General features: G+C 43.8%; 1 protein-coding gene across 2 annotated transcripts; it reads left to right on the forward strand.

Annotated features, from left to right (window-relative positions):
* The first annotated feature begins 41,343 nt into the window (after nt 1–41,343).
* Nucleotides 41,344–98,305, forward strand: CA12 (carbonic anhydrase 12). 2 transcript variants are annotated; one of them, XM_069980629.1, is made up of 10 exons: nt 41,344–41,429; nt 77,563–77,583; nt 85,012–85,191; nt 85,269–85,411; nt 87,552–87,644; nt 88,660–88,723; nt 89,777–89,934; nt 91,633–91,759; nt 91,838–91,925; nt 97,024–98,305. In XM_069980629.1, the coding sequence occupies exons 1-10, from the start codon at nt 41,381–41,383 to the stop codon at nt 97,091–97,093; spliced, it is 993 nt and encodes a 330-aa protein (XP_069836730.1). In that variant the 5' UTR covers nt 41,344–41,380; the 3' UTR covers nt 97,094–98,305. The 2 variants fall into 2 exon arrangements, with proteins under 2 accessions (XP_069836730.1, XP_069836719.1); XM_069980618.1 differs by lacking the exon at nt 41,344–41,429 and adding an exon at nt 76,512–76,636.
* Nucleotides 98,306–107,534: the final 9,229 nt, after the last annotated feature.

The following is a 107,534-nucleotide window of genomic DNA, read 5'->3' on the forward strand; positions in this document are numbered from 1 at the left end:
GTGTGAAATTACACAAACTATGTAATATTACCTCAGGGTACACTCACAGGTTGAGGCTATGTTCACACTACGTAAATCTACAGCCGTAGTTCTCGACGCAGAACTACAGCCGTAGATTTGCGGGGTGGAACATAGCATAATTTGCTATGGGATCCCGGCCGGAGCATACACACATCGTATACGCTCCGGGCGGTTCCCATGCGGCGCTGCAAACAACCGACAGGTCCATTATTTGCGGACGGAATTCAATGAATTCCGCCCGCAGAAGGACCTGGCAGTTCACACAGTGAAGCGAGCGGCTCCAGCCGCTTGCTTCATTCTGTGCTATGGGAAGCTCTGATGCGGGCGCGCACTGATGCGCCCGCATCAGAGCTCCACGAAGGAAAGATCATCCGACCGGTACTTAAGTACCGGCCGTGATGATCCGGGCTAAGACCGGCCTTTCGTGACCCGGCCGGAGTCACAGTACGGCAGGTCTCATACGCAGTGTGAACATGGCCTTAGGGTTTATAAAGGAAGGGATACCCACATTAAGCCCACAAAATGCTACCCGCCCTGAGAGTTAGCGGGAAGATTGTGTGGGAACTGATGAACCCACTGCTGGATCAGGGTTGCCACCTGTATGTGGATAACTTTCACACCAGCGTTCTCCTTCTCCAGTCCCTCGCTGCTCGAGCTACTGTAGCTTGTGGTACCGTGCGGAAAACCAAAGAGGCCTCCCTAGAAATCCCATAGCAGAGCCTATCCCAAGAGGTGAGAACAGGTTCCTTACTTATAAGGATTTGGTGTTGGTCAAGTATAGGAACAAACATGATGTCCTTATTTTTACCACAATTCATGGTAACAGCGCCACCTCTGTCCCTTTGTAACGTAACACAACTTTGACACTGAAACCTTATTGTATTGTGGGCTACAACAGGTACATAGAAGTAGTTGATCTGTCAGATCAAGTCCTCAAACCATACAGTGCCACAAGAAAGACCAGGATTTGGTACAAGAAGCTGGCCGTGCACATGGTCCAAATGGCAGTGTACAATGCTTTTGTACTTTTTTGTTGTGCCGGCCACACAGGGACCTTCCTGCAGTTTCAGGAAGTTATACTCAAGGCCCTAATCTTTGAAAGCCAAGGACAAGCAAGCCCAAGTAGTTCTGGAACTGCAGGACCCTTTGTCATACCAGGGCAACACTTTTCTGAGCAAGTCCCCCACTCTGGAAAGAAAGTGGGGGACAGAGTGTGCCATAAAAGGGGAATTAGAAGGGACGCGTGTTATCAGTGAAACAACTTGATTGATAATCCAGGCCTCTGCAATGTAAATTTCTTCAAAGCGTACCACACATCTATGGAGTATTAATTTAGATTCTTACCCTACTTTAATAGGGCACATACACAGTATAAGTGGTGGAGCATCACATACTGACGTAGAAAGTCATACTGACTTGAAAGATCCCAAGTGTGAAAATTGGATTCTCCACTTTTAACCCACTGCAGCTCATTTAATCCAGGAAAAATTTTTTTTATAATACTCATGCACCCTACACCCCTAAAAACATTGCTTGAGTGGTGTAATTTCTGTAATGGGGTCCTTTTATGGATGTTTCTCTTTCTATTTTTCTGAGAATGTCTGCAAAAGTCATCCAACGCTGTGCATATCTCATAATTTAAGCCTCAAATAAGCATGGCCCTTGCTCTTGCACTGGCTCCTTAGCCCCATCATTTTTCCAGGAAAACGATTTAGGCCACATGTACATTTTTTTTTTAATAGGGGACATGTATGACAAGGGCAGATTTTCCATGTCGGCATCACATACATGAAAAGTCATACTGGCATTACAGTTGACCAGTGTAAACATTTACTTTTAATTTAATTTACTTTTCACCCACTGCAGCACGTTCAATCCAGGAAAATACATTTTGTAAATGCTCATGTACCCTACACCCCTAATTACATTCCTTGGGTGGTATAGTCGGAGGTTTCACTGTCCTGGCAGCATAGGAGCAAGGCCTCAGTCATCCATTCCGGCTGCAAAAGGGCACTCTATCCTTTTGGAGGCTTGTCCTGCTTCCACATAGCAATTTATGTCCACGTGTGGGGTATTTCCACACATTTACACTAAATTACACTACTCATTTACTCACTTTTCCATTTTTCTCTTTTAACCCCTAGTGACAATGAAAGAGTCCAGGCTAGACCAAATTTTCAGACATAAAAAATGTATTTTTCTTATTTTCACAGCTCTTTGTTCCCACTATGTTTCTGTCACTAGTAGTTTCCATAATGGGTTCACTTGTGGGGGGGTTTCCACTGTCTTGGTAGCAGAGGGGCTTTGTAAACGTGATATGGCTTCTCCTTCCCTTTGGAGGCTTGACCTGTGCCCACACGGCACTTTATGTCCACATGTTCAGTATTTCTGTACTTGGGGAAATTGCTTTTCTTCTTTTTTTTTTTTTTTTTGGGGGGGGTTTCTTTTAACCTTCTGCCCTCCAGCTGTTACAAAACTACAATTACCATCATGTCTGGGCAGCCACAGCAAAGTGTTGCACTGGTTCCCAGTTAGGAGCAGGTGGTTGAAGTGGAAGATATCCACTGCTCCAGGTAAAGTAAAGGTTCATTTACACGAAACGATAATTGGCCCGATCGTACGATTAACGATGTCGGAGTAATGATTTTTTTTTCATAACGGTCAGCGTTTAGACGGTACGATATATCGTACGTAAAATTAGTTTTGCGATTGTTTTGCGATCGCTTAAGCCTATCTCGCACATAGGAAAAATCGGTGAAGGACTGTTTACACAGAACGATATGCGAATTTTTTGCGAACAACGATTTTAGAACATGTTGTAAGATCAAAATGAACGATTTCTCGTTCGTCGCAGGATCGTTCGATGTGCTTAAACGCAACAATTATCGCTCCAATTCGATCGTTATCATGCAAATTCGCACGATAATCGTTCCGTGTAAACGCAGCTTAAAAAGCAAACTTTTTTCCCAACGTTTAAAACATAATACAGATTAAAAATACACACCAGCACGTTTCTGGCTGAACCATGATTAAGGTCACTGTCGTTATAAGTTTCAAAATCTAAATCAACAGTAGGTGTGAAATAAAGCAAGTTTGCAATATACATTCATTATTTTTTTGTTATAATGCTATAAACCAAAGCTGAACTTACCAGAAATCCAGGTCTAGTCTCCTGAAGGCAAATCAGATTTTTAGATTTGTGTTGGTTGTAAAAAAAACCTGACTAAATACAGGAATTCCAGCCAGTACAGAGTGTCACAGCTCAATGTGTCCATCAATCACATGACTGCCTTCTCTCTGAGGGTTGAGATGGCTTGGGAAACACAGGACTTCCTGTTTTCTGTCTCTTTGAGGAAAACAAAAAACAGTGAGAAGACAGGAAGTGCCGTGTTCCATGATAACTAAAAAAAGAAACAAATAATGAATGTAAATTGCAAACTTGCTTTATATCACATTTACTGTTGATTTAGATTTTGAAAGTTATAACGACAGTGACACTTTAAGGGTACAAACCCACTTGACGTATTTGCTGCGTGAATCAGTCTTAAAAATAAGCAGGCAAAACGCAGGTTGGCTTTATACGATTGTTCTGCGTTAAAATACGCAATTGCGTATTTTTGAAGCGTGAAGCTTGTTGTTAGCAAAGCATCAGTTGTTAACAACCTGTGTGAAAAACGCATGTAGCTTCATGCTTTCAAAATACGCAATTGCGTATTTTAACGCAGAACAATTGTATAAAGCCAACCTGCGTTTTGCCTGCTTTTTTTTAAGACTGATTCACGCAGCAAATACGTCAAGTGGGTTTGTACCCTGAAACTGTACTATGTTTTAAATGTTGGAATAAGGGTTTGCCTTTTACTTTACTGAATGCTCTATCTGAAGGAGACCTGATGACATCTCTAGACCTGAAAGACGCCTACCTTCACATTCCCATTTAAGAGCGTCACAGAAGGTTTCTTCATATTGTGGTGTACATCAAAGGTCAACTACACCACCTCTAATTCAAGGTATTTCTTTTCAGGGCTCATTTCTGCTCACTTTGTTGGTATCGCTCAAGTTACAGGGCAAAGATTCAATTAGGCGCCCCCCCTTGTGTGCGCCCATGTTGTCCCTTTCTCTGCTGGTATATAACATAAATATATATATATATATATATTTTTTTTTTAATGAAGTTTAGATGAGTGATTGTTCAGATGGGTGATTCGCTCATCTATACTGGCAGCACTAGTGTGGTGTTAACAACATGGGATACATAATGTCATATTTACTGTGTACCTGGAATGTTTTTATGAAGAATGATTATCAGGCAGCTCTGGGCTCAATTAGCATTTTTTTAAAGTACTTAAATTTTTCCCATTTAAAATTTGGTCCCTAAGTACCTTAACAGAGGCGCCGTTGTCTCAGCTCTCTGCTGTCTCGACCTGTGAATTAGGAGGTGAAGCTTCCTGATCTATCTCCAGTGTATGCAAATGAAGAGCCCGTGGAGCCTCATCAAAGAAACTCAAAACACAGGACTAGCCAGATATGGAGGCCCGATAGGCAGATAGGCCGGCCCGCCCCCAGTGGGAGGGAATTCCCTCCCCTCTATGACGCGGCTCCATTGATTCTAGCGAAGCCGCATCATAGAGGGGAGGGAATTCCCTCCAAGTGGGGGAGGGCCGGCCTACCTCCGGTGCTTGAGCACCGGGCGGTAACCGTGGAAAGAACGGCGCTGTACAGGAGTACCGGGCCGCAGGTTGGAAAAACGGACCGCGGCACCAGCTTCCCTATGACGGCGCCGTTCTATCCCTGTGTCAGGTTAAAGAGGACATACCTGATGGTACATCCTCTTTAACCCCTTAGTGACCGCCGCACGCATATTCACGGCGGCCACTAATGGGCTTTATTCCGATGCGTACGCCTTTTAACGGCGGGCGCATCGGAATAAATTACCGCCCGGCGGCGGTTGCAGGACGGGTGGTCAGCGGTCAGTGTGAGAATTCTCCGCTTCGGGCAGTTTAACCCGTTAAATGCCACTGTCAAACCATGACAGCGGCATCTAACGGATCCCGGACGGCGCTGTGGGTCACTTACGTGATCGCGATGTCCCGCGGCGCCGTCTGGTCCTCCGATGTCTCCATGGTGATCCCGGGGTCCTAATGAAGGTCCCCGGGGTCACCATGGAGATGCCTCATGCTGACAGGGGTGGCCGTGGCTATTGCCTGTCAGCATGAGGCATGATACAATATACTGCAGTACATCAGGTACTGCAATGTATTGTATCAATGATCTAAGTATTTTACACTAGTGTACAGTAATGTACACTAGTGTAAAAGTAAAAAAAAGTGAAAAGAAAAGTGTACCAAACACAACACAGCCCCCCAATAATAAAGATGCATTACATTCCCCATACCCAATAAAACGTGACATAAAAGTGATCAAAAACACAAATCCTATACATATTTGGTATCGCCACGTCCGTAACGACCCAATCTATAAAACTATATCAATAATTATATCGCACGACACACGCTGTAAAATTTTTTTAAAAAAACAATACCAGAATAGCTGTATTTTATCAATCCACTTTAGAAAATACATCATAAAAGAGATCAAAGAGTCATATACATATAAAACTTGGTATTAATAGAAACTACAGATCTTCCCGCAAAAAATAAGCCCAAAACCAGCTCTGTCGCGCAAAAGATAAGAACGGTATGGATCTTGCAATGTGGCGACAGTTTTTGTGGGTTTTTGCTAGGAAGATAGTTTCTATTGCGCCAAAGCGGTAATAGTTAAAAAAAAACTACACAAATGTGGTATCGCCGTAACCGTAGCGACCCAGAGAATACATGTATTATGTTATTAGTGACCGCCGATACGGATACGATCACTAATGGGCTCTATTCTGCTGCCATCAGCTCTTTATGGCGATGGTGCAGAATAGTGCAGCGGCGCCGGTAATGCCCGCAGCCCCCTCCTCTCTGCAGCCCTCCTCTGGTCACTGACCCTCCCCTCCCAGAGCGGCCATCTGATCCAAGATGGCCGCCGCCATCTCTGTGAACAGACTCTGTTCACAGTGATGTATTCCTAAAAATGATCAAAGCCTCATTCTCTCCACCACCGGAGGTGGCGGAGAGCATGGGGCAATGATCGGTGACCACCCGATGTGGTCACAGTACAAGTGATCAGCGGTATATACTATATACCACTGATTGCTTGTTCCAAATGGTGCCGGCACTTTTTTACGCCTGTCACCAAAGTCAAGTGCCCTGAATTACCCGTAACCACCCTGGATTACCTGTAACCACCCCAGATTACCTGTAACCACCCCAGATTACCTGTAACCACCCCAGATTGCCCGTCACCACCCCAGATTGCCCATATCCACCCCAGATTGCCCGTATCTACCCCAGATAGCCCATAACCATCCCAGACAGCCCATAACCACCCCAGATTGCCCATAACCACCCTAGATTGCCCATAACCACCCCAGATTGCCCGTAATCTCCCCAGATTGCCCGTAATCTCCCCAGATTGCCCGTATCCCCCCCAGATAGCCCATAACCATTCCAGACAGCCCGTAACCACCACAGATTGCCCGCAACCACCCCAGATTGACACAGACTGCCTGTAACTACCCCAAATTGCCTGTAACCACCCCAGATTGCTCACAAACACCCCAGATTGCTCGTCACCACCCCAGATTTCCCGTCACCACCCCAGATTGCCCGTTGCAACCCCAGATAGTCACTGAACACCACCAGATTGCCCGTCCCCACCCCAGATAGCCAGTGAACACCCACAGATTGCCCATCACCACCCCAGATAGCCAGTAACCACCCCTAGATAGCCAGTAAACACCCCAAGATTGCCCATAACCACCCCATATAGCCAGTAAACACCCCAAGATTGCCCATAACCACCCCATACAGCCAGTAAACACCCCCAGATTGCCCGTAACCACCCCAGATTGCCCGGCACCACCCCAGATTGACCGTAACCACCCCAGATAGGCACAGACTGCTCGTAACCACCCCAGATTGCCCATAACCCCACCAGATTGCCTGTTGCCACCTCAGATAGCCAGTAAACACCCCGAGATTGTCCATTACACCCCAGATAACCAGTAAACACCCACATATTGCCTGTAACTAAAATGACACTCCTTCTCTTCTGAGCCCTGCTGTGTGCCCATACAGTGGTTTATGCCCACATATGGGGTACCATTTTTCTCCCCTGTTCCTAGTGAAATTGAGAAATTTCAAACTAAACAAACATGTTATTGGAAAAATTCGATTTTTTTTTTTCATTTTTACGGTCTAGTTTTGAATACTTTCCTCCAATACCTGTGGGGTCAAAATGCTCACCATACCCCAAGATGAATTCCTTGAGGGGTGTACTTTCCAGAATGGGGTGACTTTTGGTGGGGTTCTATTCTGTAGACATTACAGGGGCTCTGCAAACGCACCTGGCGCTCAGAAACTTCTTCAGAAAAATCATGCACTGAAAATGCTAATTGGCGCTCTCTTCCTTCTGAGGCCCGCTGTGTGCCCACACAGTGGTTTATGACCACATATGGGGTACCGTTCTACTCAGGAGTACCTGCTTTACATATATTGGGGTGAGTTTTCTCCCCTGTTGCTCGTGAAATTGAGAAATTTCAAACTAAACAAACATGTTATTGGAAAAATTCTATTTTTTCATTTTTACTGTCTTCTTTTGAATACTTTCCTCTAATACCTGTGGGGTCAAAATGGTCACCAAACCCCAAGATGAATTCTTTGAGGTGTGCACTTTCCAAAATGGGGTGACTTTTGGGGGGGTTCTATTCTGCTCACACTACAGGGGCTCTGCAAACGCACCTGGCGCTCAGAAACTTCTTCAGAAAAATCATGCACTGAAAATGCTAATTGGCGCTCCTTCCCTTCTGAGCCCGGCTGTGTGCCCACACAGTGGTTTATACCCATGTATGGGGTACCGTTCTACTCAGGAGAACCTGTGTTACATATATTAGGGTGAGTTTTCTCCCCTGTTCCTCGTGAAATTGAGAAATTTCAAACTAAACAAACATATTATTGGAAAAATTCTATTTTTTCATTTTTACTGTCTTCTTTTAAATACTTTCCTCTAATACCTATGGGGTCAAAATGGTCACCACACCCCAAGATGTATTCTTTGAGGGGTGTATTTTCCAAAATGGGGTGACTTTTGGGGGTTTCTATTCTGCTGACACTACAGGGGCTCTGCAAACGCACCTGGCGCTCAGAAACAACTTCAGCAAAATCTGAACTGGACATGCTAATAGGCGCTCCTTCCCTTCTGAGCCCCGCTGTGTGCCCATACAGTGGTTTACGCCCACATATGGGGTACCATTGTACTCAGGAGAACCTGCGTTACAAAATTTGGGGTGCATTTTCTCTCATGTTTATTATGAAAATTAGATACTTTAATCTTAACAAATATATTATTGGAAAATTTCTATTTTCCATTTTTTTCCGGCCTGATTGTGAATACTTTCCTCCAGCCCCTGTAGGGTTAAAATGCTCATTATACCCCTAGATTAATTCTTTAAGGTGTCTAGTTTCCAAAATGGGGTCACTTATGGGGGTTTCCAGTATACAAGCCTCCTAAATCAACTTAAAAAATGAACTGGTCATTAAAAAAAAATCAGTTTTGGAAATTTCATGAAAATTTGATAATTTGCCGATACATTTCTAAGCCCCGTAACACCCTAAAAAAGTGAAATATGTTTACGAAATGAAGCCAGAATAAAGAGGACATATTGATAATGTGACCTACTAACTAATTTTTGTCATGTGCCTTTTTTTTTTAGAAGCAAAGAATTTCAAAGTTCGCAAAGTGCAAAATTTTCAAATTTTTCATTATATTTTGATGTTTTTCACAAAAAACACACAAGACAGTGACCAAATTTTGCCACTAACATAAATTACCATATGTTACGAAAAAACAATCTCAGAATCGCTAGCGTACGTTAAAGCATCACTGAGCTATAAGCGCATAAAGTGAGACAGGTCAGATTTTGAAAAATGAGCCTGGTCATTAAGGCCCAAACAGGCTTGATCCCTAAGGGGTTAAATACTATCTCCAGTGTGACACCCAGTTTAATGGGATTCTATGGTGCCGTCTCCTAATGCACAGGTACGCTCAACAATAGAGTTGATCCAACCTCGCGAAATCTTAGGTTCTAGAGAACTCGAACAGTCTCGAACCTGCCGCATTTGATTCCCGATGCCTTTCCGTTCCGTGGGGAAGGAGGAGACTGCCCAGGTACCGCCTGGAATTACGGGATTGAGCCTATTATCTAGGCTGAATCCCGGAATTCCAGGAAGTACCCGGGCAGTCTCCTCCTTCCCTACAGACCAGGCAGGCATCGGGAATCAAATGAGGCAGGTTTGTGAATGTTCAAGTTCGAACGAACCTAGTATTTCCCAAGGTTCAATCAACTCCACTCAGCAGTGGAAACAACAGCAGCAATACCTCCAGTAAGGTATTCCATCACCAAATTCAAAATAGAAATAATTTAGAAAAATGACTCTTGTATCATGGTCACTGTATATACAGATACAAGTGCTTTATAGATCGGCGTAGGGAACCTTAGCTCTCCAGCTGTTGCAAAACTACAACTCCTATCATACATGGACAGTCATAGCTAAAACTTTGGCTGTCCAGACATGATGGGAGTTGTAGATCTGCAACAGCTGGAGAGCCAAGGTTCCCTACCCCTGCAGATAGTAGGTAAGGTTTATATAAGTGTGACATATATTTGGAGAGGGCAGTCATTAAGGGGTTAAGTATAGAATGCTGTACAACCAGACCCCTAAATAAACACTGGACACTCTCTTGTGTGCCTCCCCCATCCCAGACTGGTGTCACCCCTGTCCTCCTCCCCACTCCAGACTGGGCACCCTTCACCCTCCTCCCCAGACTAGGCACCCTTCACCCTCCTCCCCAGACTGGGCACCCCTGATTGTCCTCCCCTTTCCACACACCTGTATTTTCTTCCTCCTCCTTAATGCAGTCAGTGTACATACAGGACCTGTGGTAACATCATAGTCACATGTCAAGGTCCTTCACCATCTACACAGTAACTTTACTGTACTGTCTCCTGGCTGCTGTTTAGCCCTGATTTGCGCAACATCTCGGTAAAAACGCAGCGATTTTGCGCAAATCATAGCTAATCTGCAGGCAGGAGACAGTTTGGGAAATACATTTTTTGATCAAGTAAAAATCGTCCTCTGCCTCCCCACACTGACAGAGGGCAGGACGCTTCCAGGCTGCCTCATCCACTGTGATCCTTCTCTCTCTGCTCCCTGTGATGGCGCCCCCCCTGGTCTCTGCGCCCGGGGCAGCTGCCCCCCCTGCCCTCCCCCCCTCACTACTCCCCTGCCTTGACAACTAGCTTTTTTTGGCCAGATCTGTAGAATGTCTAAATCAGGATGTTGCCACCACCCTGAGTCTACTTTCCTCTCTAGGATGGGTAGTTAATTGGGATAAATCTAATCTAAAACCCTCTGGTAAAGAAATTCCTGGGTTCCATTATAGACTCTCAGGAAACTGGCAAATTCAGAAAGGGTGTAAATTGCTGAAGGGTCCTTGTCTTGTGTCCCTCAGAACTCTGCATTTTCTGGGGGGGGGGGTTCTGCCTCAGAAGCTGTTCCCTGGTCACTGTGGCGCATGAGACCACTGCTTACCTACCTTTTCTCTTAAATGTCCATTTAAATCTGAAACAAATTATTTCCATTCCAGCATTGTCTCCAGAAGCCACGTCAGGTGTGATGTCAGGTGTTTGAAGATCTATCTTCAGAGGAAAGAAGAATTCAGACTTTCGGAAAGCCTATTAGTTTCTTATATTGGGAAGAACAAAGGTAGGGTATATTCACACGGGCGGGCTCGCAGCGAGATTCTCGCTGCGAGCCCGGCAGGTCCTGTCAGTTCCCATAAACTACATACTTGCTGCGGACCGCAGCGAGTATGTAATTGTACCGCGCTTAACCCCTTCTACTCCCGCCGGCTCCCCCGCTGTAAGCATACTTTACCTGTCCTTGCTGCACGGGTCCGGCGTCCTGCTCTCCCGCCCGGCCAATCAGTGGCTGCGGCTGGGCAACACACTAATTGGCCGGACGGGAGAGCAGGACGCCGGACCCGTGCAGCAAGGACAGGTAATGTATGCTGCTTACAGCGGGGGAGCCGGCGGGAGTAGAAGGAGTGAAGCGCGGTACAATTACATACTCGCTGCGGTCCGCAGCAAGTATGTAGTTTATGGGAACTGACAGGACCTGCCGGGCTCGCAGCGAGAATCTCGCTGCGAGCCCGCCCGTGTGAATATACCCGTAAAAGGGCTTCAATACCAGTTATTTCAAGATGGATCTCTGATTGCATAAATACCTGCTATACATATTGTGGTCAGGATCCTCCAGAATTTACTAAGGCACATTCCACATGTTCTGTGGTTACTTCTTGGGCTGAAAGGGTTCTGGTACAAATTTGTCTCTCAGCCTCCTGGTCCACTCCGAAGACCTTCTTCAGTCACTATAGAGTTAGTAGTTTATCTTTTATAGTCTTTTCTAAGTCTGTAGTCCAGTCGGCATTGCATGATGCCTGATGCCCTCCCATAGGGGGTTGTACATGCCATATCCCGGTTATTGTGCCACTGTAGGACTTTAAGGAAGATAACATTCTGAATGTTAATGTGTTTTCCCTAAGTCCCATCAGTGACACAAGCTTCCTGCCCTATTTATATATATATATTTTTTTTGTTTTCTGCCTTTATAATTAACTCCCTGCCTGGGGGGAGGCGGTTGCCTTTACACCTGTGGGGAGGGAGCTTCTCATCAGTTTAATTTAAGTATTATTAAAAAATCTTTTTGTCCTGCCTAGCACATAGGGGCAAGAATACCCCATTATTGTGCCACTGATGGAACTAAGGGAAAACACATTAATGAACAGAATCTTATCTTCTTGGATGGGTATGATATTGGCTGTTCTCCAATCATCAGGATGGATCGGCACCGGCGTTGAGATGCCAGTGCCGCAGTCCATTTTTTAACCTGTTCCCACGCACAGGGCCGGTCTATTCCCAAGCATATGCCCGGCATGAAGCACTGGGGGTGAGCCCGCTGGCCCCCAGTGTGACGATCTGCCCTCTCCTCTGTGACACGCTCTGTTAGAATCAACCACTGGGCCTACCCCCAGTGCTTCATGCGAGGCCAGGGCCCGGGAACAGACCGGCCCTGTGCAGGGGAAATCCGCGCCGGTTCAAAAGAAAGGACTGTAGTACTGGCATCCCCACGTTGGCACCGGTCTATTCATGTAAAAAGCCTAAAGCAATGAACCTGATGGTACATTTGTTTTAAGCTTAAAGTGTCACTGTCATCACAGAAAACTTTTGACATGTCATAGAGACACATCAAAAGTTTTGATCGGTCCGGATATGAGTGTTCAAACCAGTACTCAGCGCAGTCCTCTCCCCGTTCTGTGTCAGCATAATCAGTCATTCTCTATAGACTTGTTTGCCAGGAGAGGATCAAGCTTAGCATTGCCTTTTCGCTGCTCATTCTCCCAATCGGTACGGGTGTGAGAACTCAGACCCGGACTGATCAAACCTAAACTTAAAGGCATAAATGAAATGTGTACACTGTTTTGTTTTTTTGTAAACCAACAAAATTTGCAGAAAGTCTGGTCTTTCATTTTGCTTTGCACTGATCTCAGTCTGTCTAAAGATCTGTAGATTTTTATGCAGGAATGTTGCCCACAGTAATTGTTGAAATCCTGTAGGGGTCACTGTTTGTTAGCAGGATTCAATAATGCTGTGAACAGATTTTCTGCCATAAATATTCTCCACAGGCAACATCCAGCAAAAAGCGGCAAAATATGATGTCAGTATTTCAACAGTGCACCACTGTGATTTGAGTTTATAACGATTTGTGAAATCTCACAAATTATGAAAATGTGTGCTTTTGTGGCTTTCTGTACTTTTGTAAATGACAGTATTCCCTATCAGCTGCACTTAAAGGGGGGAATTTATCAAGACTAGCGTATCCATGCGCCAGTTTTAATAAACATTATGTTCCCCTCACCCACGGCAGATGAATTGAATGGTGTTTGCCCAGAGTAGGGGTAGATTTTTGCTATAATTTATACCTGTTATAATGAAAATGCCTGCTTGCAGGAGTAAATGGAGGGAAATTGAGCGCAGAGGAAGGCCATGCCCCCTTCGTACCATGCTGCACCTATCCTCCACCCACTTGGCGAGCCAAAAATTAACAAATTCTCTTTTTGTGGGGCAAGTTGTGCTTTTTACTGGTACACTTCATTTTACCCTATAATGTATTACAAAACCAGGAAAATTATTTTGTGAGCAAAACTGAAAATCTTTTTTTATTTCTCAGTTCATTGCATGGTAAAACTGACATGCTAGACTAATTGTATGGGACAGTATAATTCTGACAATACCATAATTGTATACTTTTTGTTTAAAAACTTTTTTGTTAGAAAAAAAAAATGTGTGCATCGCCATGTTCCCTATGGTTTTTTTTTCTTCTTTTATCTCCAGCGCTATCTGAGGGCTCATTTTTGTGCTATGTAGTTTTTTTTTAATTAATACCACATTTGTGTAGATGTGACATTTTGATCACTTTGTGAGCAATTTTGTATTTGGTATTTTTTTTTTGCATTTTGCATTCAGTATTTTTTTCATTTATGCTGTTAACCAAATAGGATCATGAACATGATATTTTAATAAATTGGACAATTATGCATGCCGCAATACCAGATGTGTTACTTTAGTTTGTGGTTGAATTTTTATTGGGGGGGGAGGGGTATTTTTTTTAAACCCTTTTTGAGAAGAAATTAAAGCCCCCTTAGTGCATCTAAATTGCATAAAAACACAAATACAATATAACCACTAGTTCACGTTACAAAAAACTCCATAACTATATGTATCAATGTATTTCTGGCTATTATCTTAATGGTTTAAATTACCGCCTTTTCTATTTTTAAAGGGCCTTTTACACGTTACTAGAAACGCTCCTTTTGTCGATAATCGGCCCATGTAAACATGACAGCAATAAACAGAGTACGACATGGAGAGAAAGGAGCTGCTGCACATCACACCTATGGCTGACACTAATGCCACTTGGCTACATTTAAAAACCAACGCCAGGATGTTGGTATATAACTTGATCAAACCATATTGCCCCATGTACCACGGGCCGGTCTCCTGGTTCACATGGGTCCCTACACTAACTCCACACTATCGGTCAGCGACCGCTAACCCCGCAAAGCAGGGCAGTTTCTAGGTAATTTTGACTACAGGGCGAATCTTGATAAAAGCGCCCCCCCCCCCCCCCCCATTGATTTATTTGGGTTGTTGCTAGAAAGAAGCAGTGTGTGTGTATCTTGGCATAGTTTCAACCTTTCAAAAGTCATTCAGTGACTCACCAGTGGCATCTTCTTTGATCTGAGGCGTCTCCGTCCGGCCCAGATCTCCATGATGATTTCTTGTTGCAGCTGCAATTCATCTCTTCTGAACCTACCAAACATGCAGCCCCCCTCCACACACTATCCCCCCTGCAGCCCCCCTCCACACACTGTCCCCCCTGCAGCCCCCCTCCACACACTGTCCCCCCTGCAGCCCCCCTCAACACACTGTCCCCCCTGCAGCCCCCCTCAACACACTATCCCCCCTGCAGCCCCCCTCAACACACTATCCCCCCTGACCCCACCTCCACACACTATCCCCCCTGCAGCCCCCCTCCACACACTATCCCCCCTGCAGCCCCCCTCAACACACTATCCCCCCTGACCCCACCTCCACACACTATCCCCCCTGCAGCCCCCCTCCACACACTATCCCCCCTGCAGCCCCCCTCCACACACTATCCCCCCTGCAGCCCCCCTCCACACACTATCCCCCCTGCAGCCCCCCTCCACACACTATCCCCCCTGCAGCCCCCCTCCACACACTATCCCCCCTGCAGCCCCCCTCCACACACTGTCCCCCCTGCAGCCCCCCTCAACACACTATCCCCCCTGCAGCCCCCCTCAACACACTATCCCCCCTGACCCCACCTCCACACACTATCCCCCCTGCAGCCCCCCTCCACACACTATCCCCCCTGCAGCCCCCCTCAACACACTATCCCCCCTGACCCCACCTCCACACACTATCCCCCCTGCAGCCCCCCTCAACACACTATCCCCCCTGCAGCCCCCTCCACACACTCTGTCCCCCTGCAGCCCCCCTCCACACACTATGTCCCCCTTCAGCCCCCCTCCACACACTATGTCCCCCTTCAGCCCCCCTCAACACACTATTCCCCCTGCAGCCCCCCTCCACACACTCTGTCCCCCTTCAGCAGCCCCCCTCCACACACTCTGTCCCCCTTCAGCCCCCCTCCACACACTCTGTCCCCCTTCAGTCCCCCTCCACACACTCTGTCCCCCTTCAGCCCCCCTCCACACTTTGCCCCCCTTCAGCCCTTCTCCACACACTCTGTCCCCCTTCAGCCCCCCTCCACACACTCTGTCCTCCTGCAGCCCCCCTCCACACACTCTGTCCCCCTTTAGCCCCCCTCCACACACTCTGTCCCCCTGCAGCCCTGTCCACACACTCTGTCCCCCTTCAGCCCCCCTCCACACACTCTGTCCCCCTTCAGCCCCCCTCCACACACTATTCCCCCTGCAGCCCTTCTCCACAAACATACACACTACCCCACCTGATCTGATGAGTGATGCCGCAGTTGTAGAGGCAGCCTCACCTGCTGCCCACGCTCTTCCAATGCAATCAGCGCAGAGCGAGAGCGTGGAGCCGCTGCGGCTGGCCGTTGTGCATGCAATCAACGAACGCCTGCGCTACGGCCGGCCGCAGCTGCCCCACGCTCCCGCTCTGCGCTGATTGCATTGGAAGAGGGCGGGCAGCAGGTGAGGCTGAGGAGCGGCAGGGGCAAGTGTTGGGTGCTCAGATGAGCGCAGACCAGGGGGCGGACCGAGCGGGTGACAGTCTGTGTGTGGGGGCGCGTGGTACGCTATCCAACCCAGGCTGTGTGAGGTCCCGGGGGTGCCAACAGCGCCCCCTAACTGTCGGCGCCCCGTGCCGTTGCCCGGCCCGCCCGGTGCAAGAAACGGCCCTGCCGCAAAGCGTGCACAAACAGTTTAGTCTCTTTTTTTTCAACCAGCAAAAGCCTAAAAAGCTGCCTTTAGGATACAAGTAAGTAAATCTTTGTTTTATAGCATGATGCAAAAAAATAAAATGAATGTAAGTGGAAAATTTGCTTTATTTCACATCTACTATTGAATAAGATTTTGAAATTGACAGTGAAACTTTATGACACTGTTCACATCTGCATTCGTTTGTGTACTATATATCCCACTGCGTTAATACTTATACCAACTTCTCCTAACAGACTGCACTAACCTCCCCATCAAACTGGGTAATTAGGGGAGAATAGTGTTTTCAGGGTCCATGGTGGTTTGTGGTATTTTGGGAAGAATGCAGAGCTATTCTTTCTGACAAATAGAGACGACGACCGTGCACAAAATATGTATACAGGGGTATCATGACAGTTATATTGTTTTATTGAATGTTGGGGATCAATGAAAATTAAATTATAAAATTCACATACCTCCTTCTATATTAATAAATACAATTCACATACCTCTTTCTATATGAATAAATACATTTCACATACCTCCTATATGAATAAATACATTTCACATATCTCCTTCTATATGCTACTAAAACAGTAGAAAGAAAATCTAAATCTTCATTTTTTGTTACTAATCCAACAAGAAAGACAAAAAGTGATGGCACTACCTGGCTCTCCACTAGATGGCACTCTATCTCAGGCTGGTTCCGTTATGTGGTGGTGCTCAATCCGAAATAAACATGCTGTATGAACAATAAATAAAAGGATGAAAGGTGGCACTCACCAGCAGTGTATTCAGACCATCCGGCTTTTATTGCTGTGCGCAGGGGGAGCGGGGGAGACAAGGTGGGTGACCGCAGTTTCGCGGCTTAGTGCCGCTTTGACGAACCCTCATGTGACTGGCACGTCACTTCCTTTTATGTGTACAACTTTATCAGACAATGTGACAATGTCTCACATTGTTTGATAAAGTTGCACACATAAAAGGAAGTGACGTACCAGTCACATGAGGGTTCGTCAAAGCAGCACTAAGCCGCGAAACTGCGGTCACCCACCTTGTCTCCCCCGCTCCCCCTGAGCACAGCAATAAAAGCCAGATGGTCTGAATACACTGCTGGTGAGTGCCACCTTTCATCCTTTATTCATTGTTCTTTTTTTTTTGTTACTACTTGCTCAAAGCAATATTACAAAATATGTAATATAGTTTTAAAATATTTACCGATATTATTCAGATAAACAGCTGAAGAAAATAGTACAAAAAGGTTGCAGATTTTCCATAAGATGTTCCCCTACACTTGGCACTATGTTGGCACTCTCACATGTTAAAAACGATGATGTGCCTACAACATGGTTAGACACCATGTGGAGGCAGAAAGTGCAATGTACATACCGAACAAGTGAATAGTGACATAGACCAAAGAGATTATAAATATATCATCATAAATAAAGCCGGTCTCGCAGCCGAAATATCCCCATCCGAAGCCGTGCGCGCGCTCACCAGAGATGAGTCTGAGTCCATAGAGAATGACTGACCCCTCATTCTCTATGGGCATCGGACTCATCTCTGGTGAGCGCATGCACAGCTTCGGACGGTGATATCTCGGCGGCGGGACCGGCTCCAGAAGCGGAACTTTGTGGAAGCAGTAAGTATATGGGTCTGCACCTGGGGGTCGGCTGGGCTCTGCCCTGGCACGGGGGGACAGGTTCCCTTTAATTACTAATGAATATTTTGTATTTTGTATGTCTTTTGTGTCTGTCTGTTTAAATGAATCATTAGCTAACAGGGGATGAGATGAGGTATCTAAAGTTTATTCCCCACATATACCATGTGTAGGCTTAATGCACACTATCTATAATTAAGGGTCGGTAGGCCAGGAACACATCAGACTGTGTGTCCTTCATATTTTTGTATTTTGACTTTTTATGCATCTACAATTTTGAAATAAATGGATTCTAAGAGAGTGCTGATTTCTACAGTTCATACATATTAAATAATCCCACATGAGATATTATATTATACTTTACTTAACTATGAATATCTTTCGGAGTTTTACATTGTTCCCTCTATCTGACCTTGATTTTTTATTACCTTTCTATCCTTGAAGAAGGACAAGCAGTTTGAGAGTCCTGACCAAGTTTAGTTCTAATCTCTCTTTATCAGTGAACATGTACTGACCTTTGTGAAACCCAAACAGGTTTAGTTTGGGGAAAAAACATGTAACGTGTAGCCAAAATACCCCTCAAGTCATTATAAGTGTCTCAAGGTGATCTGTGTGTTTCTTATGGGTTTTTTTTTTTCTACAATGTATTATGTAACACTTTGATAAATATGAGTAAATAGAAACTACTGCACAGGACTGGATGTAAAAATAGTTGGAAGATTAATAATTTTAGTTTATTTTTAACCATCTTTGCAGCCAGTTTTGGCCATATTTTAGGTTTTAAAGTTTTTAGCTGTTCTTGCAGAAAACTGATGAAAATGCATTTGTAATTTCAGTCGTATATTTTTTTTTTTTTTATAAATTCTTTATTTAATACAAAGGAAGAGAAAAACAAAAGAAAACAAACACCATAGAGATACGAACCAAGACAATAAAATAAAATACACAACAATAAAGAAAGCAAAACACAATTTTCTTGCAGATAAGAGCCAGAAGTGGGGCCGTATCCCCCAGGGATGGCATAGGGATAACCCCACAAACGTGGCGTACGTACCAATGGGAGCGCTGTATATCGTGTACTCACGGTGCAACGGGAAGTGTATCGGGATGCTGCACAAAGCTATGATCATAGTCGGTGGTACACATGAGAGGGCAAGCGGGAAGGCCATCCCAAGGGTGGGCCCACACCCGGCTCCGCTGCTTTCCCAGAGAAAGAAGAAAAAGAGGTCCCATGGGTAAGGCGCCCACGAGACATCAAGTACAGAGAAAGGGGTTAGGTAGGAGAGAATGCAGGAGGGAGAGAAAAGAGGACCAGGTGAGAGGGGCGAGGGGTATTAGAGGAGGGGGAGGGGGGGGGAGGGGGTCAGGACCCAGATGGCAACTTCCAGAGCAACCCACGGCTACCTCTACATTGGTGAAGGGGCAGTGTCCCCAGCCAGGAGGGTAGCATATTCGGGAGTGGTCTGAAACTCCATCCAGGCGAACCATGTCTTCGTGAAGCGGGAGTTGGAATTGTGCAGGGAGGACGTCAGATCCTCCATCCTCATCAATTCATTAACTTTGGTTACCCACAGCGACACAGGGGGAGGAATCGAGCGTTTCCAGAACAGAGGCACACACGCCCTGGCAGCCATGACCAGAAAGCGCAGCAGAGATCGCCTGTATGTCTGTATTGCCATCCCGCTGTGATGTAGGAGGAAGAGAGCAGGAGTGAATTCCACGGAGGCTCCCGTTACACGTCTCGAGGTCTCAATCACCCGATTCCAGAAATTGGATAGTAAGGGGCAGGACCAGAAGATGTGCAGGAACGTACCCTGAGAGTCTCGGCACCTCCAACAGAGCGGGTCAGACTCAGGCCAGATCGCGTGTAACTTCACCGGGACCTGGTACCAGCGCGTCAGGATCTTGTACCCTGCCTCTTGGAGACGCGAGCTCACCGAGCTCTTATGTGCGAGCGTCAGGATATTGGTCCTTTGGGTTGAGGTCAAGTTCAGATTCAGGTCCTCCTCCCATCTCACCAGATAAGGGGGGGGGTCCTGGTCAGGTGGGGACACCAAATCGGAGTAAATCAGGGAGAGAGAGTGTCGCAGTGTGTCAGAGCCATCACAGAGGGTCTCGAAGTAAGTCATTGTGGTAGAGAATTGGGACGGCGGCGGGAGGGACCTAAGATAGTGAGTAAGCTGTAAAGTCCTCCACATTCCCAGGGGCGGGGTGTCAGAGTTGGACCTCAGAGCCTCCGCAGTAAGCCAAGAGGAACCCGAGGAGAGATGTTTCACCCTAAAGACCCTTAGGGATATCCACCTCCGAAAGACCGGGTCTGAAAGGCTCGGCACAAAATCCGGGTTACCAAGAACCGGCGTCATCAAGGAGCCCCTTGGTATGAACCTGTCTCGGACCGTGGGGTGTCCACAGGCCTTAAATGTCGGGCCGATCGTGGGGTGCGGGTAGAGAGCTTGACATGCCTCTCTAGGGAGCCATGGTACACAACTTAAGGGAATGTCCGTCGAAGCCTGTTCTATGGCGACCCAGGGCTTTGTCTTGGCGTGCCTAGTCCAGTCAATCACTCTGGTCAGGTGGGAAGCCAGGTAGTACATGTAGGTGTCTGGCAAGGACACTCCTCCACACTCCTTCCGTCTACACAAGATTGTCCTTTTTATGCGGGCAGGTTTTGCTCCCCAGATGAATTTCAGCTGAATGGATGTTATTGCTTTAAAGAAGGATTTAGGGACCCCGATTGGCAGGCATTGGAAAACATACAGCAACTTTGGCAGGAGCGTCATCTTAAATATGGCGCATCTACCAAACCATGTGAACGTCCCCTTGCTCCATTCGGAACAGCAGGATTGGATCTGGGCTAAAAGAGGTAGGTAGTTGAGAGTGTATAGGTCCTGGAGAGAGGCAGATAGTACAATACCCAAGTATTTGATGGACCTCGTGGCCCAGCGAAAGCCAAAGGAGGGTTGGATGGAGGACACCACCTCCGTTGGGAGGGAGATGTTAAGTGCCTCCGATTTGGAATAGTTGATCTTGAAGTTAGACAAGGAGGAGTAAACCTCCAGTTCTCTCATCAAGACTGGCAATGTAATTCTCGGGGAGGAGATAAAAAAGAGTAGGTCATCCGCGTAGGCGGCCACCTTATGAGTGGTGCCCCCAACGCGGATCCCCTCAATATCCCCATTGGCCCGGATGTTACGCATGAGGGGCTCAAGGGTGAGTACAAAAATTAATGGGGATAGGGGACAGCCCTGTCTGGTCCCGTTGTGGATCGTGAAGCTCTCGGAAAGGATACCATTCACCCGGACCTTGGCTGAAGGGTTGGAGTACAATGACAAGACCCAGGATAGGAAATTTGAGCCTAGGCCCAGAGCTCTTAACGTTTCCTCCATGAACGCCCAGTTGACCCGGTCAAAAGCCTTTTCCGCGTCGGTGGATAACAACATCAACGGAGTGCGGGAGACTAGAGCTCTATGGACCAGGTCAACTGTGCGCAGGGTGTTATCGCGGGCCTCACGGCCGGGCATGAAGCCTGATTGGTCCGGGTGAATGATAGTGTCTAAGTGCACCACCAGTCGGGTCGCCAAAATTTTTGCAAAGAGCTTCAGATCCACATTCAGGAGCGAGATCGGGCGGTAGCTGGCGCATTGGGAGTGGTCTTTACCGTCCTTGGGAATGACAACTACCGTGGCCCGAGTACTATCTCTAGGAGGAGACAATCCCTGTGCTAAGGAGTTGTAGGCCGAGAGGAAGTGAGGGGTGAGGATCTGTTCCAACTGTTTGTAGTATGGCAGAGTGAGGCCATCAGGGCCCGGGGCTTTGCCCGTCTTAGAGTCCTTGACAGCAGCTTTGAATTCTTGTTCAGAAATCGGGGCTTCTAGGGAGGCTATAATTTCCTCCGTGAGACTGGGAAGGCCCGAATCCGCAATATAGTTTCGGACCCGGGTACGGAAAGAGGGGGATTGGGTGAGGGGGTTGGAGATGTCCGCATTATACAGGGTGGCATAGAAGTCCCTGAATGTCCTTGCAATGCCCGCCGGGAGGTGCTCCCTGGTCTGAGTGGGTGTCATGATATGGGGGACATATGTCTTAGACCGCTGAGAACGGAGTGCCCTTGCCAGAGTCCTACCACATTTATTCCCGAATTCATAAAAATGCCTACGGCATTTAGTGAGTTGTGCTTTGGCCCTGTCTATGAGATGGGAACGCAAGGCGTCTCTGGTCTGTAACAATTGAATTTTGGTGACGTCAGAGGGGGAGGATTTGTGCACGAGCTCTATGTCCCGAAGTTGGTCTAGGAGGCGTTTAGTTTTGGCGGCTTTGTCTTTTTTTAGGCGTGTTCCGTGTTTTATGAGCACACCTCTGGCCACACATTTATGCGCCTCCCATACCGTCATGGGAGAAGTCTCGTCGGGGGGATTCAGGTGGAAGTATTCCTCTAAGGACTGTTTGAGGTCCGCAAGGACCGCTACGTCCTGAATCAGCGTGGAGTTCAGTACCCACTGCCATTGTGTGGGGTATGGTTCGGGAAGGGAGATGGATAACGTAATCAAGGCGTGGTCGGAGAACGTAATGGTATCTATAGTCGCATCAGTCAGTAGGGTCATGTCACGGTGCCTCAGGAACAGATAGTCCAATCTGGAGAACATGTCATGGACCGGGGAATAGAAAGAATAGTCTCTGTCTCGTGGGTGGGTCAGTCTCCATGTGTCAAGGAGTTGGTAGTCATGCAGTAGAGAGCTTACTCTCTGTAGTGTTGCACGATTAATATGGGAGGAGCCTCTGGAGGTATCTACCGTGGGGTCGAGGGCCAGGTTGATGTCCCCACCGACGACCAGGACCCCTTCTGCAAATTCGTCTACCCTGTCCAGGTAAGAGGCGAGGGCCCAAGCCTGACCCGCATTGGGGAGGTAGAGAGAGGCAAAGGTGAACATCTGAGATGCGATCCTACCTTTCACCAACATCATTCTCCCCTCCTCATCACAGCGTGAGTCAACCAGCTCCCACGGTAGCGACCTGGAAATTAAGATGCTCGTTCCTTTAGCCTTGGGGATGGGAGAGAAGCTGTGATAGACATGAGGAAACCAAGAGTTAGACAGTGTGAATTTGTGGGAAGTCAGCATGTGAGTCTCCTGTACAAAAGCAACATGTAGGCCCTGTTTCTTAAATAGATTTAACATGATAGAGCGCTTCCCGCAATCGTGTAGGCCCTTGACGTTCAGGGAGCCCACCTTTAGGGATGTCTGTGAGCGGGCCGCCATCTGGGTATCTGGGAAAGGGAAGGACAGTGGGGAGGGAGGGGACAGGGGGGGACTAAAGGTAGAGGAGGAGGGAAGATGGGGAAGGGGGGGGACAGAGAGAGGTTAGTAGGTAATAGAGAAGAAGACCCTAGACGGCTAGCAACCAGAAGAAGGGGTCAGGGGAAGAAGGGTAGGCAGATAGAGTAAGAGAAAAAGCACACAGATGCTTAGAATAGAAACACCGCTCCAGGAGGAGGGGCAAAAAGAGGTGGAGACGTGGAAAACCAGGGGCGGGGGGACCCCCAGGCCGGCAACACAGCTTAAAGGATTCACTGAGAGCTCACCGCCCCATACCCCACAGTAGGGCACAGCGCGAGTGAGGATCCCAGGGCACAAACTTTAACTTTCCTTCCAGAACTTTAAATAGGAACCTGCAAAACGGAGGGGGCCACAGGAACCCCTAATTCCAACAGTAAGATTAGCGTGAATGTGGCACAACACGGGTAGGGCAACCGGAGGAGGGGGGGAGGGGGAGTAGGGGTAGAAGGGGAGGGGGGGGAGGAAAGGAGGGGAGGGAAAAAAGGGGGGGGGGAGGGAAAAAAGGGGGGGGGGAGGGAAAAAGGGGGGGGGGAGGGAAAGGGAGGGGAGGAGGGGAAGGGAGGGGGGGAAGGGAAGAGGGGAGGGAGGAAGAGGAGGGGGAAGGGAGAGGAAAGGAGGGAAGGGAGAGGGAAGGGGGGAGGGAGAGGAAGGGGGAGTAGGAAGGAGGGGAGGGAGCAGGGAGGGAAGAGGGGGGTGGCACCAGGCAAACCAACTGTTAAGGTAGTGCCACAGTCGGCCACCACTGGAGACAGCAGGCACACATCAGGGAAACATGTGTAGTGGGGGCCACATGAAGCGCCTTAGATCTCCCCTTTCACCGCTAAGTGTCTCCTCGAGACGCCCCCCAGCCACAGCCGCAGAACACAGGAGTCAGCCAGAAAACCATAACTTGCAGCTGGAGGCGTCGCTCCATCAATCCCTCCCCCCCCCCCAGAGTCCCCAGAGACATGCGACAGTACAGGTGAACCTGTGTGAATATACGGTCCTGAGGGAAAGCGTAAACCACCGCATCCCCTCCGATGATGTGCTGAGATGAGTAGGTGCTGAGATGGGTATGCAGGGCTCAGATCAGGCTTCCATCGGGAACCTCCCAGACAGGTCTTCTCCCATAGGCCGAGGGGGGGATGTGGATCGATCCGAGATGATGTGTGCTCGCGATCCACGACGGCGAGGTGGTGCGACCGGGTCCGGCAAATCCACCGACAGCCAGTCGGGTACCTCTACTGGGGAGATCCCTAGGAAGCTGAAGAGTTGCGGCAAGTCCTCATATCTTCTCAGGGGGAAGATGTCCGTACCCCGCCGGACCAGCACATGCAGTGGGTGTCCCCACCTGTATGATGCTCCCGCATCTTTAATGGCGAGCAGAAGTGGGCGGAGGAGACGTCTCATATGTAAGGTGCGTATGGAGACGTCAGGGAACAGACGGATTGTCTCTCCCTCATACTGAACCGTCTCTGAATTGCGTACTGCGAGCATCAGGGCTTCCTTGTCCACATAGTTGTGGAGGCGACAGAGGATGTCTCTCGGTGCCGGATTGTCACGGGAGGAGAGCCGCGCCACCCTGTGCACTCTATCTATGTGGTAGGTCGAGTCCAGCGGTCTGTTTGTCGCTCTATTAAAAATTTCAGTCACCCGACGGAGCAGGTCATCCTGTGGGTGGTTCTCGGACAGGCCTTTAATGCGCACATTGTTCCTGCGTCCCCGGTTCTCCTGATCATCTAGGAGGAGGGTTAGCCTCTGCGTGTGTGCGCGAGAACGCGCCATCTCTTGCTCAAGCGTGTCCACCCTGTCGGACAAAATGGCGGCTGCATCCTCTGTAGCTGTCGTGCGGGCCGCCAGCCCCTCTACGTCTGCCCTGACCGCCTCCAAAGCTTGTTGTTGGGCGGCCTCAATCCTGGCCACCACAGCATCTAAGTCCCTTTTAGTCGGGAGTGCCTGAATAAGTTCCCTGAGGAGCTGGAACTCCGATTGTGGGACAGTACCTTGCGCCTGCGGGCTCACCGGTGAGGCGGCTCCATGTGCGGAGGGCCAGTCCGTGGGCTCCTGCTCCTCCATAGGAGCACCCCGATCTGCGGTGGAAGTTGTCCCCTGCGCGGAGTCTGTGGCCTCGCGTCGGTCCCTAGGCGGAAGTGGCTGCAGACGGGCCGTCGCCATGTTGCAGGGCCGCGGGCCGGGACGTGAGGAGGAGGACGGCTGCAGAAACCTCTCAATGCGGGGGGTGCCCGACGTGGATCTCGTCACCGGTGGGTTCGGGGTTCCTGCAGGCTTTCCCCGCCTGACCGGCATCAGGTATGAGGTGAAGGAAGGGGTTATGCAGCTGTGTCTGTGTCGCGCGGCCCGGAGCTCCACCGAAGTGCGACCTCACCGCGCCATCGCTAAGCCACGCCCCTCCAGTCGTATATTTTTTGAGCCATAAAAGTACATCTTAGAAAAATTGGGAACACAGCCTTAGCCATAGTCTACTGAGGTCATTACTAGTCATAAAGTGGGTTTAGTCTTGGTTTACATTTATTAACTAACATACATTTTTACCTGTAAGGCCATGTTCACACAAACTATGTTGGTCAGTATTTTTAGCCAAAACCAGGAGTGGGTTAAAAAAATGCTATTTTTTTCATGATAGTTTTATCTGTCTGCCCATTCTTCTTTCCAAAAAGCCTTCAGTTCCTGTAAAGGAGACTGAGATGTCCACTTCAGAACCTTCACTTTGTTCTGCTGTAACCAATAACAGGTCGACTTGGCCTTGGGTTTTGGATCGTTGTCATGCTGAATATCCAAGTACGTCCCAAATTTGCCTCCAGTATTTGCTGGTAACGTGCTGCATTAATCTTTTCTTCAACTTTGACCAAGTTTCCTGTGCCTTTGTAGCTCACACATCCCCAAAATATCAGGGATCCACCTCTGTGCTTTATAGTAGGAATAGTGTTGCTTTTATCATAGGCCTTGTTGACACCTCTCCAAATGTAACGTTTATGCGTGTGGCCAAAATGTTAGATTGTGGTCTCATCAATCCAAATTACTTCATTAATTGTTAATTGTTCCAGAAGTTTTGAGGCTTGTTTCTGTGCTGTTTGGCTTATTGTAGGCGAGATACTTTTTGGCATTTGCACAGTAATGTATTTCTTCTGGCAACTTGACCATGCAGCCCATTTTTTTTGTGTCTCCTTATTGTGCATCTTGAAACAGCCACACCACTATTTTTCAGAGAGTATTTCAGCTGATGTTATTTGTGGGTTTTTCTTTGCATCCTGAACAATTTTACTGGCAGCTGAAGCCAAATTTATGTTGGTCTACCTGACTGTCGTTTGGTTTTTACAGAGCCCCTGATTTTCCATTTGTTAATCACAGTTTGAACACTGCTGACTGGCATTATCAATTCCTTGAATATCAGAACTAAGTGAAGGTTCTAGAGTGGCCATCTCATGGCCAGTGGCCATGCAAGACAGCCCAGGAATTTACAGGAACTGGGGGCTTTTTGCCATGGGGAATAGGCAGCTTTTCCATCTGTGAAAAAATAGAGCGTCATCCACAACTACCAGAAAAGACTTCAAGCTGTCATTGATGTTAGGGGGGCAATACACAGTATTAAGAACTGGGATATGTAAACTTTTGATCAGGATCATTTGGAGGTTTTTGGTTGTAAACTTTTGTGCATAACTCTATCATAAAAATGAAAGTCTGTCTGTCCGTCTGTCCTCTATAGACTTTCAAACGCCTGAACCTTTTGACCCCAAATTTGGCACACAGATACATTGGGTGCCTGGGCAGGTTAAAGCAAAGGTCCAGTCATCGCCAGATGTACAGGAGGGGAGGGGGAAGGGGAAGAGCGCCCCGGCAACCAATAGGATTACTACTTTTATTTTCACAGGGAGCTGGAATCTGATTGGTTGCTAGGGCCAGCTGCCTCACAACAGATCCACAGAAATAAATACAGTAACAGTGTATATACAGGTGGAGATTTAAAGAGAACCAATCACGGAAGAAATTAAAAAAAATTTTATTTTCTAATTCAATGTAATTATTTATTTAATTAACATTTGTAAATACTTTTATTTATTTTTTCGGCCGCGTTTTTGTTTTATTCACTTTTTAATTCACTGTCTCACGCCGGCTCTTTTCAAAAGAGCCGGCTCGAGACAGGAAGCTCCCGTCATCCACAGCGGCAGCAATGCCGGCCGCCGCCATCTTGATTACGTCATTTGCGTTCCAGTGGTGGAACGCAAGTAGCGTAATCAAGATGGCGGCGGCCGGGCCGAACAAAAGGAACAGGTATAGTATAAGATACAGACTGCAACAGCAGTCTGTATCTTCATTTTGTCTATTTATGAAGATACAGACTGCCTTTGCAGTCTGTATCTTATACTTTACCTGATCCTCTTGTCCGTTGCAGTCTGATGCCCGGCGGCGCCATCTTGAATACGTCACTTGCGTTCCAGCGGTGGAACGCAAGCGACGTAATCAAGATGGCGGCGCCGGCCTTGCTGCAGCAAACAAGAGGAACAGGTAAAGTATAAGATACAGACTGCAAAGGCAGTCTGTATCTTCATAAATAGACTGCCTTTACAGTCTGTAGCTTATACTTTACCTGATCCTCTTGTTCGGTGCTGGAAGGCCGGGCGACGCCATCTTGAATACGTCACTTGCGTTCCAGCGGTGGAACGCAAGCGACGTAATCAAGATGGCGACGCCGGCCTTGCTGCAGCAAACAAGAGGAACAGGTAAAGTATAAGATACAGACTGCAAAGGCAGTCTGTATCTTCATAAATAGACTGCCTTTACAGTCTGTAGCTTATACTTTACCTGATCCTCTTGTTCGGTGCTGGAAGGCCGGGCGACGCCATCTTGAATACGTCACTTGCGTTCCAGCGGTGAAACGCAAAGTGACGTCATCAAGATGGCGGCGCCCGGTCTTCGTTCAGCAAGCAAGAGAATTGGGTAAAGGGCAGTAGCGTAATTTGGTGGGGGCAGAGGGGGCGGTCGCTCCCGGGCCCACACAGGCAGGGGGCCCACTGATGATTTCACCAGTTAATGCTGTCCACAAAAGCTATTGCTTATGCAGACAGACTTAACAAATGTCTATTGGCTGTAGGTGGCCCCTGGCCAGCAACCAGAGCTCCTGGGGGGCCCACACGGCTACCGAATGTTGTGCCTGATTCGAAGAGAACATAGGGTTGAATGAGGCACAGTGATTAAAAAGGCTCTCCACCCTACCAATCACTGTTGTGGCCCCAAGAGGCTGTTCCCTCCCTTAGAGCTGTGGGACCTCAGTGATGCCAGTTGTGTGCTTACAGAGCAGGGAGAGAGTTGACATCAGAAGACTACAGTACTGCAACCACACAGCAGGTAAGTATGGCTTTTTTTCCTTAATTATAGAGGAGGAGACCTATGTGGGTGGGTGGGGCTAACTCCTGGAAAGGATGTTACCTATGGGGGTTTTGGTATGGGATGTGCTGGCTAATTGAAAAGAGTGTACCTAATTTTGAGGTACATTTAGTGGTGGTGGTGGGATGTCTAACCACCAGGAGGATTACCAGGGAGATTACCGCTGGGGAAGGGGGTGGCTGCATGAGGAATAGATACTGGGGGGATTACCTACATGAGATGGTGCTGGAGGGGATGCCTACATGGAGAATAATACCTTCTATATGAAGGCACAGAGGGCCCTAACTACTACTATATGGTAACTGAGGGAAATAATAACTATATTGGGCCACAGAAGGTCTAACTACCATATGGATGCACAGAGAAGCTGAATTTCACATGAAGGTACAGAGGGGCCTGACTACTATATGGGGGTGCACAGGGAGGGTCTGTCTTCTACATGGAGGTAAAGGGGGGATAATCTAATATGTTAGGGTATAAATGGTGGCCTTTTTACTATATGAGATCATAGAGGGAACTACACTCACCGGCCACTTTATTAGGTACACCATGCTAGTAACGGGTTGGACCCCCTTTTGCCTTCAGAACTGCCTCAATTCTTTGTGGCATAGATACAACAAGGTGCTGGAAGCATTTCTCAGAGATTTTGGTCCATATTGACATGATGGCATCACACAGTTGCCGCAGATTTGTCGGCTGCACATCCATGATGCGAATCTCCCGTTCCACCACATCCCAATGATGCTCTATTGGATTGAGATCTGGTGACTGTGGAGGCCATTTGAGTACAGTGAACTCATTGTCATGTTCAAGCAGAAATCGAGACTCATCAGACCAGGCAACATTTTTCCAATCTTCTACTGTCCAATTTCAATGAGCTTGTGCAAATTTTAGCCTCAGTTTCCTGTTCTTAGCTGAAAGGAGTGGCACCCGGTGTGGTCTTCTGCTGCTGTAGCCCATCTGCCTCAAAGTTCGACGTACTGTGCGTTCAGAGATGCTCTTCTGCCTACCTTGGTTGTAACGGTTGGCTATTTGAGTCACTGTTGCCTTTCTATCAGCTCGAACCAGTCTGCCCATTCTCCTCTGACCTCTGGCATCAACAAGGCATTTCCGCCCACAGAACTGCCGCTCACTGGATGTTTTTTCTTTTTCGGACCATTCTCTGTAAACCCTAGAGATGGTTGTGCGTGAAAATCCCAGTAGATCAGCAGTTTCTGAAATACTCAGACCGGCACTTCTGGCACCAACAACCATGCCACGTTCAAAGGCACTCAAATCACCTTTCTTCCCCATACTGATGCTCGGTTTGAACTGCAGGAGATTGTCTTGACCATGTCTACATGCCTAAATGCACTGAGTTGCCGCCATGTGATTGGCTGATTAGAAATTAAGTGGTAACGTGCAGTTGGACAGGTGTACCTAATAAAGTGGTGAGTGTATATGAGGGCTAAAACTGCGTCTAAATACTACATGAGGGCATAAAGTGGGTAACAGTGTAGAGCAATACACATAGGGATGGTGCCTTGGTGAGATGCCTAGAATGTTTGTCTGGCAGAGACGAGGCATCGCCAGGAGAAGTCTGCATGATGGCCGAGCCAGACAGAGGAAAAAGGAAAAGCAAACCACCTAGCAAACACGTCATTACATTTCATGCGGAGAATACGCCCCCAGTGCTTTGTCTGTTCAAGCCTAATGGGAATTGTAATTTTAAAAAATCTGGAAGGCGGTGATATATGTAATATTATTTTTTTACACATCCTAAAATTTGCTGCAGTCTTTAACTGTTGTGTGTGCCCCATGCCAGGCCCATCAACAATGGTTAATAATCTATAGTAAATAAATATCATACAGTAATTTTACCATTTAGTTATGTTGCAGTAGTCTGGCTTTATTGTATATAGGTTATTTAGTATAGTTGCCTTAGACTTCATGGGACTATTTATTATTACCTTGCATTTGTACTATACATTTACACTATTGGTACTGCGGGTTCACCCTTCAGGTGTTGCCTCTTTGGTCACTGACCATCAGCTATGGTGTAGTCCTCATGCTGCCCAATAGAAATTAGACAGATAGATATGAGATAAAGAGATAGAAGAATGGATGGATGGATGGAAGGATGGCTAATTAGAAAACAAACACAGCGCCATAGCTGCCCCTATGTTGTGTGTGGTACTACAACTTGGTTCCATTCACTTTTAGTGGAACTGATCTGCACTACCACATCCAAGCTTTGGAGGTGAGTGGCGCTGTTTCTGGAAAAAGACATATGTTTTTGTAATGCTGGATAACCCCTTTAATTTGTACATGGTTTTAATGTGACATGTAGAAAGTCTTTCCCTGTTCCCTGTTCACTATAAATAATGTAGTAGAAAATACCCTTTATTATTCGGAAAGCATCGTCATCTACTGAGGTTCCCTATGGGTAACATAATCGGTTGGGGGCCCACTGAGACTTGCTCGCCCCCCCTAGGCTGAACCCCTAGCTACGCCCCTGGTAAAGGGATAAGATACAGACTGCACAGGCAGTCTATATCTTCTTAGATAGACTAAGGGCCCTATTCCACCGGACGATTATCGTTCAGATTATCGTTAAATCGTTCGAATCTAAACGATAATCGTTCGGTTGAAATGCAGTAACGATTAACGACCGAACGAGAAATCGTTGATCGCTTTATAAGACCTGGACCTATTTTTATCGTTGCTCGTTCGCAAAACGTTCGCAAATCGTTCGCATTGAATAAGACATCGTTCGGTCGTTCGCAATAGATACGAACGCAATAGCGAAGAAATATGGAAGAAGAAACGATCGCAATTACGATCATAAGTAACGATTATCGTTCCATGGAAATGAGTGAACGTTTTCAGGTCTTTCGCTATAGCGGTCGTTTGAGATCGTTAATCGTTAACGATTATGCTAACGATAATCGTCCGGTGGAATAGGGCCCTTAGGGAGAGATTTCCTTTGATAATAGGGATAGTGATTTTTAGGTGATTGGTCCTCTTTAAACATGGTGTAAAGTGAAACTGGCTTAGTTGCCCCTAGCAACCAATCAGATTCCACCTTTCATTTTTCAAAGAGTCTGTGAGGAATGAAAAGTGGAATCTGATTAGTTGCTAGGGGCAACCCATTACACCATGTTTGATAAATCTCCCCCATTGTGTATACAGTAAGGGGCTTACCTGCCGGGTGATGATGTTGGGGAATGTATACAGTAAGGGTTGTTAGGGAATGTATACAGCATAGGGGCTACCTGGGGGGGTGTATACAGCATGGGGGTCTACCTGAAGAGGGGAGTGTATACAGCATGGGGGCTACTTGAAGGGGGGAGTGTATACAGCATGGGGGCTACCTGCAAGTGGGAGCGTATACAGTTTGGGGGCTACCTGCAGGGGGGAGTATATACAGTATGGGGGCAACCTGTGGGGGTGAAGTGTATACAGTATGGGGGCTACCTGCGGGGGTGGAGTGTATACAGTATGGGGGCAACCTGCAAGAAGGGGGGAGTGTATACAGTATGGAGACTACCTGCAAGGGGGGGGGTGTATACAGTATAGGGGCAACCTTTAAGAAGGGGTGAAGTGTATACAGTATAGGGGCTACCAGCAAGGGAGGGGGGTGTATACAGTATGGGGGCTACCTGCAGGGTGATGATGTTGGAGAATGTATACAGTAAGGGTTGTTAGGGAATGTATACAGCATAGGGGCTACCTGGGGGGGGGGGGTGTATACAGCATGGGAGTCTACCTGAAGGGGGAGTGTATACAGCATGGGGGCTACTTGAAGGGGGGAGTGTATACAGCATGGGGGCTACCTGCAAGTGGGAGCGTATACAGTTTGGGGGCTACCTGCAGGGGGGAGTATATACAGTATGGGGGCAACCTGTGGGGGTGAAGTGTATACAGTATGGGGGCTACCTGCGGGGGTGAAGTGTATACAGTATGGGGGCAACCTGCAAGAAGGGGGAGTGTATACAGTATGGAGACTACCTGCAAGGGGGGGTGTATACAGTATAGGGGCAACCTTCAAGAAGGGGGGAAGTGTATACAGTATGGGGGCTACCTGCAAGGGAGGGGAGTGTATACAGTATGGGGGCTACCTGCAGGGTGATGATGTTGGGGAATGTATACAGTAAGGGTTGTTAGGGAATGTATACAGCATAGGGGCTACCTGGGGGGGTGTATACAGCATGGGGGTCTACCTGAAGGGGGAGTGTATACAGCATGGGGGCTACCTGAAGGGGGGAGTGTATACAGCATGGAGGCTACCTGCAAGTGGGAGCGTATACAGTTTGGGGGCTACCTGCAGGGGGGGAGTATATACAGTATGGGGGCAACCTGTGGGGGTGAAGTGTATAAAGTATGGGGGCTACCTGCAGGGGTGGAGTGTATACAGTATGGGGGCAACCTGCAAGAAGGGGGGAGTGTATACAGTATGGAGACTACCTGCAAGGGGGGTGTATACAGTATAGGGGCAGCCTTCAAGAAGGGGGGAAGTGTATACAGTATGGGGGCTACCTGCAGGGGCCGAGTGTATACAGTATAGGGACTACCTGCAGGGGGTGTATACAGTAGGGGGGCTACCTGCAAGTGGGGGGAGTGTAGAGTATGGGGGCTACCTGCAAGTGGGGGGAGTGTAGAGTATGGGGGCTACCTGCAAGTGGGGGGAGTGTATAGAGTATGGGGACTACCTGTGGGGTGGAGTGTATACAGTATGGGGGCAACCTGCAAGAAGGGGGAAGTGTATAGAGTATGGGGGCTACCTGTGGAGGTGGAGTGTATACAGTATAGAGACTAACTGCAAGGGGGAACGGGTCTATATAGTATGGGGGCTACCTGCAAGTGGGGGGAGTGTATAGAGTATGGGGGCTACCCGCAGGGGGGGTGTATACAGTATGGGGGCTACCTGTAGGGAGGGAGTGTATACAGTATAGGAATACCTGCAAGGGGGAGGGGAATTTGGGAGTGTATACAGTATGAGGGCTACCTGCAGGGAGGGGGTGTATACAGTATTAGAAACTTTGAAACCTTTTCTGTGTTGTCCTCACCAAGGATGAAAGGTAGAGCCTAAAAGGGCCAGATTATGATGATGCAGGATTGTGTATGCACTTATTATTATAAGCTGCAGGTTTTCTGCACACACACACTTACGGTCTGCAGCAAACAGTACACTACAGGTATACAGGACCCCAGAACTATACACTACTGGTATACAGGACCTCCACCAAATATATACTACAAGTATACAGGACCTCGACTAACACTGTCAATGCTGTATATAACCAGGCTCAGCATAACACTACCAATGTTATACATAACCAGGCTGTATATAACACTGCCAATGTTGTATATAACCAGGCTGTATATAACTGCCAATGTTGTATATAACCAGGCTGTATATAACTCCGCCAATGTAGTATATAACCAGGCTCAGTATAACACTGTTAATGCTGTATACCAAGCTGTACACTGTATAACACTACCAATGCTGCATATAACCAGGCTGTATACTGTATAACACTGCCAATGTTGCATATAACCAGGCTGTATATTAGACTGAAAATGTATATAACCAGTCTCTGTATAGAGTCTGATCACATGACATCTCAGTTTAGCTATTAGGTATTTAGAATGTTTAAAGTTTTTAGTTTATATCTAATGTGCATAAGCTACAGTTTACATAAACAGTGCAGAACTGTCGGGGTATATAGCGTATAAAGGGGCATTTAGGGCTCCTGGTGATTTCCCCTAAAACAAAAAAAAAAAACAAGGGCATATATTGGCCTCCTGGGCGACCTTGGAACAAATCTAATTAACACACTGAAACTTAATACCCAAGCAGCGCTGGGTACATTTTCTAGTATAGGGAGAGAGAAAGAGAGAGAGAGAGAGAGAGAGAGAGAGAGAGAGAGAGAGAGAGAGAGAGAGAGAGAGAGAATTGTCCCATTATTTTGATTGCAGTATTCACCTGATTTAAACTTATGCACTTTTTACAGAAGTTTGTGTTATTAGAATTGAATGTTTGGTCTTTGGTCTTACATGATCAATTGTTTTTACAATAACATAATATAATAACACTAAGAAAAAATACCCATGTACACGTGCCCTTCCCATGACAACAGGTGACATACCTATAAAATACTGGAAACCGTTATTGCCCTGTTTCAGGAGCAGTAGACCAATATCTATACAACTAACCTCACATGATGTTGCCATCACCACTAAAGAAACCTTTAAGAAAGTGGTGGATAGATTTCTGTTATAACTCTCTTGGTTACACAAGTGTGCAACTTCAGTACATGGACAAATGTATTACAGATAAATGGATTCATTTCACTTTAGTAGGGAGCAGATTTTTCACATGGCTCCTTTGAGCTCCTGTGTTATCTAACTTCACAAACCAGCTTTAGTTTAGTACAGAATCCTGTAGGCTGGGTTCACACTGCGTTTTTGCAATCCGTTCAATGTATCCGTTTTTAATTGATTACTTTTAATGGACAGAAAAACGTAGTCATCACTACTTTTGTGTCTGTTTTAAAAAAACACATCAGTTTCTATCCGTTTTTTTTTATAATGGAAATCAATGGAAAAACGGATCAAAACGGATGAACACAGTTGCATGTTTTTTTCCCATAAAACGTATACGTTAAACGGATTGCAAAAACGCAGTGTGAACCCAGCCTTATATGAATACCCAGTACTATTTCTTTTTTTTTTTTTTTCCCCAAATATTTTTATTAGATTTTTCAAATTTTGTCTATAACAATACAGTTACATATCAAAGGAAGACATAAATAGGATACAATATAGTAAGTTTGAAAACAATTTTGCTATAAAAAACAATAGAATCTAAAGAACAAAAATTAATGCTCTACAGGATCGAAAGAAATGTAGATAAAGAATCTCTATCTTTAATATAATTAAGGAACTCTGAGTACTCCTAGGGTGCCCCTTGCCTTCGCCGTCTGATACCAAACAGTATTACAAAAGTGTTTCATAACAGCTTCCCTCTCCTCCTGCTACATAACCTTTATGAGAAAAAATTTCCATTTTTTAATGAAATTTTTTGTGGAAACATCTTTGTTGCGGATTGCATCCAGCATTTCCCAATGAAGAGTTTCTTTAAGCGAGGTTGTTAGCTCAGAAATAGTGGGAAGTGTGTCAGAGATCCAGTGGTTTAGTAAGCCTTTTAAGGCCAATAACAGAGTAAGATGAATACATTTTGAGGCAATAGGTTTTTTAGAGGGATCTCCATCCCCGGCCACCACAACATGAAAAACATAACTGAGTAGAGTTAGAGGTATGAATTCATTCCATGTATTCTGAATAAAGGTTTGTACTAATTGCCAGTATGTATGAATTTGAGAACAAGACCAAACAAAGTGTAATAAATCTGCGCTAAGTTCTTTACATTTTGGACAATATGTCAAGAAATCATCTGGCATGGTGGAGTAAGAAAAGTTAAAAACGTAAATTGCCTTATGGAGTAGCCGGAAGTGGATTTCCCTCAATTTCACACTGGGAGTGGCTGCAGTAACATATCGGATGCTATTTAGCAATTTTTGTTCCAAATTATCTGTTTGTATTTCTGCAGCCCATTTCCGAAGAAAAGGGGGAGGAGATTTGTGTAAGGAATCAACACATATCCTATGGTATATTTGTGAAAGAGATAAGGTGGGAGAAGAATTGGAGCATAGAAAATCAAAATCATTACTTTTTTCTGCCTTCGCACAAGATTTAACTTTATTAATAGCAAAAGAACACAGTTGTTCAAATAAAACCTGGTGATGGGGAGGGATATCATACATGTCTCTAAATTTTTCCCAAGATAACAACTCTCCCTTATCTGAGTCCAGTAAGTTACTTAAGTCAGTGATTTGTTTTTGTTTCCATACCATATAGTCAGGATTAATGTTACCATGTAGAAAGAGGGGATTTTCCCATAATTGGAAAAACTTAGAAAGACTAAATGGGAGTTAATACAATTTTCTTAAAGCTTTCCATGTGGCCACGGAATCAGCGATAATAACATTGTGTTTTAAATGTGAGGGTAGTTCTGAAATAGAGAAGTGAAGAAGCGAAGCCAAAGGCCAAGGAGAAGAAAGAGCAGACTCCAAGGAATAATTAGAAAAGAAAGAAGTACCGTCAATCCAGTCTCTGATGTGTCTGAAAATGGAGGCCAAATTATAGAATCTGATATTAGGTAATTGAGCACCACCTTTATGTTTGGGGAGGCTGAGAGTATCATATGCTATTCTTGGTCGTTTTGACCTCCAAATAAATTTGGTAAAGGCTGATCTGAGTCGAGAAATATCCTTATGTTTTAGTAGTAAGGGGATCATTTGTAAGGGATACAATAATTTAGCAAATGACATCATCTTAATAAGATGAATACGGCCTAAGATTGAAAGGGGTAAATTTTTCCACCTATCAAGTTCTTGTTCTATTTTTTGGAAGATTGGGATATAATTTAATGAGTAGAGAGAAGAAGGGGTATGTCCAATTTTAATTCCTAAATATAAAAGGTGTTGTTTTGCTATACCTATACCTTCAGGGTAAATATGGGGAGCCAAGTGTGGTATTAAGGGTAACAATTAGCTTTTATTAATATTAATTTTAAAACCAGAAAATGAGCCAAAGTTTTCAAGATTTTTAAAACACCAGGGATGTGTGATGTGGGATTTTCTAGGAATAATAAGGTGTCATCAGCGAAGCAAGCTATACGTACTTCTTCATTGCCTACTTGAATGCCTTTAAATTCAGGTGTGAGGAGAAGAAATCTAATTAAGGGCTCTAATGCTAAATCAAAAAGAAGGGGGGACATTGGGCAACCTTGTCTAGTTCCTTTAAGGATTGGGAAAGTGTCAGACAAGAATCCAGGTGTATGAATGTGAGCTATTGGGTTATTGTATATGGTAGAGATAAGATCTTTAAAAGGTCCTGTAATGCCGTAACGAGAGAGGGTCATATCCATCCATTCCCAGTTAAGATTATCAAATGCCTTTTCAGCGTCTAAGGCAAGCAGTCCTGGTGAATGGTTTGGATTTTCCCTTCGTCGTACTACTTCCTGTACGGTTAGAACTGTTCTAATGTCAGGAACCGGTGACACCAGACACACAGAGACAGTGAGCCCTAAGCTCAGCCCCCCCACTGACTCTACCTACTTGCCCCCCTAGGCTAAACCCTAGGGCAGCAACTGGGCGGCGGTCCCTGCACTGGCTTGGTGGGACAAAAAGAAAAGACAGACAGACAGACAGACAAAACACAATAAAGAATGGTCAGCAGTCTGGGTCACAACAGTCAGGCAGCAAAGGTACAAAATCAGGATCCAAAAGAGTAGTCAGAAAACAGGCAATATTGTCGGGGGCAGGCAAGGGAGGTCAAAAGATACTAAGCAGGAGTCAGGAGAAACCAGAAAACAAAACACACAAGCAGGCAGAGACTAAGTCAATAACCGGCAAGGCACAGGCAGAAGCTGCAATCTTAAATAGGAGACCAGGAACCAAGTCCAGAAGATGATAGGAGGGACCAGCTGTCAATCACTGAGGCAAAGGCAGGTTAACCGTTACATGACCAGAGGAAACTTAGCAGCACAGACATGGGTGGGGCAGGGAAAACAATTAGCAGACCAGAAGGAATAAGACACAGTTTAGACAGGGCAAAAACAAGGCAAACTAAACACAGAATAAATGGAAGATTATGGCCAAAATTGCAGTCTTTGGCACAGAGGTCTAATCTTCGCAGCAGAGGGTGGCACTGATGCCTTTTCAGGCGCGATCATGACACCTAATATGAGTTATCGCTGAGCGGCCCTTTATAAAGCCAACTTGGTGGCTACTAATCAACTTAGGAAGAAATAAAGCAAGCCGGTCAGCCATAATTTTCGTAAGAATTTTTAAATCTTGATTTATAAGAGAAATAGGCCGATATGAGGATGGAAGTTGTGGGTCTTTCCCTTGTTTATGGAGAAATAGGGTGTTTACTCTTTGCTAAGTTAGCTAATAATTTTATATATTTTATATAAATTATTAAGTTTTTCTTGAGCTAATTCAAATTCCTTTTTTGCTATACACCAAAGGGATTTATTTTGTTCAGAAGGTAAAGATAAGAAGGTAGTGAATGCATTACGAAGTTTAGTAGTAAGAGTATTGTAAGAGGTGGTCGCTTCTTTTTTACGTGCAGAGAGATAAGAGATTATATTGCCTCTTAGTACAGCTTTGGCAGTTTCCCAGAACAGTATAGGAGTTGTGGTATGTTGCGAATTAGTGTCGCAAAACTGTGACCACCATTTTTTAAGAAGATTTTTGAAGACTTCATCTGAAGCTAAAACTGCTGGGAATCTCCAAATAATGTCTGTTTCTTTAGGGTAAGAATCACGTAGGGTTAAAGTAATCGGAGAATGGTCAGATATAACCATATCATTTATGACAGAGTCATCTAGTAGGCTCAAGGCTCCCTGTGAGACTAACATATAGTCAAGTCTGGACCAAGCCATCTGAGAATGTGAGAAAAAACAAAATTCTCTTTCTTCAGGATGAAGATGACGCCAGGAATCCACTAGATGAGTACTAGATAACAAATTTGTTAAAAATAATTCAGGAGGAGGAGAATCCCTTGTCAGAGGAGTGGAACGTTTCCTATCTTCATGCGGGTGTAAAACTGTATTGAGGTCACCTCCTACTATTATTTTGGATTCACCATCTTGAAGAAGGGACGATTCTAAGTGTTGGAAAAATGGAGCTCGTCTGTTATTAGGGCCATAAACATTATATAAGCTTATATGTCCAGATGGAGTATCCAAAACCATGTGGTGAAATCTCCCTTCTGAGTCCGAGGTTTGAGAAACAATAGAGTGGACAAAATTTCTATGAATAAGAGTTACCACACCACGCTTCCTATTTTCAGCAGGAGATCCAAAGACTTCACCCACCCAAAACCTTTTCATTCTAACATAATCTGATTCAGACAAACGAGATTCCTGTAATAACGCTACATCTGCTCCCAGTCTTCTAAGGTGTTTAAGGATGAGCGCTCTTTTGGAAGGAGAGCACAAACCTTTTACATTCCAAGAAACGATTTTCATAAAAGCCAGGAGCGGATGAAGCGATAAGAGGCAGGCACCCCAAGAGCACACAGCAGTAGTAGGGATAAGAAAAATATGGATGAGAGATTCATGTTACAATTAGACCTGAGAGCATAAAAACTGAAAAAAACGTTACATAATATATACAGAGAGCAGTATAGCAATAATATTGCAATATATCTAAATCTTACAACTAAATAAGCGAAAGAAAGTTGGTATAATACTTCACTTTTTTCACACAGAAACATACGGAGTATTCGCTGACTCCGAGCGGGCATAAAGCCTGGTGAGAAAATAGAAAGATACAAGAAAAAGAAGAAATAGAAAACAAATAGAAACATGGCGAGAAAACGTAACTCGCTAATATCAATAATACTACATAGCAATATGTCTTCCTATACATTTTCCTATTCAAGCAGGATTTGTACAAGTAAACAAATGCCATGACTAATTTGGTAAAGGAAAACTCTTTCTTTAGGGTGAAACCTTAGGAAGTCATAGTAGAATAGGAGGAGCATAAGTAAAGGGAGAAAATGATGGAATATAAAGGAATAGGAGATATAAATAAATATCTGAAGTAAGATGATGACTCTTGTTAGACATGTTAGTCAGTATAGTTCATCACTCCATATCTGCTGAAGGAGATGTAGGACTATCAAGACGTCGTCTCTTGTTCTTATCCCCAGGAGGAGTAGCAGAAGTCGGGTCTCTCAAATTCTCTAGGAGAGACGAAGCTTCTTCAGGGGTCTGGTATACACTGGTAGATCCGTCTGATTTGAAGACTTTTAGAATAGCAGGGAAGAGGAGTGCAAATCTTATTTGCTGCTGTACTAGAGCGTACATATTGGTGCAAATGCTTTTCGTTTTTGGACTACTGTAGCAGAATAGTCATTGAATATCAGACTTTTGTGACCTCTTATAAGAACTTCAGTTTTCATTTTCCTGAACGCCTGTAAAATAGCAGCTTTATCTGCATAATTAAGATATTTGACTATCACTTGTCTTGGTTTATTGGTAGTCGCCTTTTTGGAAGGGGTTAAAGTGTTTGCTGGAGGGCCTATACGATGTGCCCTTTCTACTTGACAAGAGCCTTGTAACCCTAGGGTCTGTGGTAATTCTGAGGTACAGATGATGGATAATTGTCACAATGCTATGCTTTCAGGCAGACCTATTATGCGAAGGTTACTCCGTCTTGATCTATTTTCTAGATCATCTGTCTTGTCCCTTAATGTTGCTGTAAGTTTCATAGTTGTTTGTAGCTTAGATTTAGTCGTGGCTAGTTCATCCTCCACTAACCGTAGACGCTCTTCTAATTCATGTATGATGAGAAATGTCTCCCTGTATAGCAGATAGTGAGGTCATTATAGTGGCTTCCAAGGAAGCAGTAATGTCTGGTATTATTATTTTGGCCACTTCTATGGCTAGTGATTTACAGGAAGTAGACAGTCCAGGAATAAAAGATTCAGTGTTGGGGTCATTTGTGACCATTTCAGAAGAAGCAGGAGGTGAATGATTTATATTTGTGTCTCCTGTGGTGATGTGCTGCGCTGCTGTGTGAGGAGACACAGACATCTTGGATTTTGTTTTCTCCCTCTGTGGGAGAGGTATAGAGGAAGAGGGGGCTCTGTGTTGCTTCCCAGCGCCCTGCTGTTGTTTATCCATGTCCCTAACGGGTAGAGGAGTATGTCAGGTGCTCTGGTATTTACCGTGGTAACGGGTAACAGCTGGGAGCCGAGTCTATAGCGAGTTACTATGGGAGCTCCTTCACAGTGCTGCCATCCTGTGTGCGCTGGAACTGGAAGTCAGTACTATTTCTTTTAACTGAAATTTAGAGCATGATGTTTTGAGAGCAAAAAATGTCCCAAAATGCCAAAAATAAATAAATACAATAATAAATATAATAATGATAATATATGAACTATACATAAAGAAAATTGCCATTCATGATTCAAATGGTTAAACATTCATGTGTATGGGGAAGACAGGAGAGATAACTGTCGTCTGACAGTTCTTGAAGGCCTTTAGGGTCCTTTTACACACACAGATATCTGACAGATTATCTGATAGATTTTAGAAGGCAAAGCTAGAAATGGATTTAAAAAGAGGAGAAATCTCAGTCTTGACCTGTTCTCTGTTTTTTGTTCATTCCTGGCTTTGGCTTCAAAAATCTGTCAGATAATCTGTCTAATATTTGTATGTAAAGGGACCCTTAAACGGGGCGATGTTGAGGAGCAAACGAGCGCTGTTAGTGCTCACTTGCTCATTGTTCCCGGTTGCTGCTGGCGCTATTACATGCGTCAGCAGCGAGCGGGTAAAAGCCAGGGGGCTGCCTGGGTGATCCCTAGATCGTCCAGGCAGCCCACAAAAGATAGCAGCGATTTTGTGCTGCCACTCCTATTACAGAGAGCGACGGCAGCAGATCACTGCTATCTAAGTCGTTTTTCTTTCAACATGACAGACAACGATCAGCCAACATCGTTCATGTCGGCTGATCGTTGTCTTCTAGTAAACAAGACGATTATTGGCCGATATCTGTCAAATACCGCCGATCGTTTCGTGTAATAGGGCCTTTATACCAGTGTGTCTTGGTCTGCTGTGATAACCACCACCCACAGAGCGACCTAGTAGTGAGAACCAGCTCTTTATAGGAGATGGTTAAAGGGTGAAAACCTAGGGGCCACTTAAGGGCCTTTTACACAGGCTGATAATTGGCTACAAGCGTTGCTAGAAATGGTCCTGCGATAATTGGCCCATGTAATCAATGAGGCCCACCAATCAAGTGAGGACAGGGGAACACCTGATTCTCGGCTGATGCCCCTTGATAAAGTGGTCATCTGCGAAACGCGCGTCGGGGTGTGCCAGGGGAACAACAATATGGGTAAGACATGATAACTTATGCTATTTGTTTATGATACGTGACTTTTTGGGTCTGGCGGCAATCTTATGTGTGATGTTTACAGGTTCCATCTGTGTCTAGTGACTTGTTAGTATATGCACTTATGCACTTATAAATACAGAATTACTGGGACCTCTGCTTTTTGAACTGTTAGTTATCTGATGCCCTTTTAGTGTCACAATACATTCATGTATGCAATATATTTTTCAAGTAGTTTTATGACCCATATTTATTCTGATCCCCGGGACCAATGTACTGTTATCATTTTTTCCCCTCATTTTTTTGTGTATGATATTTCTGCTTTATATGATTTTATTAATAAAGTAATTTTTGAGTTAAGGAAAGTAAGCTCAAGTGGTGCTTTTTGGTAAATTCAGGTCTTAAGAGCAGGCGTTTGAATTTATTGCTGTCAGACACACATTGTTCTGTGTAAACAGCGGATGTGACCCCGATACAATAAAAGAAAACTGAAAGCACAAATATGTATATATCTGTGCTGTTAGTTTAAAGATCACAAACAGCAGTGTATACTTACATCCGAGCTGCTTGTGATCGAGCACATCTCCTCTAGGCTGGCCACCATCTGTATTTTCAGGCCTCACCTCCTGCAGAATGATTTACAGCCAGAGGAGGCATAGACTTCTGCTTGTGATCTTCAAACTGACAGCACAGATATAGGGATTATTTGCACAGTCTAGGCCCCTTGATTTGTTGCGCCAAAATGAGGGCCAATCTCGTTAATCAGCACTCGTTTCTGTAAAAATCTCTGTGTTAAAGGACCAACAACACCCTCAAGAGTGGCCCAAAGCCAAACTGATTGGGTAGCACAGCAGTCACTGGGTGCAGTGTCAAAGCCTGAGGGCAAATTGAATATGGAGGAACCATTCATTTTTCTTTATTATAGGACATTGCAACAATATTTTGTCTCATTTTGGGAAGTGTCAAGCAAGATTATTCAGTGTTTACCTTGTATGTGAGGGTAACGTCATTCTTTGCTTACAAGGTTTCTCATGATATGTGCCTTGGGTGTTCCAAAGTATTTCCTGCCTTTGTCTGCCTTTGTTGGGATTTTGTCAAGTCTTGGGATTTTAATCAAAGTAAATAATTTGTTCTCTTGTCTGTATCGCTTTTGCTCCCATTTACTGCTGCAAGAATTACATGTTTCTAAAATGTGGTCACTGTTTCTGCATATGAAACAAAATGATACATTTAACGTAATGAATATTGTGTGGCTCCAAATAAGAGGCTGCACTGCAGATCTGAGCTCAGTAATTAAATCCATCATAGCTAATTATGGGGCAACAAACAGCCAAAGGTTTCTCATAGAATACACTGCTGCATTCTCCAGACCTGCAAGGTGCTTTGACTCCTATGCTATGGACATAATCACTGTAATGACAGGTCAGTGCAGATTATAAGGAGCTACTAGTCTGCCCAGAACACAATAGGATCAATGTAACCATTGCAGAAGAAAGCAACAGTCCCATTATATGTAAATTACTGATAGTAGCACTACGTATACCCTGGCAAAAACTAAACTATGGATGTGACGTACAACCTGATCTATATACACAGTGTAAATGTTTTCAGCAGGGTTTTTTAATACTATAAGTTCAATATTCTTATAATATAGAGAAAACTAAGTTTTAGCTGAACCTGGCAAAAGCGTCATTAACCCTTTCTGTTCACCTTGCTTTCTGTTCTTCACAAGATTTTTGTTGCTATTTTTATTAGGTATGCGCACGCAGAGTATACAAGTAATGCTAACAGGCTGGTGTCATTTAAAGCGTTTGAGGAAAAACAGATGTTAGCTGGAAATATTGACATTTTCTTTACTTTTTTTACAAAGTCAATACTAAGGGGGGTATTATTATTACACGGAGGGGAACATGGGAGCCATCATTATTAAGAGGGGCATTGTTAAGTGGAGAGCAATATGGGGGCATCAATGCTATAGGGATATTATTAATACTTTAAGAGCAATAAAGGGGTAAACTAATGGTGGTTTTACACGGAGCGATAATTCGCCCGATCGCAAGATTAACGATTTTGAATAACCAATGTTTTTTTTATAACGATCAGCGTTTAGACGGAACAATACATCGTACGGAAAAATCGTTATGCGATCGCTTAAGCCTATCTCACACATAGGTAAAATCGTTGAAAGAATGTTTACACGGAACGACCTACGAATTTTTTGTGAATGATCAACGACGATTTGAGAACATGTTGAAAGATCAAAATGAACCATTTCTCGCTCATCGCTTTATTGTTCTCTGCGTTTACACGTACGATTATATTTGAATTCGATCGTTATCGTGCAAATTCGAACGATAAATCGTTCCGCGTAAAACCACCATAAGGGGAGTATTATTAATAAGTGAAGAGCAATATAGGGAATTAACACTAAGGGGGCATTATTATATGGGCAGAAATATGGGGAGAACCATTGTTACTAATAGGGCAATATTACTATGTTGGGGGCAATAAAGGTGACATCATTACTGAGTGGGGACACTAATGCCACATTCACACAATATGGCTATGTTTACACGTCAAAAATATTGAAAAGGTGGCTGATTTTGCTATTTAAAAAATGTCCTCTTTTGCCGCAATTTAACTGACTGCAATGGCAATGCATTAAAGTCAATGGAAAGACGGACTTCCAATGCACACAATGTATTGAATAACGGACGTTTTTACCGCGGACATAGTAACATAGTAAATAAGGTTGAAAGAAGACAAGAGTCCATCAGGGTTAACCTAGGGAAATCCTACCTTGTTGATCCAGGGAAGGCAAAAACCCCTTTGAGGCAGATGACAATTGCCCCATCACAGGGAGAAAACTCCCTCCCGACCCCAATGGCAACCAGAACAATCCCTGGATCAATGTATCACCAGAAATCTAATGCCCATAACTTGCAATATTATATTGTTCAAGAAAAGCATCCAGGCCATCCTTAAACTTATTTAATGAATAGGCCATGACAACATCATGTGGCAGAGAGTTCCACAGTCTTACTGCTCGTACAGTCAAGAACCCCCGTTGATGCTGATGATGAAATCTTCTTTCCTCTAGACGTAGAGGATGCCCCCTTGTCATGGTTACAGACCTAGGAGTAAAAAGACCACTACAAAGATCTCTGTACTGTCCATTCATATATTTGTACATTGTAATCAGATCGCCCCTAAGACGTCTTTTTTCTAGCGTAAATAACCCCAAGCTGGATAACCTGTCCTGGTACTGTAACCCACCCATTCCCTTAATGACCTTTGGTGCCCTCCTCTGCACCCGCTCTAGTTCAGCTGTGTCCTTCTTATATACCGGTGCCCAAAACTGTACACAGTATTCCATGTGTGGTCTGACTACAAAGATCTCTGTATTGTCCATTCATATATTTGTACATTGTAATCAGATCGCCCCTAAGACGTCTTTTTTCTAGCGTAAATAACCCCAAGCTTGATAACCTGTCCTGGTACTGTAACCCACCCATTCCCTTAATGACCTTTGTCGCCCTCCTCTGCACCCGCTCCAGTTCAGCTGTGTCCTTCTTATATACCGGTGCCCAAAACTGTACACAGTATTCCATGTGTGGTCTGACCAGTGATTTATAAAGGGGCAAAACTATGTTTTCATCTTTAGCATCTATACCTCTTTTGATGCATCCCATTATTTTATGAGCCTTGGCAGCTGCTGCCTGGCACTGATCACTAAAGTTGAGTTTACTGTCTACCAATACCCCCAGGTCCTTTTCGGAAGTAGTTTTACCCAGTGTTTTATTATTTAGCACATAACTGTACTTATTATTTCTATGGCCCAAGTGCATAACCTTACATTTACCCATATTAAGGCTATGTTCACACTACGTATCTTTCCGGACATAGTGCGAACCGCGAATATACGCACATAGTTTTGAGGTTGATGCGTTCGCTTGAAAGTATACGATATACGCCCGCACAGTGCACACTACGTATGAGCTTACGGCCGGATCGTATACGGCGGCGTGAAAAATTAACAAGACCATTGTTTGAGGACGGAAATGTTCCAACTCACGGCCGTGGATTTCCATGCGGTCCCGTACGAAGTACTTATTTCAGCCAAATTGAACTTGATTTTTAGATCCAAAAGGTTCTGTGTGTTTTATTGGGCTGGGCGAAGATTTCCAAGTAAATTACCTGTTTCAGATCGCTTCGAATCAAGCTAGGGAAGCATAACTCTACTACGGACTCATACGTAGTGTGAACATAGCCTAAACATGATTTGCCATTTCACCGCCCAAGCCTCTAGCTTCTCCAAATCCCTCTGTAATATGATATTATCCTCCTCTGTACTGATTACTCTACCCAGTTTAGTATCATCTGCAAAAATTGGGATTTTACTCTGTAGCCCCTCTACAAGATCATTAATAAAAATATTAAAAAGAAGTGGAGCCAACACTGACCCCTGTGGTACCCCACTAGTAACTAAAACCCAATCTGAATATGTTCCATCAATGACCCCCCTCTGTTTTCTATCACACAACGTTTTCCCCAAGTCCCAGCACTGGCGGAACTACCGCCGTAGCGGCTGCTACGGGGCCCCGCCGCATCAGGGGCCCGTGACGCGGGCCCCTGGAGCATACATATCCTGCAGCACCCGGCGGCTGAGCATGCCTCCCGGGTGCTGTACCCGGGGGCCGGTCCCGTGCTCCTCCCGACCCGGAGACTCCTTTCCCCAACCATAGGGAAAAGGAGTCACTGGGCCAGGAGGAGCACGGGACCGGTCCACAGCGCTCCTGTCACCCCCTGTCTGATGCGCGGCTGCCGTCTGATGCCGCGTCCTAGCCCCGGCAGCGCGCGTATCATAGAGTTCTGTGTGGGCTTGTGCTGCGGTTCGACTTCCGGCACAGAGACGTGTGCCGGAAGTCGCGGCCACAGGCCCACACAGAACTCTATGATACGCGCGCTGCCGGGGCTAGGACGCGGCATCAGACGGCAGCCGCGCATCAGACAGGGGGTGACAGGAAAAAGGCTCGACGGGGGAGCGTGTTGTTAGGTGAGTTTTTTTCTTTTTTTTTAAACTTGCTTTCCTCGGAAGGGGGCATCTATAAGGAAGGGGGGGGGGGGAGAGAAGGGGGCATCTATAAGGAAGGGGGGGAGAGAAGGGGGCATCTATAAGGAAGGGGGGGGGAAGAGGAGGGGGCATCTATAAGGAAGGGGGGGGGGAGAGAAGGGGGCATCTATAAGGAAGGGGGGGAGAGAAGGGGGCATCTATAAGGAAGGGGGCATCTATAAGGAAGGGGGGGAGAAGAGGAGGGGGCATCTATAAGGAAGGGGGGAGAAGGGAAGGGGGCATCTATAAGGAAGGGGGGGGAGAAGAGGAGGGGGCATCTATAAGGAAGGGGGGGGAGAGAAGGGGGCATCTATAAGGAAGGGGGCATCTATAAGGGAGGGGGGGGGGAGAAGAGGAGGGGGTATCTATAAAGAAGGGGGGGGGAGAGAAGGGGGCATCTATAAGGAAGGGGGGGAGAAGAGAAGGGGGCATCTATAAGGAAGGGGGGGGGAAGAGGAGGGGGCATCTATAAGGAAGGGGGCATCTATAAGGAAGGGGGGGAGAAGAGGAGGGGGCATCTATAAGGAAGGGGGGGGGAGAGAAGGGGGCATCTATAAGGAAGGGGGGGGAGAGAAGGGGGAATCTATAAGGAAGGGGGCATCTATAAAGAAGGGGGGGAGAAGAGGAGGGGGCATCTATAAAGAAGGGGGGGGGAGAAGGGGGCATCTATAAGGAAGGGGGGGAGAAGAGAAGGGGGCATCTATAAGGAAGGGTGGGGGAAGAGGAGGGGGCATCTATAAGGAAGGGGGGAGAAGAGAAGGGCGTATCTATAAGGAAGGGGGGGGAAGAGAGGGGGCATCTATAAGGATGGGGGGGAGAGAAGGGGGCATCTATATGGAAGGGGGGGAAGAGAAGGGGGCATCTATAAGGAAGGGGGGGAGAAGAGAAGGGGGCATCTATAAGGAAACGGGGGGAGAGAAGGGGGCATCTATAAGGAAGGGGGCATCTATAAGGAAGGGGGGAGAAGAGAAGGGGGCATCTATAAGGAATGGGGGGAGAAGAGAAGGGGGCGTCTATAAGGAAGGGGGGGAGGGGGACATCTATAAGGAAGGGGGGAGAGGGGGGCATCTATAAGGGAGGGGGGAGAGGGGGACCGTCTATAAGGGAGGGGGGAGAGGGGGACCGTCTATAAGGAAGGGGGGGAGGGGGACATCTATAAGGGGGGGGGAGAGAGGGCCATCTATAAGGGGGGGACACCATAGGGGGAGAGCAGGCCATCTATAAGGGGAGAACATAGGGGGAGAGGGGGACAACATAGGGGGAGAGGGGGATATAAACGTACAACATTGGGGGAGAGGGGAACATCTATAAGGGGACAATAAAGGGGGAAAGGGGGCCATCTATAAGGGGACAATATAGGGGAAGAGGGGGCCATCTATAGGGGGGGCAACATAGGGGACCATCTATAAGGGGACAACATGGGGGGCATCTATAAGGGGGACAGCGGGGGGGGGGGGCAACATAAGGAAGCTATCTATAAGGAGGGGCGACAGAGAGGAGGGCCATATACTAAAATGGGATCACATAGAGTCAGCCTGCCCACTAAATGTGGGTGTAAAGGGGCCAATACAGATGTGCAGTTGGTCGAGATGGTGATGGTGAGTGTGGAGCCTAATATGTCTGTCTGGCAGATTCTGTGGATTCGTGGCCCGGAAAGGTTCTCATAACGGCCCAGGACAGATGGAAAAGAAAATGAAAAGGGAAGAACTCCGATCAGAGAAGACGTCTCCTGTAAGTCACCTGATGTAACTGCACTGTAATTTTTATGGTGTACAGAACCTGTGTAGAGCTGAGTGTGTTGATGGCATAGTGGTCGGTCAGAGGAGGGGGGCCCCAATCAAAAGTTTGCTATGGGGCCCAGCCATTTCTAGTTACGCCCCTGAGTCCCAGCATCTTTATTTTGTAGACCAACCTTTCATGCGGCACAGTATCAAATGCCTTTGAAAAGTCCAGATACACAACATCCACAGCCTCCCCCAGGTCCAGTCTATAACTGACCTCTTCATAGAATCCGATCAGATTAGTCTGACAGGACCGATCCCTCATAAATTTATGCTGGTGCTGCGTCATAAGATTATTTTCATTAAGATACTCCAGTATAGCATCTCTTACAAACCCCTCAAATACTTTACCCACTATAGATGTTAGACTTGCGGGCCTATAATTTCCAGGATCACTCTTTGACCCCTTTTTGAATATTGGTACCACATTAGCTATGCGCCAGTCCTGTGGAACAATCCCTGTCGTAATAGAATCTTTAAATATTAGGAATAACGGTCTGTCTAACACAGTATTTAATTCTTGCAAAACTCTAAGATGGATACCTTCTGGGCCCGGTGACTTGGTGTTGTGTTAGGCAGGTGAGATTTATGTGAGGATTTACATTATCCCTAGTCATGTCGTCTGTTATGGGATTCTCTTCTGTGAATACAGTAGAGAAGAATGTATATAATAGATTGGCCTTTTCCTCTTCCCCCTCCACCATTACACCCAGATTACACCCATTACACCCAGGTTTTAAATTGACACTGTCAACCCCTTTGTGCATTCAAACTTCTCTACACAGGTGTAAAGGGTAAATTTAGCGTTTTTCATACCTTATTTCATATCATACGTCATGGTGCTTGTTCAAGTAAAAAGTGTCCTTTTATCAACTGCAGATTGTATTAAGTGGGCGTGGCCTCTCGACATTAGCACCACTTAGCCCCGCCCACAACGGCATTAATGACCCCGCCCCCTTGACGCCCATTGGTTGTTCCAATGGCCGGCAAAAGGGCGGGGCCAACTGTGGTGTTGTGGGCGGGGCTAAGTAGTGCTAATGCCGCGAGGCCACGACCACTTAACACAATCTGCAGTTATAAGTCTGCAGTTTAAGTCTTTTGTTGTTTATATAGGTGAAGAACATTTTGGGATTTGTTTTACTTTCTGTTGCTATTTTTGCTTCTTTTATTTGCTTTTTACATATTCTATTCTTCAGTCTATAGTTGCTCAATGCTTCCCCACTACCTTCTTGTTTTAGTAGTCTGAATGCTTGTTTCTTATCATTTATTGCACCCCTTACAGCTGAACTTAACCACATTGGATTTCTCTTATTTCTACTACTTTTATTCCGATATGGTATGTGTCGTTCACATGATTTACCCAGGATGCTCTTAAATATGTCCTATTTCTCTTGTGTACTTTTATTTCTGAAGGCATTGTCCCAGTCTATGTCCCCAAGGTCCTCTCTTAGTTTTTGGAAATTAGCCTTCCTGAAATTTTATGTTTTTGTAGCCCCTCTACTAATAATTTCATTGAAGGATAATTAAAAAACTATGTTATGGTCACTATTACCTAAGTGACCCCCCACCACTATTTTTGATATTCTGTCTGGCCTATTGGTTAACATTAGGTCCAGGAGTGCCCCCCCCCCCCTCTTGTTGGTTCCTGTACTAGTTGGGAAAGGTAATTATCTTTTACTATTTCCAAAAACCCGCTTCCCTTCCTGGAGCTGCCGGTTTCTGCTTTCCAGTTTATATTTGGGTAATTAAAGTCCCCCATAATAATGACTTCCCCCTGCTTCGCTGCCGCATCTATTTGTCTTATAAGTAGATTTTCTGATTCTTCCACTATACTTGGAGGTTTATAACTCACTCCTATAAGAATTTTATTATTCTTCATCCCTCCCCTTATTTCTACCAAAAGAGACTCCACATTATTATACTTATATCCTCCCGCAGAATGGGCTTAAGGCAGGATTTAACATATATACAGACCCCTCCCCCTTTCCTATTTTACGGTCATTTCTGAATAGACTATAACCCTGGATATTAACAGCCCAGTCATAGCTCTCCTCCAGCCATGTCTCGCTTATTCCCACTATATCATATTTCTCTTCAACCATTATGAGTTCTAATTCCTCAGCTTTATTAACGAGGTTTTGAGCATTAGTATACATACATTTAATATGTTTGTCCATATTTCCTTTCCTCTTGTCACTAGTGACTGTTCTATCCCCTCCCGCCGCTCCACCCCCAGTTCCATAATCTAGGCCCAGCTCTCCGTCTACTCTGTCTTCACTTACTATATTGTAGTAGCCCTCCCCCCCTGGTCCCTAGTGTAAACACTCCTCCAACCTCTTAGCCATCTTCTCCCCCAGCACGGCTGCACTCTCCCCATTGAGATGCAGCCCGTCCCTACCGCAGAGCCTGTAACCGACCGAGAAGTCGGCCCAGTTCTCCATGAACCCAAATCCCTCTACCCTACACCAGCTCTTGAGCCACTTATTTACCTCCATAATCTCCCGCTGTCTCTCAGGTGTGGCTTGTGGTACAGGTAATATTTCGGAAAATATCACCTCAAAATAACGAACATGATAATTATTTTTGAACGTCTTTTGCAAACAGCGGACATTTTTTATTAATTGTTCCCTCATACTTTTTCTTTTCTCACCGTTCTTTCTCCATTTTTACTATTAAATTCAATGGACTTTTTAATTAAGACACACCCAGTGAGTCCAATTAGACCACCTAAACTAGAATAATGTACAAACACCAGTGATTGTGTGGTATTCCACCACGGGTTTTGCTATTGGTTACACCCTTCGCAAAAGCCTGTACTTTTTGTGTCAGTAGGTGATGAAGTAGTGTTTAAGTTTCGCCACCATATGTACACTACCGTTCAAAAGTTTGGAGTCACGATTCCTGTTACTTTAAAGTGGAGAGTTGATTGTGACGGGAGGAGCATGAGGCGGACCTAGGAAGCGCCTCCGCTGGCGGATCTCCGCGGCACGTGTCATGATGCCTGGTTCTGTGGCTCAATAGAACTTGCCCTCCGCTCACCTGTTGGGCTGGCCGAGATTCAGATTAAGGGGAACGAGAAAGCAGCCGGAGCTAGGAATACCCCGAGCCAGTGAGAGAGGCTCGGAGTTTCCCAGGATGTGACATGCTGACCCTACCCTTACCGGCAGATGTGGGAGCGTCCCCGGGAGAGCGTGGTCTGAACGGAGGTATCCTGCGGCGGCTCTCAAGCTGGTGAGAGAAGCCTGAGTGTGTGAAGCCCCTAAACAGAGGATCTCTGCACTCCCGGTGTGCTAGTCGAGCCCCTAACGTGGTCTGGGTGAGACGAGAGCCCCTTTTCCGAGGATTCACGGTCTGATGCAGACCAGCCTACAATGGCGCTCGGGTGGGTGAGAGAAGCCTGACCGCTAAGAGGGACTCCTGGTTCTCAAGTCTGGAGTGGGAGCCGACCAAGGAAGTGTGTCGCTGAAAGCCAGTTTGTCTGACCCCCGCTCCTATTTGCAGGACGGCCGTCTTTTCAGTTACTCCGGTTACCCTCCGCGCAGGGTTTTTTTCCTTTTTTTTTTTTTTTTTTTCTCTTTTTCTTTTTCCTCTTTTTATAGAAGATGGTGAGAATCTTAACTTGGAACATTAGAGGGATGGGGGAGAGGAGTAAGAGGGTTGCTATAATGAATGTTCTGAAGAACTATCAGCCGTGTATAGTTGGCCTACTTGAGACCCATTTGACCGAGGATACAGTGGGCACAGCGCATAAGGTGTGGTGGGGGTCACAATACCATGCATGTTACTCTAACTACTCAAGAGGTGTGTCAGTATTGATCCATAGGAAAATAAGATGGGATTTACTGGATCAGAAAATAGATAAAGAAGGGAGATACATTCTCTTACACTGTCGGGTTGAGTATTTTGAATGCATTTTAGCTTTCGTATATATTCCCCCTCCATTAACCCGGCAGTGTTGGAGATACTGTTTGCGTATGCTAATAAGAAAGATGGCGGCCCGTTGTTGGTCACTGGGGACTTTAACGCAGTTCTGTGTGAACATAAGGATCAAGTGCGTATGGTTTCCCCTAAAAAAGGAATTGGTCACTCCCCCCTCCCTTTAATTCTCGGGGAGCTGGGACTGACCGATATATGGTGTGAGAGGAACCCTGAGATGCAAAAATTTTCTTGTTGGAATAGGTCCAGCAACACTCAGTCCAGGATAGATATGGCCTTAGTAAATGCACATATGATAAGGTGGGTTAACTCGGTAAATTACTTATCACGATGTTTATCAGATCACACCCCACTATTAGTGGAGCTAGATTCACATAGAAGCAACACACAGCGAAGTTATGAATTAAATTCTCACTGGTTAGACTTAATAGAAAATAGTCACATAATAGAAGCAGAGATAAAGGATATTTGGAGGTTAAATATAGGCACTGCACCATTAGGAATAGTATGGGACACAATTAAAGCTGTTATTAGAGGGAAATATAGGGGAATCATACAGAGTAAAAAAAACAATTTAGGGTGAAAGAGGAAGAGTTAAGGGCTAAGGTTCAACTATTAGATGAAAGTTTTCGGGGGGACCCAACACAGGAAGCACAAAATAAATTGTTAATAGGTCAAGAAGAGCTGGACAAATACCTACTAGATAAGGCCCAAGCACAAGTGGGCTTTATGGCTAAGAAAAGATATTGTGAGTCTGGTGTTCCAAATAAGATGCTCATGAAATTAATTAGAAATCAAGAGGGAAGTAGAGACATACACGCAATCCGCTCACCAGAAGGCGAGATAATCAATACACATGAGGGCATCCTGGACGGCTTTAAAGTTTTTTTATCAAAATCTCTATACATCTGAATGCGTGGTGAGTCGGGGAGAAATGAAAGGGCTGCTCCAGAGGGCCTGCATGTCAAAAATAACACAGGAACAAAGGGACCGGTTGGGGGCTCCGATTACTCTAGGGAAGCTGAAGGAAGTGCTGGAGGGTGCCCCGAATGGGTCTGCTCCCGGACAAGACTGTCTGCCCTTTGAGCTGTATAAGAAACATAAGGCGTGCTTCTTCCAGCTCTCTTGGAGACTCTGGAACACTCAATTAGACAGGGGAGTCTACCCAGTTCAATGGTGAAGGCTGAAATTATCCTCTTGTTGAAGGAGGGGAAGGATCCCCTGGACAGAGAATCCTATAGACCAATCTCGCTGTTGAACTCTGATATAAAGATTTTTGCGGGTGTGCTGGCTAAGAGACTGAATAAAGTAAGGGCCCTATTCCACTGGACGATTATCGTTTGCATATCATTAACGATTAACGATCGCAAACGACCACTATTGCGAAAGACCTGAAAACGTTCACTCATTTCCATTGAACGATAATCGTTACTTATGATCGTAATTGCGATCGTTTTTTCTTCGCTATTTATTCGCTATTGCATTCGTATCTATTGCGAACGACCGAACGATGTCTTATTCAACGCGAACGATTTGCGAACGAGCAACGATAAAAATAGGTCCAGGTCTTATAAAGCGATCAACGATTTCTCGTTCGGTCGTTAATCGTTAACTGCATTTCAACCGAACGATTATCGTTTAGATTCGAACGATTTAACGATAATCTGAACGATAATCGTCCAGTGGAATAGGGCCCTAATTTGTGACATTGTACATGAAGACCAGACGGGATTTATCCCAGGATGTTTGATTAAAACAAACATTAGGAGATTGTACGAGAATGTACAGATGTCGGGAACGGGAGGCTCCCACTCCATCCTGTCATTGGACGCGGCCAAGGCGTTCGACAGGGTGGGGTGGGAGTATTTGTGGTCAGTAATGGAAGAATGTAATCTGGGTGGCGAATTCATCCACATGGTGAAGCTGCTTTATAATGATGCAAGGGCTTCAGTCACTGTAAATGGCCTGCACTCTGAACCCTTTAGGTTAAACCGTGGGACTAGACAGGGAACCCTTGGCCAATTTGCTGAGAGCTGATCGGGATATCGTAGGATTTGGGGCGAGGGGTGAGGGGGACAGGGTCTCCCTTTATGCGGATGATACACTCCTGTTCTTACAAAACCCCTTGGTGTCTGTTCCAAAGGTCATTGCCCTCATCCGGGAGGTTGGGGGGTTCTCGGGTTTAGATATAAATTGGGGTAAATCTGTATTGATGCAGGTGGGTGAGGAAGTAGATCTAGTGTTTCCTCAACTTAAGGTGCTGGGGGCCGGCGATTCATTTAAATATCTGGTAGTACGAGTTTCCAAAAATATTAAGGCCTTTAATGAGCTGAATATTGTCCCAATAATAAAAGAAGTGGAGAGAAAGGTTGAGATATGGTGGAGACTCCCCATATCCAGAACGGACAGAATGGTTTTGTTTAAGGCAGTATGCCTCCCCAAACTGCTCTACGTGTTTGGGGTTTCCCCAATGTGGTTGGAGAAGAAATATTTTAGATGGTTAAAAAAGATAATGAATTTTTTGATCTGGGGCCGAAAACGGGTTAGAATGAAGTTGGATTTATTGGTGGTACCCAGAGAGAGAGGTGAGGGCTAGGCTTTCCATCATTGGAGCTATATTTCTTGGCCTCCCAGGCCTTTTGGCTCTTGGATTGGAGGAATAGCCCCTTCTTTTATCTCTTAGGGAAAGATGATCTACAACTGGATTTTTTTCAAAAATTAGATGCTGGCTGTTTAGAAAGTGGTCCATACTCTACCTGGCCCATGGTAATAGCCCTAGTTAGAACTTGGAGGGAAATAGCGAAGTTGTTGAAATGGAAGAACTTTTTTGCCTTTTCCCCTCTTTGGGGTCATGAACAACTGAAGGAAGTAAAAAAAATTAGGGATACTACGTGGTTTGCATGAGAGGGGGCTGAGATTGTTGACTGACGTGGTGGCCCAGGGTGAAATTAAAACTTGGGAACAGGTCAAAATAGAATATGGCCTACAAATAAATCAGTGGTTTGACTATGCTAGACTATACAACGCTCTGAAAATGGATAAGAGGAAGAGAGATTCTAGAGTTATGACGAATCCAGCAATAGAAAAGTTAAGAGGGGCCGAAAAAAAAAGGAAGGGGGTGTCAATAGTTTATAAGTGCTTCATGTCATTGAGAGAAGTGCGATTTGGCAGTCAAGGTACCTGGGAAGCTGAGATAGGTGAGGTGGTTAACTGGGATGTGGTCTATCATAACATAAAAGCAGCATTTATTTCAGGGAACCATCAGTTAATACAATTCCAGATTATATTACACCCCAGCATTCCTTCATAGAGTAGGGAAACGTAAAGATGGCAACTGCCCAAGATGCCCGAGCAGTACTGGGGATCTTTGCCATATGTTGTGGTCATGCGTTAAATTGAACTTTTATTGGGAGAACATAATATTAAATATAGAGAAGGATCTGGGACAACATGTGGAAAAAGATCTACGGTTGGTAATATTGGGGGACACATCCAAGATAAACACGGGATTAGATAGGAAGCAAAGAAGAATGTTACTTGGGAAGTTATTCTATGCAAAACTAATAATAATGAGAAACTGGACTTCCCCCTCTCCGCCCAGTTTGAGTGAGTGGACGCGGTGTGTTAAGTGGCACGAGAATGTGAAGTGATGTCAAGACATCGACAAGGTTAGAAGTAATGATTTGTATTTGAAATAACATTGTTTTTACATCAAACTTTGCTTTCGTCAAAGAATCCACCTTTTGCAGCAATTACAGCATTGCACACCTTTGGCATTCTAGCTATTAATCTGTTAAGGTAAGCTGGAGAAATTACACCCCACACTTCTAGAAGCAACTTCCACAAGTTTAATTGGTTGGATAGGCACTTCTGGCGTACCATACGGTTAAGCTGCTCCCACAACAGCTCAATGGGGTTCAGATCTGGTAACTGTGCTGGCCACTCCATTACCGATAGAATACCAGCTGCCTGCTTCTGCTGTAAATAGTTCTTGCACAATTTGGAGGTGTGTTTAGGGTCATTGTCCTTTTGTAGGATGAAATTGGCTCCAATCAAGCACTGTCCACTTGGTATGGCATGGCGTTGCAAAATTGAGTGATAGCCTTATTCAAAATCCCTTTTACCCTGTAAAAATCTCCCGCCTTACCAGCACCAAAGCAACCCAAGACCATCGCATTACCTCCACTATGCTTAACAGATGGCGTCAGGCATTCTTCCAGCATCTTTTCATTTGTTTTTAAGGCCCTATTCTACGGAATGATTATCGTCCGTATTCGGCCGATATCGGCCGCTACGGACGATAATCGTCCCGTGGAATAGAGTGCAACAATCAGCCGACATCGTTCATGTCAGCTGATCGTTGCAGTCGCTTGTTTTTCAACATGTTTAAAAACAAGCGACTGATATAGCAGCGATCTGCTGCCGTCACTCCATTGAATAGGAGCATCGGCAGCAGACGCTGCTATATCCTATGGGCTGCCCGGACGATCAGCGATCACCTGGGCAGCCCCCCCGCAGCTCCCCGCCGCCCCCTTCCGCACTCACCTGCTCGCTGCAGCCGCGTTGAATAGCGGCGGCAGCGAGCGGGGAACGAGGAGCAAACGAGCGCTGAGAGCGCTCGTTTGCTCCTCTTAACGGCCCATGTAATAGGCCCTTTAGTCTCACAAACGTTCTTCTTTGTGATCCAAACACCTCAAACTTGGATTCATCCATCCACAACACTTTTTTCTAGTCTTCCTCTGTCCAATGTCTGTGTTCTTTTGCCCATCTTAATCTTTTTCTTTTATTGGCCAGTCTCAGATATGGCTTTTTCTTTGCCACCCTGAAGCCCAAAATCCCGAAGCCGCCTCTTCACTGTAGATGTTGACATGTTTAATTGTTTTGCGGGTACTATTTAATGAAGATGCCAGTTGGGGACCTGTGAGGCATCTGTTTCTCAAACTAGAGACTCTAATGTGCTTATCTTCTTGCTTAGTTGTGCAACGCAGCCTCCTACTTCTTTTTCTACTCTGGTTAGAGCCTGTTTGTGCTGTCCTCTGAAGGCAGTAGTACACACCGTTGTAGGAAATCTTCAATTTCCTAACAATTTCTCGCATGGAATAGCCTTCATTTCTAAGAACAAGAATAGACTGTCGAGTTTCAGATGAAAGTTCTCTTTTTGTGGCCATTTTGAGCGTTTAATTGACCCCACAAATGTGATGCTCCAGAAACACAATCTGCTCAAAGGAAGGTCAGTTTTGTAGCTTCTGTAACGAGCTAGACTGTTTTCAGATGTGTGAACATGATTGCACAAGGGTTTTCTAATCATCAATTAGCCTTCTGAGCCAATGAGCAAACACATTGTACCATTAGAACACTGGAGTGATAGTTGCTGGAAATGGGCCTCTATACACCTATGTAGATATTGCACCAAAAACCAGACATTTGCAGCTAGAATAGTCATTTACCACATTAGCAATGTATAGAGTGTATTTCTTTAAAGTTAAGACTAGTTTAAAGTTATTTTTATTGAAAAGTACAGTGCTTTTCAATGTGACCCCAAACTTTTAACGGTAGTGTAAGTGTATGTACTTAGTGGATGCACAGCTGTAGAACTGTAAGGGTTATCGTTTGTTTGTATGTCACATGGATCTGTAGACCAATGAGCGTGTTCTCTTCTCCTGACCTATCACTTCTCTCTTTACTTCTTCTGTATGCACTCTTCACCCATTCACAGCACACCTTATAGGGGGCTGTAGATAGGAAGTCACATGAGTAGAGGAAGTGTAGTGATCTTTTGTCACGGTGTTCTGTAGAGGAAAGACACAAGCCAGAACGCTCTCTATAGCTGCCTGGTTGTGCCCTGGCCCTCTGCCAGGTGCCCTGTCAGGGACAGAGGAACCAGTCCAGAGAGTTCTTTGTCACTAGACCCCGTAGAGATAAGATGCAGTTAACCTTTTCTCCTCAAGTAACGCCACCCGACAATATGCAGTGTTAAACCCTTCCTGAGAGAGGATAAGTCAGAGATCATCTCAACCCACGCTGTGGACAAGGAGAGTCACAGTGCAGCACAGTATCCACAAAGCAGAAGGCTAGAAACTGATCCCGATAGAGCAAAGTTGCTAGAAGCCTATGAACTCTATCTCGCAGCGCAGGTGTGGAAGGAAACCCTTGGCATTCCGCTCATCTGCTCAAGAAAGGAAAATCAAATTAGTGTATCTGCCCCATTATAGCTGTGTGAATGGAACCTAGAGAAGCAAATGCTGTCAGCGCTCATTTTCTCCTTGTTTCCCACTTGCTGACACCACTATTACACGCGGCAGCAGCGAGCGCGCAAGTGCAGGGGAGCTGCTGGGGGGGGGGATGGGGCTGCCCAAGTGATCGCTAGATTGTCCGGGCAGCCCATAGAGGATAGCGGCGGTCCGTTGCTGCCGATCCTGTTTCACGGAGCGATGGCTGCAGATCGCTGCTATCACAGTCGTTTGTCTTTCAATATGTTGAAAGACAAACGACTGCAATGATCAGCTGACAATGATCATGACGACTGATCGTTGCCTTCTATTACACGGGACAATTATCGTCCGATAATCATTCCGTGTAATAGGGCCTTTAGGCTGGCCTACATGCCAACTGTGGGTATGACACACATCACTCTGTTGCATCACAATAAAAGTAAATGTGGTTACTATGACTATACAGTGATCCCTCAACTTACAATGGCTTCAAGAGACAATATTTCCAACATACAATGGTCCTTTTTGGACCATTGTAACTTGAGACCAGACCCAACATACAATGCTACATACAGTCAGGATCTGCAGGACATGTGAATAACTAGATGATCGACCAAAGAAAGTGGCCTTTTTACAGGTAAAATCCCAGTATTTCTAGAGTGCATGCTGTCTAGTAGTGTTTCTCTACAGTACAGTGTGATACTACATGCCCTGTTCTGCTCTCTACCTGTACCAGAATGAGATGCTCCTTTGGGCACAAGGTGAGGGTGACTTCACGTTATTTTCCTGGGACCCTGTGTGATCTGTACAGGACCCTGAAAATACTCCAGTCTTCTACATAGAAAGTAAATTAAAAGTCTCTAGTAGCTCTTTCTGACTGTTGTATGTAAGGACTTGCTTTATCCATATTAGTTAGCTAGCTATTTTCCTATAAATTAAAAATTTTTTTTTCTCATTTTGGGATGACATCTTGGAAGTTCAGAACCAATTACCAGTTTTCTATAGAGGTATGGACTCAACAAACAATGGTTTCAACATACAATGTTCGTCCTGAAACCAATTAATATTGTATGGTGAGGGACCACTGTATTACTATGACACTTAATAACGACAAAAGCCCAAAAGTGTATCCACAGCCATATACTGAAGATGAAATTGATTCAACAGCTGTAAACCTTTGTTAAAGCTGGGCTTACAGACCCCCTGTTATGTGCATTACCTTGGTTTAAGCCTGGGCATATAGCCTTATGTTACAGTGCGATGCATGATTCTACTGTTACGTTGTTACCATTTGTCACACTATTACCAGCGCTATGATTGGTGCCAGTGGTTAAGACTTTATATAAAAATTTGTAATAAAATCTGAATTAAGAAAAAAAAGGCTATACCTGGAAATTGTCTCATCATACCTATGGCTAGATTTGTCTGATTTGCTGTGCCTGCTGTTACAGGAATACCCAGCAGAGGGTCTCTTTTGGAATGAGCACTGTAGTGCAGTTATGATCCAGTCTAATGTATCAAGCAGCTCTTTTGAAGGACACTGTTTTAAAGGATTTGTCTTGTAGGAATTTACTTCAGGCTGTAAGTGGGGTAAGGCTCAGGGGATGGACACCACAAAAAATAAAAAAATTGGCAAATGCCATTTTATTTGGTCGAAAACACTGTGGTGAGATGATAGGATAATGTTTTGATATGGCGATTTTGGCATTTGCAGTTTTGTAAAATTGCAGCAGGCCCTGGGTTCTTCCGCATAAACATTGGGGGACATTTATGAAGTCCGCCGATTTTTACGCTGGGCTTACAAATGTCCCTGCAGCTCAGAGGATTTATGTAGAGGCGCATTGCCTCACATATTGCACTTTGCATGTTAGTGGTAAGTTTAGTTTGATAGATTGAGCTTTTTGTTTGTGGAATTTGAAAGTCTCTGCTTGTAAGAAAGATAGTCATGCCACATAAATTAGTTAATAATTCACATTTACAATATGTCTATTTTAGTTGGCATCATTTAGTAAACACATCTTACTAGAGGACATTAGAAGTTTAACAGCAAATGTTTATGAGACTAGTTCATTTCCAAAGTGAATATGAGAGGCCTGTATTCTACAAACGTACATAAACTACTCTGTTTTAAAAATTGCACCACTCAAAGAACTCTTAACAGGATTTAGAAACTTAAACTTTTGGGTGATTCTTAGTAAGGATGGTCCGCACCTGCGGAGGTTTGGGTTCGTATGAACCCGAACGCTCGGCATCAGATTCCCGCTGTCTGGCCGCTCCGTGCAGCGGGTGGATACAGCGGGAGGACCGCCTGGAAAACTGGGATACAGCCTATGGCTATGGCTATTTGCAAAAAATGTCTGAAAATAATGTTCATGTTCATTATTTTGACGTCCGTGGCAAGAACGTCACACTTTTTTTAAATAGCAAAATCGGACGTTTTTTCACCATTTATGACGCTGTGTGACCATAGCCTAATACAGCATTGATGTTATCGATCAGTGCCATATTAAAGGGGTTATCCAGCGCTACCAAAACATGGCCACTTTCTTATAGAGACAGCACCACTCTTGTCTCCAGCTTGGGTGGGGTTTTGCTGCTCAGTTCCATTGAAGTGAATGGAGCTTAATTGCAAAACACACCTGACCTGGAGACAAGAGTCGTGTTGTCTCTGAAAGAAAGTGGCCATGTTTTTGTAATACTGAATAACCCCTTAAAGTACACTGCTCTAATCTCTATGAGAGATCAGAGCAGTAATAATAAAAGTCAGAGGAAATAAAAGTTAAAGTATTTTTAAAAAAAAGTTTTTATTAATAAAAAAATCCACTCTCCTAATAAAAGTTTAAATCATCACCCTTTTTCCATTTTATAAATAAAAATCAATCCATAAATAAACATATTTGGTATCGCCGCGTGCGTAATCACCCAAACTATTAAATTATTATAATCCTGATCTCGCATGGTAAACTGCGAAAGCGCAAAAAAAAAAAGCCAGAATGAAAAAAATTACTGATTTTTGGTTAAATCAAATTGTAATAAAATGCAAGTTACTGATAGGAAAAAAAAGATCATGGTGCAAAAAATGGCACCTCACACAGCCCCATGGGCCCAAAAATAAAAGCGTTATAAGGGTGGTAATAAAGCAATTTTAAACACATTTAGTTTTTTTTTTTAAGGTTTAAATTTTTTAAAAGCTGTCAAATAAAATAAGTTATACAAGTTACAATTATTTGTAATTGTACCGACTCGAGGAACATAGATTACATGTCAGCTTTACCAAAAGGCAAACGGCGCCAAACTGCCCCCCCCCCCAAGATAAAACCAAACAAAAAACTTGGTTTTGCAGCATATTTTAGGGAAAAATTAAGTTGACGTTGCAAAGTATAATTGGTGTTCATGTGGGTCTGTTGGTTAAAAAAATGCAAGAGCTATGGCCTTTAAAAAACAAGGGAGATAGGCTGTTATTATTTTTTTCTTTTTATTATTTGAGAATTATATATTATATGCCTCTTTATTAGTTTTAGGTTTTCAATCCTACTTTTCCATAATAATTTTCAAACCTACACATAAAGAGTGTTTTCACTTCAGACCACTTTGACAGAAAATGCTGTACTCCATTCAAAGGAAGTCTGCATACCAGTTACATGTGAGATTACTATATCATAGGTCTCCAGCAAGTTCAGTTACATTTCTAGGCTGCGTTCACACTACGTATATTTCAGTCAGTATATTTCAATCAGTATTGCAACCAAAACCAGGAGTGGATTAAAAACACAGAAAGGATCTGTTTACACAATGTTGAAAATGAGTGGATGGCCGCCATATAACAGTAAATAACGGCCATTATTTCAATATAACAGCCGTTGTTCTAAAATAACAGCAAATATTTGCCATTAAATGGCGGCCATCCATTCAATTTCATCATTGTGTGAACAGATCCTTTCTGTGTTTTTAATCCACTCCTGGTTTTGGCTGCAATATGAGGACCACAATACTGACTGAAATATACGTAGTGTGAACCCAGCCCTAAAGAGTAAAAAGGGGCATATGAGTTAAGATTGGAGTTTTCCACCAGTCTTAACCCCTTAACGACCGTGGACGTATATTTACGTCCTGCGGTCGTTAAGGGAGTTCAGAGCGGGGCCGCGTGGCATGTAGCCCAGGACCGCGTCTATTAGCGGGCACGGTCCGATCGCTGTGCCCGCTAATCAGGTAATCAGATGCAGCTGTCAAAGTTGACAGCTGCATCAGATTACCTTCCGGAGCCGTTCCCTCGTGTCTAGTGGGGTGGATCCGGAGGAGCGATCCACACATCCTTTACCGTCCAGGGTCTGCGCCGTAATGGCGCTGATCTCGGCTCGGCATTCGGTTGCTTATCTATATCTATACAGCCTAGATCATAATGAGAGATCAGTGTACTTATACTAGAAGTCCCCCATGGTGGCTTCTAGTATAAGTGTAAAAAAAAAAAAAAAGTGTTGTTATTAATAAAAAGCCCCCTCCCCTAATAAAAGTTTGAATCACTCCCCTTTCCCCATGTTATAAATAAAAATAAATAAATAAATATGTTTGGTATTGCCCGAACTATTAATTCATCACATTCCTGATCTCGCACGGTAAACGGCGTAAGCGCGAAAAAATACCAAAGTGCAAAATTGTGCATTTTCGGTGACATCAAATCCAGAAAAATTGTAATAAGCTATCAAAAAGTTGTATATGCGCAATCAAGGTACCGATAGAAAGAACACATCATGGCGCAAAAAACACCTCACACAGCCCCATAGACCAAAGGATAAAAGTGCTATAAGCCTGGGAATGGAGCGATTTTAAGGAACATATATTTGTTAACAATGGTTTGAATTTTTTCAAGCCATCACATAAAATAAAAGTTATACATATTACATATTGTTGTAATCATAACGACTTGACGGACATATATAACAAGTCAGTTTTACCCCAGGGTGAATGGCGTAAAAACGAATACCACCCAAATAAACAAAATGCAGGGTTTTTTTTAAAAAATTTCACCACACATTTATTTTTTTCCTGCTTTTGCAGTGTACTTTATGAAAAAATTCAGCCTGTCATTGCGAAGTACAACTAGTGGAGCAAAAAATAAGGGCTCATGTGGGTTTCTAGGTGAAAAATTGCAAGTGCTATGGCCTTTTAAGCACAAGGAGGAAAAAACGAATATACAAAAAACGAAATTGGCCCGGTCCTTAAGGGGTTAAAGGGAAACTGTCACCTCCAATGCCCACAGGCACGCTCACATAGCTCACAGCACATCCTGCAAACCTACAGCCCTCCAGCGGTTGCAAAACTACAATTCCCATTATACCTGGCAGATAGATAATTTCAGATATCATTTATGCCAGTTTTTTTTTATATCATTTATGGGGTAAATTACAATAAGTCAGCCACATCTCATTTACCAAAGTGAGTAGTTACACTACATCCACCTTTCTAACTCTCCCATGGCTGTACTGCTAGGATAAACAGTAAATATAGGATCTTCCTGTAGGAAGAAATACAGCTGGCCATCGACTGACAGGATTACTACACTAGAAACCTTCACCACACTGCTGTTTTTTCTGCCAAAGCCAGATGTGGATCCAGCAGGAAGCAGTAGTATAAGGCCTTACTTTGGCTTAAAAAAAGTGGAGCCAACAGGAAAGAGAAGTACTGTACATGTCCTCCCTTTATATTTTCCATCCCATATAAATCCACTTATGGCTGTGGCACAAAAAATGCAGTGGCAGTTTTCCAAAAAAAAACTGCCATGTATGAAACCAGCATTAAAGGGTTATCCAGGATTAGACCAACACAGCTGCTTAAAAAAAAATTAAAAAACAGCCACCCAAACAGACTTATATCTTCAGTGGTGTATTGTCTCCTGGCTACAGTTCTGCCATGATTTGCAAAAGAACGCTCAGGGCATAACTGCCGCCAGGAGACGATTCAGAAACATTAGAGAACATACTAAAGGACCTTAACTATGATGTCACCACAGGTCCTGTAAAGCCTGCATTATAGATGAGAAATACTAAAGCTACAGGTATGTGGAAAAGGGACAGGGAGGACAATCAGTGAAGAGAGGGGTACAGGATGACCAGTCTGGATTGGGTGCAGTATAATACTGGGTGACCAGTCTACGGTGAGGGCAGGAGGATACAAGGTTACCAGTCTGGGGTGAGGACAGGGCAATATAAAATGACCAGTGGGGGGGGGGGGGAGGGGCACGGGGATATAGGGTTACCAGTTTGGGGTGGGGTCAGAAGGATACAGGGTGACCATTCTAATGTGGAATCATGGAAATACAGGGTAATAAGTCTGTGGCGGGGGCAGGAGGATACAAGGTGACCATTCTGTGGCGGGGGCAGGAGGATACAGGGTGACCAGTGTAGGGTGGGGAAAGGGGGATACAGGGTTACCAGTCTAGGGTGGGACCAGGGGGATGCAGGGTGACCAGTCTGGGGTGGGAGCTTGAGGATACAGGGTGACCAGTCTAGGGTGGGGGCAGGGGGAGACAGGGTGACTAGTCTGGGTTGGGGGCAGGAGGAGTAACCAGTCTAGGATGGGTTCAGGGGGATATAAGAATATTATTTCTTTTCCATGTTCATTACATGAAGTAATATACAGGGTGAGTCGAAAGTTTTAGGACACCTTTTTCTTTGAGAAATGAAATGGGAAAATTACACATCTGAATACCCCTGCAAGTAATGGGTGAGGGGACTATGTTTTAGGCTAGGTCTAGGACATTTATCTTGAAGGCCACTATATTGGATAAAGTTCAAGTTTTTTTCCAATGGGAAGTTGGTCATATGACATATCAATAAAAAATAAAAAAGAATTTTGCAACAACAACTGGGAATATTTCCTGTGATGTACAGCTATGTGAAGTGTTCAATGGGTTGTCCATGGTGCTGAACACAGAGCAGAAGCTGAAAATAAAGCGACTTTCAGATTTATCAAAGGGTGTAAAATATAGACTGGTGTAAACTGCCTACAGCAACCAATCATAGCTCCACTTTTATCTAACCAGAGCTGGAAGCTGAGCTGTGATTGGTTGCTATGGGCAGTTTACACCAGTCTATATTTTACACCCTTTGATAAATCTCCCCCTCTGTGTTGATAACTTTAACCACAAGACATTTCCAAATTTGATTGAGGCAACTGATTTCTGAGACAATTCTGGTCTTCTTTGATATGCTACATGACCACCTTCCCATTGTAAAAACAAACTCCTAATCCAATATGCCGACTTTTAAGATGGTGTCCTTGTTTCAGACATATCCTAAAGGATAGGCCCCTTACCCTTTTACATACTGGCGTATTTACATATATATTTTCCCTTTTGTTTCTTAAATAACTGAGTATACTGAGACTTTTGACTCATCCTGTAAATCAACTCTCTCGATCACGGCAAACTAGTTGCTGTACTTTCCTGCTCCAGTACCTAACGTGGTTGTTATGCAGCTAGGTCTGGTTGTCTAATGCTGATTACTTAGCACTGATCTTTGTGTTCAAAGAAAATATGAAAATCAAGGAACTACAGGAATTAAAAAACTGAATATAATATATGGGCTTACTAGTTATCATTGTTTTACTTGGAGTTTTTTTGGGCCAAGTGAAAAAAGTGATTCTGAGGGCAGCACCATACCTAAACACAACATGTGCACTTTTAATTTCATTATAAAATATTCTGTTATAATTCAACTACAGAGGAAACATCATCAATAAGGTCATGATTAGTAAAGAGCGAGTACTAAAATGCTCGGGTTCTTGTTACTCGAGACAAATATTTCCCGAAACTTGGGTGCTCGTTTCGAGTAACGAAGCCCATTGAAGTCAATGGGAAACTCAAGGATTTTTGCAGGGGACTTAAGCTCGGCACAGGGAAGGTTGTGTGAAAACCTGTCAACCTCAGAAAATTATGGAAACACCACGGAAATGGACAGGAAACAGCAGGGGCAGCATGCATGGACGCCTCTGAGGCTTCCTAATCGCATTATTATGCCAAATTCTGGGCAACAGCATGGCAGTGATCCCACAGTGAAGGATTAAAACAGAGTTAGCATATGAACCACCCCAAAATTTAGCCTGACACAGCATGGCAGTGAAAACACAGGGCTATATGGTGTATGCCACCCTCTTACACAGGGCAATTAGCAGTGAGCTTGGATATGGCTGCACTAAGAAATGAAGAAATAAGAAAATATACTGGTCACACTAGTTTTTGGAGGTTGCTGTATACAATCTGTGGGTAAGTGCAGCTATATAGTGTATGCCACCCTCTTACACAGGGCAATTAGCAGTGAACTTGTATACGGATGCACTAAGAAATGAAGAAATAAGAAAAAATACTGGTCACACTAGTTTTTGGAGGTTGTCGTATAGTAAGTGGTGGTATATGGTGTATGCCACCCGTTACACAGGACAATGAGCAGTGAGGTTCTATGCAGCTGTACTACAAATCACAGCAATACAATGTACAACAGCAGCAGCACCAGCCACAAAAAATATAATAGTACTGAGGACTTCTTTGGGGACTGTATGCAACACCTGCTGTCCCCTTTCTGCTAGCAGCTGATCACCACAGTGTGCTGCTAAAATCGTGGTAGCTGCACTGCAAGTCCCAGCCAGCAGTCTGGAGTAATTAAAAAAAATAAAATAAAGATTTTAAGCCCTTATAAGGGCTGTTGGGTTCTTTCTATAGTATCCTTGCCTAATGGAACTCTAATTCCCTCCCTAACGCTCTCCCTGACAAGCAGCAGCTCTGTGCCTATTCTCTTCCAGCATGCATGTGAGGCAAGTGCCGCCAGCCCAGATTTTTATATCCCAGGGTCATCAGATCTGGCCAACCAATCACTGATATCGACATGTCTGGGCCCCACGTCATCGCAGGATGTACCAAAGAGTGTCCTGCATGTTTATTGGCTGAAAAATAGTGCCCAAACTTACAGGAAACGGATGATGCCATTTTCTTGAGTATCGTGAGATGCTCGCCCAAGTAACGAGTACCATCAAGTACCCTAATACTTGAACGAGTACAAAGCGCTCTCATCACTAGTCATGATCTATATGTAATTTGTGTTTCAGCCTAAAAGAAAAAGACCCTAGACATGTTACTGACTCCATCTGGGATGGTCTTCTGCTGGACCCTGCTCTAGTAGCAGTCTAAAATTTGGTCTAATATTATCAAAAGGTATGTCTATCACTGTTCAACTGAATCAAACTTAGTTTATAATAGAGTGCTGTAGTGATCTAAATTTAGTTATAACTGCAAGAAGTCCACTATATCTGTATGCATAGTATGGCTATGTTCACAAGCATTTAAGCACTTAGACCTGTGCATGCAGGCATTGGCTGGTGACAGGTTCACCCACCCTTACCTGCACTGCCTTATTTATAAAGATGGCCGGACCATAAGAACAATGATGCACTTTGCCCCTCTGCCATACTGTCTCAAACCCCCTCCCGATAGTGTGTAAGCTCATGCATGCGAGCAGGGACCACACTCCTCTTGTATGGATAACTATATGTATATCTCTGTAATGTCTGATTTCTGTCTATGTATGTACCCCCAGAATTGTAAAGTGCTGCGGAATCTGTTGGCGCTATATAAATAAAAATTATTATGTAAGTTCCATAATAATCACGGCTGTTGTTGACGATTTGCAACAACGGTCGTGAAATTATGTAGCGGTACCGTCCATGGAATCCCAGCTAGAGTGTATACACATACGCATCTCTGGCGCTACAGAGATTTATGTAGAGGCGGACTGCCTCTACATAAATCCCGTGTGAACCGGTGCGCACGGCCGAAAACCTACGCCAGCTGAGGACTGCAGTAGGTTTTCTATGAGTCCGTGCCCCCCGTTCCGCCCCCTCCACACCCCCTCTCCGCCCCCCCGGCGTACCCGGCGTAAAGAGCCAATTTGCGAATATATTATTCGCGAATCGGCCGTTTTGCGAATAAAATATTCGCAAATCGTCTCTTTACACCAAAAAAAAAAAAGTACGCCGGATGATACATGTCCCCCATAGTATACACACCGTCCGGGAGACCTAGCGGCGCCGCAAAAAACTGACATGCACCTGTCAGTGCACACAATGGAGCATCCGGCTCCGGCCGCACGCTCCATTGTGTGCAGCGGGGAATTTGGATGCGGGCACGCTTGGGGGACGGGGCGGGCACTTCAGCAGCAGTGAAGATAATTTCTGGCAGGCATGATCTCTTACACTGGGCATTTCATGACCAGGCCAGGTCACGGAACGGCTGGCGTCTTACGCCACCTGAACATGGCCTGTATCTGTATTCCAATCAAGGAACTTTATATTTCTCTACTTTCTCTTCTCTATTTCTCTTCTTTCCTGCTCCCTCTCCCTCTTAAATTTATTACTAACCCTAAAAACAACTCCAATCCTTCTCAAGACAGATCAGCTTTCTGAATCAGGATCCTGATTTACAGGATTTACAGGATCCTAAAGGCCTAAAAGGTGCAATCCTCTCCACTGATAGGTGTGATGATCCACAGCTCCAATAAATTGTAGATACTTTATTGATGCATTTAAAAAAGTGAGAAAAAAAAAAACAATTAATAACATCCTGACGCATTTCAGGGTGCCCCCTTAATCGTGATTAAGGGGGGCACCCAGAAATGCATTGGAGTGTTTTTAATTGTTTTTTCAATATTTTAAATGCATCAATAAAGCATCTACAATTTTTATTGGAGCTGTGGATCATCATCACTGCATCTCTACTGGAATACAGCCCGAGATCAGTTTACGTGCTACTGTTTCTGGGAATCCAAGTGTGTCCGGGATATAATTTGGGGTGAACTGACAAATCTAAAACCATACATAATGAACAATATAAAGATTGTCAACACATCTGGGTTTTCAAGATTCCAGATTCCGTTTGTACCACACCAAAAAGGTAATGCGAGCACCCACACAGTTATATAACAAATAACAGGTGCAGCAAACAGTAAAAGTGGCCTATTTTTCTCAAAAGTACATACAGAATCTGTTGTGCTTAACTGGTATGCATACACCAGGACAAATACATTTTCTACTTCACTTTGAAGGGTAGATGATCAGTTTACACATTTTAAGGCTATGTTCACACACTGTAAAAACAATGGCTGTTGTTGTTGTTCATAACAACTGGCGTTTTTTGCACAATGGCCGTTGTTATATAATACAGCCATTGTCTTTTTTGAAAGACAATGGCCGTTGTAATTTTGAAAGAAAATAAAACAATGTGTGAACAGGTGAAAAAAATGGCTGCATCTTTCCAAGTCATGTTCATTATCTGGATGGTTGTAATTATTTTTTTAAATTTTTTTTATGCAGTGTACAGTTTGTGCATAAAAGGCAAAATGAACATAGTGCACATCATACTAACTGGGGACTCCAAGCCCCCTGTGTGACATATACTGTACTATAGATATTGCGGAGCAGGGATAGAGCTCATCACACGATAACTGAAAACTATGGTCCCAAACAGTAACAGTCTTCTAAAGATGGAGGAAAATGAGAAGGGAAAGAAGAAGAGAGGGGAGAAGATGGGAGGAGAAGAAATGAAAAGATAATAGGAAAAAAAAGGGGTGGAAAAAGGGATGGAGTAAGGAATGGGCAATTACCTTATTGGGCTAGAAGGGATTTAAATTCATCCCATGAATTAAACCCAGAAATACCAAGTTCAGAAGAAGCGGGGGTTCTGATTGTATAGCTGAGCCCTAAAGGGAACCAATTAGCCCAATTGGGCTGATATGTTTCCCTGGAGCACTGTATACAGCTTCTGAGCAGCCCGCTGCACACACCGGCCGCGGCTGCAGCTGCAGCAGAAGCTGGATACCGGAGGAAAAAAAGAGATTTTTATTACTGGGGTTCATGGCAGGTAGAGGCGGGGAGGTAGTCATCTGAGCGGCTCCCGCCCGTGTCTAGTCACCGCTCTCTGCCTGTCAGTGCACTCGCAGGGGAAGATTGACAGGCAGAGCGGCTGTTTTTTTTTTTAATCATAATTAGATATTTTTAGTGGTCAGAGTGCTTAAACTCCCGTACATAAATATAGATTGAAAGGATAACATGCCAGCCGCCTTCAGTTATCTTTAGAATGGCTATATCATTGGGTTCAATATATATCAGTCTGCAGTTATATGATCCATTTATGTTTCCATAACACACACAGTTATTGGGGTCAGATGCAGGTGTGATTTTTACCGTGTTCGGAATGCATTCCAAATTTATATGTAGAAACCCAGCCTTAGGAAATTGCATATAATACAAAATAACAACATTTTTACCATGCATCCGTCCAAATGTAGAAAAAGTGCAGGGAAATACGCATGAGCTGTAGAAGCTGTTACATACATAATGTATACTGCAATTCTCATTGGATCACAGTATTAGGTATACTTTATTTACAGGCACCTTCCAGAATATAAATCTCTCCAGTTGATGCAGTGCAGTTTCCCTAGAATAACATTGAAGTTGGCGCTGTGCCTGGAGAGGGTTTTAATGGATCACTGGTTGTAACTACAACCTATAGGGCCACATTTATCATCCGGCGGACGGATGATTTTTGGCGGAAAGTGTCGATTTGCGTATTATTTTATACGCAAATGGCCGATTTGCGAATAAAATAATCGCAAATCGGCACTTTCCGCCGAGTACGCCAGGGGGCGGAAAGGGGGCGGGAAGTAGGCGGGAAGTGGGCGGAACGGAGGGCGCGGACTCAGAGTCCGCGCGATTTATCATCCGTTCCGCCCAAATGTACGCCGAAAACCTACTCCAGTCCTCAGCTGGCGTAGGTTTTCGGCGGTGCGCACCGGCGCGCACAGGATTTATGTACAGGCAGTCCGCCTCTACATAAATCCCCGTACCGCCGGAGCTGCGGGGGCATTTTTAAGTCCGGCGTAAAAAACGCCGGACTTAATAAATGCCTCCCATAGTCTTGTGATCTCATTCAGTTACGATACCTCCCCATTCCTTAGGATTATATTTTTTCTTAATGATTAAAATGTTGCCCTGCCCAAATACTAAAATACAAATTATTTAAAGGGGTTGGCCACTTTATAGTAAAATTGTGTACAGTATTAGTAAATGTACTCACTGTATATTCTGACAGCAGATCCCTGCGTGCCTCGCAGCGCTGATATCAGGCTGCCCTCCTCCTGGCTGTGCCATATTGCTCTGTATACTGAATTGTTATTCTGTCTGTAAGATGGCCGAGCATCTGCCAGTGGTTTCTGCTGTTTATGTCTGTTGCTCTGGTTCCAGCTTTGAATCCTGCTGAAATCCTGCCTGCCTACTTGTCTCCAGCTGCACCTCGCGCTCCGCCACTAGCAAGCAAAGCCAGGGGTAGCGACCTAGGGGGCCGCATGCTGTAGCAAGTCCAACCCACCTTGCAGTGGACCCTGGTGAAAACCTGCAGCCCCTTAGACTCTGTTCCCTGGTGCAGCTTAGCCATCGCTAGTGGTGGTACAGCAGATCCATGAAGGATCTTCAAGGTCCAGCAATAAATCTCTACAGCACCAGTTGTAATCAGAGGATTGTCTATTCACTGTACTACAAATCCCAGCATATTCTAAGAGCTGTAGACTGTCAGTAAATGTTGGAAGTTGTAGTGTCTGCAGCTGTTATAGTTGGAGGATCCTAGGTGTATTGTACACTGGATGCTGTATGGAAGATCAGAATGCATAGCCCCCTCTGTGCAGCATCCCCCAATACATAGCCCCTCTGTGCAGCATCCCCCAATACATAGCCCCTCTGTGAAGCACCCCCACAATACATAGCCCCTCTGTGCAGCATCCCCCAATACATAGCCCCTCTGTGAAGCACCCCCCAATACATAGCCCCTCTGTGCAGCATCCCCCCCCAATACATAGCCCCTCTGTGCAGCACCCCCTCAATACATAGCCCCTCTGTGCAGCATCCCCCAATACATAGCCCCCTCTGTGCAGCATCCCCCCAATACATAGCCCCTCTGTGCAGCATCCCCCCAATACATAGCCCCTCTGTGCAGCATCCCCCAATACATAGCCCCTCTGTGCAGCATCCCCCCAATACATAGCCCTTCTGTTCAGCATCCCCCAATACATAGCCCCTCTGTGCAGCATCCCCCAATACATAGCCCCCTCTGTGCAGCATTTCCCCAATACATAGCCCTTCTGTTCAGCATCCCCCAATACATAGCCCCTCTGTGCAGCATCCCCTAATACATAGCCCCTCTTTGCAGCATCCCCCAATACATAGCCCCCTCTGTGAAACTTCCCCTAATACATAGCCCCCTCTGTGCAGCATCCCCCCAATACATAGCCCCCATCTGTGCAGCATCCCCCCAATACATAGCCCCCATCTGTGCAGCCTCCCCCATGTAGAATTAAAAATAAAATAAAAAAAAGCCTACTCACCCCTCACAGTGCTCCCCAGCAGTCTCTCTCCCTCCTGGAGCTCTGGTCCTATGCAGTGTCCTGGGCTTCTTTCTTCTTCATGCCTCCTGGCCACCACTCCTTGTTCCTCCGCGCCGGTTTGTGCGTCCAGGAAGTGACGTCACCGGGAGGAGGACGCTCTAGCAGACGCGCCTGAGCGTGGCACGTCTGCTTCTATTGGAGGGTGATTTAAAGGGGCAGAGCAGAGTGGATCCTGCGGCCGCGGTCCCCCACAAACAGAATGTTGGGCAGGGCCCCCAGAGAGTAATACAGTGCTGCTGCGTCTGAGGCTAGGGCCTAGTCAGGTGATGTCAGCAGCACTGTATTACTGTCTGGGGCCCAGCTGCCAGACAGTTAGTGTGCGGGTGGAGGGATCCTCCGGTCCTCTGGTGGCCCAGTCAGACACTGCTATTGTCTAACAGAGGAGAAGCGTAGTGGGCTATGTCCTCACTTGTTAGACTAAAGCTGGGTTCACGCTGCATTTTTCCTGTCCGTTTAACAGAAAAACGGGAACAAATTATTAAAAAAAAATAATAATTTTAAGGGTACAAACACACACATTGTATACGCAGCAGATCTGCAGCAGATTTGGTGGTGCAGATTTGATGCTGTGTTCAGTTATTTAGATCTAATCTGCTGCGTATCGCAGCAGTAAATATGCTGCATACTGTATACGGTGTGTGTGTTTGTACCCTTAAACTTATTTTAAGGTGCATTCACACATACAGGATCTGTAGCAGATTTGTTGGTACAAATATCAATGTAACTAAATAACTGAACACAGCATCAAATCTGCTGTGGATCCTGTGTATGTGAACACACCCTTATAATGGAAATCAATGGAAAAACTGATCCAAATGGATGCACATAAATGCATCTATTTTTCGTCCTTTTTTTTTTAATTAACATATCTGTAAAACGGACACCAAAAGCGCAGTGTAAACCTAGCCTAAGGGTGCTAACACACACGACCGATGCGCAGCAGAAAATTCACTGGATTCGGTGTGTGTGAAGCTACCCTTTCAGTGCCTGCACTGCCGATGCCTCACCTCTCAGACTTACCATACCTACACTGCTCTGCGAGACAAAAGCATATACAGTGGTGCCTTGGATTACAAGCATAATTCGTTCCGGGGCCGTGCTTGTAATCCAAATCCACTTTTAAACCAAAGCAAATTTTCCCATAAGAAACCACTGATATGCAGACAATTGGTTCCACACCCCAAAAATATTTATTTATTATTATGAATAACATGTAGAACAGATGAAACAAACAATGAGAAACAGCAGAATATGTTATATTATAAGTTAATGTACAGTAATGGAGAGGATGGGAAACACAAGGGCTGATAGAGACTGCAGGGAGCATGAAGGAATGAGCAGGGCAGATGTGGGCACATACATGCAGCACTCTCTGTCCGGGGAGAGAGGGGTTACAGCTATGAAGAGATTACCTCCACAGTCCTGTCCCCTGATGTGAGCCCCAGCCTGAAGTGGATCTGCCATGATTTGGAAGGTGAGGGAGACTTCCATGGTCGGTGTACAGTGCTGTATACCTCGCTATGCAGACAATGCCCCTCCCCCACTCGCGCTCCCATCCAGTACAGGGAGCTCTTAAACCAAAGCAATGCTCAATCCAAGTCAGAATTTTGAAAAACTGTGAGCTCTTAAACCAAAATGCTCTTAAACCAAGGTACCACTGTACACAGGACTTTTAAAGGGTTATCCAGCGCTACAAAAACATGGCTCTTGTCTCCAGATTGGGTGGGGTTTTGAAACTCAGTTCCATTGAAGTAAATGGAGCTTAATTGCAAACCGCACCTGAACTGGAGACAACAGTAGGGGGAAAAGTGGCCATGTTTTTGTAGTGCTGGATAACCCCTTTAAGAACTCTTTTACCAATAATGCGTTCAAAAACGATGACAATTTGCGATATATAGCATGCATACTGGCTAAACAGGTCACTACTGCTACATTTGAATCTAAGCTAATGGACAAAAATAAAGATGTGTTAAACACAATTTCGAATCAATTACAGAAAGAATTGAAAATGTCTGCCCCAGTGTTTTATATGTTGGTATAACTTTGGGTCTATTTACACAGAAAGATTATCTGACAGATTATCTGCCAAAGATTTGAAGCCAAAGCCAGAAACAGACTATAAACAGGGAACAGGTCATAAAGGAAAGCCTGAGATTTTTCCTCTTTTCAAATCCATTCCTGGCTTTGGCTTCAAATCTTTGGCAGATAATCTGTCAGATAATCTTTCTGTGTAAATGGACCCTAAATTGTGCAGCATACTGTACATAATAGTCATTTTCTTTCCTACTGTTCATCAATGCAGAACAATGTTCAGGTTGTAAAGTGTCAGTCTCAGCTGTGATTATTCTTTAGGGATGTAGCACAGGTAGGAAGGAGGAGACTAGGCCAGGTAACAAGCTGTGCTGTGTTATTGGTGACGAAAGGCTCTGGGCTGAGCCACAGCACAGTCAGTTGTATGAAACTGAGAGCTTATTGTGCAAGGGCTGTGAATGAGAGAGGAGTAGTTTAGGGAACAGAAGTGAATCAGTGGTACTATTCCTGTTACTGAAACATGCACAAATGTATAGACTGCTCTTCTTAGTAGTATTGCCTGTTATACAGGCTGCCTCTGAAGGTAAGGAATTTCCCCATTTATTACTATTCAATTAGACTTTTACAGAAGGCTTTAAGTGCAGGGGGTTGTAAATGTGGTTTATTATGTGTTATTAGCGCAAATAATCAGTAGTGAAGGGATGCTCGGACTTTATACATAAAGGAATGTTTTGTTTTGTTTTTGTGTGTGTGTGTGTAAGATGACATGGATGTATCTCTGCAAATTTAAGAAATGCTAGATATATTCCTTTTACATATATAGATAGAATGATCTTATGCTCCAGAATACTATGGTTACCAGAAGTCCTGTGTGAGGCTGGATTAAACTACGCCATTTTGCTGCCTTTTTCATGGTGGCGTGTTTTTTGTAGGTTAAAAATGCTGCGGACAGCATTTTCTTTTTTTCTCAAAGCCTTTTCTATAGGACTTTAAAAATTTCAGGAAAAAAATAATGTTCAAAACATTATAGGCTAGAGAACTCTGAGCCTGAACCCAGGAGAGGATGTACTAATACATTCTTCAGATTTAGCATACAACTACATAAAATCATTGTTCATGCTCTGTGATAGATTTGATGCATGTTGCTAGTCATGTTAGGTACTTCCAGATATATCTTTCAACTCTTCTAGGCCAAGCCACCTTTTGTAAACTCTTTTAGAAGCAACTTATACACTCATGTCACGTATGCCAATTTTTTGGCACCTTTTGCTCACTGAATATACTGAGCTTGTGAAGTAGCCCTGAAGTCACTGATAACATAAGTGTGTAGATTTTCTTAAAACCTAGGTAATAAAGCTCTAAATATTTAAACTTCAACTCTGCTACATCTGCCTTTGAATGGTTTAACAGGTGATATCCCTTTGTATGTTTCACTTGAAATGAAGTTTGAAATGATTTATCCCATCTGGTAGGATGACTTAAAAATAACTAGTTTGCTTTTCTTTGCAGGGCACAGCTGGGCATATACTGGTGAGTGCCAAACCTGGTATGGGATTATGTGATTGTAATAATTATAAAATTGTATTTGATTCTGTATCTACTTTAGAAAAAATTTAACTCATTCTGTAAATTAAGATTAAGAGAGTTTAGTAGATATCTTGTAATGTTCTTAGCATCTCTGTAATGCTAAAAATTGCACATGGTAGTGTGCAAGATAAAGTCTAGATAGACAGGAGGACATTATTGGAGACTACCATTTTACATGGTACTCATTTTAAAGAAAAAAAAATACACTACTGTGTCATGAAAAAGGTGAAAGAGTTGCTTGGCAATAAGCCCAAACCAGAAGTGAGGTACAAATATTTCTATTATAGCTTTTCTCCAAGTAGGTTCCACTCCTACTTGGGCATATGAATACTCATGCAAAACACTGACCAAAATACTTCTACACAAAAGTGGCCTAATGGGGGTGGGTCACGCACTGCTTTAGTGGCAGTTTTTAATTTTTATTTATTTTTTTTTTTTTTTTTTGAGTCAAAGACAGAAGTAGATCCATGCTCGAGTCCATCTGAACCCGAACTTTCGACATTTGATTAGCGGTGGCTGCTGAAGTTGGATAAAGCCCTAAGGCTATGTGGAAAACATGGATATAGTCATTGGCTCTATCCATGCTTTCCAGACAACCTTAGAGCTTTATCCAAGTTTAGCAGCCCCCGCTAATCGAATACCGAACGTTCGGGTTCGGATCGACTCGAACCCGGTTCACTCATCTCTACAAGAGAAGTAAAATTTGTTTCTTTGTTTTGTATTAAATTAAAAATTCCTTTTAAATCCATTTCTGGATTTTTGTAAATGGGTTATTTAATTCTGGATAACTCCTTTTAAAAACTGCCACAAAACGCTGTGTGTAAAACCCCCCCATTGGCATGCTTTATCTACTAAGTAGTTACCATTTGTTTGGGTGGTTCTTGATTTTTTGCTGTATTTCTGGGCACCCCTGTCTTGGCACTTTCACCATTCACTGCATTCGGAGTCAAATCACAACCTAACTGATCTCCATCCCTTCCATTAGACTGAAGGGGTACCTTGTTGGATAGAAGTCCTGTCCTAACTATAGTCTCTTTTAATTTGGTGTTTGCCACATTGGATCTGTTTCCAAAGCAGAGCTCTGTGGTGATCCAATGGCACTTTTCAGTATTTATACAGGGTTGCTAATACAACCATTTACAGATGCATGTTGTATTTGAAAAATTTCGTAGAATCCTAGATAGTCAGTATTTGTAAATGAACATCCTGAATCGCTGATTAGATGCTGAGCCAGAGGTCGTACACTTGTGATCTAGGCCAGTGCTTCTCAATTCCAGTCCTCAGGCCTCACCAATCGGTCATGTATTGAGAATATCCCATACAAAGCAGCTGTGCACTAAGTATAATTATGTAACATGTAAAATACTAAGGAAATCCTTAAAACCTGATCTGTTGGTGAGACCTAAGGACTGGAATTGAGGAGCACTGATCTAGGAAAAGTTGTTTACCAACCAGCTGACTATACCAACCAGCTGACTATACATATTAGATGAAAGGTCGCTGAACCAATATGTCTACACTGGTCTTCTCTGGCCTTTTTAAAGGACAAGCTAAACACCGCACCCATTAAAGCCACTACCAATTACTGCCCAACCCAATAACTAAAAGGCCTGGTTCACATGTCTGTACTGCTGTCCATGGCTGTGGACCCACAGCTAGGGACAGTAGTATGGATGTGCATCTGTAGCCATACGCAAGTGTACTGACCCATTTGTAGGTGAATGGGTATCTGTGCCACAGCTGTGGTCAGTAGAGATGAGCAAACCTCAAACATGCTCGGGTTTGTCTGAAGACAGTGGCTGAAGTTGAGTGCAGCCCCAGGGAGCCCTGGAAAACATGGATACAGGGTATGGCTATATACATGTTCTGCAGGCAGCCTTGGGGCAGCATTGAACTTCTTTAGCCACCGATAATCAAATGCAGAACGTTCAGGTTTGGGTGAACCCAAGCGTGCTCAAAGTTAATTCATCTCTAGCAGAAAGTACTAGGGCCTGCCAGTGTTTTTCTTTGCATGGTTCATGGCCCCATAACACCTACAAGCATGTGAATGGGGCCATAGAAATTAATGGGCCCGTAATCTTCCCACAGAAAAATCTGGATGTGTGCATGTACTCTAAATCTGACGTGTCATATATTAAAACAGCAGATAATGCTTACAGATGTACACTATTTTTAAGGTAACGCTACATGATTACCATAAAAAAGGAGTTGGAATTTAAATAATATTAGTAAATAACTTGGATTTGAGCTGATATGTTTTACAATGTGTGCTTATGATAGAGCAGTATGAGAAAAAATACATGCAGCTTTTTTCAAGCGTGCCTCAGTTATATGGAAATAACGACCATTCTAACCTCTATGTTAAAAAGTTGAAAAGTGTGTTTCTAGTTCTGCCTTGTTGCTAGCATCAGTGTGGAGTTATTGTATTCACTGTTACTCCAACAATAAAAACATCCATCACTGTCCTCTGTACCTTCACACCCATCAAACTACATTTTTTAAATCCGCATTGGAGACCTTACACAGGTATTTACATTATACGAAGCTTTATAATTCATGGAAAAACTGACTCCTTTACAATGCCCCATATAATATGTCTATGTCCTGTAATAAAAAGTGAGAGAATAGTTTCTGTAATCCCTCACATTCACAGTACTTAAGTTATAGACTTCATAAGGTTACATATTAACTGCATGCAGAAAATGTTTTGTAAAGGACATGGATTCTTCCAATATTTAGACTGCAAATAAAGATGAACAAAAGTTGTCTGCCTCATACAATGACATTATTTTAATTTATTGTCTATAGATATTACCACCCCATTCCAGTAAAAGGGAGATTTCTGTTGACCCAAAGATTTAAGTTGGAAGCTAAGGGCCCTATTACACAGGGTGATAATCTGATTATCACTCCGTGTAATAAATGGATACAATTAGCCGATTACAATGTATTTTGGTTCCGGCCTAAAATCATTGGCCGCTGATGGTGCATCGCTACTTATGATAGAATAAATATGTAAAGAAAATAATAAAAGTTCATACATGCCTTTCCACGCTCTCACATGCAGCTGCTGGGAGAACAGAAGTGGCAGTCTTTTAAGTGACAGGTTGCTCAACCAATCACTGGCTGCGGCTCTGTCATGTCTTAGCCAGTGATTGGCTGAGCGGCCTGTCACTTCAGAGACCAGCTCCGCAGTTCTCCCGGCGGCTGCGGGCAGAAGCAAGGAAGACACTGGGCAGCTTTGTGGTGTGTGTGTCTATTATATATATATATATATATATATATATATATATATATTATATATAATTTTTTTTGTTTTTACACTAGGCTAATTATGTCCACGCAGCCCTTGCTGCACAATAGTTGAGCCAATTAATAGGCTCAGTAAACGAGTACTGATCTAGCAGATTGGCACTCATTTACTCTACTGATCAGGCTGTCGCTGTCAGGATGACTCTTCCGTATTTGTGGTTGGGTAGGGATTGCCAAACACAGACCCTGACCAATTACATCTTGGGGGAGATTTATCAAAGGATGTAAAATTTAGACTGGTGCAAACTGGCCACAGCAACCAATCACAGCTCAGTTTCCAGCTCTGGTGAAAGGAAAGCTGAGCTGTGATTGGTTGCTGTGGCCAGTTTGCACCAGTCTAAATTTTACATCCTTTGATAAATCTCCCCCTTATGTTTTTCTGTTTTATGCTATGTTCACATAATATACATTTTATGACAACAATGGCTGTTTTAAATGAAAACAACGGCCATTCTTTCATAGTGAAATGTGTTGCATTGAAGTCCATGCAAACAACGGCCATTGTTCACACAATGTATTATTTTTTTGAGTACCAAATAGCCATTATCCTTACGTTGTGTGAACATGGCCTTAAGGGAACTCTTCCTTTAAAATCCCTTAAAGTCCTGATACAAATTCTTAGGCTATGTTCACACTACGTAAAACAACGGCCGTAGTCCTCGCTGCAAAACTACGGCCGTTGTTTTGAGGTTTATAAACTTGGCTGCAATATATACGAACTATAGTCGTACAATGCACACTACGTATCAAACAACGGCTGTTGTTTATACGGCCCCGTGAAAAATGAACATGTCAATTATTTCCAGCTGGTAATGCTCCAACAAGGGCCGTGGATTTCAATGCGGCTGCGAACGTAAAACTTATATCAGCCGAATTAAACTTTATTTTAATGTAAAAAATGTTCTGAGTGGTTTCTCTGGCTGGGCGCAGTATTTAAAGTAAATGACCTGTGTCAGCCCGCTTAGAAACATGCTAGGAAGCAAATTTAAACAACGGCCGTAGTTTCACGACTAGCCCGTATGCTCGTATTTCTATGGCCGTAGTTTCAGGCATATGTGTCCGGCTGGGTGAAAACAATGGCCATTAATTTATGCTGTGTGAACATAGCCTTAACATGTGAACATAGAATGTAGATTAAGGTAGAAAAAAAATGGTGTTAAGCAAGAGAAATGGGCTTGGAGGTTATCCAGTTCAATTTTATTCTTTATGTTTAAGTGTGTCTATGCATTTTATTTTATACCTTTTTAACCTCATACAGTATATCAAGTTAACATTGGTTATTATATGTTTTTCTCGGTTAGTGAGATTTGTGTTTTCTGGGAGATGTGAAATAGAGGAATTAACTTAAAAGTAAAAATTAGTTGCCTCTGAGTCTTTCCTCATGCAACATCTAATAACCTCCCTCCTTTATGTGGGTGATCTCAATTTCTAAATATATGTGGCAAGTATAAAATGTTTTACATGGCAATAAAAAACCCACAGCTACTCTGGTGTAACATTAGTGGGAGTCTTTTATAGCAAATCCAGAGCCAGACCCTCCACAAACCGGTAGTGGAAAGAAATGCCTACTTGCTAAGTGCTGACTGGGAAGAAAGGCCTATTGAGAAGGGAACTTTTATGTGGATGATAATCTTTAGCTTAAAGGGAATGTGTCATCAGAAAATATTTTAATATTTAAATGTTTTAAACATATTTTGTCAGAATCTGACTTTTTCTCTTCCAATTTCCCACTTTTAATATTGATATTACTATCGATATAACATAATCCTAATATCTTGCCGTTTTCATTTTCACCACTAGGGCTAAAACAAAGCTGAGACTTCCTGTTGTATCTGTGGTGATAAGAGGAGGCTGCTGTAAAGTGATCTGTACAGCATTAGGGCCCTATTACATGGAGCTATTATCTGCCTAATCAGACAGAATTGGGCAGATAACGCCCACTGTACTGATCATCCAAGAAACTGATCATCCTCTTTCAGCAGGTTTAAAAATCGCTGCTGCCTGCGCATCACTCCGTATTATAGGAGGTGCACTGTTGGTGGTTGATGAAGCGGTATGTAAAAAAAATATAAGTAATACATGGCCATTTCTGAAGTGACAGCCTGCTCAGCCAATCACTGGCTCTGGCGCTGTCCCATCTCGGCCAGTGATTGGCTCAGCGGCCTGTCACTGTAAAGATGTCAGCAGCGGCTGGGGGAGAGGCCAGAAGGACACTGGAGAGCATGGACATGTCAGTATTGCTTTAATATTTTCTATATATACAGCAAGGGCTGCATGGACATCACTAAAAATGTCTGTGCAGCCCTTGCCGCAAAATCATCAAGCCATGTAATGAGCTTAATAAGCAAGCGGGCGATTTACAGCTAATGTCGGACCATGTACTATGACCCATACAGTGACAGGTGACACCAACAGATATTATCAGTACAAGACAATAGCCGCTTCCTGTGGAATGACCTCTTCAGAGGTCACAGAGTTCACTTAGTGATATCTGACTCTAATCAGTAAAAGAAAATCTAGGTGATACATGCCCTTTAATCTAGCTAGAAACATAACAGGTTTACAAGAATACTTGAATCTGCATATTGGTCTGCACGTATTTGCGGTACAGACAAAGCCTGTTGTATCTGGAATCATCTGGTAATTTGTTAGAATGTGTCTCTTTAAGGCATGATGAATCTTTCACCTACAGATGTATGTATGGGCAGTCTGGAGACTATGCTGCAGTGAAAGGATCTGCTGCACATAATCATATGTTATGTAAATAGCTTGGATTGCTACAAGTTACATTCCAGCAGAACTGTTGCTGGTACTAGAAAATAGCGTGTGTCTGATTGGCCAATGTATATTGTGTAAACTAGCCACAGAAAGCAGATTTTCATGAAGTAGTTGATTTTCAGAACTACATAAGTCTACTATTAGGGTTTATACATACATATGGCAAGCGGCCTGCTCATTGATGATGTTTTTTATTTTTTATTTTTGTCAGTTATTTTAGGCGTGCAAAAGTGCAGTCAGGTGATGAAACTGAGTTTCCCAGCTAACTGTTGCCCCCTTTAAACATGCAAAAATATTCAAATTGTTTGATAAAAACTCAACTGGTTGGTAAAAACTGACTTTTTTTTCAAGCACATAGCCCAACTCGAACCCCCTATCCTTTGTGACCATTCGCCATGCATATGAAGTTACACGTACAAAGAGAAATTCCTTTTGCTCACAATAACTCAGACTAGGACACTGGGGCCTTTGTCATGGGTGATACAAAGATCTGTCTCCTTCATTGGTTTCAGTCCATAACAAATACTTCTAATGATTAGCAGCCAGGAAATAGTCCTTTTATTCTTTACTGCATCGTCATCCTATATACAGAGCAAGGGCAAATTTGTTTAGCAATGTCCAGGTAGGATATAGTAGTGTTCATTGTAAATTAATGCAATGCATTGCAAGCTTAAAAGAATAGACAGGTACAGTAGGTAACTTATTTAATTGTTGTCTATATGGAAATTAATCAAATTTTTTAATTTACTTTCATAAGGAAAACTGCACTGATATCTCTATTCCAGACCCTATGTCATTGTCCTGGCACTCCCATTTCTGCATTCGTTCCAACACAGATCAAGCCCCCCCCCCCCCCATGTTGGTGATGTGTACGCCTTGACTCCATTGGGGTAGAGGTAGAGGTACCAGGATCGGGAGTGGGGGTCTGGAATGGGGACATAATTGCAGTAATCTAATTGAAGGTACATTAGTAAATATATACTTTTCATATAGGCATGTATTTGTATTTAAACTTTACAGTATTTACAGTTAATAGGCATTGCATTGTTTGCCACGATTGTCAGTCTCTCGCTGTGTTATACAACAGTCCCTCTTACAACTAGGCAAAGAAAGCAGAGATTTTCTAATAGACAGAAGGGTGATAATAAGCCTACACTGCTGGACTCGGTAACTGAAGTGTTAAGTAGATTTAACTATATCTCCATGTAACTGGTAGGATTATGATAGGGAACCCACATTTTCATTAGCATTTTATTAAGTGGCTTCTAAATCTTCCCATAGGCAATGATGGTGAGAACAGCTGGCCATCAAAATATAGCTTTTGTGGTGGTGTCTACCAGTCTCCTCTGGATTTTCATGGCAGCATCCTCCAGTATGATTCTACTCTGAAACCCATTAAACTGTATGGATACAATGCCTCCAGCACAGATTTCTTCACCATATCCAACAATGGGCATACAGGTACCAAGGTTAAATTGACCAACCATCTGCTGTTACTGGAGACAAAAGGAACTAAAATAATTTACGATTTATCATAGTGTCTATGTCCCTGCTTCCAAGTATGTACATGGAGATCCCACCTTTCCGCTACATTGCTTCCCAACTTCACTTTCATTGGGGCAGCCTGAGGGATCATAAAGGGTCAGAACATTGCATTGGAGGCAGAAGGTTTCCAGCTGAGGTAAAGTACTCCATTCCCTTTTATATAGCAATAGGAGGCCTAGTTTCTGCAGAATTTGTTTTATTTTTTAATGGAACAATTTTAGAGGAAAATATGACTCCCTGATCACTTATTTTTATTTTGTAGTCTTTATTAGATGGAGCGATAATCTGCCTAATCGGCCTAATTTGACAAATTATCGCTCCATGTAATAGGACCCTTATACCTTTATGCTTCAAAACACAAACCCTGTTAAGAGCGCTATACAAGCTATAAAGGTTAAAGGGGTACTCCAGCGGGAGGGGCTATTTTGGGATCTGGCCGGGGAGGAGGTGGCTGAGAGAAAAGACATTCACTCACCTCCCCGGATCCAGCGGAGGGTCCCGTATCGCAGCACTCCGGTCCCCGGTTCCCAGCAGCTTCCTGGTGTCTGACGCGGGCTCGAGACGTGACATTGCGTCTGCTCAGCCAGTCAGTGACAGAGGCGGTATCTGAGCGGACTTGAAATGGATCCCACCTCTGTTACTGACAGGCTGAGCGGTCTTGAGACGTCACGTCTCGAGCCCGCGTCAGACACCAGGAAGTGGCCGGGAACCGGGGACTGGAGCGCCGCGATTCGGGACCCGCCGCTGGAACCGGGAAAGTGAGTGGACGTATTTTCTCTCAGCCACCTCCTCCCCGGCCAGATCCAAAAATAGCCCCCCCGCTGGAGTACCCCTTTAACAAACATAACAATACAAAATCAAAAACATATTACATGAATAGGGTAAAAATGGCAGACTGGTACAGAGGAATAGCGGTCCCTGCCTGCGAGGGTTTACAATCTAAAAGGTACGGGGAGGTAGACAGTAGATAAAGGGGCAGCCAGTCAAAATGTGCTGCAGAGTTATTGAAAGTTGTGGCCTAGTTTAGAGATGTGTTTTCAGGTTGCTTTTGAAGGTCTTGATGGGGGTTGAGAACTGTATGTGTCAGGGTAGTGCGTTCCAGAGTATGGGGAAAGCTTGGGCAAAATCTTGGAGGCGGTTGTGTGAAGTACAAACAAGGTGGGAACAAAAACTGAGGTCATTGGAGGATCAGGTTGCATGCGGGATGGTAGCAGGTAGGGATGGTCTGAACCGAGTTCGGTTCGGGTTCGCACGAACCCGAACTCTCGGTAATGATTCCCGCTGTCTGCCCGCTCCGTGGAGAGGGTGGATACAGCGGGAGGACCGCCTGGAAAACTGGGATACAGCCATAGCCATAGGCTATATCCCAGTTTTCCAGGCGGTCCTCCTGCTGTATCCACCAGCTCCACGGAGCAGGCAGACAGCGAGAATCTGATGCCGAGCGTTCGGGTTCATAGGAACCCGAAAATCGGCAGTTTCGGACCATCCCTAGTAGCAGGATATCAAGGCAGAGATTGATGGAGAGGACAGGTTGGGGATGTCCTTGTATGTTATGGTCAACAAATTAAAATTAATTTGTTGTCAAAAGTATAGATGGAGAAAAGAAGAGGCCTTAGGACGGAGCCTTGGGGGACACCAACAGTGAGAGGGTGAGGAGGTTGTGTGGGAGTGGGACTGAAAGTGCAGCAAGAGAGGTAAGAAGAGATCTAGCAGAGAGACAAGTTAGTGATATTAAAGGAAGTAAGAGTTTGTAAGAGGAGGGAGTGGTCAACTTTGTCAAAGGCAGAGGACAGGTTAAGGAGAAGGAGCACAGAGTATTGGCGTGAGTAGAGATGAGCGAACCTCGAGCATGCTCGAGTCTATCCGAACCGGAGCATTCGTCATAGCGGAGGCTGCTGAACTTTGATAAAGCCCTAAGGCTATGTGGAAAACATATCCATGTATTAATGTTTTCCAGACAGCTTAAGAGCTTTATCCAACTTCAGCAGCCCCTGTTATGCCTAATGCTCGGGTTCGGATGGACTCGAGCATGCTCGAGATTCGCTCATCTCTAGGCATGAGGCTTTAGCAGTTAGCAGGTCATTGGCCACTTTGGTGAGGGCAGTTTCTGTTGAGTGGTGGGGGCAGAAGCCAGATTGCAGGGGGGTGAAAAAGTGAATTGGATGAGAAGTAGGAAGACGGTAAGGCAACCTTACCCACAGTTCCAGGTACACATTAAGGGATTTCATGTTGCACCTGGGCCTATGTATGTGTGAAAAAATCTGATTTAATTTCAGATGCATATTCTGCATTATAACTCAAAGTATGCAGATGTAAGTACAGCGATGGAGGCTGCAGACGGGTTGGCTGTGCTTGGAATTCTTATTGAGGTAAGACCATTTATAGGGGTGTGTATTTTTTTTTGTTTGTTTTTTAATGGCTAGGTTGATTGTTGAAAATGTAATTTCTGCAAATCCTATGAGCTAACCATAATATTATGTTGCAGAGATGTGTAACAAAAAATAACTTATTCAGTCATTCCTTATGGTATTGTTTAACTTTTAGTTTGCTAGAAAATCAGTTGCTTGTATGATTGATTATATTGATTTAATTCACATAAAATATCATGATGTAGAAGTGGAGAGCAATGACTAGAGATGAGCGAATTTACAGTAATAAACACAGCTAATCGCTTTGTTACCTCTGCAATCCGCCCATTACTATTACTGTAAATACGCTTATCTCTAGCTATGACCATTTGGGCACCATACCCTAAGTTAAATTTCTACCTGAAGCTAAAGCTGTGCCAAAATAAGGTGAGTGAAGGCCCCCAACAATTCTTTTGGAATCAGAGAAGGGGTTAAGACCCTATTATACAGGCAGATATTAAAGGAGGAAGCAAGCACCAACCTGTCAGGTCAGTGCTTGTTTGCTTCTTGTTCTCCGCTTGCCACTGGTGCTATTACATGCCCTGACAGAGAGCGGGGAGCTGCAGAGGAGCTGCCCTGACTATCTTTAGATTGTCCATAGGAGATAGCAGCAGTCTGCCAGACCGTCGATACCTGCATTTTCTTTCAATGTGTTGAAAGACAATAATCAGCCCACATTGTGCTTGTTGGCTGATGGTTGCCTTTTAACACTACCTTTTATACCGAGAAATTATTGGCCATAATGGCTAATAATCGGCCAAATACAGACAATAATCGCTTGATGTAATAGGGCCTTAAGTCATAACATCAGTATAGTACCTTGCATTCTATGCCTACAAGGCACTCCCATGCATGTTAAATAGTGTGGGATGGAAACATTTGGACACTGTATAACACTGGCCATACATCTCCACAAACACGACAAGTGGTGCAGCATTATTACCATTTATTTATACCATTTATTCATTTATTGCAGAGAGGTTCCTTTAATCCCGCTTATGACAATATAATTTCTCAGCTGAAACGTATTGAGTACAAAGGTAAGTAAATAGCACGACTATTTCAGTCGTCGACTACACAGGACTTCCTCCCAATTTCTATGCCATGTAATAGTACAGTGAAAGTGGACTAAACAGGCTTGTATCGTGTTGGCCTGATGAATTATATTGTTTACTAGTATAAGTGGCAGAAGGGGTTCCTGATGCACTGGCGTTACAAGGTGCTATGTGCAAAAGCAAAATGTTACAAAAAGCCCTGCTGTTGGCATAGTGCAGGTGGTGTGGAGGACTGCAGCTTGCAAGTACATAGCCCAAGCTTTGTGTGGCTTTTTCCCTCCCTCTCTCATGCTCATGGTATGCCCCATCCCTACCTCTTGTAATCAGTATTGCCGAGGCTGTTACCAAAGATGGATTTCCTGTAATGGGCAGTAAACTGCAGATTTCAGGGAAGAGAAACAACATTTTATTATTAAAATGTAACTTTTTTCCTTTCCCATCAAAAGAAGATTGCATGTATGTCTGTAATTGGGACCTAGTTGCTAACTTAGTGTGAGGGTCATCTCTTATACAAATCTGAGAATATGCCATCAGTGGTGATACATAAGGTGGAATCCTTTAAATCACCTATATTAATGGCCTATTGGTTTTCCAGACTTATGGTGTGTTTACACAGAGAAATTTATCTGACAGATTTTTAAAGCCTAAGCCAGGAATGCATTTGAAAAGAGGAGAAATCTCAGTTATTCCTTTATGACCTGTTTCCTGTTTATAGTCTGTTCCTGGCTTTGGCTTCAAAGATCTGTCAGCTAAATCTCTCTGTGTAAACACATCATAAGAGAATAGTGTCTTGGCATCTAGGTGCTCTGGCATCACATGTAAAAGCAAACCTGTGGCTTTACACTGGGGCGACATGTTTGCTGAACAACATACAGTATGTGTTAAAATAAAGGCTACCATCAAGGGAGAAGGGGGAAACCTTTGCTTTGACTCTTTTGAACAAGTGTTTTGTATTCTATGCTGTATAGTCTTCACCTTCTATCATGTGTAAATTTTGCTTCTACTGTAACTTTCCAAACTTTCTCTCTTACAATACAGGGCAGAACATTCAAATTCCAGGGTTCAATGTGCAACATCTCCTTCCTGAAAGACTGGATGAGTATTATCGCTATGAGGGTTCTCTTACAACCCCTCCCTGTAATCCTAGCGTATTATGGTCTGTTTTCCGGAATCATATGTTAATTTCCGAGGAACAGGTAACTTATTGCACTGTGCACTGTGTAGTAGTCAATGTACTGTATACAACTAATTGATTGTTCTTTCAAATTGGTAGCACTGAGAAACAGATTGTCAGCAGAGAAAGAAACTGGTTCATCTAGTCTGCCCTTATATTTTTTATCATTTTAGCATAAATATGCATTTATCACAGGCATGTTTAAATTCAGTTTTCCCCTATCCACAGGGGAAAAGTGAGAGAGGGCGGGGGGGGGGGGTTGGTCCGATCTGTGTCATTGTTACAGTCCTCAGAAATGCTCTTCACTTTTTAGTATATCTTCTCATTCACGCTTTCGAGACTTGTCATGCAAATTTTTGCTCAATATCATTTTAGCCATCACACATAAGACAATCATTCGAGATTCATATTTATTATGGATTGTGCAGCACTTTGATAACTTAGCTGGACATATTAACGTTCTAATCTGCTATAAGAACAAAAAAACATATGTATGGAATGACAAATTTCACACTTTAGTTGTTTACATTATATGCCACACAACCTCCACCATTTTCAAAGTTCATCTTTGGACCCTTCTAATTTGCCAATTTGTGGGTGAGGTCTACAACTGGACACAGAACTGGACATAGTATTCCAGATGTGGTCTAACTAGAGCTCTATACAGCAGGGTCACAATCTCCCTCTTCCTACTGGTTGTACCGCTAGCTATACAGTCCATGATACAACTATCTTTCCCTACTGCCTGGCTGCACTGTTGGTACATGTTGAGGCTGCCAAAAATCACTACCCCTTAATCCTTCTGTTCTGAAGTCTCTATTACCGGTCCCCATACACTTATGTTGCAAGCAGTGGGTTCGGTCATCAGTATGAAGTATACAGGGCTCTCTGTGTAAAAATGGTCTTAGGCTGATACAAACACGTGTTTGCATTAGTATTATGGCTTCAAGTATCGGCCTGACTACTGGTTTAATAACCCAAACTGGCAGCAGCACAGCAATCTATTAAATGGTGTCCATAATATGGATATAAATTGTGACTATTTTATTTGTGTGAAATTGACCTTGGGTTAGAATTTCAATTGCAGTGTTTGTATCAAGGGGAAATACAAAATCAATTAAAGCAGCAATGGTGCTCCTGTTTACTGAACTCCACTGTGGTCAGGCTCTAGTCCATATTCAAACAAATATAGGAATCTGCAGACTTGATCTGCTTCTTATTTTCCATACATGAGATAATACTCACGATACAGTTGTCTTTACCAATATTCTTTTATTTCTTAAGAGCACTTGTCAGATACAGTAGATAACAGCTCACAAAGCAAGAAGTCTCACTTTCCAAAACACCCAGAGATGCTGCTCTGCTGTGCAGTGCTTTCAAATGTTTGTACAAAACTCAAAAAAGTTGCACATTTTTGTGTTTGCAACAATCTTACACCTACACAAAACTATTCATAAGTTTGTGTGTGTGTGTGTGTGTGTGTCTGTGTAACCTAGACAAGGAACTGTCAACAATGGAAGGGAACGAGCTACACAAGTTAAGGAATGGGTCTTGTTTGAACTGGTTGTGGCTCACAATCATACCTTAATCTTCTAAGATACTTGTTTGTGTATGGAGAACTTGTACTAGAACTATTGTACTAGATTTGTATCTAACAAAAATCCTTTAAGTTTAACTTTTTAAAGCGGTACTCTGCTTGAAAACCTCTACTGTCTTGTAGCTTCAACTTTTAGAGACAGCCCTGTATTGTACAGAACAGAACAGTTCTGCTCCTATACAGATGATTGATAACTACAGAAGGTTACAGCAGGAAGGTGACCGACTGGTGTCTGTGTCTTTTCGGGAAGGTAAGAATTGAGTTATTCAAGGAATTTACATAGAAGCTGCCTTTTGGAATGCTCTCATGAGAATTTCTCTTCTTCTAGGCATTGTCCTTGCAGTCACATTGGCCTGCTTACTTGGATCTCTAGTCATTATTGCAGTGACATGTTGGCTGTTTCGTAGGAAAAAACGGTAATTTTTGTGTTTATTCAAAATCAGAGGTGATGTAATTGTGTCCATAACCAGATATGAACAAATATAGGGGTAAAGTCAAACTTCTCAAACTGCTTAAAATAGATGCATTTATTAGCCTAGAATATATGTGATAAAGCTGACACAGAACATGAAGAACATGTTGATACCTTACCATCCTATGTCTATAAAGCCATTTAATACATCCATAGAGTTTAGAGGCTGTGAATGCCTTTGCATTGATATTCATGCAAAACAAAGCAACTTTCTAAACGGTAATAAGAAATATTAGCTACAACTCATTGAGAGAGAGAGAGAGAGATGTATCCATCAGACAGCCTCTGTTAGAGATAACAGCAGGAGGGGGTGTTGCACAGCAGCTTAGATCGTAGACAGGTGAGAGAAACCCTGAAGGACAGCTTGCTTAGGTTGTAAAGAGGGACAGCCTTCTGGGGAGAATCATATAGGCTGTGTAGGATGTAGAGAAAATAGAGCTTACACAGCATGCTAAGTAAGCAAATTTTTAATACAGAATGTATTGGTTTCTTTCTTACCATGTTAAGTACAAAGAAAAAAAAATACTTTCTAACCCCTTAGGGACCAAGCCTATTTGGACCTTAATGACCAGGCTCATTTTTCAAAATCAGACTTGTCTCACTTTATGCGCTTATAGCTCAGTGATGCTTTAACATATGCTAGCAATTCTGAGATTTTTTTTTTTGTAACATATGGTACTTTATATTGTAAAATTTGGTGACTATCTTTTGTGTTTTTTGTGAAAAACATAAAAATTATGAAAAAATTGAAAAATTTGCACTTTACAAACTGAAATTCTATGCTTCTAGAAAAAGAAAGTTGTATCACAAAAATTAGTTACTAGGTCACATTACCAATATGTCCTCTTTATTGTGGCATATTTTCGTAAACATATTTTACTTTTCTTGGGTGTTACGGGGCTTAGAAATGTATCAGCAAATTACCAATTTTTCGTGAAATTTCCAAAACTAATTTTTTTGGGGACCAGTTCTTTTTTTAAGTGTGTTTAGGAGGCTTGTATACTTGAAACCCCCATAAATGACCCCATTTTGAAAACTAAACACCCTATGGAATTAATCTAGGGGTATAATGAGCATTTTAACCCTACAGGGGCTGGAGGAAAGTATTCACAATTAGGCAGTAAAAAAAAATGGAAAATAGAAATTTTCCAATAATATATTTAAGATTAAAGTATCTCATTTTCATAATAAAATGAGAGAAAATGCACCCCAAATTTTGTAACTCAGGTTCTCCTGAGTACAACGGTACATAAACCACTGTGTGGGCACACAGCAGGGCTCAGAAGGGAAGGAGCGCCTATAAGCATTTCCAGTTCAGATTTTGCTGAAGAAGTTTCTGAGCGCCAGGTGCGTTTGCAGAGCCCCTGTAATGTCTGCAGAATAGAACTCCCCCAAAAGTCACCCCATTTTGGAAAGTACACCCCTCAAAGAATACATCTTGGGGTGTGGTGACCATTTTGACCCCACAGGTATTGGAGGAAAGTATTCAAAAGAAGACAGTAAAAATGAAAAAATAGAATTTTTCCAATAATATGTTTGTTTAGTTTGAAATTTATAAATTTTACGAGGAACAGGGGAGAAAATTGACCCCAATATTTGTAACGCAGGTTCTCCTGAGTAGAACGGTACCACATATGCGGGCGTAAACCACTGTATGGGCACACAGCTGGGCTCAGAAGGGAAGGAGCCCAAATTAGCATTTTCAGTTCAGATTTTTCTGAAGTTTCTGAGCGCCAGGTGCGTTTGCAGTGCCCCTGTAATGTCTGCAGAATAGAAACCCCCCCCCCCAAAAGTCACCCCATTTGGGAAAGTACACCCCTCAAAGAAATCCTCTTGGGGTGTGGTGAGCATTTTGACCCCACAGGTATTTAAGGAAAGTATTCAAAACTAGCCCGTAAAAATGAAAAAAAATTTCCAATAACATGTTTGTTTAGTTAGAAATTTCTCAATTTCACTAGGAACAGGGGAGAAAAACCACCCAACATTTGTAACGGAGCTTCTCCTGAGTACAACGGTACCCCATATGTTGGCATAAATCACTGTATGGGCACACAGCAGGGCTCAGAAGGGAAGGAGTGTCATTCTAGTTACAGGCAATCTGGGGGTGTTCACTGGCAATCTGGGGGTGTTCACTGGCAATCTGGGGGTGTTCACTGGCAATCTGGGGTGGGGACGGGCAATCTGGGGTGGCGACGGGCAATCTGGAGTGGTTGACAGGCAATCTGGGGAGGTTACGGGCAATTTGGGGTGGTTGCAAGCAATCTGGGGTGGTTACAGGCAATTTGGGGTAGCTGATAGCAGTCTGTGGCAATCTGGGATGGTTACGGTCTGTCTGCGATGGTTATGGGCTATCTGGTTTGGTTAAAGGCAATCTGGGGGGGTTACGGGTAATCCGGGGCACTTGATTTTGGTGACAGGGGTAAAAAAGTGCTGGCACCATTTGGAACAAGCGATCAGCGGTATATAGTATATACCGCTGATCACTTGTACTGGGACCACACCGGGTGGTCCCCGATCATTGCCCCATGCTCTCCGTCACCTCCGGTGGTGGAGAGAATGGAGCATTGATCATTTTTAGGAATCCATCACTGTGAACAGAGTCTGTTCACAGTGATGGCAGGCAGCCATCTTTGATCAGATGGCCGCCCAGGGAGGGGAGGGTCAGTGACCAGGTCACTAGGGTTAATTCTGGGGACAGGGGGGGACATGTTTTCATCTCCTCTCACCGTGGATTCACTGTGAGAAGAGATGAAAGCATTCAGCTGCGCTGGCAATGCACGTTACCGGTTGCCGTCATTATACTGTTAATAACGGTGAGGGGACTGGCCGGGACTGAGCCCACACTCTGCCCCAACCCCTCAGCTACCTCCGGTAGCTGAGAGGAGGGGGCTGCGGGCATTACCGGCGCTACTGCACTATTCTGCATCATCGCCATAAAGAGTTGATGGCAGCAGAATAGAGCACATTAGTGATCGCCGTAAACATCCGTGTCGGCGGTCATTAATAACATAATACATGTATTCTCTGGGACACTACGGTTACGGCGATACCACATTTGTGTAGGTTTTTTTTTAACTATTATCACTTTGGCGAAATAGAAACTATCTTCCTAGTGCAAGATCCATAGCCTTCTTATCTTTTGCGCGACAGAGCTAGTTTTGGGCTTATTTTTTGCGGGAAGATCTGTAGTTTCTATTGATACCACGTTTTATATGTATATGACTTTTTGATCTCTTTTATGACGTATTTTCTAAAGTGGATTGATAAAATACAGCTATTCTGGTACTGTTTTTTTTAATTTTTTACAGTGTGTCGTGCAGTATAATTTTAATATCGTTTTGTAGATTGGGTCGTTACGGACGTGGCAATACCAAATATGTATAGGATTTGTGTTTTTGATCTTTTTTGTGTAACTTTTTGTGTATGGGGAATGTAATGCATTTTTATTATGGGGGGAGGGCTGGGGGGGTATTGTGTGTGTTTGGTGCACATTTTTTTTCACTTTTACACCAGTGTACATTACTGTACACTAGTGTACTACTGAACAGTGATTATTGATCACTGATCAGTAATCATTGATCACTGATACAATACACTGCATTACCGATGTAATGCAGTGTATTGTATACACTTTCAGACAGGCATCTGCTCGGCCATACCTCTGTATGGCCGAGCAGAGGCATATCCATGGCGAGCCCGTGGGGACCGTCGGGTGCCAAACTTCTGATCAGGTCAATATACCCGCGGTGCCGACCGGAACCCATTAGATGCCGCTGTCATGCTTTGACAGCGGCATTTAACGGGTTAAACTGTCCGGAGCGGAAAATCCTCCGCTCCGGACAGTTACAGGGGGGGGGATCAGCTGTCACACTGACTGCTGATCCCCCGCTCTGCAGCCGCCGCCGGGCGGCAATTTATTCCGATGCGTAAGCCGTTAAAAGGCGTACGCATCGGAATAAAGCCCATTAGTGGCCGCCGTGAAAAGGCAGCATGGCGGTCACTAAGGGGTTAAAGTTGTTCTTAACCTTTTAAGAATTATTTACCTAACATGAGAATAAAAGAGTTATGAGACATTCATGACATGTATATGGTGTTGTAACATGTAACTCAGTCCATGACACCAGAATGGCTACCCATTTTATTATGCATTGTAGTTATAGTGATAAAGTAGTGTCGAGTCCACATAAAGCATTAGAGTTCATGCTTCCAGGGCTGTATTTTCTAAGTAATTTCTTAAGAATTTCAGTCCTGTGTTTTCATACTTGCAGTATTACAAAGCGTCAATCAAACAAAAATTGTACTAGCTGATATTCTACCCCAATGGTATAACAAGCAAATGCAAAATGCAATATATATGGGGATAACCTACTGGGTGCCACAATAGCAAAACAATACATATACACCTACAAAAAATATACTGTACCCAGATGTAATATAATCACAAATGAATTTTTATTGATAACAAAGACATGTATAAAAATACAATAAAAACACAAACTGAATCAGAACGGATGATTACAAAAAACATGGGTAAAGTGCATATACTAAAGTGCCGGCATGTAGCAGGAATGTGCAAAAATGCAAGTGCTGTAAGTACTGCAAGTAAAGTGCCTGGCACAATAAATAAATGGGGTCTACATGTTCAGCAAGGGTTCATTACAGTGAGCAACATATCCCAAAAGACCATAAACCGATATCACAGAAAGCCCTATCACTGAAACATTACCTAAGATGTGTGTTCATACAATACCCATGAGGTGCGCCCCGACGCGCGTTTCGGCAACACGCCTTTCTCGAGTATTACAAGAAAGTATTACAAAGTGGTATAAGTATTACAAAGTGGTAGGAGTGCAAATGTTATATATTTTCTAGTCATTAATGGTGACTGACCTATCTAATATGTATACATCTGCTCAATATGAACAACCAACATCTAGCGTTGCAATTGATAAAGTAACATGTCATTTTCAGGTTAACAATTGTGTATGATTATGTTTGTTGGACTTTCTTTACCAATAACTTGGTGATGTTGCATATTCCAGGGGACAACAGTCGAAGAAGGTTGTGTATACTCCAGCTGTGCCCATGGAGGAAAACACATCCAAAGTATGACAACCAGCTGCCACCTGCATCACTTGGGACAGGCATTCTATTGTATGCAAGAAAGATGAGCAGGGTTTTATTGTAGAATCTACCTTTTTGTATTTATCACCTCTGCCAGTTTTTTTTTTTTAATTCCATATGCAAATACTTGAGTATAAGGAGATTGTTAATCGCAGATACCTATGCTGTCTGCCATTCCAAGATTTTGGCTAAATTGTTTAAAGTTAGATTGTGGAATTCGCAACTATGCAATATTTTCCTCTTTCTTTTGGATATTAGACACTGATTAGAAACTGTCCTATTGTCAATGATAAACTAATATTTAATCTGCCCACTCATCTGATGCCCAGTGATGTACTTAACACTCACATTTCTAAACTTAAACTCAAGTAATTGAAGTGGCTTGTGTATTCTACTGATGGCTTCACCGATGTGAGGCACTGCATTCCAGCCAGATGCAGATTGTAGTAGTTCTCAGAACATCCAGTGTATACTATGAATTTCTTCTTTTAAGCTTCATATTATTTAGTTTTGGGGTCATCTCTATTTCCCTACGTAGAATGATGCATAAATGAAAGATATCAAAAGGTTGCAAATAACCAATATAGAATGTTTTAATGCCACTGCTTTTAGTTTTTTTATTCTCTGACCCCAAACCACCTTCTCTGAACATGAGTGTCCCTTAGAAATGCATAGTCTTGTGTCCTAAGTCCAGAATTTCAATATGTGTTTACTCCCTTTGTAATATTTTAGAATTTTTAGACATGGGGTTTGGGTGCTACTGTATATCAAACAATGTAGCTTTTTCTTAATGTCAACCACTATTGTTTGATAACAAAATTTAAAATCTATATGAATATCCTAGACATCTTGAGGTGAATCAGTGCTTAGTTTCTTATCCTCGATCTACAGTATCTCATATTTGCACACCATGGGATGCCTTTAAAACATCTCACACCAGTGTTTTTCCACTTTCCGTTATTCCTCAGTGCTCTTTTGGCCTACGTGAGAAGCTGCACATTTTTATTCCTGCTTAAATATAGAACAGTCCTCAAACAGTTCTCTTTCTGAGTGTTTTTTCTTTAAGTCTCCATAACTGCATATTGAGCCAGGCATATATATATTGTAAACCATACAACTCAGTATTTCAAGATCTGACCTCTAAATTATATATATGTATTTGTGTGATCATCTTTGTTCTTAATCCTAAATGTTTAGGAATGCAAATTTTATTACTGTATATGTTATAATAAAATATTTTTCTTGTAAAACAAAACCATGGTGCTCACTAAGATGTAATTTGTTTTTATAAGAGTGAAAGAATTAATATATGTGTGTTTGTGTGTATATATATATATATATATATATATATATATATATATATATATATAATATATATATATATAATATATATATATATATATATTATACACACTACCCTCTTACTGGGTCTAGATTCGAGGTTGGGCCAGTCAATAAAATGCAAGTGTAAAGTAAATCACATATTGTCAGAGTGGAATTTTGCCTTTACATTTGTTATGAGAGTTGCATAAAGATAAGAAAGAGCTGAAAGAAAAAATAATTACAAAATATGATACAATGTAACCAATAAACATTACACTAGCCACAAATAATATGTATCAATCTCAATAATATGAATTTCAAGCATAGTTACCACACTATGGACCCTTACACCTACAGGTCTTCTATCTCTTCCAGCTCTCTCATCCTGTGACCTCCTCCCTCTGTCCTCCTCTCTCTCTCCCCCCCCCCCCCCCCCCCCCCCCCCCCCCCTCGAGCCATGTTTGGTCCAATTTTTATACCATCAAGCTCCATTGTTACCCCTATTCTCGCAGATGTACCATCTTAACTTTGTTAGAAAAAAAATCCTTTGATCACCACAGAGACAATTTGCTAGTTGGTATCACAATGTTATCTTGCATCTGTAAACACTCTACCTGTTGCACCAAGTGATCATCTGATGTGAGAATCTGGGCAAACAATGGGTATTTAGCATGCATGCATGCATGCATGCATGTAGGATCATGTTAACCCTGGTGACATCTGTAGTCCTCCATCTTGATTACAATAAATAGATACCTTTTATAAAATATATCCAATATGGCCAACTATAACATATTCATTTTATTAGGTCAATTTCTTACAAGAGCATGTAGCAAATAAAGGAATGTAGCAAGTAGCAAATAAAGGAATGTAGCAACTAGAAGTATACCAGCAATACAAGAGGGCTGTTATGCAACAAAAAAATAAATATTAACCACACAGGAGTGTAAATAGCATGTCCCTAAATAACAATGTACAAAGATAAAATCTAAAAGAAATGAACTATGATAATGCACCAATCAAGAAAAAGAATCATTAAAGTTAAAAATGTTTAAATCTGTCGCGAACTACTACAAAGTATACAGCCAATTGATGCCACAGCAAGGCTTAGGCTATGTTCACATAGCGTGAAAAAAACCCAGACTTGTTTACAGGTGGTTATAGAAAAACATTAATATGGAAGCTGCGTCAAGTGACTATTAAAAGTTAAAGAGGTACTATAATGTGCGCTGTTTACAAGTGCCTTATAAAGCAGTGTTTCCCATTGGGCAGAAAATTCCTTCTTTATAAGTAATGTTTCTATTTTATTGTGACATTTATGCCTATTGCACTATATTTAGGAATATTCACCTCTGCTGCTATTATATTGCATATGAGGTATAGGTGTTCTGCACTTATTACTATTGGTTTTTAGGTCTAATGTATTTTATTCATAAGAATATGTCAGGATTCATCCTTGTCCTAGCCAGTCGCCAAGGTAGGCTTAATTTAAAAGGAGGAACTTGACGTATACTGAAGTAAAGTCCCTAAGGCTGGGCCTAGCATGGGACCTGTGTTACATATCTAGATGTATGTTTAATGCATTGTATATAAGAGAGAGAGAGTGGTCATCTTGAGGACATATTTGAAGATACTTCACAGATAAAAGACTATAACCTGTTGTACCTGATCAGGTAAAGTCATTGTTGAACCATAATAGCTTGTCTTCCTGTTGCTTGATTTCTGTTGCACCTCACCAACACCAAGGGTGTCCCTGTAATCACCTCAGACACCAGTATTAGGGAGTACTACAAGATCTATCAATATCGCCAACACCTAGGTGCAACCTCCTTCAACCTCTGTGGCAGATCTCTTAAGGAGAAAGCGTTATAGGAAATGTGACAATACTTTTATCATTGCTTCAGCATAGTAAGGAGCGAGTAACAGGGTTAACTTCACACAGTAGAGTGTGGACGTTGGTGAATCACTGTGTGTCAGTGATCCACAGCTCTCCTAGGTGAAGTTAATCCTGTGAGGTTACTTCAGAAGGCCTGTTTTAAAACCATGTCTGGCAACAAAATAAGTATCATTATCAGAATAAGCATCAATTGCCATTGCACACATGTCAGTCATTATGGTGTTACTACTGTGTATAGATATATATGAGCAATAAAATATATGCAATGTGCCATGATTAAAGAGTTTTATACTACAAAATGCGATGTACCAGTTTTAAAGATTTAAATAAAGACAGAAGTTTTAAAATTCTGAAGCCGGAAACCTTCCTTTACCCATTCACCTGATTAACCCCTAGACGACCCTGGGCGTACAGGTACGCAGGGGGACTTCTAATATAAGAGTAAAAAAAAAAGTGCTTTTATTAATAAAAAGCCCCTAATAAAAGTTTGAATCACCCCCCTTTTTCCATGTTATAAATAAAAATAAATGTTTGGTTAAACGGCGTAAGCGCAAAAAAATTACAAATTTTTGGTCTCATCAAATCCAGAAAAATTTTAATAAAAAGCGATCAAAAAGTTGCATATGCGCAATCAAGGTACCGATAGAAAGTACAGATCATGGCGCAAAAAATGACACCTACACAGCCCCATAGACCAAAGGATAAAAGCGCTATAAGCCTGGGAATAGAGCGATTTTTAAAGAACGTATATTTGTTAACAATGGTTTGAATTTTTTTAAAGCCATCAAATAAAATAAAAGTTATACATGTTACATATCGTTGTAATCGGAACGACTTGAGGAACATATATAACAAGTCAGTTTTACCCCAGGGCGAACGGCTTAAAAACTAGAAACCCTCCAAATAAAAAAAGTGGGGTTTTTTCAATTTCACCACACATTTAATTTTTCCCTGCTTTTGCAGTGTACTTCATGAACAAATTCGGCCTGTCATTGCAAAGTACAATTAGTGGCTCAAAAAATAAGGGCTCATATGGGTTTCTAGGTAAAAAAATGCAAGTTCTATGGTCTTTTAAGCACGAGGAAAAAAACGTAAAAGCAAAAATTTTAGTTGGCCCGGTCCTCTAAGGGTTAATGCTATACTGTTGCATTGATCAGACTGAGACAGACTTAAAAAGTCAGGTACATCCTCTTTAATATGACCCACGGGCAGAACGGCGCCATCACGGGAAGCCGATGCTGCGTCTCGGTTCCTGTGTATGGCTTCGTTCTATCCACGGGTATCGGGCCGGGGCTGAAGCACTAGAGACGGGCCGGCCTTCCCCCAGTGGGAGGAATCGCCACCCTTCTATGATGCGGCTCCATTGATTCAAATGGAGCCGCATCACAGAAGGGAGGGAATTCCCTCCCACTGGGGACGGGCCGGCCCCCCTCCAGTGCGTCAGCCCTGGCCCGATACCCGTGGATAGAACGACACCGTACACAGGAACCGAGACGCGGTTCAAAAAATGGACTGTGGCACCGGCTTCCCCGTGAAGGCGCTGTCCTATCTGTGGGTCATATTGAAGAGGATGTACCTGATGGTACATCCTCTTTAATCAACAACAGAGCTATGACTGATACTGAGGCTTCGTACAGGCCTCTGGCAGCCATAGCAACTGCTCAGCACAGCACAATTACGTTGCAGAGTTGCCGTTGCAGAGTTTGTCCATTTAAATGCTGATCACAGCATTTAAATGGACAAATGACTGACATGGCATGATTGCTGTTGTCAGTCATATAGTCATATGCCGTGAGTGTTGGCTGGTGACAGCTGACATTTGCGGAAATGTTCCGATCTGTGTTTTTTTTTTGTTTTTTTTAAAATATTAAATGCCATAATTGATAGATTTTGGTCACCTCATATACCAGAAAAAAAAATGAATAAAATGTTTTTAAAAAGTCCTGTCTATCCCAGTTACAGTTACCCTCCACAAAGCTCCATATAGGGGGCAGAATAGGGCACTATTAAGCCTATTTTTCTTTTTTTTATATATATAAATGTTTTAAAAACAATAGAATAAAACAAAAGCTATATGATCTGGGTATCGCTGTAATCTTACTGACATACAGCACAATTAAAGATGCTATGCTATGGCAAAGGGTCTAAAATGTCCATGAGAAATTTCAGTTTTTCCTTTTTAATAGATTTTGTTTTCACTTTATCATTATAGGGTATTGAGTGCAGATTGATAGAGGAAATATGATGTGGCATTCCATTACAATAAAAAAATCATACCAAAATGTGCTAAAAATGAACAACAGCAGAATAACTGCTTTGATATTCTACACTACCTGATTTTCTCACGAGATCACAAGCTTATGGCTAGATTTTCCATTATTGTGCATGACTGGCTCCAAACAAAGATTTAAAGTATTACAAGTTAGATTAAACTCCTTGTCCTGGGTAAAGAATTGTATGATGGAAAAAGATACCTCTGGATGATACAAAGATTCCCTTTCATCATGTGGTTAGTGTTGCTCCAGACAATTATATTTTGCACTTATTTCTTAGTGAAGGAGCCAATTAAATGCGGCTCTATTTAAATGGCAGGTATCACCCTTATTAGTTAAAAACCTCAATCCCTAATCCTATTTGAAGCAAATTATTATGGGAATTGTTATATTGTCAGTATTCAGAGATACTCTGTATAGTAGCCATATGGACAAAAAAAAAATAGTTCCACTTTCCAAGAACTGCTTGTTTCCTTTTTATTCACTCATCTCTAGTGCCAAGTAATGACTTCCGCTAAAGACACATTCAGAATCTACACTTAAACAGCACTGTGAAGGCTGTATAAAGATGCATAAAGAAGGGTGCAATCATTCTTACAGTCTTCTTGATTTGGGTCAAAATTCAATGGGAATGTACAATATCCTTTTATACAAAACCTCTTGAGAATTGGAGCCTCTACTCAATGAGAAGTGTCAAAAACATTCTCATACAGTGTACTAATGAGTTACAATTCTTGTCTAGATGCATGCTACACTGGGATTTATTTTCAGTCTATATAAAAGTCTTAATGCCCCATGTAATAGGGCCTTATTAGCTGGGCAGACCAATACTGTCCTGTGTGATAGATAGGCCTATCAATCTGCTTATGAACTAGCATCCTACTGTATCTTCTTTATTTGCTATACACACTGCATGTACAAGCACATGGCATCCTACAATCTGGCCACAGGGTGGTAAACATAGTTCTAGCCTAAATCCTTTTGGGAATGAGGGGAGTAATTGAGGCATAGACTCTGTAAAGTGATACTGTCACCCTCTTTCTGTATGAGGACTTCTCTATACAGCTTTTCATACCTTATTTTATAATAGATTTCTTGGTGCTTGGTCTAGTGAAAAATTGCTTTTATCCTTGGTGGATTGTGCCACCTGGGCGGGGCTTCACAACTACTGTGTCACTTCACCCCACCCACATGGAGCTGTATACCCCACCCACATGTGACTTCATTGTATAGGCCCCGCCCCCTCTGTGCCATTGGAATGGGTCGACCTAGAGGGGGGTCTAGACCTCTAGGCTGGCCCATTCCAATGCCCACTGAGGGGGTGGGGCCTAGACACTGATGACATCATGGAGGGGCGAGGCCGTTGTGGGCGGGGCACAGTGGTCGTGAAGCCCCACCCAGATGATATAATCAATGATAAAAAGCCTTTTTTTACTGGACCAAGCACCAAGAAATCTATTATAAAGTAACATATGAAAACTGCAGAATTTAGGCTTTACAGCTGTGTAGAGAACTCCTCATACAGAAAGGGGGTGACAGTATCACTTTAAGACATCTGAAGATGTCCTATGGTTCTAAGACGTTAGCAGCAGATCCTTTAAAGTGTACCTGTCAATATGATTCTTCATCAGATAGGCATGCAGTTCCTCCTGAACTATGGATACAACCGCTGAGTCACAGAACTTACCGTAGTTGTATACCTAGTTGCCCAATCTCCCAGCAGGAGATTCATGCTGATTAGGAATGGTCCGAACCTGCTGAGGTTCGGGTTCGTACGAACCCGGACTCTCAGCAATGATTTCCGCTGTCTGCCCGCTCCGTGGAGAGGGTGGATACGGGAGGACCGCCTGGAAAACTGGGATACAGCCTATGGCTGTGGCTGTATCCCAGTTTTCCAGGCAGTCCTCCCGATGTATCCACCCTCTCCACAGAGGTTTAAGACAGCGGGAATCATTGCCGAGAGTCCGGGTTCGTACGAACCCGAACCTCAGCAGGTTCGGACCGTTCCTAATGCTGATCAGGTGAAGAATCATAATGACAGGTATGCTTTAAATCTTGTAAACTGATAGACAGACTGGATTTTTTTCCCCAGTACATCCCTTAGTGGATTGATCAGATTGAAATCTGGGGAATCAGGAGACCAAGTAAACACCTGGGGGGAGATTTATGAAAGGGTGTAAATATACACCTGCTGTAAACTGCCCACAGCAACCAATCACAGCTCAGCTTTCAGCTCTGGTAAAATATAAGAGGAGCTGTGATTGGCTGCTGTGGGCAGTTTATACCAGGTGTATATTTACACCCTTTCATAAATCTCCCCTTGAACTATTTCTTATGTGCCTCAAACCATTCCTGGACATTTATCCCGTGTGGTAGGCCACAATATACTGATGAAAGAGCCTACTGACACACATGCACACACAAGAGACTACCTGGATGAACCTTTTGGTCTTTTTGTGTAATCATCACAATTCTGTGCTCCACTTCCAAATGGCTAAAACTGGATCCTGATAACTGCTCACATAGGGGTTATCAAGAATTAGAAAAAAAAAACAGCACCACCCCTGTCCTCAGGTTGTGAGTGGCATTATAATTCAGCTTCATTCACTTCATTGGAAGTGAGCTGAAAAACCCCACCCAAATTGAGTGTAGTGTCCCAGCACAGGTGTGCTAGCTTATATGCACCTAGGCAGAGTAACTTGATCCAGGTTCCCACAGTGGCAAACGGCCCAGTGTATTCTGTGTTTTCCCCACTAGAGGTCGCTACTTTTTTTTGTGTCCTTTGTATCTAGTATAGCTGAAGGAAGTATTGGATTAATTATTTATGTCACATGTGTGTTTTCCTCCAATCACAGGTGCAGGTGTTTTTCCTCCTTTTTCTATTCTATGTACTCTGTCTTCTCTTTTGCACTACACAGCTCTACCAATCACCAGGAGGTTTAGAAGCCCCTATAAAGGATGGTTAGTTCCTGGTGGGTGGGTCTTTTGTCTATAGTTAGTGGAGAGAGAGACACGGAGACAGTTTCTTATACTAGTTAACCACTGCTAGCATGCAGTGCTAGACCCCTCAGGAGGAAAGCACGTCCTCTGAGGATCACCAGGGCATTATACCTGAGTATGGTATCGACCGCAGCAGGAGAAAGCTGCCACTTGCCTAAGTATCCTGCTGTAATGCACGGCTATTGTGAACAGTTTCGGGAAATCTGCTTCGCCCACTGCAGGGACCTAGGACATCGTACGGTCAGATACATGAGTACGAGTTTCTTCTTCTTCTCCTCTCAACCACACTATCCTATACACAGCTACCTTTGACAGGGCCCTCAAGACGCTCCTCTACTCTTATTTTTGCTGTTACAACTTCTTCTACCTCTTAACTGCACCTGCAGTCACTGAAGCCTTATTTTTGTGTATTGCACTGAAGAATTAAGAAGGGACGTTTTTTCTGGTTAAGCTACTGGACTCTGCCTATCCTTCTGCACCTACACACCATGTTACACTTGGGTTATCCAAACCTGCAGAAGCAGTGCCTGTCTGACTGGGGGTGGGCACTAACGCCACTCCAAGCTACCGTGACAAGTGCCCAAGTGACCCACACCCACCTAGCAGCCACAACACCGTCAAAGCTACCCCAAACAATGGCACCCCATACTGCTTCGCCGCATGAGGACAGATGTTTCTGGAATAAAGTGGCCAGGTTTTTGTAAGCCTGAACAACTCCTTTAGGGTACATTCACACCTACCGGATCTGCAGCGGATTTGACGCGAGTATGGGACCCGGCCCTTTTAACCCCCGCTCCGCCGTCGAAAGCCTGCCTGCCCGCAGCCCCGCCCCCCCATCCGCCCGCACTGCCTGCCACCTTGAGCATACATTACCAGCTCGGTGCCGAGGCCTGATTCAGGCTCCCGGCTCCCCTTGCTCCTCTTCAGCCAATCAGGGCTGCCGTGCACTGATTGCCTGAAGAGGAGTGAAGGGAGCCGGGAGCTTCACACAGTCGCGGCACCGAGCTAGTAGTGTATGCTCGGGGCGGGCAGCGGTGTGGCGGACGGGGGCCGGGGCTACGGGCGGGCAGGCTTTCGGCCAGCGGCGTGGGGGTTAAGGGGGCCGGGTTAGTTAACATATAAAACTAAGAGTAACTTGGTTTAAGAGCGTTTTGCAAGAAGAGCTCACAGTTTTTCAAAATTGTGACTTGGTTTAAGAGCATTGCTTTGTTTTAAGAGCTCCTGGTATTGGGTGGGAGCGTGAGTGGGGGAGGGGCATGGCCTGCATAGCGGGGTCTGCAGCACAGTACTCTGACCCAGGAAGTCTCTCTCACCTTCCAATTTATAGCAGATCCACTTTAGGCTGGGGCTTGCATCAGGGGACAGGACTGTGGGGGTAATCTCTTTATAGCTTTAACCCCTCTCTCCCCGGAAAGAGAGTGCTGCTATACTGTGTCCACATCTGCCCTGCTCATTCCTTCATGCTCCCTGCAGTCTCTATCAGTCCTTGTGTTTCCCATCCTCTCCATTCCTGCTATAATGTGCTTGCACTCACACTCAGCTATACACACTGCTGCTATAATGTGCTTGCACTCACACTCAACTATACACACTGCTGCTATAATTTTCTTGCACTCACACTCAGCTATTCACACTGCTGCTATAATGTGCTTGCACTCACACTCAACTATACACACTGCTGCTATCATTTTCTTGCACTCACACTCAGCTATACACACTGCTGCTATAATGAATATAAAATGATTTTTGGGGTGTGGAACCAATTGTCTACATTTCAATGATTTCTTATGGGAAAATTTGAGTGGATTTGGATTACAAACACGGTCCCGGAACGAATTATGCTCGTAATCCAAGGCACCACTGTATATATAACCTGGTTTAATCCCCCATGCTCTACTACATTGAGTGCTCCTGAAATGGAATTTCCTGAGACCAG

Source organism: Dendropsophus ebraccatus, chromosome 1 (genome assembly GCF_027789765.1).
Source record: "Dendropsophus ebraccatus isolate aDenEbr1 chromosome 1, aDenEbr1.pat, whole genome shotgun sequence".
NCBI classification, from domain to species: Eukaryota; Metazoa; Chordata; class Amphibia; order Anura; family Hylidae; genus Dendropsophus; species Dendropsophus ebraccatus.

What these genes read in the sequence shown, in the direction of transcription:
- CA12 (XM_069980618.1), top strand. Translation starts at nt 76,582, where the DNA reads ATGTATAGACTGCTCTTCTTAGTAGTATTGCCTGTTATACAGGCTGCC. An exon ending in GCAGAAGGTTTCCAGCTGAG is followed by an intron (nt 85,412 to 87,551) that starts GTAAAGTACTCC and finishes ATTTAATTTCAG; the next exon opens with ATGCATATTCTGCATTATAA. An exon ending in TGTTAATTTCCGAGGAACAG is followed by an intron (nt 89,935 to 91,632) that starts GTAACTTATTGC and finishes ACTGTCTTGTAG; the next exon opens with CTTCAACTTTTAGAGACAGC.